The sequence below is a fragment of the Saccopteryx leptura genome, chromosome 8 (assembly GCF_036850995.1).
Source record: "Saccopteryx leptura isolate mSacLep1 chromosome 8, mSacLep1_pri_phased_curated, whole genome shotgun sequence".
NCBI lineage: Eukaryota > Metazoa > Chordata > Mammalia > Chiroptera > Emballonuridae > Saccopteryx > Saccopteryx leptura.
In genome coordinates, this window is record NC_089510.1 from 67,311,506 (window position 1) to 67,451,024 (window position 139,519).

At 42.3% G+C, this 139,519-nt stretch overlaps 2 protein-coding genes across 3 annotated transcripts; one reads left to right on the plus strand and one right to left on the minus strand.

The window, feature by feature from the left end:
• Positions 1 to 848: 848 nt before the first annotated feature.
• ETV5 (ETS variant transcription factor 5) lies at positions 849 to 66,150 on the plus strand. Of its 2 annotated transcripts, none has more exons than XM_066347234.1 (13): positions 849 to 995; positions 4,035 to 4,180; positions 4,318 to 4,405; positions 4,517 to 4,564; positions 4,658 to 4,708; positions 33,659 to 33,788; positions 34,670 to 34,957; positions 48,444 to 48,703; positions 50,798 to 50,857; positions 55,236 to 55,304; positions 55,465 to 55,634; positions 60,147 to 60,248; positions 63,661 to 66,150. In XM_066347234.1, the coding sequence occupies exons 2-13, from the start codon at positions 4,136 to 4,138 to the stop codon at positions 63,877 to 63,879; spliced, it is 1,530 nt and encodes a 509-aa protein (XP_066203331.1). In that variant the 5' UTR covers positions 849 to 995; positions 4,035 to 4,135; the 3' UTR covers positions 63,880 to 66,150. The 2 variants fall into 2 exon arrangements, with proteins under 2 accessions (XP_066203331.1, XP_066203330.1); XM_066347233.1 differs by having other exon boundaries at positions 4,062 to 4,180.
• Positions 66,151 to 118,188: 52,038 nt separating this feature from the next.
• LOC136379873 (nmrA-like family domain-containing protein 1) lies at positions 118,189 to 137,433 on the minus strand. The gene is made up of 5 exons (XM_066347531.1): positions 137,303 to 137,433; positions 129,778 to 130,016; positions 126,851 to 127,100; positions 122,809 to 122,999; positions 118,189 to 119,256 (listed from the first exon to the last, which is right to left on the minus strand). The coding sequence occupies exons 1-5, from the start codon at positions 137,340 to 137,342 to the stop codon at positions 119,077 to 119,079; spliced, it is 900 nt and encodes a 299-aa protein (XP_066203628.1). The 5' UTR covers positions 137,343 to 137,433; the 3' UTR covers positions 118,189 to 119,076.
• Positions 137,434 to 139,519: the final 2,086 nt, after the last annotated feature.

Here is a 139,519-nt window from a genome sequence, read left to right on the forward strand (position 1 = left end):
TGCAATTAAACATGGGGAGAAAACAGCGTTTGGTTCGGCGTTAGGCCTTGCCAGAATAAAATAGTAACTAAAATCTGTTTGAGAGCTCAGATTTTAAAGGGAGATACTGCCTGCGTATTCTTTCCCACTGGAAACCTGCTTAAAGGAAATTAAGGCCTCTCCTAAAGGTAACTAAGATTAGAAGTCTTAGTTTCCGTTTTCTGTGTTTCTGTGGGCCGAACGCCCGGGTCGGTCAGCGAGTTTCTCTCCGGTTGGAATGACGAATTCCTCTCGCTTGAATTCTAAAATGATAACTTTGCTTGGAGCTGCAGCTGTGAACGTCTGTCGCCCAGTGGCCAGCCCAATCCTGGCGGTGGCATTGCTAGTGGGAGAAACGGGTGAATGGAGAAGAGGGAAGAACCATGCCTCAGTGAAAAGTTAGGAGAGCTGCGAGGAAACAAGTAACCGCAGCTGCTCCCGGCCTCAGCCCCTTTAAGTGCTTCACTGACTCAGCTAAGCTTCCCCCCATCAGGTCGCGTTTTTTATGAATGAAAAACGTCCTTACATTCATTATATAAACAAGCCTGTGCTGATTGGCCAATGGCCCCCGGTGCATAGATTATGTAAAACAGACCTTTGAGGGGTGGAGGGGAACGCGTCATTGACCAATGAGAGCTAGAGTTGATGAGGCGGCTTGGCTGGATTTGCCTGCAGAAAGGGTAAACAAGAGGTGATGGACAGCTGCGGGAGCAGCCTTGGGCCAATTGCAACGCGGCTGAGCTAAAGCTGTGGGCCAATGGCGGCGGGCGGGGCACTGAGCCGCGGGGGGCCGGGCCAGCGCTCCAGCCTGGTTGGCAGCTGCGGCGCAGAGTCCAGCGGCTTGTGCGCGGAGCGGTTCAGCGTCTCCAGAGCGGTTCGGCCCAGCCATTTGCTTAAGCGCCCAGGCCCGGTGCACGCGTGCGTGAGCGCGCCTGCGCCCCGGGGCAGCTGCAAGGGGAGGAGAGCCACCGCCTCAGGTGAGGGGGCGTCAAGGGGGCAGTGGGGCGTCGGAAGGGGTGTCCAGGAACAGGTTCTAAGGGTCCTAGAGTTTACGGAGTAATTCAGAATCTTCAAATCGGGGTGCACTTTTTATTTGGGCTAAGTTCCCCCGGAGCTGACCGCCCCCTCCTCTCGCGGCCCGGTCCGGTTCAGCTCCTTGGAGGCGTCGGGCGGAGGTGGCTAACGGTTCCGGAGCGCGTGGAGAGCGGGTTTCCGCACGTCGCGGGGGAGGCGCTCTGGAGCGCGAAGTGCGGGGGCTCCGGGGCGGAGCTGGGGGGCGCGGGGCCGGAGGATGCGGAGTTGCGGGGCTTTACAGTCTTTGGAGATCTGAGAGCCCCGAGGGGACTTGGAGGCTCGCGAGAAGAGACGCTCGGCGGAGCTTTGCAGTGCGGAGGAGGGGGCCGAAAGGCACTTACGGGGAATATCTGAGAGGTGATGCCCCCAGAGCATCTGGAGGGGTTAGGTGACATTAGGCATGTACAGCCTGCGAGGTCGGCCCGGAACTTCTGCAGGCCTTGCAAGTTTCAGGTTGTGGAAAGTGGACACCAAGCCCCCGGCGAACTGAGAGCGTCAGGCTGCATAGCGATCCTTGAGAAATCGGGGAGCATCAGAATAGCGGCCTGGGGATGATGTGTGTGGAGGGGAAAGGGTGCGGAAGGGGGGAGATGGAAAGATGCTGGAGCCCCGCACTGGATTAGGGATCTAACCGCATTCTCAAAGGAGAGGGGACCTCTGGGAGAACTGAACTCCAGCTTAAGAAGGGGTGCGAAAGAGAGATGTTTGGAAGGTCTGTTTTGGGGAGGGGGTTTGAACTGGGGTGGCGGAGGAATTAGGGATGGTTAGTAGCGCCCCGCGCCGCAGCTCGTTTTTATGAATGTGGGTGACTTTATGAATGAAGCAGGATTCTTTCGTTGGCTCGCAGCTCCCTGCGGCTTTTTTTTTTTTTTCCCTTTCCCTTTTTGTGAATGAAGCATTGAGCTTGCTTCCTAAAACGCTTGGGTGAGGGGCCTGCGTCGGAGGCTGGGCGTGCGTTGGGAGTGGGGGCGGGGGTGCTTCTGAAGGAGTTTTCATGAATGGGGAAGGCTGGGAATTGGGTGGAAGTGTGTCTTGTTTTGTGAATGGGGCCCAGCGCGAGGGATCCAGTTACAGCCTTTACCTGATGTGGCGGCTTGCTCTCCATTCATAAAACCAGGCCCGCTGTGCGCCTCGGGGGAGGGGCCTGGATCGCACTGCTGCGCTGCGTTCAAGTTTTCCTGGGGGCACCGGGGAGGGCGGGGGGGGGGGCGCAAAGGAAGTAGTTTAAACTCCTGGGTGAACTCGAGCATACCCTTCAGACTTAAAAAAAAAACCCACATATATATTTATATATACTTTGAACACGATTTTTCTAGCCCTTGAACTCTGAGGGCTGCTTTAAAGATGCTCAATGCCTCTTTCGGATTCGCTTATGGCGGCTGATTTATTTAACTTTTTAAAAAATATATTTTTGCTCTTCATGGTGAAGTGTTTTCACCATGAGACTCTGAAAATACCTCCCCCCCCCCCCGTTGTCCCTTTCCCCCAATTGACATGTACAGAATTTCCAAGGCCACGATTTAATCGGGCAGATTTTTTAAGGGTACGGAAGACTCGTTTTCATGTCCCTCAACTCAGTGCTGGTGATTTTCAGATTTTGTATACGGGTTAGTGACATTTGAGAAAGAAGCTTTATTTTCTCAACATTTTAGCGCTATTTGGAAGGCTAGCCGGCGTGTTTTTCTAGTAAGTTATGAACAGTGTGCAGTTTTGCTCCTCTCCCTTTCTCTTTGACTTTGAAAATATCTGATTACTTGGGCTAAAGTGCTGAGAGTAGGCTGGCCATGAAGGGTTTCCTTGCGTCCTGCTCACCAAAATTTGATATGCACCATATAGTGTGAAAAACAAATTGGATGAAGTTGTCTACTGGGGAAAAATTGCATATTTAAAATTTATGTGCTGGTTAAACAAAAAATTATCCTCAAGCATTTTACATTGCTTAAAGCTGGAGTGAATGAAATTTGTTTTCCCCATTTTATTGACTTAACTGCATTTTTTTACTTGGAGTATAAAACGTATTCAGAAAAATGGTACCCTCCTAAAATTGTTATTTTATTCCTCCCCGATTAGAAAAAGTTCCCTCCTCTTCATTATGACCCCCAACCTCTCTTCCCAGCCCCAAGACTTGACAATACCGAAACAAGTTTAATTTTATTTTTTGGCATTTTTGGGGAAAATTGACCTCACTATAAGGAAAAAACTGAATTTTCTTTTCATGAATATTTTGCTTTTAATGCTTTTTAAAAAGATGTGTAGTAGAGATACATTTAAAATTTGTGGAGTGAAACTTAAGTTTTCTTTATCCATTATTTTTCATAGCTATTTTATTTTTTTAGAAGTTGGAGATGTCATAAATATCTCTGTAATTTGCCATGGAGGTTATTTGTGACATTACAGATTTATGTCAAGATAGTATACCTCTAGTCAATATATCCATGGAACTTTATATAGTATTTTACCACTGACCTACAAAATACTTTTAGAAACACTATGTATGTCAGATTCTTAATTGCCAATAATTTGGTATGTTTAAACCCAGTTTTCTACTTCCTGTCACTGTACTGTCAAAATTAAATTATGTTAAAAAAAAAAAACACCACAGAAACAAAAAACCTAAATACTACAAATGCCCTGGAAAATATTCTATTGGAGGGAACTTGAAATCACCCTTTTATAATGAAAATAAGGCCCCTCCTTTTTTTGAATAGGTAACAGCTAATAGCAAACCTATACTGTAATTAGAGAGAGAGAGAAGGATGCATAGGTAAATGGTTTGTCCCTAAGTATACTATCAACCTTTGATGCCTTTAAACCCACTGTTAAGTCTGTAAAGTTAACACCTTAAGTGGACTTTAAGTACCTGAAAGAAAGGTAGTGATTTGAACAGGCCCTAAAGAAAGAGCAGTATAAAACTATTTCCTTTTTCTTTTTCCCCCTTTCAGTTAGACTCTCCCAAATTCATATTACAGGAGGACCCCATTCCCCCCAGAAATTACTCAATGCTGAAACCTTTCAAAGTGATATTAGAGACGTTGGAAGCACCATGGATGGATTTTACGACCAGCAAGTCCCTTTTATGGTCCCAGGGGTAAGTTGATGTGGCTTTTGGTTTGTTTTGTCCTCCCTTTTCAAATTTGAGTCTTCTCCTTATTGATGTAGTGGTCCACCCCCTTCCGAGACCCCTTTATTACACTTGAGTCTTCACTGTCTGCTTGCCTTTTTCAGAAATCTAGATCAGAGGAATGTAGAGGGCGGCCAGTGATTGACAGAAAGAGGAAGTTTTTGGACACAGATCTGGCTCACGATTCTGAAGGTAGAGGGAAGCTTCCCCCCCTGTGTTGTGTTGTAGCTTCCTCATCCCCTTAGGCGCCCTTCTCCCCAGCAGAGGAAGTCTCATTCTGGTGTCTTCTGTTCTCAATTCTAGAACTGTTTCAGGATCTCAGTCAACTTCAAGAGGCTTGGTTAGCTGAAGGCAAGTTCTTGGCTTCCTATTTTTTCATGTAAAACATTTTACTGTGCTTTTTAAATAAAACTTAAAGGTCTAAAATAAAAATTTCTTTTCCAGCACAAGTTCCTGATGATGAACAGTTTGTCCCAGATTTCCAGTCTGATAACTGTAAGTACCTTTCTGGTGGCTCATTTGTTCTGAAATTGTTTGGTCTTAGATTATCCATGTCTAGATTGCTCTTTTCATCTGTAGTCAGCGTATTTGGACAGTGGAATGCATTTTGTTTCTTTTAATAATTCAAAGTAAACCCTCAAAACACTTGTTTCATTTTTTACTGAAATTATTTCTAAAGTGTTTTATTCTATTGCAGATAAGGTTACCAAACACAATTTAACCCTATATTTATTTTTCCCTAAGAATATTGCAAGGCTTCAAGCCCAAAGTTAAAAATTAATTGACATTGGGCCCTAGCTGATTGGTTCAGTGCTAGAGTGTCGGCCCAGCATGTGGAAGTCCCGGTTTGATTCCTGGTCAGGACACACAGAAGCGCCCACCTGCTTCTCCACCCTTCCCCCTCTCGCTTCTCATGCTCTCTTGCCTCTCTCTCCCCCTCTCCCCCTCTCTCCCTCTCTCCCCCCCCCTCCCCCCGCCCCTGCAGCCATGGCTCGATTGGAGCAAGTTGGTGGCAGGCGCTGAGGATGGTTCCATAGCCTCCGCCTCGGGTGTTAGAAAGAGCTTAGTTGCTCAACACCCTAGATGGGCAGAGCATTGCCTCCTAGTAGGCTTGCCAGGTGCATCCTGGTCGGTGTGTGTGCAGGAGTTTGTCTCTGCTTCCCCTCCTCTCATTGAATTAAAAAAAAAAAATTGACGTATATAAGATGTTGGGTTAAGCAGACATTATTTTACAGTGTTTTTTGTTTGTTTTATAAATTAAGTCCTTGATGCAAATCATGAGCCTGACCTTTTTATTTTTTAAAGGTGTAGAATATAGTTAATGAAAGATTCAGTTAATTGTGGCTTCACCTAACATGTCAATTTTGTTTCTACTTATAAGTTGGAAAAAGGGTAGTCACAGGGTTACCTGATTTACTCCCATTTTCCATGTAGTTGTCAGGATTTTATCATTCAGAGAGGAGTAAAAACTTAAAAAAAAAAATGGTCGTTAAGTTCTTCTGTCATTGAGATAACAAAGGCAGTGGCAAGCTCAAAAGACAACTCATCAAGCTGGCAGGGTGTGGTTAGCTTTGCACTGATCTTTCAGAGCTGTCCTCCACAGGTTTGGGGAGCTTTTATGGTCCAGGCAGAGCTATCAAGGACAAAGCTGGCTGATGAAATTTGAGCGGCACAGGGCAGATCTAGAGAGCATTAGTCACTGGCGAATGAGCAGGTTTAAGAGAGGCCTGGAGAAAATGCGGCCTCTCTTGAGAGTTGCATCATAGAGAAATTCATGTCTCTTAGTCATAGTCTATATTAGCAAGCACCTGAGCCAGGCAAAGATTCAATTTCTCATTTTATACCAACAGATTCTTCCCAGCTTTGTTTTATCTTGTGTGTGTGAGAGAGGCAGTAAGAGAGAGAGAGAGAGAGAAAGTGCCCTGGGAAAGAGGGTGTCTCTGGGTCTCAATAAAGCTGGGTGTTGTAAAGCAAAGTGAAAGAAAGATCAGAGGTACCAGCTAACATTCTTTAATAATAATAGATCTCATATTCACGGTGCAATGCCATGAAACTTGAAAAGGGAATAAACCATAACCCACAGATGCATGGTTACCTTAACTTTGTCACAGCTTGTTGTAAATGTTTTCTTAGGAAAGTAAATGATGTGAATTTTTGCCCTTTGATTGCTCTTAAGCGATTGGGAAGCTTGCCACTGAAAAACCAAATAAAGATAGCCCAGAGTGTTCTTGTGCATGTGTGTGTATATGCGTATAAGATAAAAGGCAGGATTTGTAATCCCATTCTGTTCTGTGTTGACAATTTGGCCCAGCCTTTCCAGTTCTTGCTCAGTGCAGCATAAATTGCAGTCTGGGAGGTGGCTTTCTTGGCAGAGGTTCATTGAAATGCTTTTATGACACTTTTGTTTGTTTCTCTGTAACCCAAAAGAGTTAAAAGGGAGGTGAGATGACTGCATTCAAATTGATTTTGTGTGCTGAAGCAGAGATGTGTTCTTTAGAGAAAGATGTCAGCAAACGGGATTTATATTTGGAGAGATATTTATCTGCAGGAATAAGCTAAAGGGAAGGAATCAATAAATATTTTGGCTCCTTAGAAGTAATTCCTGCTCAGTGAATAGCATGTGCTAAATTCTTTAATTAAATTGCCATACCTGAAATGGAGGTGCTTTGGGAGATATTTCTGCTTACCAAGTGTGTTATGTTTTTTACTTTGTTTGCTTTTTGGTTTAACTTCTTAAGGTTGAGCTTTTCTGTATTTTAAGGATATAAAACAGATGGTTGAGTAGCCTTGAAAAGTATTTTAATATTTCTTTCCCCCTCTCTACTGTTATTTCTGGAGATGGAGCTTCGAGGAAAACAGACTTAAATATACTGCTCACAAAAATTAGGGGATATTTCAAAATGAATATGAAGCAATAAAAAAAGTATTTGGGTTTTTTTTTTAATTAAACAAGAATATCAGAAAAGCAAACAACAAGTCAAAGAAAGTTGTTTGACTATGCAAATGAGATGCAAAACCAACTTTTATTTCATTGGTGAAAATGCACTATACCAAAGACTAAAAGTACTGGAGTATCTGCAATTCCTTGATCTCCTAATATATGTGAGCAAATAAGAGAAATCCACTTGTCTTAGAGGTTATGGAAGAACACAGATGTGGGATACTGTATCGTTTATCCATCATTCTTGCTGTGATGTGTGACTGTTTAGACTGCTGTTGAAACTGACAATGTAGACAGCATGAATGCTGGCAGAGCCCAGAGCTGGGCCCACTCTTCTCTGTGAGTGCATCTCACAGCCTTGGGTTGAGGATCAGCTTCTACTCCTGTCATGTTCTGGAAGAGCCTATAATTATTTCAGGGAAGGGGGAGAAACTCATTCAGATTTAATGAAACCTTGTAAGTTGGTTTGAATCAACCAATGCACAAACTATAAAACACTCACACTTGCAACCTTTTTCTCTACAGCAGCAGAAGCATTTGAAATAAGTACTTTTCTGTGGCCTGCCACTTGTAATAGTCTACTTTGCCTGTCAACACCGATTTGGTTAATTTTTTATTGTACATGTGTGAGAGTATATGAGAGAGAATAAAGAAATATTAAGTAATTATTTTTATTTTAAAATGTCAGTTTTTTGTTTTTTCATTTTTTCGAAGCTGGAAACCGGGAGGCAGTCAAACAGACTCCTGCATGCGCCGGACCGGGATCCACCCTGCATGCCCACCAGGGGGCGATGCTCTGCCCCTCTGGGGCATTGCTCTGTTGCATCCAGAGCCATTCTAGCGCCTGAGGCAGAGGCCACAGAGCCATCCTCAGTGCCTGGGCCATCTTTGCTCCAATGGAGCCTCAGCTGCAGGAGGGGAAGAGAGAGACAGAGAGGAAGGAGAGAGGGAGGAGTGGAGAGGCAGATGGGCGCTTCTTCTGTGTGCCCCGGCCAGGAATCGAACCCAGGACTCCTGCACGCCAGGCCGATGCTCTACCACTGAGCCAACCAGCCAGGGCCTAAAATGTCAGTTTTGAAGATTATGGCATACTTATTTTAGGAAACACTTAAAAAGTAAACTTCTAAAGAGGTTATATATTTTATTATTATTATTGAGAGGCGGGGAGGCAGAGAGACAGGCTCCCGCATGTGCCCTGACCGCAATTTACCCAGCAAGCCCACTACCAGACGATGCTCTGTCCATCTGGGGCCGTTGTTCCATTGCTCAGAGACCAAGCTATTTTAGCCCCTAAGGCAAAGCCATGGAGCCCCCATCTTCAACACATGGGGCCAACTTGCTCAAACCATTGGAGCCATGGCTGCAGGAGGGGAAGAGACAGAGAGGGGGGTGGAGAAGCAGATGGTTACTTCTCCTGTGTGTCCTGACTGGGACTCAAACCCAGAACTTCTAAACGCTGAACCAATGCTCTACTGCTGAGCCAACTGGCCAGGACTAAAGAGGTTATATTTTGTAAGTGTTCCAACTTTAGGTTCCTACCTATAGGTACCCATCTATAACTATAATATGAATAAATGAAACCCTTTTTCTTATAAGTCTTTATAACTGCGCAGCTTACTTCTAGCTGTATAGATGTTATTTTACCTCACAAATACAAGCATTAGTAAAGTATCCCCCATCTGGGAACTCTTGAAGGTCAAATTCAAGGGAATAAAAAGTGCAACCTATAGTCCATAGGGGTTCTGCCAGTGTCCCCCAATCAGCCTGGGTCCTGAGAAGTAACCCTGAAGATCCCAGATTGTTTGAACTGGAGGTCCCTTGTAGAGATAAGTCCTGTCTAATCTCTTCATTTTATACAAGGGGTAATACAAGGTCCAGACAGCTGGAGAGGCTGGCCTGTAGTAGGGGCAAATAGGAGGGCTTGGGTGAAATGAGAAATGATAAGATAATATCCGTAGAGAAGCTCTCACAGAGGTCCAGAGTCAGGGTACTGGCACGTTCAGTTGTGCTTGCTCTCGTTATTTCAGATACTTCAGCACGGCTCTCACGAGTTTCTTAGGGAGACTGCTGGCTGCCCAGTTCAAAACCTCAGTTCTCTCCGTTCCATGATCACAAGAAACTTATTAAATATCTTGGTGTTTTTAATGTTTTCCATCTAGGATTTGGAAGAGAGAGAGAAATTATAAATAAATTATAGACTTGACATGTTTCCTAGAAGAAATATTAGGGTGTGTGCTATATATTCTGTATATTAAAATTGTGTGTGTATGTGTCTGTGGGCATATATAAATGTGTGTGTAGCTAAATATGTGTACTAACAGGGAATCTGGGTCAGTAGATGGATGTGTACACATTTTTACTACACATATTCACAGAATTAACTACAAATCAAAACTATGGATAAGATTGGAACTCAAAATCTTCTATTTGGGGTGGGGTGGGGGTTACATTCATTTTTCTGACCCGAGTACTCGGGCACTAAGTGTGTTACTGGATTTTGGCATATATGAACAATTGTTTAATGCAGATTTCAATTATTTTTTTACTCATTTATTTTAATTGTGATAGTGTGAATGTTTATCAACATGTCAAATAAAATATTTTATGCTGGGAAGAAGGCATGATAAAATATATAACATAGAGAATTGTTTTAAAATTTTTTATTTTCCTTTTGAAGTGTTCTTTTTAGATATGTGCTTCAAAAAGAATAGCTGGACTGGAGGAAATAGGAATAATTTTCTAAGGACTGTAATTAACTGATGAAATTGACTTTTCATAAATACATTGCAGTAGATGGCCAGGGAAATAGGGTTAATTTATGACAGCCCTGAGCATAAAACACGTTGATCTTAATCCTGTTTCAGTATAAGATTTATTTATTTATTTATTTTTACTGGATTTGAGGCTGATACAGTAGAGGCAGTGCATTGCTTTTGAAGAGGACACATTTTGGACCCAGAGGTGGTATAGTAAAACTCAGAGCGGATTTGCTGTGTGGTCTTGGGCCATTTCAATTTGAAAGGGTCATCCTGAAGGCCCTGGCCGGTTGGCTCAGCGGTAGAGCCTCGGCCTGGTGTGCGGGGACCCGGGTTCGATTCCCGGCCAGGGCACATAGGAGAAGCGCCCATTTGCTTCTCCACCCCCGCCCCCCCTCCTTCCTCTCTGTCTCTCTCTTCCCCTCCCGCAGCCAAGGCTCCATTGGAGCAAGGATGGCCCGGGCGCTGGGGATGGCTCCTTGGCCTCTGCCCCAGGCGCTGGAGTCACTCTGGTCGTGGCAGGGCCACGCCCTGGATGGGCAGAGCATCGCCCCCTGGTGGGCGTGCCGGGTGGATCCCGGTCGGGCGCATGCGGGAGTCTGTCTGTCTGTCCCCGTTTCCAGCTTCAGAAATAAATAAATAAGTAAATAAATAAATAAATAAAAAGAAAGGGTCATCCTGAAGTCTTTTTTGTTATGGAAGGTAAGAAAGAAAACAGTAGGCACTTTAAAATGAGAGTATTGAGAGAGTCAGGGCTATCAATTTGTCTTTTCAAGAGCCAGTAGTTGAAAAGGTAGGAAGAAAGAAGAGTGCTGCGCAGGAGGAAGCAGAGAGCAGGAGGAAGCGTGGCTGGGAAGAGATGGTCTCACTGCAGGTTCACAGTGCTACTCCGAAAGCCACAGCCTGACCACTGAGAGGGGCTGGATTATTGGAAATCCTTCCTGTTTTTTTTTTTTTTTTTTTGCATTTTTCTGAAGCTGGAAACAGGGAGAGACAGTCAGACAGACTCCCGCATGCGCCCGACCGGGATCCACCCGGCACACCCACCAGGGGCGACGCTCTGCCCATCCTGGGCGTCGCCATGTTGTGACCAGAGCCACTCGAGCGCCTGAGGCAGAGGCCGCAGAGCCATCCCCAGCGCCCGGGCCATCTTTGCTCCAATGGAGCCTTGGCTGCGGGAGGGGAAGAGAGAGACAGAGAGGAAGGCGTGGCGGAGGGGTGGAGAAGCAAATGGGCGCTTCTCCTATGTGCCCTGGCCGGAATCGAACCCGGGTCCTCTGCACGCTAGGCCGACGCTCTACCGCTGAGCCAACCGGCCAGGGCCACCTTCCTGTTTTGATAGCCTTCAAGATCCTTAGACCCAAGACTCTTAAGACACCAAGACGTAGAGTTCCCATTTATCTCAAGGAGCCATGTGTTTATACAAAATCTGTTTTCCTCTAACTTTAATTCCGTTAAGCTTATTAAAAACAATGGATTTTTCTCTTTCTCTTACAAGTCTTTCTGCTTTATCCTCTAATATAACCTAGTCACATTTCCAGTCCTTTGTGTTTGGTGAGAAAAGCATGGGATGGGGAATTACATCTTGGGTCTGCCTCGTAGATCACTTAGCTTGATTCCCGAGGTAACACCATCCTGGCATCAATCAAGAAATTACTGTCTCTGCCGTTCTTCATCTTTCTTTACTTTTACAAGATGAAGACAGGTAGTGCGATGAAGCTGAGAATTTGTACTATCTGCCATTTCTACCATCTAGTAGTCTCTTTGGGGGTGGGGCTAGATGGGGGGTGTGATTCTCTTTCAAGAGACGGTGCCCTCCACATGTTTCTCAGGTTTTAGTGAGAGTCCAGTACACCCAGGATCAGAGGCTGACGCCCCTGGTGGGCGCATGGCTGCCCTGGAGCCAGCTCGGCCCCATCTGCGCCCTGGCACACGGTGCTTCTCCGCTTGCAATCCAAGGAGCTCCCAGTCTTGTCATGTTGCAGCTCCCCACTCCTGGACAAGTGCCAGGCATGCTGATGCCAATACTGGATTAGGTTGCTTTTTTAAAAATTCATTTTGTGAACTCATCAAGCTCATCTAACAGGCTTTGGTAGTTAGTCAGTTTCTATCATTGTCCCATCCCTCTTAAAAGAGGGCAAAACAGTAGGCCCTACTGAATATGTGGGTGGGTGTGTGTAACCATAATGTAAGTACATCTCTGGGCTTGGTGGGTATATAATGGACTAGCAACTCTTCTCAGGGGGAAGAGCCCCCACATGAAAGGACGCTGTGTAGCAAATAAAGGAGGCTCCCCTGCATAGCAGGAGGAAGCATCTCGGGGAAAGGTAAGGCAGAGCGTGCAAGACGCCAGGGAGCAGGATAAGATCTGGCCTTTTAAAGGCCAGGAGTTTGGGGCTGATCTGCAGAACAGCCAAGGCGTAGAACCTGATTCTGTGGTAGAAAGACTTCAGAAAAATGCTTCCCAAGTCCCCGGGAGTTCACTGGGGACGGGAGTGGGGGCCGCAGTGAGAAGAGGTACACGGAAGCTGAAAACAACCAAGTATTTTATAAAAAGAGGAAACAGCTAAAATTTATTTCCTGGATTTAATTTTCACAAAGTAGTATGCTTTTCCTTGAAATAAAGTCTGGCTCCATCAGATCTCTCTGTCCTGTCAGGGTGATTACTGAAGGTTTGAAAAAAAGTCTCTAAGAAACAACCAGTTCTCAGCCTTGTACATTGTCCTTGGGGTAGATTTTACCCTCTTCCCTTTTGATGTCTCATGAGTCTTCAGGGGGAATTATAAACCTTACGGGCTGGGTGCAGAGCCAGGAAAAGGAACTGTGAATGTGTTCATTATAGGTAGCCTGCCCACTCCCCCTCTGCAGCCAGAGAAGCCAGTAGTGTCTCCAGAGACCCTCTCCCTTGGCGAAGAAGCCAGGTGGCTCTCGATGTAGCAACTGGTAATGAATGCAAAGCAAGGAGTCTGGAAAGGCCAGCATCCAGAGAAAGCTGTCCTCTGTGCACACGAGCTCACCACTGGGGCAGGAGAAATGCCACTGAAGTCTGTTTCGGCTGGTAACTACAGTCAGATTCTGAACCAGGCAGTACAAGATAGTATTCTTTGACCTTTCCCCTTTTGCTAGAGGGCACTTACCGACCTTACTTCAGCAGACTTGCACACCCTTGCAGATTTCAGCCTGAGCCTTGGCCATCTGAATCTTAGGGAGGGTGTGGAGCAGGCAGGCGCCTGCAGTGTCTGAAATTCTTACGTAAACACAGCTCGCTGGGCGAGCAAGCATCCCTGCGGCGACAGCTGGGCTTTGCTCGGACTGCCCCAGTGAGCTGAGCTGCAGAGTACCCCCCTCTTGCTGAATGGAGCGTTCCAAATTGGTTGTGAATGGAGGGCGGGGCTCCCTTGCAGACTTTTCAATGAATAACCAGACCCCATTGTGTATCCTGTGGAAAAACAACCAACTCAAACAACACTGGGACTGTTAGAAATATGCTTGTGATTGGCAGCTTGGAGAACCTCCAAAATTAGTTTCCTTTGGCTTCCCTGCTGCTCCCTGTTCTCCAAGCCTGTGCTTAATGGGGTTTGAGTTTTCTTTTAAGTGCTGACTTGAACTGTCCAACTGCCAAGCCAAAGGCCCGGGTTTATGGGGAAGGGCTGCTACTGACCAATCAGCCCATCTTTCTTGGTCTCCCATTTGAGACCTTAGCTGTCTAAAGGTGCGATAATAGGAGAGGGTGGTTTAACTTCCCTGGAGAGAGGTGTTGAGACTTGATCTGAGGATATTAACCTTTTATCTCCCGCTTCCCATTGAAGATTCCTGCCTGCTCTATGCAAGCTCTGATCTTCACTCCAAGGCTCAAGGACGGGTGTGTGCTTGCCACAATGCAGATATTTCTTGTTGAAGCTTAAACTTGAACATGGGAGCAACAAAGCTGTAATTTCAGTACTCCTTGGCCTTCCCTCTTTTTATTTAATTTTCCACTGTGGTTGGATACATGTCATTTTAAAATGACATTTCCCAGACTGCTGCTCAGCTATGCGGAGCCTCACAAGGGCTGCCGCCCTTCCGACAGGTAGTTCTCAAATGCCTTGCTTCTTCAAATAAACACCCCGGCAAGCACCACGAAGAACCCAGCCTCTGAGCAACCCCAAACAGGCCACTGGCCTCACCCCAGAATAAGGTCAGCTTCCAGGGGTACACTTGCCTCTGTAGCACCCACCCTAAATATCCTCGAGTACCTTGGCTGACACCTCCCAGACAACTCCAGTGGTTGTGTGGGCTAGACCAGGGCTGTTGGATAGCACAAAAAGGACAGTCAGTTAAAAAGCAAAACAAAACCATAGTCATCCAGGGTAATTTCCTCAGGATTTTTTAAAGAGCTCTTCTTGGTCCCTACTTCTTATCCTCACAACCAAAATGAGGCTGTTTGCATTTGTGTTTTGCTGTAAGGAGTTTTCTCTGAAATATTTTCCTCACTATAAATTGGTCCTTCCCCATTAAAAAAAGAACAGGCCTGGACAGATTGTTCTTTTGTGAGAGAGTTTGAAACCTCTCAGGAGGTAACCCTAGATACCAGCTGTGTAAGAGGATGCTGATATGTGTGCTTCTCCAGAGGGCCAAGGAAGACTTCAGCTTATGTCAACACTTTTTATCCCAGTGCCTGGAAATGCTTTGTAATTGCCTGAAAGGGCACTTAATGAGGGTCTTTTCTATTTTTTCCATAGAAAAGGTAGACTAGAAGAGGGGGCATGTCTCTTCTATGTGTAAAGACCAGACCCACAGTAAAGACCAGACTCTGGAATGCCTACCTTAAGTTTCCTAATCTGAATTTTGATAGTAATTTAGTGGTGATAACTTCACTGTGCTGAGGGATACCTCAAGCCAACATTTCTGCCCCTCCTCAACTCCCTTTTATTCCTTCCCTTCCGCACTAGTTGTGGAATCTTATTTCATGAGGAATAAGGAGAAATAAGCATAGGGTTTTAATGTGTAGTATATAGTATCTTGTATTTTGACAAATATGAAACTTAGTCCCTGCTTCCCAATTTCCATTCTGTTGAAACAGGAAACCATTTTTCTTTGGCTCTAAGTGACTCCAAAAGCGGAGAACCCCTGCCTCATGTTTCTTTATGTCTGTCTCAGCCATGGCACCCTGCTCCGCACACAGCCAGCACTTGGGGAATGCATTTTGCACCCTACCACATTCTCCATTGTGTTCCCTTCCCACCTCATATTTCAAAAGCCCCCAGCACCAGCCTCTAGCTGGTAGGGAAGTAATTTTGTAGAGGGTCGCAAGACTTGAGCTCTGAGAGTCCTTGAGATGACCTTAGAGATAAATAGAAAAGAACTAGTTAGAGCTATTCCTCATTTTCTGATTCTTCTTTTAAACACACACACTAACCAAATCTTCCATTTAGACTTTGTGCAGCTAATGCTATGTTTCCCAGTAAGAGCATGTGCTAGAGAACAAGCCACAGTTTTGGTGCCCTGGATGCACTTGCTGAGTTTCTGCTTCTAGGAGGAGGGCTATAGATACAAGAATGGTTCTTGGGACATGCTGATTCTCTAGAGTTTGGATTTTCTCCTGTCAGATTTTAAAGATGAGTTTTCAATTTGAAGATAAATTTTTCCACAGTGCTTAAATCCTATTTCAAGTATTGTTAACACTTCCCTTTAGTGCCAGTTTAAATGAGAATTATGTAAATTGGGAATAAGTTATAAAAGGGAAATTAGGCCCTGGCTGGTTAGCTCAGCGATAGAATGTTGGCCCAGAGTGTGGAAGTCCTGGGTTCAATTCCTGGTCAGGGCACACAGGAGAAACAACCATCTGCTTTTCCACCCCTCCCCTTCTTGATTTTCTCTCTCTCTCTCTCTCTCTCTTTCTCTCTCTCTCTCCCTCCCCTTCTCTCTCTCTCTCCCTCCCCCTCCTTCTCTCCTCCTCCCACAGCCATGGCTCATTTGAGCAAGTTGGCCCCAGGCAGGTTCTGAGGATGGCACCATGGCCTTGTCTCAGGCACTAAAATACAAAATAGCTCGATTGCCAAGTGACAGAGCAATGGCTCCAGATGGGCAGAACATCGCCCCATAGGGGGCTTGCCTGGTGGATCCTGGACAGGGTGCATGCAGGATTCTGCCTCTCTGCCTCCCCACCTCTCACTTAATAATAATAATAACAATAAAGAAAAGAAGGGATGTTAGAGAAAGTTTAGTTTTGCATTTTTTCCCCATTCAGGAAAAATATCCTGTTTCCCTTTTTCCTGATGATGCATTACACAAGGACCAGCCCTCTGTGGAAAAATCTATAGTAGTTGACGTAAGGCCCATAGTGGGGAAAGCCATTCTGTCATCTCTAATAAATCTCATGTTGGGAGGACAGAGCTCTCTTTAGATCTTTCTTATCTGTGGAAATTAAATAGTTGTCTATTGTATTGGTAAAGATTAAATATTAAAATTCTTTGAACTACTACCCCAGGAAAGTAGTTGGTATAAATAATACTTGGGTCTTCCTTTTGGCAGAACCAGTCTAGTCAGTCACCTTTTTATCCATCCAGCCTCTTAAGCTTGAAGGTAACCAAACGCTCCAGGGGGAAGCAAGATCTCCAAGCTGTAGGTCTAAAAACATCCACCTAGTGGTAGTCAAAGGGGGTGGTGCATTCAAAACCAGAGGAACCACTTATTTTTTTATTATTATTATTCATTTTAGAGAGGTGGGGGAGGGAGAGAAGGGGGAGGAGCAGGAAGCATCAACTCCCATATGTGCCTTGACCAGGGAAGCCCAAGGTTTGAACCGGTAACCTCAGTGTTCCAGGTCAATGTTTTATCCAGTGCGCCACCACAGGTCAGGCGAGGAACCACTTTTATCTTGACTCTCCTTGTAGTCAGGTCTGTACACTTGGAAAAGCCTTTTACTTGACTGTCAAATGCTTTGATTTCTCCATAGCCCACAAGTTTTTGGGATATGACACACAATTAGAAATATTGATCCTGTACAAAATATTTTTATGAAGGAGCCCCATATCAATGAATAAACAAGCCCTACCTCTATCAAAGTTGGACAAGTCCTTTTCTAAGCTCTTTTTCCTCCCTTTAATTTCTAGCTCTTATATTCAAGGCCTCTGGGTTTCGATTTTAAGAATTCTAAAGTAGCAATCCTCAATTGTTAGCATAAATGAGTCCTTTGAGGAGAACAAACTACAAATCCAAGCTGTTTCGGAAATAATTCGGAAGTGTGGAGAGAGAGTGCACTTAAAGAAAATAAATCTGAAATTAGTTTATCTGGGTCAAAAATAACCCCTATTACCGCTGGTATTAAATTATCTTAATAACAGATTTTCTGTTTGGAAATGACAGTTTGAAAGATTTGCCATTTTGTACCAAGAATAAGATGCAGCTAGCTATTCATGATAGACACTCCTTTTTACCCAGTTCCCCATCTGTGAGTCAGGACACTCCTGATTTAATCCTAAGTGGGCTCCTCTTACTAATGTGACCACTTCTTTTGGGAGGAGAGAAGGAGCATTAACGTGAAGGGTCTCTTCTATTTTAGCCAGACTAAAACCTTTAAACCTTTAAAAACCACCTGTGTCATTATTATTGGTACTGATAGAGGGGAAGAGAGAACAAGGCCAGTATCCCAAATTCCATTTAGCAACTGGTCCTCCTAGTTGATGGCCAAGGCCATGACCAGCCAAATTCTTGACCCTGATGGACTAGACCTTGGACTACAGATCAGTCTTGAGGTCTCTTCTGCTCCTAAGGCCTACAGCAGGCAGCCTGCCTCCCTGTGCATAGACCCGTTGTTACCCTGAGCTCTTCCCAAGGCCCTTTTGGCCTTTGGAGGGTAGGAGCAGTGTCCAGTTCCTTGCAACTGAAGAGATAAATAGCATTGAGGACCACTTTTGCTCTTAGCCAAAGCTATCCCCTCTCTGTTGTTCAAGACCTGGGGGTCATCCTTGAATTGGATCACATGTTCTCTCTGGAGAAGGAATTAACATGCAGAGAAAGCCTTGAGCTCCCATGAAGGATAGGGCATCCCCCCCATTTCAAGTGGTCAGCCTGAATTGTATTACTCCTCCTTTTTGCATAGCAGCTGCACGTTGATACAGTGACCTAAACTGACTTTCATGGGGAAAATTTAGCTTTCCATCTTCTGACCAATAGTATTTGAGTCAGTGATCTGATTTTGAGGTACTATGTGCTGGTTCTGTCAACCAGCTGCTGTCATTGCTGAAAGAGGAAGGAGGGAGGGAATGAGGGAGGAAATTTTTTGTGGGATGTGGTAATCATTGAGCTGGAACTAGCAGAAGCAAACCTCCAAATCACCCCTCTCCTCCCCATTATATGAAGCCATTAGATCACATAAACATTATAGTTAAAATAGTATGATCCCAGCAGTGTAAAGAATGCCCCCAATAAAGCCCTGTAAAGTATAACCCCCTTGCCAAGTTAGTCCCCCCTTCCCACAGAGAAATTATAATAAGTGCAAAACCATTATTTTATCTTTTACTCCAGCCAGAAGGGCTTTGTTTTGGGGTCTAGTGGAAGCTGTGACCTGCGGGGCCCGTCAGCTGGAACCACTAATGTGCTTTGGCATCTTTGCAGCAGGATTTCTCCACTTTTGAACCTATCATGTAGCATATATTCCACATTCTAGAGAGCAGTAAGGGCATAATTATAACACCAACTCTATTTAAACAAAATTTTAAAATACCTCTCTCCAGAGCCAATGTGAGCACTGCAGCGTCTTGTCATCAAAGCACCAATCCTGTGTACTGCCAGCACTTCCCCAGAGAAAGCAAAGTTCTGGAAGCCTAGTACATTATCTGTGGCACCACCTAGACCCATGGCACTTGTCAGCTTAAATCCACAGCGGAGATTTAGGGTTATCTGAGATAAATAGAAAATGGAAGAGAGGCTTACAGAGCACAGCCTTATGGTTTTAACTTCTCCATGGTGTCAGTTCTTTTTGTCTAATTCAGGGGTCCCCAAACTGCGGCCCCCTGAGGCCATTTATCCGGCCCCCGCCGCACTTCCCGAAGGGGCACCTCTTTCATTGGTGGTCAGTGAGAGTACTATATGTGGCGGCCCCGCAAAGCCTGGCATTGCTCACGTACAGTACTACTTCCGGTGACGCAGGATGCACGTGTCACGGCTCCGGAAGCGCGTCCTGTCACTTGTTACGGCTAGCAGTGACAAATATGGAACCGGACATTGACCATCTCATTAGCCAAAAGCAGGCCCATAGTTCCCATTGAAATACTGGTCAGTTTGTTGGTTTAAATTTACTTGTTCTTTATTTTAAATATTGTATTTGTTCCTGTTTTGTTTTTTTACTTTAAAATAAGATATGTGCAGTGTGCATAGGAATTTGTTCTTAGTTCTTTTTATAGTCCGGCCGTCCAACGGTCTGAGGGACAGTGAACTGGTCCCCCATGTAAAAAGTTTGGGGACCCCTGGTCTAATTTAAAACCTGGGTGGGAGAAACTCTAATTCCTGTACCCTGGGAGAAGTTCCACTGACTTTGCAGGTGGCCCCTTAGAGATGTTTCAGATCGTACTCTCAAATAACGCTATTTATATGGGGATTGGCAAAAGTAGGTTTATAGTTGTGAGTATGCAAAACAGTTGTATTATTATTATTATTATGTGACAGAGACAGAGAGAGATACAGAGAGAGGGACAGACAGGAAGGGAGAGAGATGAGAAGCATCAATTCTTTGTTGTGGCACCTTAGTTGTTCATTGATTACTTTCTCATATGTGCCTTGACAGGGGGGTGGGGGCTACAGCAGATAGAGTGACCCCTTGCTCAAGCCAGTGACCTTGGTCTCAAGCTGGTGAGCTGTGCTCAAACCAGGTGAACTCACGCTCAAGCCAGCAACCTCAGGGTCTTGAACCTGGGTCTTCTGCCTCCCAGTCCGATGCTCTAATCCACTGTGCCGCCACCTGGTCAGGCCTTGTATTATTATTTATCAATTACTGTATTTGTCTTTTTGTTACTGTTACTATTTTGCATTCTTATCATTTGTCTTTTAGGTAATTATGGTAATAATTTAACCTACTTTTGCCCACCCCTGTGTATTTTAAAAGTAGGGCCAGTTATTTTCTAAGCTCCCTTTTCTCTCTTTGATTTCTAATGCTTATATTCAAGGCTGCTGGGTTTTCATTTTCAGAATTATGAAGTAATCTTCTGATGACCCTACTAAAGCCTATTTTCCTACCATCCTCTCTGTGAATTGAGTGAGGGCTCTCTGGAGACACAGTCTCCACACTGTCCTTTAAGTCAGTGCCTGTCATTTTTAACAGGAGCTCACCAACACTGTTCCTGGACTTACATTCTGAAATAGATTCCAGCTCTTGAATTTCCAAACACTTGGTATCAATTCCTCTACTTTTATGGGCAAGAAAGGTGTCTTCTTCCCTCACCTCTTTTCCCACTGCACCAAGACCTGACTGTTGTCTCACTGGTTATTATTTCACTCTGGTACTCCTTAGCCATTTTTTTTTTTTTTTCATTTTTCTGAAGCTGGAAACAGGGAGAGACAGTCAGACAGACTCCCGCATGCGCCCGACCGGGATCCACCCGGCACGCCCACCATGGGGCGGCGCTCTGCCCACCAGGGGGCGATGCTCTGCCCATCCTGGGCGTCGCCATATTGCGACCAGAGCCACTCTAGCGCCTGGGGCAGAGGCCGAGGAGCCATCCCCAGCGCCCGGGCCATCTTTGCTCCAATGGAGCCTTGGCTGCGGGAGGGGAAGAGAGAGACAGAGAGGAAAGCGCGGCGGAGGGGTGGAGAAGCAAATGGGCGCTTCTCCTGTGTGCCCTGGCCGGGAATCGAACCCGGGTCCTCCGCACGCTAGGCCGACGCTCTACCGCTGAGCCAACCGGCCAGGGCCTCCTTAGCCATTTTTATACCAGGTCATCAAGAGTTAAATCTCGCTCTTGGGTGGTCCTGTTTCCATACAGTATAACCCTAACCCTATTTGTTTATGTCATAAGTTCAAAGCCTTTTTTTTAGCTGATTATATCACCCCAAATTTCTAGCTCTAAATCATGAAAAATAGTGGCTTTTGTCCACACACCAACTCCTGCAGCTTCTCTTCTGCTCACTGTATGTTTTTCCCACTTCATAGGAGAAATCTGATTCCGGAGCCAGATGTTCCAGGAACTAGCTTTATCAGTTGCTAATTTGACTCTTTTGTTATTTATTGTATAGGATAATATTGATCATGTAAAAAGACTTCTACAATTGTTCATTAATGAGTTGTGCTATCTCGTGGTTGATCCTAAACCCTGGGGCCCTGAAATATACCAGCAGTCTTTTGGTCCTTGCTAAGAAACCTGACAAGTAGGAAACTGCCCCCTCCATAACTGCCCCCCCACTGAGGCTGCCCTGAAATCCCAGCCCCTGCCTGTGGTATGCTCACCTAGGTGTTGGCTGCACCAGATGTTTGTCGTATTTCCCATGAGTTGCATGGAGAGCCTTGGTTCTACACCGCCACCCTTGATTCCCAGAGCACGAAGGCACAGGGGAATCTCCCGGCCAGCATACTTTCTTTAACACAGTTTAGGTCTTCAGCTCCACATGCTTTTCTGACCTAGCCTGGTAAGCAAGCTAGGTTGGACATAGGCCTCCCAGAAACCTGGCTCAGAACACCAAAAGCCTCCCGTTTCGAGCTTCTGGCCCTGCTCAGCCTTTATGGGCAAAAGGAGCCAACCCAGCTGCTTTGGGGGGAAGAGCACGAAGGAGAGAACCTCAGGGAAGAGAACTGTAATTCTCTCTGACTTTGCCAACCACACAGGTTGGGGATGGCTACATTATACCCTCTCAGGGACTCCTGGGATGAAGTCACAGAGTTGTTCAGTTGTGATAGTTGTCTGAACCTGTTGTGCATATATACGGGGTAGGCATTCTCCATTTTTTCCCAAGAATGTTTTGTGATCTTGAGTTGGATGCATGTTTTAGTTCCTATTATATGTATTTTAATATCTGTATGGAATTCCTGATAGATTTTTAGTTTTGTTAATATTTTGTACTTGTATAGTTGCTGTTGTTTTACCCAGGCAGTGATAGAAGTGGCGGTGGGCAATAATAGTCATGGTGATAGAAGCAGAGGTTTTCATTTTGTCCCCTCGTGGGTGTTCCCACCTCCTTTCTAACTGGGCCAGAGCCGAAAAAATATTCTGAGAACCTGAGAACCACTGGCTTAGATGTCATAGTATGACCAACATTTGTCCTTGTGTAACTTTAGATTCCCTGGGCCATCTTATCCAAACATGGTGAAGGTACGGGATAGTAAATATCCTTTCAATTTGGTAATAGGCCAGGAGTGACTTTCTTCGTCAGGGAATGCATAATTTTTGAAGTTCTTTGCTCATCTACTTTTGCTTCGTAACCATAGAGAAAGGGATTTTTTTTCCTCCCAATATCTTGGAGATGGGATATTATGTCTGTTTTACTGATTTATTTTTATTTTACTTTATTTTAGCACATGCATGAGAGACAAGGACAGACAGGAAGGGAGAGAGAGAGAAGCATCAACTTGTTATTGTGGCACTTAAGTTGTTCATTGATCGCTTTCTCATATGTACCTTGACTGGGCTGCTCCAGCTGAGCCAGCGACCCTTTGCTCAAGCCAATGACCATGTGGTCATGTCTATGACCCCACTGGAGTCAAGCCAGCAACTTCAAGGGGTTTTTTTTTGGGGGGGGTTGCTTTTATTTTTCCGAAGTGAGAAGCGGGGAGGGTAAGCAGACTCCCGCATACGCCCAACCGGGATCCACCTGGCATGCCCACCAGGGGGCGATGCTCAGCCCCTCCAGGGGGTTGCTCTGCTGCAATCGGAGCCATTCTAGCACCTGAGGCGGAGGCCATAGAGCCATCCTCACCACCCAGGCCAACTTTGCTGGGATGGAATCTTGGCTGCGGGAGGGGGAAAGAGTGGGGAAGAGAGAGATAAGAGAGATAGAGAAAGGAGAGGGGGAAGGGTGGAGAAGGGCGCTTCTCCTGTGTGCCCTGGCCAAGAATCGAACCTGGGACTTCCACGCAACGGGCTCACACTCTACCGCTGAGCCAACCAGCCAGGACCAGCCACCGCACAACTTTGAACCTGGGTCTTCAATGTCCCAGGTAGATGCTCTATGCATTGCACCACCATCTATTTTAAAACATATTGCTACATTTGTTTCATTTCTCTGTGTAGGTTTTTTTTTCTTTCCAGACCATTTTAAAACAAGTTGCAAACATTTTGACATCTCACCTCCAAATACTTGAATGTGCATTTCCAAAGATTAAGAACATTCTTCTACATAGCCTAAGAAAATAAACTTTTATTCACTGATGTTCAGATTTCCCCAGTTCTCCCCAAATGTCTTTTATAGCTGAGGTTGATAATGTTTTTGATCTACAATTCAGTTAAGAACCACACATTGTTTGATGCATTCATTGTTCGGCCTCTTTCATCTTCAATCCATAACAATCTGCCTACTTTTTTCCTCTTTTTTTTTTTTATAACACTGACTTTTTTTTGAAAAGGGCTGGTCCTCTTTGTAGTTGACATTTTTCAGGGTACATTTATAGAGAATATGTAGAAATACAACATACAGGAATGCTAATCTTAGGTCTGGAAACCTCCTGTTGTCGATTCTCTCACATCTGATCTCCGTGTTATTGTGTTGACCTTAAACCACTGGGGAAAGCACAGAATGAGTCAGATGAGATACTTGGGGCAGAGATATTTTGTGCATGTGTGAGGAGAGGGTTTTTGAGGGACTCATTAAAAAACATTTTTAGCACAACTTACTAAATAGTTGATTTTATTTATGGGTGATTTTTCACACTTAAATTTTTGAATCTATGCGTACAAATCTTGACTTTTCAGATATTAAAGAAAATGGCACATTTACCTATAGTTCCTCCAGTTCTTTTAGAACTTGTGTCCCCTAGCTATTTTTATTTTTGGAAACTGTTTCTGAGCAGAATCAGTGTTAACTGTTCAGATGGGCTTGAGCGTGTCTCTTGTTTGGTATGGAAATCCAAAAGGCATCTCCTTTTCCAGATGTTCTTTTTTAACTTCCAGAACCACTTATTTTATCTCCCTTGAACCTCCTTGTTTCCCAGAAAAGGGTATCTTATTTTTTCATCCACTAGTGCTGCTATAGCAATTTCAAAGAATATTGAACTATTAGGAATATATTTTCTGCTTGAAATGAATTTCTAATCTTCTCGGCCCTAGAATAAAAACATTTCTGACCCTTATGGTAATATGGTACAACTTAAAAAATAAGCCTCATACTTTCTACCTCTTTTTTTTTGTTTTTACTAACTAGCTATTTAAACTTTATCTCAAAATGTGTCTGAAAAGGGCCAGAGCTAAGGAAAGGCAGCGGTGTGCTGGGAAGTAGGTTTTCTGGCTTTGTTGTGCTCTTTCAACTGAGGAAGCCGAGGGTCACTGAATCCGGTGACGTCAGCCCTCTGATCTGGCAGTGGGGTACTCTGACAAGTTCAGGGTAAATCAGGAGAGAACAATCCACACCTACCGTTCAGGTGGCTTCAGTTTTTGGTTTTGCAGGTGTCATGTTTATATTTACGTGTCCCTCTGCTTGACAGTCTTTCCCTCGGCCTGCATTCCTCTTGTTCCACTCCCTGCCATAACCAGAGAGCAGTATGGGCAGGTGTCCCAAGCTCCCCTCTCCCACATTCTCATGAACAGTACACATTTCTTAGTGTGGAGGGAAGTGAGGCTGGACGGTAATGGTCTAAGAGAGGAACTAAAGCTGGTGGCAAAGAAGGTGATAAGTTTAGGAATAGACCTTCACTTTGGGATTATGGCTCTGGAATTCTGGGAGTCTGCCCACGACTATATACACTCTACATCGGGTTTGTTCAGAAGCGCTGAGCGAGGCTCTGGAGATAGAGTCTGGCCACCTGAGACAGCCTCATGGACATGCCATTCTGGTCAACTTCCGCGTGGGACACCGCTTTCCATGTAAAGTAAGAAGATCATGGCTGTCGAGTGTGACCAAATAAGGTCCTCCCTGAGGTCAGGCCTGCACAGCTGATACGGGAAAGATTAGGCTGCCCCAGATGAAGGTAATGAACTGAAGAAGGGAGGATGAAACTCCAAAACAAAGTCTGAACAACCACCGGTGGAAGGCAGGCAGAGCTTGTGTATGAAGCGGGAAAAGTAGGGATGAGCTTAGTCCTTCTCCTGCTCAGACCGCAGGATAACTGATTGACAATTTCTTCAACATTCAGCAACTATATACATAAACGTCGTTTGTATTCACAACAAAACCTGTGGCAGATTGCAACTTTGAGGATTATGAAACACCAAAGTAAAGGTTTGTTAGACAAGGTGGTTTTTGTCTCTATTAAAAAAAAAAAAAAGACAAATTTCTTTTGAATTAAACTGTCGTTCATCATAGTATTCAATAAAGTGTTTTCCTTTGTCTTGATCTTCGGAACAGCAATAGTGAAGTTCACTGCCAGACTGGCGTGGGGTAGTTTCCCTGGACAGATTCCACAGGCTTTATTTGTGGGCAGGAAACAGATTTGTCAGCAACAAGAATTATTATTTCTCTTGAATGGCTAGTTTGTCTATTTTTTCTATTTTAAAACAATTGTGTTATTTCTTTAGAAGGCTGTTCCTTCCTATACCATCACAGAACAAAGATTTGCTAAAATTTTAGAAATCTTAGTGACTATTAATTCAATGATACTATATGACCAGAAAAGAGCTTCTTTCAAAAAAAAATAGAAACTTAATTGAAATAACATATAGCAATCATTGGAGTACAGCCTGATAAAATTCCACAAACTGTATAAGCGTTTAGATCATGGCCCTGAACTCAGCAGAATACAAGAAGACCCCTTGTGCCTCCTGAACAAGCATTGTCCAGACTCCAGAATCACCTCTATCCTGACTTCAGAACACCATAGATTAGTTTTCTCTTCTTTGAACGTTATGTACATGGACTCATAGGTGTGTACCCTTTTGCTTTTTTTTTTGCTCAACGTATTTATGAAATTCTATGTTAAGTGTAATTTAAATTTCATTCTCATTTCTCTGAGATTTTGTTTAGGGTTATCTTGAGCCTATAGATAAATTTGGGGAGAATTGATATCTTCATAATATCAAGGGTTCAGACCCATGAACAGGCTCTATCCTTCCACTTATTTAGAGTTATTTTTTCTTAGTGTTTTGTAGTTTTCAGTTTAGGTATCTTACATGTTTTGTTTTTTTTTCTTTTGTTTTTGTTTTTGTTTTTTTTTGTATTTTTCTGAAGCTGGAAACGGGGAGAGACAGTCAGACAGACTCCCGCACGCGCCCGACCGGGATCCACCCGGCACGCCCACCAGGGGCGAAGCTCTGCCCACCAGGGGGCGATGCTCTGCCCCTCCGGGGCACCGCCCTGCCGCAACCAGTGCCACTCCAGCACCTGGGGCAGAGGCCAAGGAGCCATCCCCAGCACCCGGGCCATCCTTGCTCCAATGGAGCCTTGGCTGCGGGAGGGGAAGAGAGAGACAGAGAGGAAGGAGGGGGTGGGGGTGGAGAAGCAAATGGGCGCTTCTCCTATGTGCCCTGGCCGGGAATCGAACCCGGGTCCCCCGCACGCCAGGCCGACGCTCTACCGCTGAGCCAACCGGCCAGGGCCTCTTACATGTTTTTTTTATCAGGTATTTGATGTTATTTGTTGCTATTGTGGATGCATTTTTAAAATTTCACCTTGTGTTCTAATGTATAGAAATAGTTCTTTTTATATATTGGCCTAATGATCTTAGCTTACTGATTCTTATACTTTGTGGATACTTTTATATTTTCTATGTACCCAACCAGGCCATCTGTGAATAATGACTGTGTATTTGTTCTTTTATAATCCTCCTGGCTTCTATTTATTTTGCTTGACTTATTGCATTGGCTAAGATCAGGCCTGATTTTTTATCAGTTTGTCAAAACGAAAAGTCAGACAAATTGTAAGAAAATAGTATGAAGTTAAGTTGGTTGATTTATAAACATATCTAAATTTAAAATGGTGTTATGCTCAGGGTTATAGAGAGCAGGACAGCAAATCCTGAAGGGAAGGGAGGAGGGCACTGGGGGGAGGGTTCAAAGGGGGTATCAAGGGGTACACAGGGTGGGGGAGGGAGATATATTTGGTGGGACACTTGAATCTATGTAAGCACAAGAAATTAAAATCAGTAAAAAAAAATTAAGGAATGGTGTTCTGGTGGTCAGCAAAGCAATATACTGTACCTTGTAGTACCTACAAATACAGATTTAAAATCTTGTCAGCTGGCCTTGGCTGGTTGACTCAGCGGTAGAGCATTGGCCTGGCGTGTGGATGTCCCTGGTTCGATTCCTGGTCAGGGCACATAAGAGAAGCTCCCATCTGCTTCTCCACCCCTCTGCCTCTTGCTTCTCTCTCTCTTCTCCTCACCTCCTGCAGCCATGGCTTAATTGGAGCAAGTTGGCCCCAGGTGCTGAGGATGACTCCATGGCCTCTGCCTCAGGTGCTAAACAATGGCTCCGGTTACAAAGGAGTAAGGGCCCCAGATGGGCAGAGTATCACCCCCTAGTGGGCTTACTGGGTGGATCCTGGTTGGGGTGCATGTGGTAGTCTGTCTCTGCCTCCCCTCCACTCCTTAAATAAAATAAATAAATAAATATCTTGTCAAGGTGCCACCCTTGTCTTTCCTACCCCTGACAGGCAGAGAGTATCATTTACATTTGTGCATAGATCCTTAACAGAGCTCTTGTAGTCAAATAGGGGTCCAGACAACTCACTGAAAATGTTCTTTCCTCAGAGGTGGCCTTAATAGGGTATTGTCAAGAAGCAATTTCAGGAGGGGCAGGGCATTTGGGGAAATGATATCCATGACAGCAGTGTATGGTCTGGCTAGTCAGTAACTGGCTATGGAAGATACCAGACCTTCCAAAGTGTCTACAGTTGTCTAAATGAGCAGAAGATTTTGATCAGCTAGAATACAGAAACAACAATGAGATCTTTTAGATGGAACACTAGAACTGGAGGCAAAGGTTGTAGGAAGTAAAAGCTACTGGAGTGGAGATGTTAGCTGCCAGTGGGAGGAAGGGGGGAGATGCTGGGCACTGAGGTGGCCCAGGGAGAGGGAGAGGGTAACTCCTGCCTGGACTCAGCTGCATCAGCACGTCCAGCCAGAGTGCAGATTTATTTAGTAAGGATACACAGATCCTGAGAGTTGGCAAAAGCATTCTTTCACTCTCTTCTTTGGTGTTGTCTTCCTTTTCCATCTTTCCTGTTTCTTTTAATACCTTTTTGATGTAGTCTTTCTCTACAGCTATACTGTCAGGCAAGATTACTGACCTTTTTAGGCCTTGGTTTGCTCATCTATAAAATGGAAACAATGAAAGTTACTTTCTTATTGGGTTGGGAAGATCAGATAAAATAACATATGTAAGAGCAATTGACACAAAGTAAATGTGATGGGGTCTGTTTTGCTCCCTCTACTTGGCATTAGTTCTTATCTAGTCTTCCCTTGTTCTGGAACATTTTGTTTTAACTAGGTGTCATGTGGTATTTTTGTTACTTTAGTTGAAAAAAAGCTTTATATCCTCTATTTTTAATGTACAAAGTGGGTGAGTGAAATATGTCCATTTTGGTCACTGTGGTAGATTACCAAATGACAGAGAGGAGTGAGGAGCTCTTGCCTCCTCTTCCATCTAATAGCAGCAGCTCCAAGGCCTGGAGCAGTTGCTTTCACTCCTTTGGGCCTCAGGGTCCTTATCTATAAATGTGAGGGCCTAGATTAAGTGGACTGGGAAGCCCTAACTTTGATTGTATCAATGAGAAGATGCTACAAGTCAGATTCCTCTCTAAATTATACATGCCAGGAGGAAGCGTGTCTGTTTCACTTATCAGTTCCTCCCCAGCACCTCCAGGGTGCCTGGCCCATAGAAGATGCTCAGCAAATGAGTGACGGAAATCTTGACAACAAAGAAGGGGGAGCATATTCACCAGCAGCTGTTGGCAGAGCACCACTGGCTTTATGGGCTCATCTTCTATCACTCGGAGCTTAAACTCAAAAATCTAATTGTAGAAAATGTTTATCAACTGAAATAGTCAACTTTTTAAGCATTTCTTTTCACATTTATGAATTCAAACGCCATAATTTCATAGGAGTTCATGATCCTCTCGCAATTTCAATTTGTTGTCATACTTCATAGTCCTAGGTCTCTGTCAGCATTCAGTAAGTTGCCTGTGTGAAGGTTAAATACTCTATTTTTGAAAGCCCAGTGTATAATTATACAATATCACAGCACCATCTGCCAGGTGCTGTGCCATTTATTTCTCAAGGTAGCATCATATTTCTCATTTTCCAAAGGAGGGAACAGCCTAACAGCAAGGAGCATTCCTTGGGCTTCTACATTCTCGCTTTAAATGTACATCCCTCTCTCTGACCACTATGTGTGGTGATCAGGCTCCTCCCACATCCCCAGGCCCGGAGGTCCCTTTGGAGAGCTAAGCCTCCTTTCTTACCACTTGCAGGGCCCCTAATGGCGTTCCTGTCAGTGATCTGTGAAACTTTCTATTCTCATTCCTACTGTGTTCCACTCTCTTCTTTCTTATTCAAATGGTTGCTTCCTGGGGAAGAAATATTTATGACTAACATTGTGCCTAGCTTTGTAGGCTAGATGTGGTTAAGAATTAATTGGAAATATAATCCATTCAGTCACTCATTGTCTTAGTCCATTCAGGCCGCTATAACAAAAATACTGTGGATTGGGTAGCTTATAAAAAACAAATTTCCTTGGTGGTTCGGCTGTTAAAAAACAAATTTCTTTCTCACGGTTTTGAGATTGGAAGTCTGAGATCAGAGTGCCAGTGTGGTTGGGTGAGGGCTGCCTTCTGGGGTCTCAGACTTCTAGTTGGCATCCTCCCAAGACTCTGCCCTTGTTACCTAATTATCTCCCAAAGGCCCCTCACCATTTAGTATCATCACATTGCTCATTAGGATTTCAACGCATGAAGTTGAGAGGGATATAAACAGTCAGACCGTAGCTCTCATCAGATATTTCTTTTTCTTTTTTTAACTGAATTTTTTCAGTTAACCAAGGTGACATTGGTTAATAGAACTATATAGGTTTGCCCTGGCCGGTTGGCTCAGTGGTAGAGCATTGGCCTGGCGTGCAGGAGTCCCGGGTACAATTCCCGGCCAGGGCACACAGGAGAAGCGCCCATCTGCTTCTCCACCCCTCCCCCTCTCCTTCCTCTCTGTCTCTTCCCCTATCGCAGCTGAGTCTCCATTGGAGCAAAGTTGGCCGGGGCGCTGAGGATGGCTCCATGGCCTCTGCCCCAGGTGCTAGAACAGCTGTGGTCGCAACAGAGCATCGCCCCAGATGGGCAGAGCATCGCCTCCTGGTGGGCGTGCCAGGTGGATCCCGGTCGGGCACATGCGGGAGTCTGTCTCACTGCCTCCCCATTTCCAACTTCAGAAAAATACAAAAAAAACCCCAAAAAACTATATAGGTTTCAGGTGTACAATTCTATAAAACATAATCTGTCTATTGTATTGTGTGTTTACCACCCCTCATCTGATACTTCTTGTATTACTCCATTGTGCAAAGTACATAAAATTCCAGGTGTAAGACAATTTGGGGGTTGTATACCTACTGCCCACTTTTGTATCTCTGTTAGTAAAATTTTCTAACCACCCACTGGTTCCACAGTAATGGTGATTTATAAAGTAGGGAAGTAATTTACTTTATAAAATTTATAAAGCAGAGTTACAGCAAGTTAAAGCATATAATAATAATTACTTTCCAAGTACTTTATGTCAGATTTTCGCTAAGTGTGGCAGAATAAATCTTTTTTTTTTTTTTACAGGGACAGAGAGAGAGTCAGAAAGAGAGATAGATAGGGACAGACAGACAGGAATAGAGAGAGATGAGAAGCGTCAATCATCAGTTTTTCGTTGCGACACCTTAGTTGTTCATTGATTGCTTTCTCCTATGTGCCTTGACCACAGGTCTTCAGCAGACCGAGTAACTGCTTGCTCGAGCCAGCGACCTTTGGTCCAAGCTGGTGAACTTTTTTTGCTCAAGCGAGATGAGCCTGCGCTCAAGCTGGCGACCTCAGGGTCTCGAACCTGGGTCCTCTGCATCCCAGTCCGATGCTCTATCCACTCTGGCACCGCCTGTTTAAATCTTTATAAAACAACTTACTATAGTTAAATCTATCTTTTTATTTATACTTTGGTTGCTCCACTACCACCCACCATGAAAGCTGGAATGCCCACTAGGGGACGGTAGGGACCAGGTTGACTACCACTGATTTAGAGCTAAATTAGTGTCCTACGCATGAAGAGTACTGTGTAGATTTAAAGAAATCAAGGCATCAGAATTATCTAGCAGTTTAGATTCTCTTGTAAAATAGGCATGCACTGTTCCTGAAGCCATTATAAAGTTTTGCTTTTGCTTTTGTTTATTCTATGCTGTTTGTCTTAACGGAACTGGTAATTTTTATTTTAATATTATGAAAATATCAGGACATTTCTAAAACCTGAAAGGAGAAATTTGAATAGTACCATAATGTTTACTTTTATTTATAATGTGATTATAAATTATTTTAATAAGCTAAAGTAAGAAAAGTAGACTTTTCAAGGGCATAGAACCTTTGTTTACATTGGGACATCATCCCCTTTCCTCATTATTTTGCCAAAACTTTGCTGGTGAAGACGGAGCAGTCTGAGGACCAGCAGACTATTGGCTGCACTGGAGAGGTGGTTTTCTGTGTCAAGTTGTCTGGCGCTCTCTTCTCATTTACTAACAACATTCTAACAACAACAAGCTGAACCGTTTTCTGTGTCTGGCTGACTGAAAACATTTGATAACAATTGAGAGTTGGCTGCCATGATGTCACCATCAAAAAATCATGAGAGAGACTCTTATGACTTCTAAATATGATCTGCCAGTTCTGAACTTCTTTCATGTAGTCAAGAATAGCAGTTGGCATTATGTAGGAAAGAAATTATGAAAACCTGCCCTTTCCAGTCAATCACTGGCAGGACTTTGCCTTATAAACTTGTCATCTGTGATAGACTCATCTGTCTCATTTGTTCACTGCTGTGGCCAGAAGTCAGGGTTGGAGAAGGCTCCAAAAAACCAGTTGGCCTTATCAAGCAGAAAAGGGATGATTATTTATCTATAAGTCTACATAGTTTAGTCACTAAGAATTAACCAAGCTCTTGAAATTATTTTAGGAGTAAACATTAAGTCAAACAAAATTTTAGTGGGTTACCAGGGCTCTGACTGGGGCTAGCTATTTAATGAGAGCTTTGATACACTGGAAAGTGGCTGGCAGAAAAGCTTAACTCATTCTCTTCCCCCACCCTCCAAGATAGTTGGACAAAGCAGCAATTCGAACCTGTAACTAGAAGAAAACAGCTCTCATAGCACAGCATCTTTAGAGCTTGTCTTACTTTGGGTAAAATGCCTTCTCTAAAATGAGTTTGCTCCTAGGTAAGTCCTTCCTTATCAGGAAGGGCAAACCTGGTTTGGTTCAGTTCCATTTGGTTTGGTTTAGCAATTGTATATAAGCCACCTTGATTTGAAAAACTCTTGTTACTTTGCCCACTCAGAATCCATATGGAATATGCAGCTGACTTCCAAACATAAAGCAACAGCTGTGTGTACTGTTTCATCAATTTAGAAAAAGTAATTGGTACCATCTATGAAAGGATTAGTTATAAAAACCTGCCCTTCCTGGTTGGTCACTAGAAAGGCAGACATAAGTACAAAGGTTTCCAGGCCATTTCCTGTATACAGTTAGCTTTTCCTAGGTTGTGGTTTGCTCCTTTGTTGTATTGCTTTGCTTTTAAATTTTTTGAAAAGTCTCTAAAGTTGAATATCTCTTGGGAAAGGACTTTTAAAAAGCCATGTATTTAGCCCTGGCTGGTTGGCTCAGTGGTAGAGCATCGGCCTTTCGTTTGGATGCCCCAGGTTCGATTTCCAGTCAAAGCACTCAGAAGTGACCTGCTTCTCCATCCCTCCCCCACTCTCTTTCTCTCTTTCCTCCCCTCCTGCAGCCATGACTCAACTGGAGCGAGATGGCCCCACGCGGGCGCTGAGGATGGCTCCATGGCCTCCACCTCAGGGGCAAATGGCTCTGATAGGCAGAGCATCGCCCCCTGCTGGGCTTCCCGGGTTGATCCCAGTCAGGGTGCATGCGGGAGTCTGTCTCTGCCTGTCTCTGCCTCCCCTCCTCTCACTTAAGTCAAAAAAACAAAAAAGTTGTGTACTTAATTTGTATTTAATGCCTCTATATATGAAATGTTTGCCAGAGGAATTTCAAGCCTCTGATAAGCTAATGTGTAATGTATTTTTGGCTGTTTTGTCGTTTTTGAATACAAAATTCTTCATGCCTACACTTCTTGGTTTTCTATCACATATGCATGTTTGGGGAGAGGGGACCATTACCTGCAGGATTTTTAGGGTTTCAGAGCCTCTGGGAAGCAGATCCACTACCAAAGAAATGTGGGAAAAAAGACTTGGCTAATAAAGGTGTCAGATGATGGATGATTTCTGAGTTTAAAGAACTTTTCATTGGTTTTTGGATGGAAGCTCTATGTTTAAGTGTTTGGCTTTCTCTGGCATGTGACTTGACAGGAGTTCCAAGAACAATCAGCTCATTACAGAGTCTGCAGAAGAAAGCATTATGCTCCCTGTTAATCAGCTGTCCTCTGTTCCTCCCTCATCCCTCTTCTCATTTCAGTGGTGCTTCATGCCCCGCCTCCAACCAAGATCAAACGGGAGCTGCACAGCCCCTCCTCCGAGCTGTCGTCCTGTAGCCATGAGCAGGCCCTCGGTGCTAACTATGGAGAAAAGTGCCTCTACAACTATTGGTAAGTGGAGCAGAGAAGGCTTACCAGAACGGAGCCTTCAAGCTGACTGTTGCAAAAACTAGGCAGCGCTCAGGATAGCACACCCCATCTTTCCCAGTAGTGTAGTCCTCTAGGTGAAGGCCAGTTCAAATGGGGCCTTTGTGCTGAACATAAAATGCAAAACAGTTAAACTGGCTCTGTGGAGACTGAGTTCTGGGGGGACTGAGCCCCTTAAGGGAAAAAAACCTTGAATACTGGGATATTTGGTCTGTGGCTTCAAGGAAGGGAATATATACTTTTCATGTCTATCATATGTTAATGTGAACTTTAAGCACCAAAGAAGTAATCTTCAAATCAGTATGTATGAAAAATCCCTGATTCTTGTGCCCTTTACTTAAGACTATTGAGGCCCCAGGAATGGGGCTTTAATTTTAAATCATTCTTTGCTCTAGAAGACAAACATAGATCCGCCTGTAAAGGGGAAAGAGAGGAGTTGTTAATTCAAGTGATGTTACAGCAGAAATTTATCTTCAACAAAGATTCTGACTAATTTCTGGGAATACCTGGGAGAGGGGCTAACAGCTCCTCCCAGCACGCGCGTTCTCCCTCATCCCCCAGCACACATGTGCGCGGAGAGCTCTGTGGGAAGGGGGAGAGAGGAAGTGGAAGCAGAAGCTAAAATTATCTTTGAGAAGAATCACTAGTTGTGTTAAATAAGTCCCTGTGACGCAGTGTGTTTGTCACTTTTCAGAGGTACAAATATTCCCTCAGGGCTGCCAGCATTTAACTATGTTAATGCGGTCATTTCCTGGCAACGAGGGCTGCAGCACTCTGCTGGACCTGGTGACCAAGCTAATGGCTTCATTGCAGCTTAATGGTTCCTTCTCTTTTTCTGTTTGCAGTGCCTATGATAGGAAGCCTCCCTCTGGGTTCAAGCCATTAACCCCTCCTACCACCCCTCTGTCACCCACCCATCAGAATTCCCTGTTTCCCCCACCTCAGGCAACTCTGCCCACCTCCGTGCATCCTGCTGCAGCTGGCCCCGTACAAGGTGTGGGCCCTGCCCCCACCCCTCATTCGCTTCCAGAGCCTGGACCACAGCAGCAAACCTTTGTGGTCCCTCGGCCACCACATCAGCCCCTGCAGATGCCAAAGATGATGCCTGAAAACCAGTATCCATCAGAACAGAGGTGGGTTCCTTGACTGCCTCCATCCCCTCCCCTCACTGGGAGAGGGGAAGCAGTTAGTCATATTTACCAGGTGTCTGTAAAGTCCTCATTCCACTGAGGCATCCTGTGAGGTAAGACTAATAATATGAATATGACCTGTTTGTATGTCACCCTGTTCCTGAGGTCCTCTAAATGATCAACCGTTACGACATCCTTATGAAGCAGGAGCAGGCAGATAATTAGTACCCTGCTCCCGTTACAGGGCTAGGGAGGAGTGACCTTCCCAGGACACACGGTATGTTGACCCTCACTCAGGGCATGTTTCCTGTCTCTTCGCTGGATACTAGAATTCAACCTTGGTTTATGCTACCCATAAGTACTTAATTAGCACTTTACTTACTTATTAGGGAAGATTGCTGAATTACAGGAACTATTATTACTCATCTGATTTTAACAGATTTTAGCAATAGGGGATTGGCTAAGGACCTTATTTATAAAATTACCTACTTTTGAGATAGAACTCTCCAGGTTTCCACTCCAGGCAGTTGTAAGTTTCTAATAAGGAAATGAAAGCACCAGGAATAACTGACCCAGAGTCATTTATTCATCAAACAAACTAGTATGTGAAGGAAATCTATTCTGCAAACACTAAACTTTGTTCCCAGCCTTCTAAGCCTGTTATCTGCCATGTTCTAGAACTTTGGATGCTGTGGCTTTCCTTTATGTAGGGTGTTTTGGGGGCCTGTCTTTTATTTCAGATCTCTCTGGGAGAAGGAGGTCATGTAGGCAGGTATTGTCAGTGATGTTACAAGGGCTGCACGATGGTGACCATTGAATTTTCTTTCTGTCGTTCTTGCTCTGCATTGGGTGTGGGGGCAAGAGGCAAGAGAGGGAACATGTATAAGTAAGTATACCTTCCCCAGGCCTGGTCCACCCAGATGCCTCCTGTATTTACTGAAAGGTCACTTTCTTTATTTTAGATGAAATGCAGAAAAACATAAACACTCTTATCTGGTTCTAATCCCCATACCCCCTTGCTCTGAGAGTCACCATAAAGAACCACATAATTTGGCTGAGTTAATGTTTATTTCCTTGGTGAGGCCAAATGCCCCAAACACCAATGACACAAAGGGCCCAAGGGGAGAGTGCCGATGGGAGGCCGGCTCAGTAGCAGGCCTGCCCTGTTTCCACAGAGCTCATCTAAGGAAGCAGCCGCCCCTAAGATTTTACCAATTATTACCTTGTTAGCAGCCTGGCACTTTTTCAGGAGAATTTGGAAATTTGGGTTCTTATCTAAACATTCCAGGTTGCTTCTTTTTAAGGTGAGTAACTAATTGAAATGAAAAACAACAGCAACACTTGCAGACTAAACAAAAGCCTGTCTGTGGGCAACATTATCCTGCAGCCTGCCAATTTGTGAGCTCATGCCTGGGTACCATCTTTATTCCAGTAGTTTTTTTGGTTTTGTGTTTTTAAATTGTATCCTCTTGATTTTCTGCAGGGATTATTAATTGAGGGGGAGAGATGGGATGGGGCATACAGTCAGTATTACTTAGTAAACTTTGCATTTGTTATCCCATGTGTAAAGGAAAATTACTCCATGATAAATATTTTATTTATACAATCGTGCACTGCTTAACCACAGATACGTTCTGCGACGTTCGTCATTAGGTGATTTTGTCATTGTGCAAACATCAGAGGGTGTATTTAAATAAACCTAGATGGTATAGCCTACTGCACACCCAGGCGGTGTGGTGAACCCTATTGCTCCTAGGCTACAAACCTATACTGCGTGGTACTGGACTGAATTCTGTAGGCAATTGTAACACAAAGCATTTGTGTATATAAACATCTAAACATAGCAAAGTTATGGTAAAAATGAGATATATAAGATAAAGAAGTGATGTGCCTGAATGGGCACTTACCATGAGTAGACCTTACAGGACTGGGAGCTGCTCTGGGTGAGTGAGGAAGTGGTAGTGAGTGTGCAGGCCTAGGACATTATGGGACACTGCTGTAGACTTGGTGAACACTTGCACTTAGGCTACACTAAATTTATAAAACAACATGAGGTTAAGTCAAGCACAAGACATATAATGTAATCGAGAGACACAATAAACATGAGATGCATGAAGCTACTATTGGTGTGACACAGCATACTGTTTTACAACGAGCTATTTATTTAATCAGAAAGAGTGCATTGTAAGGATAAAAAGCATAGTTGATACATAGACCAATAACACGGTTGTTATCATTATCAAGTATTATGTACTGTATGTAATTGTGCTATACTTTTATACGACCGGCAGTGCAGTAGGTTTGTTCACACCAGCATCATCACAAACACATGACTAATGTGTTGCACTGTGACATTACAAAGACTATGACATCACTAGGTGGTAGGAATTTTTCAGCTTCATTATAATATTCCAGTATCACCATCTTTTGTGTGGTCAAATACATTGTTGACTGAAATCATTATGTGGCTCATGACTTTATTTCTCTCTCAATCCCTATTTCTTATTAGATTGTGTCAATCAGTGGTTCACTAAACTGGGGGAGAAATACCCTTATTCTGCTGGAGGGGATTTGTCCTCAGGCAGTCCTGGCAGACAGGGAGCCTTAGTCTTAGACAACATCAAGCAAGTTTGTATCCAGGCTGCCCGGCCTCCTCCCAACAGGAGGAGTTTTGGCTCCTGAGCTGCATGAGTGTCTGTCTCAGATGTCCACAAGGGAGAGAGGCAGAAACCAGAAAATAGGTATTTTTGGGGGGGAAGGGTGATTTCTCCCGGAAATTTGTCCACTTGGACTTACTTCCCCTCACCCTCTGCTAGTAAGAATGATGGCTCTAAAATAAAAAAGACCTCATATGTGCCACTGGGATGGCACAGAGATCCTTGCGAGAATGGGATGAAGGTGAAGTCCTGAATTGACGAAAACAGCACTGGGGTACTTAGGCTTACACACTAAGCACTGTATTCTCAAAGTTGAGTGCAAAGGAGTTCCCACAGGGGCTTATTAAAAATGCAGATTCCTTACCCCTGGCTGGATAGCTCAGTTGTTAGAGCATCATCCCAAAGTGCAGAGGTTGCTGGTTTGATCCCGGGTCAGGGCACATACAGGAACAACTTGATGTTCCTGCCTTTCTCTCTCTCTCTCTCTCTCTCTCTCTCTCTCTCTTCCCCTTCTCCCTCTCTCTCCCTCTCTTCCTCTCTCACTAAAATCAATCAATAAAATTTTTTTTAAACCGCAGATTCCTTACTGCACCCCAGAGGCTGACTTGATGGACCTGGAGCAAGGCCCGAGCACCTCACTGTCACACTGAGGAATCAGGACCCACCCTCTCTTTCATCCCCACCCCTATTCCAACCGACCTATTTTTTTTTTAAGCATAAAGCACTCAGTACTCTGAATTTTATTCTTATTGCCCTTGTCTTGTTACTAATGAGAATGTGATATCTGTGTGATGCAAAATATATTTTAAAATCAAATAAGTTTGCTTATAGATACTGGGTAGCACACTGAAAATAAGACAAACTGTAATCTCTGGTTTGATTTTGTAGAATAGTAATTGCAGTCATGTATGATAATAGGCTGAATAATCACACATTTAATAACTTTTATGCCTGCCCAAAATTGAGGCAGATTACTCTTGTTAGTAACTGTAATTTGTTCTTTGCTTTTTATTTAATTAGAGGGAATATTCATTCAAAAACAAACCCCCTTAACAAAAATATGAGGTATTTTGTGGGATAGAAGGAGTCCAGTCTTATTTGAGCCTTTTAACTCTGTAAACAAGACAGAGTAAAAAAGCTATTGTACAGGTAAGAAAACCAGGCCTCAGAGCAGCTAAAGGACTCCCTAAACGTCATGCAGCCTAATGCAGAATCCTACATTTAGAAACCGAAATATTAGTGTACAAATAGGCGATATCTTTTATTATAATTTGGGGGGAGGGGTGCTAACATTCACTAATGTGTACTAAAAACTGAGTTAAAAGACCTTGAGAAATTGTTAGCCAGAACATTAGCCATCTCTTAAACTATAAATCCTACTACATTCCTTCACCACATACTAAACTCGTGTTGTAATACATACATCTCTTTTGTGTTGCTCAGTGTCCCTTATCGCTTCAATTGAATAGAGTTAAACCCTTTGAGGTTTAAAAGCCATGACTTAGACTTTTTTTTTAGACCACATTTAGCCCAATATCTTACTTGTCTTCAATGTTTATTGACAAAGTGGTAGTCGTTTGCTAAGATTATACTTTAAACAACTAAAATATAGCCTGACCAGGCCGTGGCGCAGTGGATAGAGCGCAGGACTGGGATGCGGAGGATCCAGGTTTGAGACCCTGAGGTCGCCAGCTTAAGCGCGGACTCATCTGGTTTGGGCAAAGCTCACCAGCTTGGACCCAAGGTCGCTGGCTCGAGCAAAGGGTTACTCGGTCTGCTGAAGGCCCGCGGTCAAGGCACATATGAGAAAGCAATCAATGAACAACTAAGGTGTCACAATGAAAAATGATGATTGATGCTTCTCATCTCTCTCCATTCCAGTCTGTCTGTCCCTATCTATCCCTCTCTCTGACTCTCTCTGTATCTCTAAAAAAATAAAATAAACAAAACAACTAAAATGTAATCTAGTAAAAAGTACGTTCTTAATGTTTTATACATTCTTAGCAGATAATTCTTCACAACTCAACATTTATTTTTAAAGGATAAATACTTATTTGGAAGTGGTTTATATTCATGATTTCCTCCCCTCAAGGAGGAAATAAAAACACATTTAATTTGGAGTTTTCGGACATGTTCCATTTATCCTTAAAGACCAAAGCTCCTTGAAGAGAAGGAATGCTTTTTGTTCAGCCATCCCATTCTCACAAGGTGGTAGAGCTAGAAAATATTCTTCCGTTCTGCCCATGGTACTGGCTAGACGTTTTTGCCTTTCGCTGTACCTTTTCTCATTACATCTTGAGCTGAGTCTCCACAATTTGACTGAAGAAGCTCAAAATTTATCATCTTAGAATTCTGGAATACATTGCTCTCTTCTCACTTGGCATCAAGAAGCAAAAACTCAAGAAAAGTCAAAAATTTTTAAAACACTGCTTCTGGTGGAAGAATCCTCTGCTTCTTGATGCTCTGTGGGGGCAGCAGTGCTGTAATAGGCTGTCCTTCTGAAATTGATAGTAACTATAGTTTGTTCTTTGCTTTTTATTTAAAGTAGACGAAATATTACTTCAAAACCTAACCGCCTTGGCCCTGACTGGTTGGCTCAGCGGTAGAGCGTCGGCCTGGCGTGCGAGGGACCCGGGTTCGATTCCCGACCAAGGCACATAGGAGAAGCGCTCATTTACTTCTCCACCCCCCCCCTTCCTCTCTGTCTCTCTCTTCCCCTCCCGCAGCAGAGGCTCCATTGGAGCGAGGATGGCCCGGGCGCTGGGGATGGCTCCTTGGCCTCTGCCCCAGGCGCTAGAGTGGCTCTGGTCATGGCAGAGCAACACCCCGGAGGGGCAGAGCATCGCCCTCTGGTGTGCAGAGAGTCACCCCTGGTGGGCGTGCCGGGTGGATTCCGGTCGGGCACATATGGGAGTCTGGCTGACTGTCTCTCCCCATTTCCAGCTTCAGAATTAAAAAAAAAAAAAAAAAAAAAAAAACCTAACCCCCTTAACAAAAATACATGGTGTTTTACAGGACAGAAGGAAGTACAATTTTATTTGAGCCTTTTAACAGCTCTGTAAACAAGACAGAGTAGAAAAAAGAAAACAAAAACATTTTACAGATAAGAAAATCAGGCCTCAGAGCAGCTGAAGGACTTCCTAAATGTCACATAGCCAAATGCAGTACCCCAGAGTCATCTAGAAAGGACAGTCATGTGTGGCATCTTCTGAAGGACGGATGGCCTAACCTGCTTTCGTTCTCTCCTTCAGTAGATGTGATCAAAGCTTCGAAGCTTAAAAGGGTGAGCTTAAGTTTTCTAAAATTGTGATTTACTAGATATTGCTCATTCTCTAAAGATACAGGATAGATTAAGAGAGTTAATATATTCAAGTTTTTCTCTTGTTTCTACTTCCTCTCTTAAAGTCCATCCCTGATAAATTGCTGTTCATTTTTGTCCTTCAGATTTTGTAGCTTTTAGAGAATGAAGAACTTCACTGTCAGTCACATTTGTAGCCCGGTCTGGAATGAAATTAGTGTGACTGATTGATGCACCTTGACTCTGTGCACTCCTGTTACTAGCATGTTATCTGTGGCAGCATAAACACACTGTGGGATCTGTAACTGAGTTTCAAAGATGCTTACTAGAACCTTCTTTATAAGACTCAATAATGCACTTTAATACGAGTGTTTTTAGTTCTGAATCTTAAGAGAGCTTGTTTTCAGCATTATACCATGTTTATGGTAGGTTTTTTGTTATGTTTTAATCAGGCTAAAGGACATTTCCTTCTATCTCTAGTTTATTGAGAGATTTTGACAGAATGGGTGTTGAATTTTATCCAACATCTTTTCTCCCTCTGTTGAGATAATCAGAGGAATTTCCTCTGATTTCTTACTGTGGAGATTTACATTGATTTATATGAAACCAACCTTGTATTCTTGTCATAAACCTAACTTATGCATTATATATTATCTTTTTGCATGTTTCTGGACTTGGTTTTCCCATATATATTTGGTACTTCTGTATTACTAAGATTGAGAATAATGTATACTTTTTCTTACATAGCCCTTGTTGGGTTTTAGCATTGAAGTTATACTCATCAAATGAGTTGAGTGTATCCTCTTTTTTATGTATTGAGAATAGTTCATGTAAAACTGGCATGCCTTATTCCTGGAATTTTTTGAAGAATTTGTCAGTAAAACTATTTGGGCCTGCTATTGTTTTTTTGGGAAAACATTTAATTACTGATTCAGCATCTTTACCTTGACTGTCTTGCTCTGGGATTTCTACTTAGTTGAATGAATGTAATAAATTATTTTTTCTAGGAATTTTTCCATTTTGTGTGAGTTTCTAAATTAACTGACATAAAGTTGTTTGTAATTATAAAAAATAAAACCTCTAGCATCTGTAGTTATCCCTTTTTTATGTTTTATATTTATCTAGACCTTTTTTCTTTCTTAGTTTGGCAGACAATATCATTCATCTTTACAACAAATCAATTTGGGCTTTACTCATACTCTGCTGGATGTTTTCAATTTCATTGACTTCTACCTTTACTAAAATACCTTATTTTTCTTTTCTTTCAATTTATTCTGTTTATTTTATAACTAATTTGGTTGGACAATTAGCTCATTAATTTATAGTGGGGGTTTTTCTTTATAGTATAAACATATAACCAAATAAAACTGCTAAGGCGAGGTGACCATACATTCAGTATTTCCCGGATCACTTAGGGTTCATGTCTTGTAATGTAATTGCTAATAGCCTACCCTTTTATTCCCCCAAAATATCCTGGTTGGGGCAATCAATTCCTCAAAATACCCAAATCCTGCTTACACTGTACCCCACAAATTCTGATTTGTGGTATTTCAAAAATTCAGTTCCAACTGTTTTCTGTTATTTCTTTTCAATCTTGAAGTTCTTTAAAATATATTTCTTTAATTTTCAAACATACGGGAGTTTTCTAGTTGTCTGGACTATATGATTTTTATTTACATGTCATCAAGAAAGTACATTAAAACAATTATAGAAACAATTGTAGGAACAGTATAGGCTAGTGCCTCTGGAGTTGGACAAACAAACCTGGGATTGGATCCCAGCTCTGTTACTTCTGATCTGTGTTACCTCAGGCAGGCAGTTACCTTCTCTGAGTGTTGGTCTCTTCTTCTGAAAATGGAGAATAGTAGATACCACATAGTATCACTGGGTGGATTAAATGAAATTATACTGTCACAGAGAAGGTATTCATTAAATGTTAACTTGTATGATAATTTTACTTTATAAAAATCACTTTTAGCCTGACCAGGCGGTGGTGCAGTGGATAGAGTGTCAGACTGGGATGCGGAGAACCCAGGTTCAAAACCCTGAGATCGCCAGCTTGAGTACGGGCTCATCTGGCTTGAGCAAAAAAAAAGAAAAAGAAAAAGCTCACCAGCTTGGACCCAAGGTCGCAGGCTCATGCAAGGGGTTACTCAGTCTGCTGTAGCCCCACGGTCAAGGCACATATGAGAAAGCAATCAATGAACAACTAAGGTGTTGCAACGAAAAACTGATAATTGATGCTTCTCATCTCTCTCTGTTCCCGTCTGTCTGTCCCTGTCTATCCCTCTCTCTGACTCTCTCTCTGTCTCTATAAAAATAAATAAATAAATAAATAAATAAAATTTTTTAAAAAATCACTTTTACATTCCATAAAAGAAAATATACTTGAGGAATCTTCTTTCTAAAATTATATAGATACCACAACTTTAGAAATTGCAAGTATTGAGATGTAAAAATACTCTTTATTCCTAATATTTTCTCTTTATCATCAGACTTACTGATGTTATACATACAAAAGTAATAGTACGTTCACTGTTTTATATTGGAAACATCTCATATTTACATCACCTTTTTTCTCCCATATGTGATCTTGAGAAATCAGACAAGCATCTAGGCCTTTAAAGTTTTATCACTCAATGTTTTATCACTGTTTAGATGGGCTTCTTTGAGTCTAACCAGAGCTGACAGGCCTCACAGAGCCCTGAGAGCTGTTACAGAGTTCTTTGGTGTGCTTTTAGGAACAGTGTTTGGGTTTTGTTTTGAAACAGTGTCTGGCTCTTGGTATATATGGCAGGAAAAATAAACATTAATGCAAGGTTGAATAGCATATTGCCATCCCGAAAATAAATTAGCACTCTCTTTCTGAAAAAGGAAACTGGATATTGGGTAGGTAACTAGTAGACTCTTATATTTTGTGTGTGTGATACAGTATTCTCTCTCAATTCCGTGAGATCTTTCCTTACATTTGCATAATTTCTGAATTTGGCTTGTTGTGGGCTGGGTGGGGGGTGGTACAGTTGATGGTGATGTTTGCAGGTATATCAAGAACCTAGCAGAGTGCTGGGCCCTGTTGCTTGCATTATCTTACATAATCTTTACAATAGATTTTTGGGATAGGTATCCTGGTTTTCCTTATTTTACTGATGAGGAAACTGAGGCTAGGAGCTGTTATGTAACTCATCCAAGGTCACATAGCCAGTAAGTGGTAAAGATTGGACTTCAGCTGTGTTCTGACTTCACAGCCACAGCCTCTTACCAAGCTATGCTGCTTTTCTACTGTCGATCTTCTTGTTGCCTTAATGGAAATATTAACTATTTGGTGCTGGTGTCTGGGCTGATCTTACATGTCATCTCTCAGCTGGCCTCTGAACTGTCACTGCTTCACCTGGCACCCACAGCCACTGTATAGCCTTCATCGAATCCACACTTTTCTTCTTTTTTCCTCTAAGCATGTGTTTACTCTGTGTGTTGGCAGCAGAAACCGAAAAGGAAATGCAGAAAAAGCATCTAACGGTTTTCATAACGTAAACCAAATGTTGGTAGCGTGGGTGAGCTCTTGGGAAGAAAGGCGCTATATAAATCTGACAAATAAATAAATAACTGGTTCTTTAAATAAACTGGCACTGAAAAGCCTTAATCTGTAACCTATTGAATTTAGGCTCCCTCAGTAGTCAGAAGTCTCCTTTTACTCACCAACTATGAGTTCACCAGAGCCAGAGCCCTGTTGGGATGAGTTTGGGGGCAAGGGAGAGGTTTGTCAGGAATAAGGCGGCTCTTCCATTGAAAATGACTGCCTGCCCCAGTAAACAAGAGGCATCTTTGTCATAGCTGTCTTATGTACACAGCACATTCTCAGATACTTCAAAAGGATTGCAGAGGGGGGGAGTTCAAATGAAGGTCAGTGAGTAAAGTTCATAGAATATATTTTAAGAAGAACTGAATTACTTTACTAATCTCTGCAAATAAAAACCATTATCAGCAGCAGGCTCTGAGAGAATCTTCCTTCCAAATATGTTGGTTTTGTGACCTACGCTTTAAGATCCCCTTTGCCACTTCCACTCCCTCGAAACTAACCAAGACTGAACAATCCAAATGATAGAATCTGTCTGCAGATCCCAGGCTCCTAAGTGTCATGAATCCTTGAAGTTATGCTGGGAGGGAGGGGACAGGGGCTTCTGGCTGATGCCCGTCTGGACGTACCTTGTCCTGAAGGGGCTGTACCAGGACAGGTCTAGGATTTCAGTCTGCAAGGTGAGAAGATGAGCCCCAAGCGGAAGTGGAGTGCTTGGGCCTGTCAGCTGCAGGGGCTCTGGTTACAGAATGGAGTGGTTCATGCCATCCCGGAGCCACCAGAGGAAGTGATTTGTGGAGGTCACCTTTGAAGGTGCTAAGATTTGGGCCGAGGGGAAATACAGAGCACAGTGCCCTTATTACTGTTCCTTCCTCCTAGTGTCAAGTTTGAGGACTTAATCAAGGTAAGGCCTTGAAAGTATCTTCATCTTTCTTTTCGATCCACTTCTTCAAAATTTTCTTCAAAAATTCAGGTTTGCAGCGTGCTGCTGGTGCATGTGTTCTAAATGTCAAATCTAAAACCTCGAGTTTCAAATTTACACTTCTTCAAAGACTATGCAAGCGTTTCCTTAAATAACAGCAACCTAGAAAATCTCGTTCCTGATGAAGTTCCTCTGTAATGCGTTCAGTGGCTCAGTGAAAGGCTGTCAACCCACTGAGCATTATAAAACTTGTTTATTACACAGGACAGGCAGGTTCTGATGCTTTTAGCGTCTGGGGTGAAAGGATAAGTATATGTAAAATTGTTTGGTTATCTTTATGTTATTAAATAATGATCTTTGGATGCAGCTTTTGATAGAGTAGTAAAGACCCTGATCTGAACAGTACTTTATCTGCGCCCAGTCTCTTCAGTTTAAGATTTTAAATCTTGATGTCCTACAAATCTGTTGGCCAGTTGTTGCCACAAAATGATTCAAATAAAATTCAAATTATCTAATTAAAGCTATTGTTAGTATTCAAGGTAAAAGTAGAGACCAAGACCTTAATACTGTTGATTTTAAAAACTTACTGAAGTTAGTTCTAAAATCCTTTACTCTTTCCCTGAAACTTGCCTTGTATTTTCTACCTGAGGACATATTCACAAATGCTTTTCTTTATATACATAGATTAGTGTCTTATGCATATTTCCTGGGTGGAGGCCTCACATTGAAGGTTACCATCTCTAACTTCTGCACCTGCCTTCATGATGTCTACCCGTCTGTCAGTGATTACAGCTGTGCCAGAAACCAGGCTTTTGTAGACATGATTTTACTTTATCATTCCAGAAGCATTTTGTGTGTGTGTGTGTGTGTGACAGAGACTGAGAGGGAGAGATAGGGACAGACAGACATGAAGGGAGAGATATGAGAAGCATCAATTCTTCCTTGCGGCTCCTTAATCTTAGTTGTTCATTGATTGCTTTCTCATATATGCCTTGACCTGGGGGCTGCAGCAGAGTGAATGACCCCTTGCTCAAGCCAGCGACCTTGGGCTCAAGCCAACGACCTTGGGCTTCATGCCAGCGACCATGGGGTCATGTCTGTGATCTCACATTCAAGCCGGTCACCTCAGGGTTTTGAACCCGGGTCCTTCACATTCCAGTCTGATGCTCTATCCACTGCACCACTGCCTGGTCAGGTCATTCCAGTAGCATTTGGGTGGGTAAATACATCCCATGTTACAGATGAGGAAACTGAAACCAAGAAAATTGGCCCTCCATCACTTCCCCAGTATAGTGGTTTCTCTCCAGGACCTCAGGCTTTCCCTCCTACTACACTGTCTTCCCCACAGGACCAGGGCAGTTGGCATTCATCCTGATTTCTCTGAAGCTAAACAATGTTAATGAATGATACTCATTAATAAAAATAACAAAATACTTTTATTGTTCTGTCTTATTAAAATAATGCATATTTATTAAACTGAAGATGAGCAAAAAAGGAAAATCACCTGAAATCATAGCCACCCAAAGATAAACAATGTCAACATTTAGGTGCAAAAAAATTGTATAATACCACAATTTTTTTTTCTTTTGCAGAGATTTTATGCTCTTTGTACTCTTCTACAGCCTGCCTTAATATATCAAAAATTGCTTTGCTGGTTCCTATATATTTGTATATTGCATCATATATGATGATTCCTTTCAAGTAAATGGCTATATTACCATGTTCTTAACCAGTTCCCTTGTTAGACATTTGTACTGGTGACTATTTTTGTAGACATATCTAATCATATCTATGATTTCAGTGATGTATCAGATGCAGGTTTATTAACTGCCTGCTCGTCCTCTAAGTAACAAGGAAAAAATATTTCTCCCTCATGATTACTAATGAAGTTAAACTTTTTGTTTGTTTATGACTGTTAGTATTCCTTCTTTAGTGATTTTTCTGATTTATGTCCCTTTACCCATTTATCCTGTTGGGATGTTCATCTTGTATTGATTTTTAAAAGCCCTTTATGTCAACAATACTATTAACATTGCTGTATTTGTTAGAGAATTTTTTCCCAGTTGGTTTAATTTTGGGGTTTGTTCCTGGTATTTTCTGACTACTACAGATTTTTTCCCCTAGTTTGTTGTTTCTTTATTCATTGTGTTTCTGGTGTTTTTTTAACACACAGGTAATTATTAAATGAGGTATATCCATATTTATCTTGATTTCTGCTATTGTTACAATATATAAAAAGATTCTTTTCCCACAAGATTATATGTTTTTATATATTCTTTACTATTATGGTTTCACATTAAATCTTTATTCAATATAAAATTCACTTAAGCACATGGCATAAAACAGAAGTTCAGCCTTTCCCTCACTAATTTGAAATGCCTACCTTAACAAGTTGTAAATTTTGGACTGTATCTGACCAGTTTTGACTTTACATTCAATTCTTTTGACATCCCTATCTTTCATTTCTTACATTCCTGTCTTAATTATTGTTACTTTATAATATTTCTCAATATTGAATAGATCATTGTTTCTTTTAAATAAAGTTTAGGATCATTTTGCAAGTTGGTTGGGAAGACATTGCTTTTATAGAATAATTTTCAGTGAATCAGTAGCTTCAAAGTTCTAAATATTTTTTAATTAGATCTCTCTATGTACAGGTGAGAGAATGAGTGAAATAGTGAACAAATATATATGTATATGTTAGGGCTGTTTGCAGGTAATTGGTTTTATATATTCAGATATATAATCTGACCCAACATTATAGATAGACTGTACATGAATGAAATAAACATGCTTGGAAAATAAGAGGCTACCATGTCATTGCTCTGATTGGTTTTTTTCAATTCCTGACTCAGGAAGTTTGAAATGTGTGATACAATTTTGGAAAGAGTGTAAAATATGCAGAAATAAGTATTAATAAGTACTTTGCAAGAAATTTTATTAATCTGAATGTCTAATCTTCAATGATAAGTTATAGTAAGTATTAGTGATATATTGTTTAATGTAATTAAACAATATAACTACTTTTCTTCTTGCAGATTTCAGAGACAGCTGTCTGAACCCTGCCACCCCTTCCCTCCTCAATCAGGAGTTCCTGCAGATAATCGCCCCAGTTACCATCGGCAAATGTCAGAACCTATTGTCCCTGCAGCTCCCCCACCCCCTCAGGGATTCAAACAAGAATACCATGACCCACTCTATGAACATGGGGTCCCAGGCATGCCAGGCCCCCCAGGACATGGGTTTCAGTCACCAATGGGAATCAAGCAGGAGCCCCGGGATTATTGCGTTGATTCAGGTTAGTAGGAAATCATGCTATTTCTTACTTCATTTTCTCATTCATCTTTTTAGGCATTATTGAATGTCTTCTATATGGAAGGCTTTGGGGAGTAGCTTTATAAAATTTGTTCTCAACATACTTAGGAGCTAGTAAAGCGGACATGTCTGTGCGTAACTGAATATAAAACAAAAAAATAAATGCCATGAAAATGGTAGGAAGTGCAGGAGGCATTCAGAAGTGGTGCAGGTACACCAGTGAGGCCTCGTCTGAAGGTGGTGGGGGCCCAGTCTCCATGATGTTCTTGTTAAGACCTAACATCTTAAGGTTGCTGGACACAAGGAATATTATTTCTTCATTTTAGTTCTGCCCCTAATTCTGTGGCTTTCTTTGTGAATACAACAGACTCATAAACTTTCAATATAAGTATGGAGGAGAGCCCACACATAGGATGGGATTCTTTCTATTCTTGAAATGAAGGGTATCCTGAGAAAGCACCTGATGTGCCATAGCTCTGTGCGGTGCTGGGCATACCATGGAAAGGGTGTCCTGTTGGTTGCTTCATGGGATTAGCTGTTCTACTGCAAGGCTTTCATCTGGGAAAGTTCCTGTGTCCTTCAGCAGCTGCTGCTGTACATGGGGAGAGGTATAACTCATTAGGGCACCTATTGTTTGTTTATTGGTTATTCTTATCTAGAACCTTAAGCATAGAAAGTTTAAGCTGTATTTGGAGCCCTCCTGTTCACCTCTCTCTCTCTTTCTCTCTCCCTCTCTCTCTCACACACACTCACTCACTCACTCATTCACTGACTATGTATGTATCTTAATTAGAGGCCAGATTTATTAAATGAGGTCGTTAGGGAAAGAGAGGGTTGAATTGCAGCTTGTACATTGAGAAACTGTTTCCTCCTCTTTATTTCTTCTTCTTTCAAAAATGACTTAAACTTTCTCACTCTTATTTATTTATTTGCATTGGTGCTTAAAGAATTTGAGGGTGATGGGTAGTTTCTAGCCTTCCCCAGGGTTTTTCTTGAAGACCCTAAGGAGGGGTGGGGCAGGATGTACTTAAATGGCTTTTGCAGGTGGAATAGGACAAAGAATTTACTCTGAGCGTCTTGTGAGATAATACATAGGTTGCTAAACTTAGGCAAAAATTGGTTATGGGAAAGGCTGGGGAGGTAAGCAGAAGGAAGACATCTGTTGCTTTATGATAGAAAAATTACCAAGTGTAGATATTGATAGCTTGTAAAATTTCCACTGGCATTCTTCCCGATGGTGTTGATGTGTTATTCTCAGGAGTAGGCATGACCAGCAACATCTTTCCTTCGGGATTGACATTTTAATGTCCTGATGAGTTTTTCACCCACCCTGCTAGCAAGACACTCAGCAGATGTTACCATATCTGTAATTTTTTTATCTGAGCGGTCTTCCTGGCATGTAGGCGCATCTATGGGCACAGCTCAACTCCTTGTCTTTTCTCCCAGTGGACATCTTGATAACAGGATGGCAGCAGAAGAGATCGCTTACGCGTGGGTGTCATTCTGACAATTCCACACCATGAAAATGTACTTGCCAACCCCACTCATGCCAGTTCTTGTCCTAGCTTCATAGCTTCAGATCCCTTGATCTCTTTGGCCTAAAAATACCTTCACCTCCTGCAGCAGAATTGGATGTGACCATCAGCTGTGAAGAGCAAATTGAGAAGATAGGAAGGGACCCACCCTCCCCCTCTCCATATCCCAAAACCTCAGAGTCATTATAGGCAGAAGGTCAGGACTGGCCTTTTAAAAGCCAGTTTCTTGTACCATTAACTCTCTCACCAGGTTTGGTGTTAAACTAATTTCTAAAATGGGCAAGTTGTGGGAATGAGGCATCATTTTTTTCTCTCAGTTCTCTTGATGAGGAGTCAAGAGTCCTCCTTTCTGATAGTGGGTTATATAGAGTTTTGCATGTTGCTTATTAGGGTGGTACCTTTTTCCTAGGACAAGACCAAAAAGACATGACCTTGGAGGAGGAGGTTTAGCGCCTTTACTTCAGAGCTGCAGTTCAACTGATGTGCTGATTCATTAGCGGAAGTGATTGACGAGAGTGTGTATGTCTATGTTTCTCTTTCAGAAGTGCCTAACTGCCAGTCGTCCTACATGAGAGGGGGATATTTCTCCAGCAGCCATGAAGGTAAGTAGCTTTAGAGAACAAACAAACAAAACAAAAAACAAAAACCAGGCCTGGTTGGTTGGCTCCATGGTAGAGCATCAGTCCAGAGTGTGGAAGTCCTGGGTTCAATTCCCGACCAGGGCACACAGGAGAAGTGCCCATTGCTTCCCCACCCTTCCCTCTCTCCTTTCTCTCTCTCTCTCTTCCCCTCTTGCAGCCAAAGCTCCATTGGAGCAAAGTTGGCCCAGGTGCTGAGGATGGCTCCATGGCTTCCGCCTCAGGTGCTAGAATGGCTCCAGTTGCAATGGAGCAGCAGCCCAAATGGGCAGAGCATTACCCCCGGTGGGTGTGCCGGGTGGATCCCAGTCGGGCACATGTCGGAGTCTGTCTCTCTGCCTCCCCTCTTCTCACTTCAGAAAAAAAAACCAAACAAACAAAAAAACACAACAGTATTCAGGGGAGCTTAAAATTACTCAGTTTCCAGGCTAAGATTTGAGAGCATAAGTTAAACCTTCCTCAGCTCATGAACCTGAGAGTTGTGATCATATTCTTCACTTATTTTGCACACAGGGTTTGAGACATGCTCCTGCGCATTGTGAGGACTGCCATCATTTTCAGTAGCAATGACCATAACTTTTAAGAGTTCAGAGGATAATATGAAGAAAAAAATGAACCAACCTGGTTTCCACATTTCCATACAAGGAGCTTATATTGCTGTCTATAACACTGTTGGCCTAAACTGGAACTTTAGAGTTTTATCCTGACTTAAGATCGTAGGTTTAGGACTTCTCTTCTGAACATTGAAACAGGAGAGGGGTTTTTTCCTTAGAATAGCTTCCCCAGAAGTGTGTCTTGTTTTCCATCATATTCATCTCTCCATAAATATCTACAGCAGTGATTCTCTAAACCCATTGCATCAGCTTCATCTGGAGCTTGTTAGAAATGCATATTCTCAGGATCCACCCCAGACCAACTGAGTAAGAAACTCTCAGCACTCTGCTCTAACAACCAGGTGATCTGATGCACCCTCAGGTCTGAGAGTCTGGGAACTGCCATAGGGTAAGAGTCTCAGCTCTGGATACACATTAGAACCGTCTGGAGAGCTTTGAAAACATTTGGTGTCCAATCTTCAACCAGAGCAATTAAGTCAGAAATTCTGGGTTGAGACCCAGGAGTTAGTAGTTTCTAAAGCTCCCCAGGCGATTCTGTTGTGCATCCAAAATTGACAACCACTCTTCTCTAGAGTTTTTAGAGGAAGGTTGAAAGGACTGATAAAACAGCACATTGAAGCCACAGCGTTGGCTTCAATGAGTAATTGCTTCCCTCTGACTTGGTTAGAGGGGAGACCAAATGTTGTTGCCCTGGACACTGGGGATATTCTGAGTGAGTGTCCAGCCCTGGAAAGGAAGGACTGTCTCCTGGACCTCTGACTGATCGGCACAGCTGTGCAGGGCCCTCTTCCAGGTTCCCGCATGTTTCTACAGAAGCAGTTGATGTCTGCAGCAGGCAAACTAAGAGGGAGTGGGGGGAAGAGAGGGAGGAAAACATTTTACATAATTACAACATTGAAAAAGGAGCATGCTTTTAAAGGAAATATTTTTAGTAAGGCACTGGGCTGCTTACTACACACAGAATGTCTGGGGACTTTGTGTGTTTTCCCCCACTCCTTCCCATTCCTCCCCCTGCCTCCACACACAGTGAAGAAGTTCATTTCAAAGGGACCTGCATTCTTAATTGCTCTAAATTACTCTGACATGGTCTTCCTCTCGTGTACAGGCTTGACCACAGATGCCGGTGAAAACAGTTAGTGAAACAAGTGTTTCTGATTGGCACCTCCGCTTACCAAGACAGCCACCTGCCTTAGCGTTCACCTGGGATCTTTGCATACTGTTTTGAATCTCTCGTTTCTACTTTGCCCCTCAAACCGGTCCTTCCTTCCTGCCACCTTTATTTGAGTGATTAGATAGTTGTCACCACAACTGATGTAACCACTGGCACAAATTCAACTGACTTAAATTTCACTTAAACCAACAGCATCTTCCAGATGTTTTAGAGGAACCACATGTGGTGATAACTAGAAACCACAAATACATCAAAATAATACTCATGGGCAGGCCTTCGTCTGATTTGTTTGAACATTATCTAGATTTTCATTTCTTTTCTCTATATACTATGACTGTATTATCTTTACCTTAAAGGGAGAAAAGCTTTAAAAATAACATGGCAAGTCTAACAGGTGTGTGAACTTTGAAGTAGTATACTCATAATGATTATAATAAAGCCATTCAAACATCACTGGAGTGATCAACATCCATATGGAAGTCAGGAAATGTATAGCTTCCTGGCAGCCAAGGCAAAAAGCATGAAGCATGATGGACTATGTAATTCTGGTTGATAATATAAAGCATACCACTTTGTCACAGAAATCAGTTTTCTAGTATCAAATTAGAAAATAAACGTAAATAAATGTATCATGAGTCACTGAATCCCTGACGTATAAGCTAGCATTGTAGTCTTAAATCTTTTTATTAATGGAGTCTATAGATTCTCTCATTTATTGAAAAATTATTGAGCATTTATGTACTAGGTGCTATCAAGACACTTACCATAATGTGCAATTAATGATCTTAACTTTTTCTAACTATCATTCATTGCACACTTACCTACCAGGAGCTATTCTTGGTGCTCTGGTGTAACGATAAATAGACTCAAGGAACAGAAGATAGAATTAACACATTAAATTCTCACAACCCTATAAAGTAGGGATTATCCTCCCTGGTCTTCAGATGAGGAAACTGGAACACAGAAATTAACCTGTTCAAGGTCACACAGCTAGTCTAGGTCCGTCGGTCTGGCTCCAGGGCCCACCTGTTTGATGTTCCCTACTATACTATGTCTCATTTCCTTTTCTTTTTCCTTCTTGATTGTCTGTCTCAACCAGTGGGGATGCAAGCTCCATGAGAACAAGCACCGAGTCTGGTCCTTCTCGTTGTCTTCCTCGTTCTAACACAGTTCCTGGCAAAAACATTTATTGAATTAAATAATAAATAAGTGACAATAAAACATACATCCTTTGAGGTAGTTAAGCAAACAGAGAAATAGTGCTTGGAGCTGAGGAAACAAAAATGAATAATCCAAATCTCAGAACACTCTCAGTTTCCTTTAAGTTGGACAGTGATTTCCCAGCCTTGGGCCTCCTGAAAATGCTGCTGGTCCTGCCAAGAACTTGATCTGAGCTGATTATGAAGAAAGAACCGCAGTTTGTTTCTTGGCGCCTTACTTGTGGATTTTTCAAGTTAGAGCGAATCCCTCTCAAACTCTGACAATAGCCCTTCAGGGTAGAGTGTCCTTGCCTGCCCGTCCCCGCTGCATACCCGACTGCAGACACCTGTACTGCACAGCAGTGAGTGGACCCGAGGACTGAGCCCAGGGAGCATCTTGTCCGGGACAGGAGCTCCTGGAGCTTCCTCCAGAGAGGTGTGCTGGTCGGAGAGAGTGCGCTGGGGCGCTCACACCCTGCAGCGGGCTAGACCACAGGGAAGGATGTGGTTCCCTGCGAGCCTGGCTGTTAACTGGCTTTGATTTGAACCTCTTATCTTGTCAGGGTGCCTGGTGACATATGGTGGTCAGCACAGAACGCACATTAGGGGTTTGTGGAGTAAGATGCCGCTTCATCCTTCCTTCATGACCCCTTTCACTTTTGCCCTAGTTTCATTTTCACTCACATAAGTTGTTGGACCAGTCAGTTCCCCCTTCCTGATCTCTGTTTTTTTTATCTACATAATGCATAAATTTTATCACTAGAAAGTCTCTTTAGATTCCTTCCACTGGGTCTATAATAGTAACTCCAGCCTGCTTCTGAAGTTATTGCAGTCCTCCACAGGCCCAAGTCTTCACTCATTTTGGCGACCTTCTCTCCCCTTCAAGCTCTTTCATAACTGGATGAGGGATGTGAGCAGCCTTGACAAGTTATGGGAAAGGGGTAAAATGGCGAGACTACATACAGATTAACCAAATTCATGCAGCTAGGCCAACTGAAATAGATGAGGTGTCTTTTCAGATATAAAGGCTTAGTCACAGCAACACTGATCCATACAGACATCCTAAGCAAGATGTGAAGGAACTTACTGGTGACTCAGTGCTTCCCCAAAGTCTTAGCTCTAAGAGTAGGAATCAATGCCACTCTGAGACTTGGGTGATTACATCAGAACACAAATGTCTTAAGTCCTTTGAAGTCCCCCCCCCCCAAATTCAGTCTGGCATATAGATATTGCAGTTAATACGGCTTAGGCACCAAATGGTAGAATCCCATTTTAGTTCTTAAATCCAGAGTTTTAGTAGAACACAGAAAGAATTTGTTAAGCACCATGGTCTTTTTTTTTTTTTAATTCTCCTTCAGGTTTTTCATATGAAAAAGATCCCCGATTGTACTTTGATGACACTTGTGTTGTTCCTGAGAGACTGGAAGGTGAGTACCCCACCCCGTTTGTTGCTAAGCTGGAGGGTTGGAGATGTCAGAGGACCTCCATCAGTCTTATTAACATCAAGTTGGCATTAATTCTTTTTTTGCCCAATCACCTGAGAAACTTAAGACTGAAGTATTGCATATGCATCTTTGTCCCAAATAGGCAAAGTCAAGCAAGAGCCCACCATGTATCGTGAGGGGCCCCCTTACCAGAGACGAGGTTCCCTTCAGCTGTGGCAGTTTCTGGTTACCCTTCTTGATGACCCGGCTAATGCCCACTTCATTGCCTGGACAGGCCGGGGCATGGAGTTCAAGCTGATAGAACCTGAGGAGGTGAGCACTGATGCGGGACTTGAAGGATTTTTTATTTTTTGATGCTGATGATGTTTGTTCTTGTTGAGCTCCCCATTGAAGCTTTTTACTGTGTTAAATATGCTCCTCTCATTCTGATTCTGACCTGGCCAGTGGGTTTGGTAGTGCCCTTCTTATTAATAGCACAGTTTACAATTCATGGACCAGCATAGTAGAATACATGAAAATGTGTTAGTAATACTTCTGTCAAGTCTGGGGAAGCCATAAAGACATCCCAATGAGGTCTGTTTTCCCTCTTGAAAACTGATTTCCAAGTGTTGTTTCAGTGATAAACTTGTTTTGGTGTTGGCCCTCATATGTCATAGCCTGAATATGAGGCTATGGAACATTTCTGTTGACACTTTGGTAACATATTCCAGGATGCAGCTACCCCACTATATATTTCAAGTGGCTCTAACCTAAAGAAATAAAGTAATCAGAGATGGGTTAATCTTGTGAGTTTAGAATTATTTTAAGTGTGTATTTGACAAAATAGTTCAAATTTTGTCAAACCTTCATTATTTTGTTAATAGAAGAAGAAACACTGTTAACATTGTCTGTCCAGAACTGTTGACAAATAGGTCTATGGACAGAATCAATACCATTTCTTCAGTGGAGAGGACACATCATAGAACCCCTTTTCGGAATATCACACAACAAAGTAAATTAAATTAGGCTCTCAGTTTGGCATAGGGGTTGATTTTTTTATTTCTATTTAATTTAGAATCTAGAGAGATTATAAATGAAAAAGAAATAGCCCTGAAAATCTGACATATGCTTCTTGTAGTAGCATGTATGTAGGCATTATATATTGAACCAACAGAGCAAAAGATTTCTTTGGGTTATGTGTAATTGAAATAGGAACAATGTTGTTGTTTTTTAAGTGAGAGGTAGGGAAGCAGAGAGACAGACTCCTACATGCGCCCTTACCGGGATCCACCTGGTAAGCTCTGCCCATCTGGGGCTGCTGCTCCGTTGCTAGACAACTGAGCTAATGAGGCTATGGAGCCATTCTCAGCACCCAGTCCCAACTTGCTCAAACCACTTGAGCTATGGCTGTGGGAGGGGGAGGGGTGGAGAAGCAGATGGTCGCTTCTCCTGAGGGCCCTGACTGGGAATCGAACATAGGACTTCCAAACACCAGGCCAACACTCTACCACTGAGCCAACCAGCCAAGGTGGTAACAATGTTCTTAAAACACTTGAGCAAGAACTGTAGTTTTAAATGTTCCATCAATTTCAGGGCTTATGTTAGCACACTAAGGGGATACATTGGTAGGAGGGTCAACAACAGGAGGTAACAGCTAAGCCCTTGGTTTGGAAGATGAAAATGGTCTGAAAGTTAAGAGAAAGAGAATAATGTGAATTGGAGGCAATTACAAAAGGATACACATGTATGGGGTTCCTTATCTTCTGTCAGTCATGAAAATGGAAATGTGTCAACACCCTACGTTGTGAATAGTTTCTGTTGAGACTTAATATACCTTCAAAGCCAGAGTTTGGTGCTGCTGTGTTTTCTAAGCGTTTTATTTATGAGGAAGTCATGTAGAAACGGAGCCCTGTTTTAGGCATGCAGCCATGCTGGAGAGTCATCGGCCTCACAGCCTGGAGTATGTGAGGCTTGAGAAGAGCATGTCACCTAGACTCACTGAGGCATTTTGAAAGTAAATCTGTCATGTGGGCAAGCCCTTATTGATTTATCCAGGTCCACAAACAGGAGCTTTTATTACTTTATTGCCGTTGCCTCGGGCCTAAGCACAGGCTGTCCAGCTGCAGGTAAACCTGGTTATGACCCTTTGTAAAGCTGTTATTGAATCTTCTGTTCTCCTACCAGTGGTAAAGAAAATGATGAACAGATGGCAAAGGGACGCTGCTTTCTTTCTTAATAAAGAAACTAATATTAATCCAGACTGCTCATAAATGCCAAACATTCAAGTCACGTGAGAGGCCCGTGGTGGCCTTGAGCCTCCCTCAGCTGATTGGACAGCTTCAGGGAGTACTTCTTTCCACCCCACCTTGAAATCCCCATGCATTCCCTGAACCCTAAGTGTTCCATTCTCCTAACCCAGCACCGTTCTGTCCCCCCTGTGCACTCTAGCCTTGGAACATGCAGCAGTCCTCACGTTTGGTTTGGTTTTCCACGCTACTCCTTGTCGGTCCTTCTCATGTTAATGTCAGGAAGATACCAACTCCTCGAAAAAGCTGTAAGAAGTTATTGGGGGAGGGAGAAGCTTGAAGGGTGAAGTGGAGGAAGAAGCCGTTTGGGATGTAATTGTAGGCAGCTGTGTGGCTGAGTAGTGCACTCTGGGTAATTATCCATAATATCCATTACACTGTGCATGGAAATTGTGGTTTTAGAACTACGTTTTGGCAGGCCCCCTAATCAAATGTCTTTTGATAGTCATCCAGCTTAGCACCCTCTCAATTATGACTGACTCGGCTTTAATCTGGAGCCATTTTAACTGTGAATCTGCATTAATGATATTTTGGGGGCAGGGTTGTTTGTTGAACATGTGGCAGATAGCTGGTGCCATGAGGAGGTGTAAAAGATGGGCTGTGGAAAGAGCTGCTCCCCTGCTCTGGGTGCTCTGTCTTGAAAGGGGAGGGAAAGATCTGTGGGTTGTTTTAACTCCTTCAGCCTGCATCCTCAAGATGCCTGTTATCAAAGTAAAGACTAGGAAAGATGAAAGGCAGAAAGAGCTGGGAACAAACCATTCCTGGCTCCCCTCACCCCAGAAATGAAACAGCCTTAATTTCCAGCTGTTCTGCAGTTGTGCTGCATTATGCATTACTGCAGAAGGAGCAGCCCTGGTGAGGGCTACTGAATCATAGAGCCCGGGCCCAAGAGGATGAGTCAGTAACTATGGCTACCACAGATGCTTTGAAGTCTGTGCATACACAAAACCTCTCTCCAGTAAGCTATTACATAAGTAAGTGACTGCACAGAGGCACAGAGAGGTTGTGGCTGAAGTGGAAGAATAGTCAAGAATAGTGTTCCCCCACTAAGTACAGAAAAATGATGAGACTGGGCTTCTTTTAACGGTCCCTACATCACTGTGGCTGACAGTAGTTTAAGTACGTTTCATAATATCATTTCTGTTGAACAGGATAGAAGGACATATATTAGTTTAGCAGCTTTCCCTCTATACCACTATTTCCAGATGTGATTTTTGGTTAATTTTACCCTTTTGGCTCTTTCAAAGATAGAGTTGATGGGTGTATTGTGTAGAAAGCAGTAGACCCAGGGACATTGTGTGTGCATAGGGGCATGAAGTAAACAAATGGAAATTTTAACTTTAACAGTTTCTTACAAGGCAGAGTGCAATCATGGCTATTAAATTATTCTGATGTAATTAGGACAGATGCATTCCTCCTTACTTATCAGATCACTTCTGATATTAAAGGTCATTTTAGAATACTGAGTTCAGATGTTGTTTCCATTTTGCCCAAGGACTTGAAGCAAAATGCTGTTTTAGGATCTACTTTTCCACTTGTAATCTCCCTACCTGCCATTCCATGTTTAACAGTTGTTTTCTTTTTTAATGTCAAAGGAATGTGGTTAATTTTTTTTTAAGTTTTAAAAACTGACTTAAAATGTTCAAAACATGACCCCTGGTTTGTATACATTTAAAGACCTCTGAGAAGACTCACATTTCCAGGGTTGTTCTTTTTCTACCTTGACAATTGTCATTATAAGTAGGGTTTGAGCTGTTGGGATACTTGAGAAAAAATTGCTTGGCCGTTCTGATAATTGGGTAAACTCTACTAGGAACTTTTCTGGCTATGAGGCTTCTTTGCCCACAGCTCCAATTACTTCTCCCCATCACTACACCTCAGGTGGACTGGGTGGCCACAGTGCACTTCAAACTGTTTGGGAAACCTTGTTAATTTTTCATTAAGTGGATAATGGTGCTACATGTTTTAGTGTCCATTCTGCAAGTCTGCTGGGAGCAGGGGATTGGATGGCAGCAAGCTGAAACAATCTGATTCCCCCTTATTCCATGAGCTGCAATAAGTAAACATCTCCCAGCCCCTCTCCAATCTTATTAGAATTGAACTTTTGCTCTTCTGGCCCATTAGCAACTCACTAGTGTGTTTCTAATGTTTCAGGAATGACCATTCTAATTATTCCTTATTGACTGCTACAGAAACCATAGCACTTAATGGCAACATGTTAATGGTGTATGGGTATTAGTCAATAATTCATATGTGGAGAAACAGTAGAGAGCCTGCTTCCTCTGGGACATTAGCCAAACCCTCTGTAATCTGACAGTACTAGGATTCTTCCACCTCCAGGTCTCACCTCTCAGCAGTTGTGACTGAATCATCACCTTTGTTGAATGTTTTGTCTTGAGGGAATTAAATGCTTTTTCTTCCAGGTCAGGGAAATGTAGCATTGACCAGAGCAGTCAGATTACAGAACTGGCTCTCCTGGGATGGGGAGAAAACCACTTTGCCTAGGGAACGAGTTTTCATTGCTTTCCTGTCTGTCCAGGTTGCTCGGCGTTGGGGCATCCAGAAGAACCGGCCAGCCATGAACTATGACAAGCTCAGCCGTTCTCTACGCTATTACTATGAAAAGGGCATCATGCAGAAGGTGAGCAGTTGTGAGACACTTAGCCCACTCTGACCACTTTCAAAGAAAGTGTCAAGGGCTTCTGTAATCAGACTGTTTATGATGGCTGACTGGAGAAAACATTAGCCTCAGAAGTGATTCTGTGGCGGGAGAAAGTCTTGGAAAAGCAAACTTAAAACAAGAGTCAAGTAAGATATAAAGAGTACCTGTAATGCTCTTGGGCATACTGAAAACCAGAGGTTCTGGGTGGAACATACCATAGCAAAATTAGGCTCCTCTGCTTTACTTAAACTGCCTCTAATTATGAAAATGTTGAGACACTTAGGTCAACTATTGTAATCATAACAGAGCATGTGCAGGAATCGACCTGAAGGTTTCCACTCCCACAAACGTTTCGTTGTTAGAACAGCTTAGACCTCCAAATGTGTTGGTTTAATACTCTCAAAAGTGTTAGAGGAGTAAGAAAATCTTATTTCTCTTTTAGAACCTATGGAAACTAGAACTCGAGTTAAAAACCTAAGGTTTGTAAAGTGACAAGAGAATCACCTGGTAGCAGGTTGTAGAATAAAGGAGAAAGTGTATTTTTGAGAAAGACAGCACACAATCTTTATTGGGATAGGTGGAGGAGGGCCACGATCTTAAAGTCTTACGGATAGGCAAAAAGTGGGATTAGCAAAATCTTGGGTCTTTCTTAGCCTGATTTTCTCCTGTACCCAGATGCTAGCATTGCCACATGGAGACAGTCTTCATGGTGGTGGCTGCCAAGATGCACTTGGCAGAAGCTGACGGTTATTGCTGCTGGGAACTTGTCTATACTAAAGCCAGGTTGATCGTTCTCATAGGCAGGTGGTCATGGGTTTCCATGTTCCTGTTACCACCTTGAGAAATAAACAGTTTTTCATGGATGGGCTTTGGGATAAAATCCAGACATTCAAGCGCTTTATTCAGGTTCTAAGGCTATTTCTAGTCTGGATACCACTTAACTCCCATTTCCTCACTCATACTTGACAACTTTCACTAGCATAGCTATCTTTCTCTTTATTTAACAAAGAATACATCTCAATCCATATGTTAGCAAGCATGCTAAAAAATGAAAAAACCACCTTTTACACTACCATCCTATAAAAGAACTAGACCATTTCTACTATATTCATTACCTTGCCAACTTCTGTTTGTTTTCCGTCTGGGTAATCACCTGTTCACTCTATGAATCTGAAGTTCTCGGGCTGAGCTACATGGTCGCCCTTTCTGCTCCTGTTAGTACCAGCTCTTACCTCTGTCACTACCCTTCGCTCTGTGTTGTAAGTTCCTCCATTACTTGTTGGGTATCTTCCACAGGAGTATAAGTGCCTTTGGGCAGAATTGGGGGTTGAACTTCAGTGCTTGGCAAGGAGTTAATAGATACTGTAGGATAGGAAATCACCCTCTACCCTGCCTCCCTTTTTTAAGGGCACAATTTAGTGCTTCTTAATATATTCAGAGAGCTTTGCAGCCATCACCAGAATCAATTTTGTAACATTTTATCACCCTGAAAAGAAATCCCAAATCCATTAGCAGTCACTTCCCATTTTCTCTCAACTCCCCCGCCCCTTTTAGTGTTAGTATCATCAGGTAGAATCCTACATTCAGAAGGGAACCATTATGCCCTTACTTTTCTCAGCTCCAGCTCCAATCTGAGGGAATATAACCAAGCCACAATCACCTGAACTAATAGTAATGAGTTGCTGCTATGGCTAGTTTTTAGGTTCCTTAGGAAGTAGAAGAGAACTTGACTTCTGAGACGGAAACAAGAGGGGTACAGAAAGGGTCTGCAACAGGGCTCGGGTGGTTCAAATCCTAACACTCCCATTGAGTAGCTGTATGTGTGCTTTGAGGCAAGTCACTCTACCTCCCAAGGCCTCTATTTCCAATACAAATGTGGATAATAATTCCTGCCTGCTCTAATCTTATAGGTAACATATTTGAAAATGTTCCAGAAGGAAATAATGTGCTATCCAATGTAAGGGATTATTGTTGCATTTATTATATGACCTGTGAGTAAATGAGAACTAAATAAAAGCTTGGTAGCATGCCAGCCTCTGAAGACTTAGAAAAGCTGTAGACCCACACCCTCAGTTTTTGAAAGAGAAAATAGAGGTTCACAGAGGCTAACTAAGGACTTGCTAAGGACTGAACTGGGACTGGAAGCCATCCGCTGTGGCTTTTGATCTAGTATTATCTCCCCTCTGCCCTCCTGCTTCACTCTTCCCCGTGTGTGAACTGACTCGTCAGTGGGAGAACCAGACATTTCATGTAAAACTGGCTTAGAAAACCAAAATAGGGACGGTTTGTATGTGTCTGCCACACCTTATAACTTGCTTGGTAAGGATGCTAAGCATTCTAGTTTCATACACACAGCCCTGATTTCTAGTGTTTGAGTTCTAAGGAACACTGTGCAGAGTGACTGGGTATAGAAGTAACACCATAAAATAAGCTGTAGGACCTATTAAATATAATTATACCATTACCTCCACAACCTACCTCTGTAACAACTGACTTCTTAAACCCGAGATTTTGGAAACAAAGCTGTATTTCTGCAAGCAAAAAGATTTTAGAGTAATAACAAAGTGACTAAAGAGCAAGATAAAACTCAACATTTTGAATTTTTGAGTCTAAAATGTTTATCAGTACTTTTAACTGCTTTCCCTTGCCCCTCTGAATTACCTGAGCAAAGCTGATGATCAGGTTTGATTTTCAGTGCTGTGTGTTCTCCTGTACTGATGCTAACCAGCAGAGAATGGGTTCCAGTGACCTAGTTTGCTCATCAGCTACATCATGAGGCCTTTTGGTGCTAATAATATTATAATGTGTAAAATCCCTATAAGCTAATTTATCAGTTCTTCAGTGTAACTGAACTATGGAGTGAGTAATTTAAAACTGCAGGTAAGCCCAGAAGCAATTCTATTTGGCTTTGGAACAAACTTAAAATTTCCACATGGGCTCTTCGATCAAATTCCTCGCCCTTCAAAACAGCGAAGCTTCCTACGGAGCCTGAACTTTGGTGGTGACTAAAATCATGTCCTGGCTTCAGCATTGTGCCCTTCAGTCCTTCTACCTTCTCGTAACACCAAGCACCAGCCTCAGCATACCCTTCTTGCTAAGTTGTGACTGTAAGCCACTGACGATGTTCATCTAAAAGAACCTATCTAGTATGAATTTGACATTCAGATATGTCAACTGCTGAGCAGATAACAACACAACACTTGGCAGATAACAAGTCCCTCAGACATTTCAAAATAAACCTGAGTGATTTGGATATTCATTTACTAGTGAACCTCCTTTGGTCCCTGGCTTCCTGAGAGCTTGGTGACTTACAGATATCTCGTAGTTCTCCCCTTGGTCCCCAGCACGCCCTGTTCCAGCTGGGCCTTCATAGATGTGTTTTCTCTCTCAGGTGGCCGGGGAGCGATACGTCTACAAATTTGTCTGTGACCCGGATGCCCTCTTCTCCATGGCCTTCCCTGACAACCAGCGCCCGTTCCTGAAAGCAGAGTCTGAGTGCCACCTCAACGAGGAGGATACCCTGCCACTGACCCACTTTGAAGACCCTGCTTACCTCCTGGACACAGATCACTGCAGCAGCCTCCCCTATGCTGAAGGCTTTGCTTACTAAGTTTCTGAGTGGCTGAGCGGCCAAACCCTAGAGCTAGCAGTTCCCATTCAGGCAAATGAGGGCAGTGGTTTTGTTTGTGTTTTTGGCTGTTCCTAATGCTTGCCCTTTGAGTATTATCTGGAGAACCTAAGCTGTCTCTGGATTGGCACCCTTAAAGACAGATACCTTGGCCAGGGAGTGGGAACAGGGAGGGGCAGAAAAACCACCAAAAGGCTGGAGCCTCAGCTCTGATCCTAACAAGGTTTCTGGGGCGAGTTTGCAATGGAGCCCCCTTCCCATGGACAATATATGCAAAGCAATACCTTGTTCAGGTTAGTGCCCACAGACTGGGACAGGGTGTGTGACAATCTGCATTTATCATGGACTACTAAATGCCTTTACATGGAAGGGCTCTGTTTGCACACTTTATTGAAAATAAATCACAAACCCATAGGACAGTAGGTAAGCTAAGTTGGTGGCTCACATACCATGTAGGGTTAAAAATGTATCTTAAAATTCAGAGAGCTTGTCTAGCTGAAATGTTTCCCCTTGGTCTAGAAAGAAGGGGGAAAGTCAGAACAGCTGATACCCACTCCATGGTTCTCAAATAATAAACCATTGCTACTCTTGGGGACCTTCTGGCCACGTGGTCACCAAGTAGAACAAGCTCCCTTTCTCTTCCCAGTCACATGGCTGTATGTAGATGGCTTTAATTTTAGGAGAAGGGTGATTAACACTTTTGACAGTATTTTGTTTTGCTTTGATTTGGGGGATTGTTTTGTTTTGGTGGTTGTTTTGAGAAAACAGTTTATAAACTGATTTTTGTAGTTTTGGTATTTAAAGCAAAAAAAAAAACCTTTTGGTAACTGCACTGTGTCCCTTAGGACAGTGCCGACTTATGAAGACGCTGCAGCTTGAAAGGGGCTTTGTGGGGGCTTCCCCTTCGCTGTGTACCAGCCCTCGTTATTGCCTGCTTTGTGCTTTCTGCACGAGACAGCCTGATGGAACATTTGCACCTGAGTTGTACATTTTTGAGGTGTGCAGGGCAGCCTGGACACACTGCTTAGATTCTACGTGTATAGTTCCCCATGATCTCTCATGTGCCCTCTGGAAAGCAAGTGTACATAATACATGTCATATCCATTGGAAGCCTGGTCACCCGGTGGGAACCCTGGGGATTCTCCCCTGGGTATATGACTGACGACATTTTCCGTTTTACCAATTTGTTTTGTTTTCCTTAATTCTTGGACTTTAAACCCTGCATATGATTCAATAGGGTTTAAGACTTACATGTGACACTGACAGGTGAAATAATGCTCGCATTTTAGTTTCCTGCCACCTTAAAGAAAAAAAAGAAAAAAAAAAAGCTTATCTGATTGCTGTATTATATTGAAAAGTTTTAAACAACCCAGCTACAGCTATGTGGAAGATGAGCTCAAAGTAGAGAAAAAGTAACCGAGAAAGTGGCGGCCCTCACTGCCGGCTGCCGACGGCACTGTGTGCTCCCGTGACACCTGGCACGTTTGCTCTTCACGTGGGAAGGCCAGCGCTGGCCCAGCGAGGGAAGGACGTGCTTTGAGTTGTTTTTCCGTTGATGGCATGTTCCATAGTCTCCAGTGATTCCCCTTGTCACCAGCAGCACATTTGTGGAGAGGTTCACTGGGATAAGGGGTGTATTTTATAGCTATGGAAACATAAGGTTTTCCTCTGTTGGAGTTAATTAGCCCACAAAGGTGTTGAACCTATAGCTTGGGCCTTAATTAGCATTGTACTCTAATCAAAGGACTCTTTTCAGATCATATTTATAGCTTCCTAACCTACACATAGTCTATACATAGATGCATATTTTATCCTTGGCTGGCTAGAGATTTATTTGTTGTAAATGCTGTATAGGATTTGTTTTTTCTTTCTTTACTTATCCTGATTTGGGTTTGGGGGTTTGTTTGTTTGGGTTTTTTTTTTTTAATGGATTTATGCTATTTTAGCAAGAATGAAAATAATCCTCGTAGCCTGAGCTCTCCCTCCTGGCTGTAACTAAGTGGCCTGTGCCGTCATGGGACACAGAATGGAGGCATCACTGTTGCATTCCCATCGGACTCATGCACCTCCTAGATGGTTTTATTTCTTGTTTGTTTTGTTTTGCTTCTTTTCCAGAGTGTGGAAAGTACAGTGCAGAAAGGCTTTAACCTGCCAGTTGATTTGAAATACTTCCCCTGCGCAGGGCCGTTTGCATCCTGCCAAGCTGCGTTCTATTCTGTACTGTGTACAATAAATAAGTTCGCTTTCAGTTTCCCAAGCCTGAAACCTGCCTCTTTCTTGCCCTCAGTGGTCTGATTTTAAAGCAGTCAGAAGCTGCCTGGCTTTCCCTGGCTTTCTCTCTCCCCACTCCCTCTCTGTCCATCAACTGTTGAGCCTTACCAAGGACCGGGGAGTGAAGAGTAGTTTAGGGAACTGTTACCTAGAAATAGAGAGCACAGCTATTCTTTGACCTCTTAAACTCTGGCCAAAAATTTGATCCAAAGGAGTAGAGGTAGAAAGTCCTCCTCCCAGGCAGTGGTGAGCTGAGACCACACCACCCCTTGGAGCCCACTTACTCACAACAACTTAGTATGTTTTCATGTTTAGCTCATGTTTGGGCTCTCGATCATGTGAAGAGATTACTAACTCTAGGACTTAGGAGTTCCAAGATGATTCTAGCTCAGCCTCTTATATGGATACTTTAAAAACCGGTAAGAACTTAAGACCATTTATTTCCTAATTTTCCCCCAATAAGTTTCTATCTTAAGTAAAAATTTTGGTAATAGTTGGCCCCTTGGGAACAACAGCAGCAAATACTTAGGAAGGTTTTGCCTGTTTTGTTCTTTCTAACCATGCAGCAATAAAAATCCTCCAAACTTGTCTCTCATTGTTTCACTTGGGAAAAGTCTGGAAGAAAAGAAGTTTGCAGAGTTGTGTGCAGTATTATGCATTGTTAGTGTTCTGATTTCATCCTTTTTCTGCACCTTACCTTGGTCTTTTCAGGACTCCTATTACAGTAGAGAAAAAAGTAGAGCCTTTTTTCAGGCCTAACAGAAGGCTTTCTGTAAGTTTATCGACTATCTCTCTTTGACCGTTTTACAAGCCCTTAAGTGTAAAAACATCTGAGACTGAATCTGTGCACAGCCGCTTGAATGTGAGCTTGTGAGGAATGAATGTCTGCCACATAAACCCATTAGCTTGGACAGATTAAGATGCTTGGGGAGAAGGCAGGGGAGCCCAGGACAAAGCAAGCCCTGCCTCTCAGCTTCACTATGATAAGGCTTTGACAATCAGCGTCCCATTATTCATGGGCTCATTATCCAGCCTGGGCCCAGACCCAGATTGTTAACCTAATGGGGGAGGTCACCCAACACGGGGCCGCCCTGTTAGTGCTGGGCGCTAGGATAAGGAAGCCCACAAAATGTGAAATTTACTCTTCATCGAGGTCCCTTTTCATGAGCCAAGCTAGGGAAACAATGCTTATTCAGTTTTTCAATGACAAAGAGGTAGTGTGAGGGCAAAAGAATGTGCTTTTGAAAGCCAGAGTATGTGCAGAATCTAAATTCTAATGCAGCTGGGACAAATGTAAATGAATGGAAGAACAACACTCATGTTTCCAGTCGGTTGGAAACCTTGGACAGAGTTCATTTGCCCAGTGATACAGGTGGCTGGAGTGCAGTGTGTGGCCTCAACCACAAGGAAAAGGGAGGGAAAAGGCACAAAATCATCAGTTCTAACATAATGTATGCCCTGATTTTATTCAGTATAAATATATTATACTTAAAATTGGGAGTGGGACTGCGAGTACCACACAGATATGCCACTAAGTCCTTTTGATCTCAGCAGATAGCACTGGTGTTCCCATTCAGAAGGGGCCCCTTGAATGACCAGCCTTTCTTTAGCTTCTCCAGTTTAAGAGCTGGCTCTACACTCAGGCCTGGGTTTGTTGACCTTGGCATTGAGCCTCAGATAGCTAACCTTTGGATAGCACTTTACAGTTTACAGAGCACTTTTTCATTCCCATTATCATTTTGGCAGGCTTTCTTAAATTGTAACACTTTATTGAAATTGAATCTGAATATACCGCTGTTAACTTCCAAAATGACTTTCTTGGAGTGTTCACAGTGGCTGCTCTGGAAAGAAGACGAGACGCTGGGAGGCAGGACGTGGGCTCTGGCCTCAGCACTGAGACTGATTGGATCAACCAGATGATCTCAGGGCCATCCTGACCTAAGCTTCTGAGTGGAAAATAGACTGGAAGGGAGGGAGAAAGGAAGCAAAACTCAAGTACTAGGTTATCCTTTTTAAAATTATTTTTATTTATTTTTTCTTTTTACAGAGAGAGAGTCAGAGACAGGGACAGACAGACAGGAATGGAGAGATGAGAAGCATCAATCATTAGTTTTCATTGCACGTTGTGATACCTTAGTTGTTCATTGATTGCTTTCTCATACGTGCCTTGACCCTGGGCCTTCAGCAGACCGAGTAGCCCCTTGCTTGAGCCAGCGACCTTGGGTCCAAGCTGGTGAGCTTTGCACAAACTAGATGAGCCTGTTTGCACAAACTAGACCCCTGGCGACCTCGGGGTCTCGAACCTGGATTCTCCGCATCCCGGTCCGACGCTCTATCCACTGCACCACCGCCTGGTCAGGCCAAGTACTAGGTTATTTATTGCAGTAATGCAGATACAATGTCTTGGCCCAGGGCATAGGGAGGTCATAATCTGGATATATTTTTATGGTAGAGTCAATAATTTTTGCATGTATAGAGACAAGTCAGTGTGGCTCCAAGATTTTTTACCTGAGCCCAAGAAAGTGTTGAAGTTGCCATTTACTAAGAAGAAAAAGATTTGAGGAGGAAAAATTGGGGATGGGAGTGGGGGAAGAACAAGCATTCTGTTTGGGACATTAACTTTGAGATGCCCATTGTAAATCCAAATGAGAATGTCAATGTGGATACGCAAGTCTGGAGTTCAGGGCAGAGGTCCAGGCTGGAAATGGAAATTAAGAGTCATCAATGTGTAAAACAGTATTTAAAGCTGAGACTGGATGAGATCACTAAGGGACTAAGTATAGATGAAAGTAAGTATAGAACTAAGCCCCGAGGCACTTCAAGATTAAGAAGTAGGAGAGATGAAGAACTATCAGATGGGACTGAAAAAAAGTGGCTAATAAAGGAGAAATAACCAGGAGGCTATTTGCAGAAGAGCAGAGAACAAGTATGACATGCTTGTGATGTGTCAGGTAGGGTGAGGACTGGGACTGAATTAGCAACATGGAGGTCATGGATTACTTACACAGCCATTTGCATCGAGGGGGAGACATAATAGAATTGATCAATACTACTGGAATCCAAAGGAGATTGGAGTGTATTCTCAGTGGGTGGCAGGGATCAGTGAAGGCTTCCTGGTTCCAAACTCTGGGTTTGAGTTTGGCCCAGCCTCTCTCATGAGCCCTTCCATTTTCACACTCAGAATTTGGAAGAGGCCTACGAATCCCTGCCAGGTATCGTGCCCGGAAGACAGGGTGAGTCTTCTGAGGATAAATGAGCGATTAAGGTGCTGTTATCACCACCTTCCCCTATGGGTCTCTATTCCTGTTTTATGCTCGAATTACTTTTTTTGAAACGTTAAGTGTTTTTAAATAACTTTTTCTCCATTTTACACAATTAGCATATGATTTTTGTAGAAAAACAGAAAAAAATAGCACAAATTTAAAACTTTTGAAAACTCAACCTAGAGATGACAGTTAACACTTGACTATACATCTTTCCAGATGGCGTTTTCCTATACTGTTATTTAACTTTAAAAATGTCATATTTATATTATACAGAGTTTTGTGACTTTTTAAACAATAAATCTGAACATCTTTCCATATCAAGAAGTATTCTGCTATACTCCCTCACTGAATACCATTCCAAAATACATAATATAATTAATGTAATATATTTAAGCAATCTCCTTTGCTGAGAATAAAGGTATCACAAATTTATATCCAAAACCAAGCCAAGTGATCTCAGCCTCCAAAATCAAACAAAAAATAATTTGAGCCTTTTATAATGTTTCCAACTAGCAATCAACTCCTATTAATTTTACTTTCTAAATATCTCAACTCCATCTCCACCATTACCACCATAACCAACCCACCTTCATCTCTCACCTGGACTGTTGCCATCACCTAGCAGTCTTCCCACATCTACTCCGGTCCCTCTCCATAGTGTAGCAGTTAGAGTGATTGTTTCTTATTTTATTTTTTTTCAGAGTGACTTTTTTTAGGGTTTTTTAAAATTTTATTCATTTTAGAGAGAAAGAAGGGGGCAGAGGAGCTGGAAGCATCAACTCCCATAGGTGCCTTGACCAGGCAAGCCCAGGGTTTCGAACCGGTGACTGCAGCCCTCCAGGTCTACACTTTATCCACTGCATCACCACAGGACAGACCGCAGTGACTATTGTTAAGCCCAAGTTGTTTCCCGCTTAAGACTTTTCAATGACATCCACTGGAATACCTAAAATCAAAAAAGACTAACAGTGCCTGACCAGGTGGTGGCACAGTAGGTAGAGCATCAGCCTGGGACTCTAAGGACCCAGGTTCAAAATTGAGGTCTCCGGCTTGAGCCTCATCTGGCTGGAGCACGGGCTCACCAGCTTGAGCATAGGGATTGCAGGCTTGAGCGTGGGATCATAGACATGACCCCATGGTCACTGGCTTGACCCCAAAGGTCACTGGCTTGAAGTCCAAGGTCACTGTCTGGAGCCCAAGGTTGCTGGCTTAAGCAAGGGATCACTTGCTCTGCTGGACCCCTCCCCAACCCCCGTCTAGACACATATGAGAAAACAATCAATGAACAACTAAGATGTGCAACGAAGAATTGATGCTTCTCATCTCTCTCCTTACCTGTCTTTTTCTCTCACACTAAAAAAAAAAAAAAATTAAAAATACTAACAATACCAAATATTGGCAAAAATACAATGTTGGGGAGTATAAAATGGTACAACCAGTTTGGAAAACTATTTGGCAATTTTTATTAAGGTAAACATACATCTACTCTATAATCCAGCAATTTCAATGAAGTATTTACCTTAGAGAGATATAAAATAGTGTTAAAAAAAAAACTCTTTAAAAACATATATAGATGCTTTATTCACAACTGCCACCAAGAAAACTCCCCCAATATTGTATCTTTGCCAGCATTTGGTATTGTTAATCTTTTTTAATTTTAAGTATTCCAGTGAGTATCATTGAAAAGTCTCAAGCAGGGGAACAACTTGAGCTTAAAAATAGTCACTGGAAAAAATAAAATTGTGCATCAATAGAAGATCAGATAAACAAGTTGTGGTATCCACATAAGAGAATGCTACTCAGCAACAAAAAAGGAACAAACTATGGTGAAAGCGATCAGGAAGCAATAGTAGGAGATGGATGGGCAGGAACTGGTTGGAAAGGGGGAGGGGGGGGTCTGGGTTGATAGAAATGTTCTACATCTTGGTTTGGGTGACTGTTACATGTATGTTTGTCAATATTTGTCAAACTGAACACCTGGAATCTGTGTATTTTATTTCATATTAATGATTCCTTCAAATAATATTTATAGTCATTTCTTAGGATAAAACCAAAATTCTTAGCTTGGCCTTACAAAGTGAGTCCTTGCTTGTCTCTCCAGCTTCATCGTGCTACATTCTATCCTTTATATTAGACGTTCCAGCACCCCTGCTTTCTTCTGGTCTCAACTACAGTATACCCTGCTTCCTCCTGCCCCAGCCGTGACACAGACTGTTCCTTGGACCCGAAATGTTATACTGCCTCTGAGTCTATCCCAAACTTTGGCCAGTTCAACCTCCACGCATTCTTTTCACCTCAGTTCTAAACCCCAGGGAAGACAATCAACTGATCTTGCAAATACAGTAAGAGTAATTTCAGTCTCTTGGCCTTCCTAGATATGATATAGTTTCCCATTGTGTGAGTCCTCCTTTTCAGCACTCACTATCTTTTTTTCATAGCACTTCTCACAAATGTTAATTATTCACTTATTTGGAAAGTCAGTTGCTTGTCTTCCCCAATAGACTGTAAATTCTCTGAAGGCAGGACAATATCTGTTCTGCTAACTGCTTTATCTTCAGTACAAAGTAGGTAATTAAGAAATATCTGTTGGATGAATAAACATAGTAATGAGCATATTTATTTATCTATGATTTTCAGGATAAATTCCCAGAATATAGATTGTTTGGGGAAAAGAGTAGGCACATTTTAAGGCTATTTATATGAGTTGCAAAAGGTCCACCAAAAAGACTATAGTATTAATTTGTACCTACACTAGCAGGAGACTACCTGGTTCTCACAACCTTTGTTTATATTATTTACATTTGCATATCAATTGCCATTTCTTCCTTCTCTATTTTATTTACTCAAATAGTATCTATTGAGCACCTGTTAATACCATGTGCCAAAACAGATGTTGAGAATTCAATCATGAATTGGAATAGTATAGTAGTTTCCACATTTTTGGCTTACACACCCTCTAAAAAGAATTTTGAAAAGCTAGGTACCCTTTAACACTTTTTAAGTTGACATTTAATATTTTCCATTATACTATAAAGAGTTGAAAAGGATATAATTTCCAATTTATGGCAAATTCTGACATTTTAAATTATAATTATCTTAATTTAACAATGGAGTCTTGCCTGACCTGTGGTGGCACAGTGGATAAAGCGTCTACCTGGAAATGATGAGGTCGCCGGTTCAAAACCTGGGCTTGCCTGGTCAAGGCACATATGGGAGCTGATGCTTCCAGCTCCTCCCTTCCTTATCTCTTTCTGTCTCTCCTCTCTCTCTCTCTCTCTCTCTCTCTCTCTCTCTCTCCTCTCTAAAAAAATGAATAAATAAAAAAAATTTAAAAAACAAATAAAAAAAAACAATGGAGTCTATAAGCATAAGCAATTTATTTATCACCATCAGTAAATTATCATTAATTAACAACACCAAATGCACAATCTCTTTTTCTTTACATTTTTAATTTTATTTTTAATAGTTTGAATCTCAGCCCTGAGGGGAGAGGATAGAGACTTTTTTTTAGGTACTCTGGCCCAGCCTTAAGGGCTTTCTCTGTTCTTTATATCTATTAATACTATTCCTTTACTTCTGTACTGCCAATTCCTTATTTACCAATCTCCTGTTACAGTTGGCAATTCTTGATACTAAATTTTCCCTATTCAAATTACTTTGTGGTTTTTCTCTCCTGATTGGTCCCAGGTAGATAGAGTGGTCATGTTACTTAGTTCTCTCTAAGCAGAAGTACTGTGTGCTAGTTCTGGACTAAGGCTAACCAGAAAGCAGGAGTAACACCTCCATGCACTGTTCCAGTTGGATGTAGAAGGCCCTGAGGGATGGTAGAAGCACAAGCCTGGGTCTGTGATTCACTGCATGCTGTAGAGCATCTATCAATTAAGAAATAAACTTTGGACCCTGGCCCAGTAGCTCAGTGGATAAAATGTTGCTCCTGCACGCAGAGGTTGTCGGTTTGAGCCTGGTCAGGGTACATACGGGGAGCAATCAATAAGTTAGGTGCTGAAATTCACATACTGATCTTTCATTAGAAATTATTATTATTATTATTATTCATTTTTCTGAAGCTGGAAACAGGGAGAGACAGTCAGACAGACTCCAGCATGTGCCTGACCGGGATCCACCCGGCTCGCCCACCATGAGGCGACGCTCTGCCCACCAGGGGGCGATGCTCTGCCCATCCTGGGCGTCGCCATGTTGCAACCAGAGCCACTCCAGCACCTGGGGCAGAGGCCACAGAGTCATCCCCAGCGCCCAGGCCATCTTTGCTCTGATGGAGCCTTGGCTGCGGGAGGGGAAGAGAGAGACAGAGAGGAAGGCGCGGCGGAGGGGTGGAGAAGCAAATGGGCGCTTCTCCTGTGTGCCCTGGCCGGGAATCGAACCCGGGTCCTCCGCACGCTAGGCCGATGCTCTACCGCTGAACCAACCGGCCAGGGCTCATTAGAAATTATTTTAAGTGATCTATTATTTGACAACTCTATTAGGTCCCCGTTCAATTTTTATGGAAAAAAAAAAAGATTGGAAATGATTTAACTTACAAAAGTCGAAGTTACCAGTCACTATACTCTAATCATTTTCTCACCTTCTGAGAAATATACCAAAAAGATTTTAACAAGTTTTAGCTATCAAATGACTCTATGTCAGCGGTTCTCAAAGTGTGGATTCCTGGAAAGATGCATCGGTATCATCTAGCAATGTATTAGGAATGACAGTTCTCATCCCCCCCCCCCCCCCGCCCCCAGACAGACCTACTAACTCAGAAACTCTGGGAATGGGACCAGCCATCTGTGTTTTACGAACAAGCCCTCTTGAGGTGATTCTGATGCACGCTCAAGTCTGAGAATCATTGCTGTACACTATGCCTGTAATTCTTTCACTTGAATTTGTATTTAATCTGATAGTTTCCAAAAATGTTAACATAACAGCATACATCCCATCATCTTTGCCATGATTCCCTTAGGCTTAGGTAAAAGTAGCTCTTAGATTCCACCCACACTCAGGGGAAGGGGATGACACAAAAGCAAGCTTACCTGGAAGCAGGGATCATGCGGACCACCTTAGCCATCACTCAGTGGTTTTGTTTAAATGCCTTTGTTTTATCACATGCTTTAACTCTATTTTATCAAAACTTTCAGAGGTTCCAATTAGAGAGTTAGATTATAAACATTCAGAAAAATGTTTACTGGAACATTTTTGGCAAAGCTGGGCCTCAAGTTCAAACCAATCAGCCAAAACAGACTACGACTTACTTTCTGTCAGAAAGCATCTTAGGTTATTTTTCAATTCAAATAAATCTTTTAGTATAAAGAATAATATTAAAAAACTTGAAATAACATATTTCTGGCATATCTATAGGAAATATTACTAAAAGCAGTCAAGGTCAAACTAATGCCGATCTAATATAATTAATCACATTCTAGTTATCAAAACAAGATGATAGTGGAGGCCTTCATTACTTTATAATTATCCAGTGTGATTTGTGGCTGGCGTTATCAATTATTATTAATGTAGTGACTATTACTGAAGGCAAGGTACTCCTTCAGTAAATATGAGTATTAAACTGGTGGACAGCTTTTGGGGATAATGCATTTAAAAGGCCAAAATAGCTTCATTAATTTCATTAGACATTATGATTAAATTTTCCATGTATTTAATGAAAAAGAAAGATATATACTGCTAAAACTAATTAGTCCAGCAGCTAGCATATAATTTTATTTTTTGTTAATAAGACTGGAAAATCTCATAAACTGAAATAAGATGAGTATTGACTATAATTGTAATGCACATTTCTTAATATGATTTGACAGAATAGGTTTGAACTATTTTATTGAACGATGCACAAGAAATTTAAAAACACATGAGATTTTTATATAGTATATATTTTGTGTGTTTCTGTGGAAGATAATAAAGAATAATATAATGAACACTTATAAACATTTCACTTAAATTCATCTATTTTCCTACCTGTTTATATATTTTAATGAAAGTACATAAAATGCAAGCTCCTAAGTGCAAGGACATTTCTCCAAGACTATTGCCTACTAAAATGTTCCACAAACTGAATTTTTCTCATAGTTTCTCATGATCAGATTCGGATTAAATATTTTTGGCAGGAATACGACTTAGGAGTTATCATGTACTTCCTAGCACATCACTTCAAGAGGAACATAGTATCAGTTTGCCCTAATATTACTGATGCTGAGTTTGATCACTTGTTTGAGGTGGTAATGCCAGTTCTCTCTACTGTAAAAGTACATTTCCCGCTTGACCTGCGTGGCACAGTGGATAAAGCGTCAACCTGGAATGCTGAAGTCACTAGTTCAAAATCCAGGGCTTGGGCCCTGGCGGGTTGGCTCAGCGGTAGAGCGTCGGCCTGGCGTGCCGGGGACCCGGGTTCGATTCTCGGCCAGGGCACATAGGAGAAGCGCCCATTTGCTTCACCCCCCCTTCCCCCCCCTCCCCCCTCCCTCCTCTCTGTCTCTCTCTTCCCCTCCCGCAGCCAAGGCTCCATTGGAGCAAAGATGGCCCGGGCGCTGGGGATGGCTCCTTGGCCTCTGCCCCAGGCGCTAGAGTAGCTCTGGTCGCGGCAGAGCGACGCCCCGGAGGGGCAGAGCATCGCCCCCTGGTGGGCAGAGCCTCGCCCCTGGTGGGCGTGCCGGGTGGATCCCGGTCGGGCGCATGCGGGAGTCTGTCTGACTGTCTCTCCCCGTTTCCAGCTTCAGAAAAAAAATACAAAAAAAAAAAAAAAAAAATCCAGGGCTTGCCTGGTCAAGGCACATATGAGAAGCAAATACTACGAATTAATGCTTCCCACTCATTTCCCCCTTTTACCTCTCTCCCTCTCCCTAAAAAATTAATAAATAAAATCCTTTAAAAAACTTTTTTAAATGGTTTAAAAAAACATTCCCCCCCCCATGCAATTAATAAATAATGTGTTCCCCAACTAAATTTCACCTAATGGTTTTATCATCCTCTGATGACCTTGCCTGAATAAATAAATATATACATTAGTGATTGTCTAATGTTGATTTTCTGGTATATCCTGAGAGATGGGTCGATCCAGAAAACTTTGCAGATACAGTTAAAAGAATCTGCATTGCTTCAGTTGCTAGAGAGGCCACTTCTCCTAGTAAGTGACAGCTCCTGGGGATTAGTGACAAGAAGAGATGAGAAGAATTCTTTCTCTCGTAGGTCAGATTTTCCAGAAGCGGAGCCCAAGATTGGGGTTCTATTTAAGTGATTTATTGGGAAATAGTCTCAGGAGAGGGGAAATAAAGGTAAAAAGAAAGGGTGAGGAGGAAAAGCTAAACAAGAACACTCTAGAATAGTGGTCCCCAACCTTTTTTGGGCCACGGACCAGTTTAATGTCAGAAAATATTTTCACGGACCGGCCTTTAGGGTGGGACGGATAAATGTATCACGTGACTGAGACAAGTGTCAAGAGTGAGTCTTAGACAGATGTAACAGAGTGAATCTGGTCATTTTTTAAAAATAAAACATCGTTCAGACTTAAATATAAATAAAACGGAAATAATGTAAGTTATTTATTCTTTCTCTGCTGACCAGTACCAAATGGCCCACAGACCAGTACTGGTCCATGGCCCGGGGGTTGGGGATCACTGCTCTAGAACACAGTCCCGCTTTGAGAAAAGAAGATTCGCCATTTTTATCCCATGCCAGTCAGTCATTGGCCTCTGCTGGGGTGGTCGGGAGAATAGCCTCCCTTGTGGAAAGCTCCTGAATGGGCAACAGCAACTCCCTGAAGGAGGGGGCAGCTGAAACTGTTATCAGCCAACAATCACAGCAACAAATTCAGAATGTTTTTAAACATTGAGCTAACTAAGCAAAAGATATCTGAAAATCAAGTTTCTCTAATTTATGACCTTGGAATAGACAAATAAGTCAATGGAACAAATTAGAGAAATAAATTTATGTGAAACTTTTCCATATAATAAGAATATATCAAATCCATAAATTTTTTAGGGGGTCTTTTGATAGCAACTGAAAGCCCCAACTGCGTGTGTGCGTGCATGTGTGTGCACATATGTATGGCATGGGCAAAAGTGGGTTTACAGTTGTTTGAGATTATGGAAATTATGGGAAAAGATATGCAAGTTATGATTATTAACTCAAAAGAATGTTTCGCAGTGTCACAGTGTTCTTAGGTACAATCTCGTAAGTGTTCAAATTGCTAGCGTTCATTATTTACACATTCTTGTAGTCTATTTGCTATACTCAAGCACACTTTGGCACAGAGTTCTTCATACACCTACCTTTGCCACCCCTGCTGTGTATATATATATATTTATATATATATTTGGCTCACATCACTGAAAAATCCAGGGGTGAGATATAGTTGGATCCAAAGACTCAGATGATTTTACCAATACCTACTGTTTTTTCATCATATAAGGCTATGCTTTTTATTGTGTCTGTTTCATTCTTGAGCAACACATGGTGGTAGTCCCTGGAAGCCCAGGCTTACACTCTTATAATTTCAAGTCCAACAGAAAAAAAGATCTCTTTTGAAACACTACCAATAAAAGTCTTAGAGCTGAGTCTTCCTGACTCTGATTGTCTTAGATTCATTCATGCCCCATCCTTGAATCAATGACTATATGACCAGAGAGATGATACCAGGTTTGTTTATATACCCAATCTTAAAGCAGGAGAGTCAGTTTTAAAAAACCATATGGACAGAGAGGTGGTTATCCAAGGAAACAAAGAGAACGTTATTAAGAGAAGAGGCAAAGGATTCTGGGCAGGAGACAAAAACAACAGATGTCTCCTATAACTGATTATTCAATAAAGATGTTTAGACATCTGATAAGCCAACTGAAAAGACCAAGGTTGGACTGTGGGGAGTGAAGCTAGGCACCTACTCAATATTAAAGTAACACATGGTGGTAGTCTTTATATTAAAGTAAATTCCAGATGATTCAAAATTTTTTATGTATAAAACAAAACCACAAAAGTAATGAAAGGAAGCATGACTGAATAATTTTAAAAGCTGGAAGTAGAGATGGCCTCATTAAGCATGACACAAAATACAGAAACCATAAAGGATAGTATTGATAAAATTTTACTACATAGAATCTTAAAAGCTTTTCTACATCAAAAATACTATACTGAATGAGATAAGAAAGATCTACAATAAAGATATAATAGTTATGAAAATCTATACACAAAGTAATATAACAATGACCGTCATATAGCATAAATTATAAAAGATACAAGACAAAAGAGAGCACAAACACATTAATGGGAGACTTTAATTCACCTCTCTTAGTCTGTGACAGGTCAAGTGGATAAATAATGAGAGTGAAGATTTTATAAAGATAATGATTAGTAAGGAAGTTCTACTAGATAAAATTTCAACTCTGTAACCTGAAAAAAACAATAATACATCCCCCCTTCTTCTGAAGGCACATGAAACATTCAGAAAACTTGACCATGTATTAGGCCATAAGAAAGTATTCTCAGACCAAAATACAATAAAACCAATAATAATAAGAAAATTAGAAAATAAAAAGACTCTTCCACCTTCAGAAGATAAAAAGAATGTTAAAACTGTCTCAAACATTTCATCAATTTAAGGGGAAATGGCTAAAATTGTAGTCAACCTAGAAATAATACTAATGAAAACAACATATCGAAAACAATGGACAGTGTTCAGAAGAAATTCCATATCTTTATTTATAGGGGTAAAAACAATAAAAGAAAAATATTTAGCCTGACCAGGCAGTGGCGCAGTGGATAGAGCATCGGTCTGGGATGCGGAGGACCCAGGTTCGAGACCCCGAGGTAGCCAGCTTGAGCATGGGCTCATCTGGTTTGAGTAAAGCCCACCAGCTAGGACCCAAGGTCACTGGCTTGAGCAAGAGGTTACTCAGTCTGCTGAAGGCCCATGGTCAAGGCACATATGAGAAAGCAATCAATGAACAACTAAGGTGTTGCAACGAAAACTAATGATTGATGCTTCTCATCTCTCCGTTCCTGTCTGTCCCTATCTATCCCTCTCTCTGACTCTCTCTCTGTCGCTGAAAAAAAAATTTTTATGTATCTGATTCCCAAATTAGAAAAATAACAACAAATTAAACTATAGGAGAGTGGGGAAAGATAAAAAGAATAAGTCAATGTGCTGGAAAACAGGAAAATAATAGGAATAAGAATAAATAAGAACAATGAATAAATGAAAGAAAAAATAATAAAATATAAAATGCATGTTTATATGTTTTTATTGCATTAAATAAGAGAGTGAGTACACAAGCATAAATGTGGTAAACTGTAAACGTTTGAGGAATCTGGGTGAAAAGTATGTAGAAATTTTTTATACTATTATTGTCATTTCTTAAACAGCTTTTATTGTGATGAGGAAGGAGAGATAATTTGGGCAAAGGTTTTGGATATTTTTGTATTTTTTAACAACAGAAACTTAAGTATACCTAGATACCTATGGAAATATGCCAGTAGAGGGAGAGGGTGAAGAATTGGGAAAAGAGTAAGAATGAGAGAGGATCAAAAGAATGAGGAGATACTTGTGACTATAAAACAACATATGTCCAATGTAGAAAATTTGGTAAATATAAAAAAGTATATATTAAAGAATACAAATCACACACCATATCAAGACCTAATATGAAAGTTCCTTGCTAGAGACACTTCAGGTGCAGGCAGGCCAGAGGGAGGCCTGGAGGACAGAGGCATAGCAGAGGCCTCAGAGGCCCCTGGGTTTGCTCACTCATTTCATAGATGAGGAAACTAAGGGTTAGAAGCATGAAGTCTTTTCTTTAGATTATAGGGCTAGTTAGGGACAAATACCACTTTCTAATTACTGATCTGATTCTCTTTCCACTTTATAGGATGTAACCCTGAAGTTCCCAGTGGTTGTCACCCAAGGGAGACACCGTGCCTGGAAGCAATGGCAGATGCCTGGGAGTCTTTCTGATCATCATAAAACAAAGAGATGCTATTGTCACGGGAAGCAAAGATGTTAAACTTGCTACGGTGATCCAGGAAGTCCTGCACAATGAAAACTGTGTTGTCTAAAATACCAACCGCACCACTGTTCGGAAAATTTATAGGAGCTGTGCCTAGAAATCAGGCTTGTGGGGTCAAGGTCCATCCCACTATTACTGAGCTATGTGACTGGGCAAGTCACCAACCCTTCTTATTCATTTTGGAAAAACAACATTTTATACCAGATGGGAACTCATATCCTTCAGCCTCTGACTTGCCCAGATTCTGTCATCACATTTGGTTGGCCTCTCAAAGGAGGCTAACAGTGGTCAGGGCCTGGTTCTGCCATCACACACAGGTGCATACGGAGTAAGTCCCCAGACCCTTCACTTTGTCAGCTTCTTGGTCTCAGCTGGTTCACAACTTACTCAGCTAGACATCTAGCATCTTCGATAATAACTGGGCGCTTATTTGTAAAACTCTTTTGAGTTACAAAGCATTTTCGTCTGCATTACTTCATTGTTTTCCCATTAGGCTTGTGAAGTAGTTATTAAAACTCCAGTTTTATAAATGAGAGAAACTAGATTCAGAGACAAATGACTTGCCTCAGATAACTGGGTCAGTAATTGAAAGATGGAGCTGGGATGAAGGCCTGTCTCCTGGGCCAAATCCAAACTCTTTCAGCCTCTTTCCATTGCCCTCGGGGCAAATGCCGCTTCTGTACCGGCTCCCTTTGGTCCAGACCGGGCAATGATTTCCACGTCCACATCCTCCTTCCCTGTCAGCCACAGTTTTCACTGGATTTGAAATTAACTAAAGAGCAAGCAAGAAGTTGCTCTTAGCTTCCTTAGTAAACAGCGTTCTAATCTCAACAATGGATGGTTAATTGGCTTAAAAGGTAGTGAACTCTGTTACTAGAGGTGTTTAAGAAGACAGTGGATGACTATCTGGAAAAGATGTGGTAGAGGAGAATCCTGATTTGCCAACTCAAAAGATCTCTGAGGTCCCTTTTAAATTTGAGAGCAGAGGATTCTGTGCTTAGAGAGACAGCATGGTTTGGAAACAGACTGGGCAGAGGTCCAGCGTGTGGAACTGAGATAAGTCTGAAGTAGGGAAAAAGAAAAAAAAAATGTCTTAAATTGATTGTGAAGACTAAAGAGTTTCTTGTCTTCCAAGAAAGAGCCTGGAGCCCCAACAGGGATGGGGAGACAAACTGGGTTGATGCCTAAAGAGGAAGTTAGGGGAAATGTCAGTATTTCTCAAATAGCCTTGCACAGAAAATGTGTCAGCAAACACCCAGCCAAACTTCCCTGACTACGACTCAGGCATCACAGATGAGAAACAGAGGAGCAGTCACTTGAGAGAAAAGCACTTGAATTGAGTTAAAAATATATTAAATTCACAATCAGTCAAAAATGCTAAAGGTCCAGAGAATATATTTAGACCAGATTTCTTCCATTTCCCCGAAAGTAGGATTCTTTTTAAAGCATCATTTGAATTAACATTTGGGAGTGGAGGGTGGGAAAGACTGGTCCTACAATGGGGAAATTGGCATTTCGTCTTTTAGCTGGGACAGTGTTTTGAATGAAATTCCAGAAGGAATTCTGGGACTACTGCTTCTCTTACAATGGAAACCAGGTCCCGAATGTACCTTTGTAGCCTGGCAATGTAATAAACAGTTGTACGTGAAAAAGGTATCGACATTTACAGTAGCCAATAGAATGCCTTTTTCCCAAAATTCTTTAGCAATCTCGTTCAACCCGTCTTTCAACCATGTATTCACTTCAATACATTTAGAAAATAAAGGTTTTAAAAATAACTCCTTTTCTTATATGTATAAAACATAGAGGAAATATACATGCACCGAAAACAAGAAATAAATATTACACATTTCTCCACCACCCCAAAGTAAGCATGTACTAGATTTTTTTAATTTAAAGTTTCAGTTTTTGAATGGTTCAAAATCAAAGTGGTATTAAAAAGATATTCTTTGAGAAGCGTTGTCTCCATTTGACCACCCAGCCCTAGGTGAACTCTTTTGGGTTGGTTATGTATCCTTCTAGTGTTCCTAATGCAAGTATGAGTACAAACATAGATTCTAATTTTACACCTTTCTTACTACAAAAAATTGCATACCACATAGACTGCATCTAGCTGTTTGCACTTGAAAATATACCCTAGTCCACTTTTTCTCATGTGTTTATGCAAACATTTTATTTTTTACCGATAATGGGGTCACACTTTTTGTCACTTGCTTTTTTGCTTAAATTTTTTTATGGACATGTTTGCATGTTATCAAATATTTTACTAGAGTGTGATTTTTAAAGACTATGATGTCAGAAAAAAAAAAACCCGGGATATTATTACTATGACTATTTTGTTGCTTCCCCCAGAATAACCTCTTGAATAAGAAAGAAGAATGCTCTGGCCCCTGGAGTCGAGGCCCATGAATGAGTTCCAGCTATGTACATGTAATGACTGAGGCATGACAGAGGCTGTAAGCCTCAGTTCCCAATATTTACACTTTCTCACCTACAATAATGTCAGCTTGGTCTCTAACCCAAGACTATAGTGAGAATTAAATGAGGCAATAACTAAGAAAAGACCATTCAATGTGAGGCAACAAGATGTTAAAATATTAATATGCCTACACCATTCACACAAGCATTCACCCACACATGCACATAGCCATGCATACACAAGCATTTGCATTTTAATAGGAAACTCTTTTCGGTTATTGTTTTATGGTTTTTATTAAATTTTTTTCAAAATTTTGAGTCTTCTGAAAACCTTTATTAACTTCATATTTTAATATATGGGTTACCAAAGCAAGCACTCTAGTTACATACTTAATGTATATGCATTATAGAAAGAGTAAATAAACAAAAGAAAATTGAAATAATCTATAATTTATTTGAAAAAATCCCCCCAAAATTTCCATATGTATGTGTGTGTACATCTGTATTTATGTGTATATATACACACATATATACTTTATAAAACTGAGCTCATACTGTATGTTTTGTTTTTATAAACTCCTATTTTCTTTTTTTTCTTTTTTCTTTTTTTTTTCATTTTTCTGAAGCTGGAAACAGGGAGAGACAGTCAGACAGACTCCCGCATGCGCCCAACCGGGATCCACCCGGCATGCCCACCAGGGGTGACGCTCTGCCCACCAGGGGGCGATGCTCTGCCCATCCTGGGTGTCGCCATGTTGTGACCAGAGCCACTCTAGCACCAGAGGCAGAGGCCACAGAGCCATCCCCAGCGCCCGGGCCATCTTTGCTCCAATGGAGCCTTGGCTGCGGGAGGGTAAGAGAGAGACAGAGAGGAAAGCGCGGCGGAGGGGTGGAGAAGCAAATGGGCGCTTCTCCTGTGTGCCCTGGCCGGGAATCGAACCCGGGTCCTCCGCACGCTAAACTCCTATTTTCACTCAACATATCATATGTATTGTTCCATCTTCATAAACCTCTTTATTGTCATTAATAGTTACATAGAATTCTATTGTATTAATAAATGTACCATACTTTGTTTAACCAATTCACTTTTATTGGAAATTTAGATCTTTTGAGATTTTTATTATTATATATAATGTTATACTGGATATCTCTATAGCCAGATATTTGCATGCATTGGAGAAGTCAATGTAGAACAAGCGTTGCATGTTTTCTTTCATTCATTCAACAACTGTTCTGGGCCCCTGCTAGTCACCCTGAACTGTCTAGGTGCTAGAGTTATAAAAATGAATCTGGTTTGTGATCTATTAATCTAGAAAAGGATACTGAAAGAATTATGACTACATTTTGGGTCCACTGAACTCCTTAGGGTTCCTGATGTGCCTGGAAATTCCTTTCACAACATTACGTCTTATTCATGAAGTCCCACCTTACTCCTTAACCTAAATTGACCCTTTCTCTGCCTGGCAAATTTCTACTCATCTGTCAAGATCCAATCCAAATATCCCCTGCTCTGTGAAGCCTTTCCTGACCTTTCAAGAAAGAATAAGTCTCTCCTGGAGAAGTTTATGGCCCCAGAACACTTACCACATTTTGTAATTAACCATATATGCTCCTTTCTTATCTCTCTCTCTCTCTGCACTATAGATTCCTTGAAGTTGGAGACTTGATATCTCCAGCTATGCCCAGCAAGATCCCTAACAAATAGATGTTCTCAGTGAATTGTTACTGAATGAATTACTAGTACCATGTGCTTAGTAAAATAACAAATACAACTGAAGTTACATTATTGGCAAAGAAGGGCTGTTAGCAAAGGCCCATGACCAGCAGCTGGTTTAAGGAAAGGCTCGGCTACACTGGCTCAGGGGCAGGCCAGCTTTTCCCTGTGTCTTTATTTTGTCACTCTCTTGACCTTGACTAAGGAAGACTTCATTCTTAAGTGTTTTGGCTCACCTAGGCAGTCAAGGGACACCAGGGGTTACCCAGGGCCTAACATTTTTGTAATTGGGGAAACTTTTTAAAGTAAAATATACAAAATTTAAAATATCAAATTAGGAATAAAATAATTTTTTTCAACCAAGAAAGAAATCAGTAAAATACAAATTTTGGAAGCTGAACAATATCACCAAATCCCAAACTGCCTGATGCACTTCTCTCATTCTATTAAAATTTTTCAGTTATTCTGAGAAAGATATACATTAACCTGAAATTAAGAAATACACAAGGACAATTCAAATACATATTTTAATGGCCACAATCTGGGGCAGGAAATATGCATAACGAGTCTTAGCACATTGCAGCACCAGAAAGTAAGGAAGTGCTAAAACATTGATGGCCACATGTCAGAGGGACACAGGAGCCAATGGAGAGAGCCCTCAATGGCCAAAGTTGGAACAATGTGAGCCACAAAATAAGGAAAGAAGAATTGGATTATAACCCAAAGCATAAGATAAATATCCATATTCCATACTCATAGAAATAAATAATTGAATAATAGAAATAGCAAGAAGAAAGAAAGAAAGAAGGAAATATATATATATAGAGAGAGAGAGAGAGAAAGAGAGAGAGAGAGGGAAAGAAAGAAAGAAAGAAAGAAAGAAAGAAAGAAAGAAAGAAAGAAAGAAAAAAAGAAAGAAAAAGAAAGAAAGAAAATAAGAAAATTTCCCAAGTAGAAGAACTCCAAATAATTTATGTAGATGCCTCCCCCTCAAGGAGGGTTACATAACTCCCCACCCCTTAAGTGTGGGCTGCACACAGTGATTTTTTTTTTACCAAGGGACTACAGTAAAGAAAGGGTGGGAACTGTACAGTGGAGAAACTTGACAAACACCACCTCAGCCAGGCGATCAAGATCAGCATCAACAATGATGTCATGTTATGATGTGATGAAAATGACACTTTACCTCTGCGGCCTTCCTCCCCAAAACCCATAACCCCAATCTAACCATTAGAAAAACAGACAAACCTCAACAGAGGAGTACTCTACAAAACCTGACAAATACTCCTCAAAACTGTAAAGCCTTCAGTAAAATGAAAATTTGAGAAACTGTCATAACCAAGAGAAGTGTAAGAATGCATGACAACTAAATGTAATGCTCTATCTTGAATAGGATCCTGAAACAGAGGAAGGGTGTTAGGTAAAAACTAAGGAAATATGAATAAATGTAAGTTTTAGTTAATGACAGTATACCAATATTGGTTCACTAGTCATAATAAATGTCCTTACTAATGTAAGATATTAGTAGTAGGGGGAAACTGGGTACAGTGTATGCAGGAACTCTGTACTGTCTTCACAACTTTTCTGTAAATCAAAAACTGTTCTAATCTAAAACTACTAGGACAAATGGCTACAATGTTGTATTGAGCTCCAGAAACGTATAATGAAATTATTCCTAAGCTACAACATTTAACTGTTTAATGAGCACGTGTTGGGATTTTTACCATGAGAATGCTTGTTCTCAGGCCATCGGGTTGTATCAGGAGAAATTTCCCCTGTTCTTTTATGTAGCATGACCAGACTTTTTCAGTAAATGAGGGGTTTCCACATCCTATCTGGAAGTATTAATTTAAAAATTAACAGATAGCCCTGGCCAGTTAGCTCAGTCAGTTAAAAACATCATCCCAAAATGACAAGGTTGTGGGTTTGGTCCCCGGCCAGGGCATATACAGGGAGCAACTGATGAATGCACAACTGAGTGGAACAACAAATGAATGCTTCCCTTCCCCTTCCCCTCTCTCTCCCTCCCTCTCTTTGTCTTGCCCTGGCCAAAGAGCTTGGTTGGTTGGAGCCTCATCCCAGAGCACGGAAGTTGCCAGTTCGATTCCTCAGTCAGGGCACATACACAAGTAGCTCAATGTTCCTGTCTCTCTCTCTCTCCCTGCTTTTCAAAAGATAAAAATAAAAAAATAAAAATTAACAGATAAAAGTGAATGTTCCAGTTGAAGTAAGGATGGGGGCCTGGAGCTCAGTAGAGTGGCCCTCCCTTCCTAGCCCTCCAAGACTCTGAGAAGTGTGGTCATTCATTCAACAAAATACTCGTGTTGCTAGAGGATGCAGTGGTAAACAAGGCAGATAAGATATATGTCTTCAGTAAGAAGTGATCTGAAACCCCTGGACTGGTTCTCAAGTCTGACTGGACTTTATAGTCACCTGTGGAGCTTTACTTGAAAATACCAAAGTCTGGGCTTTTCTCCAGAATCTCTGAGAACGGGACCCAGGAATCTGTATGCTTTAAGAGCTCCCAAAGAGATTCTAAAGCATAGCCAAGATTGAGAAACATTGACTAAACGGTCTAAGAATGCTCTAACAAAGGTGTTCTGTTATCTTTGTCATCACGGAAAAGGAGAAGAAAAGGACTGAACTCAAGAGCCTGGGGAGTGTGCCCTCCCCCTCAGGAGTCTGGGAGGAAGGAGCAGGGAGAGCAGAGGTTCCTCCGCCGAAGGCAAGGCTGGCGCTGGTGAACGTGAAGGCGAGGAGCGGGTGCTGAGGAGCAACGTGCAGAGCAGCCCACACACTTGCTCGTTTTAGAACAGATCAGCTATTCTCAGACATATGTACTGAAGAAGCCTACTCCTGGAATTTTCCAGAGAGAGCTGAAGACTATTCCCAGCATAGAAGCACCAAGCCCAGATTCTGCATGCCTTGATCGAAAGAAACTCAAAACTGGAAGGGCCTTAAGGGATCACCATCTTCTCTTCTCTCTCTCCTCTCTCTCCTCTCTCTCTCTCTCTCTCTCTCTCTCTCTCTCTCTCTCACACACACACACACACACACACACAAGAACACACAAGTGCACACACCTCAACACTGTTAGTGCCATGAGCTGTGTTTCAGAGCCAGTTCTGTGCCCCATCTGAACATACCATGTAGCTATTTGATTTGTCTTGGCACTTTTACAACCTCAAACAAGAACTCAGTTTAAGGAGAGCCTGGAAAACATAGCTGAGGGATAAAGAAAGGGAAGAACCTGTTGGCCTTGAGTTGAGCAACTTCCCACCCTCTTATCATTCTACTGGGACGGTAGACTTTCCCCACTTTACAGAAAAGAAACCTGTGCCTTAAAGAGTCAAATCTCTTCCCAAGGTCATTAAGTCATATGCAACAAAGCTAGGATTTACTTATCTTCACAAGGACTCCCTGAGGTAGGTGTTATCATTCTGGTTTTCAGATGAGGAAGCTGAGGCCGAGGACCAGGATGACACTTTTACACTGGTCTCCTAGTCCAAGGTCACAGCTGCCTCCACGGTATCACAGCTCCCTGTTGATCTGGGACACACCGTCTACTCCTCTCCCTCTCCGTCCTCACCAGGAAAGAGTCTGGAGAACTATCTGTGCTAACTTTACAACTTTTCTGTAAATGTAAAATTATTCCAAAAACAATGTTTATTTTAAAATGGCAAGTATTCAATATCTTTGCTCTCAAACTCTTTGTACACTATAAGTTTCAAAGATATAATAATTTCTTAAACATTAGCTTTTCATCTTTACACATTTTTCAATCTCTATTTCTGTGTATATTTTTTAGTGTGCATAATATATCAATACAGGTGCTCATACACAAGTTGTATTGCTTTCTCGGGGCTGCTATAACCAAGGACCACTGCATGGCCTAGAACAACAGAACTCCATGGTCTCTCAGTTCTGAATGCTAGACATCTGCAGGTAAGGTGTCCTCAGGGCCATGCTCCCTTTGAAGGCCCTAGGGGAGACTCTGCCCCATGCCTTTCTCTTTGCTTCTGCTGTTACTGGCAGTCCTTGGTGTTTCTTGGCACCATCTAGACACATCACTTCAATCTTTGCCGTGTTTGTCCATGGTCTTTTCCCTCTATGTCTCTGTGTATCTTCTCTTATAAAGACAACCCTACTCCAATATGACCTTATTTTAACTCCATCTGTTATTTCCAAATAAAGTCAAAATTTGAAGTTCAAGGAAAGATATGAATTTTGCAGAGACACCAGCCAACCCAGTATAGTATGCCTTCTGGTACATCCAAAATTTATGTCTGTCCCATCTATAAAACATATTCACCTGATCCTAATATTTCCAAAAGATTTTTGGTTTTTTTTGTTTTTTGTTTTTGTTTTTGTGACAGAAATAGAGAGAAGGACAGACAGACAGGAAGGGAGAGAGATGAGAAGTATCAATTCTTCGTTGTGGCACCTTAGTTGTTCATTGACTGCTTTCTCATATGTGCCTTGACTGGATGGGGGGGCCTACAGCAGACTGAGTCACCCCTTGCTCAAGCCAGCAACTTTGGGCTCAAGCTGGTGAGCTTTGCTGAAACCAGATGAGCCTGTGCTCAAGCTGGTGACCTCGGGGTTTTGAACCTGGGTCCTCTGCATCCCAGTCAGATGCTCTCTCCACTGCACCACCATCTGGTCAAGCCCCAAAAGTTTTAAGTCATTCCAGCATTGTAAAGCCAGTAGCCCCGGCCACCATCACAGCCACCTGGCCCGTGCAGGTTCACATTTGATTCGCATAGATGGTAATGAAACAATGAAGCCAAGAACTAGTGGGCCATTACCTTTAATTCTAGCTCACATCAGGCAAGCGAGTAAATACACACAGCAGGAAAACACTTCCCTTTCCATTCAGAGCTCCCAAAGCCGCTGACTCATCCAAGTTTTCCCAGAATCAAAGGCCCCACCAGCCTTATTCACCTCTGTTCCCCATTTCCTTCCCTCTTCACAAACTGCACAAACTGGCTTCTCCTTCAGCACTCTGCCATTTTGGCTGTCTCTCCTCTGCAATGCTGATGGCAGGAACTGAGAGAGAGATCCCCTGGTCTGCTTTATTTGATAGTGTACAGCCAATATACAAATAAGGAAGTCTCTGATACAAAGCCACTTATCTGAGGCATAAATGGGATTCCTCATAAGAGTGCACCACCCCCCATCATACAACAGTCAAGGGTGTGGGGAAAAGCTTAGTTTTGAAGAGATCTTAGTATTAAAAGGGTGGGAAAGGCTTAGTCTTAAAACTTATGGACTTTGCCAGCTTACAGCCTGTCTCTCACATCCAATGCAAACTATAAGTAAACAAACATATACATCATATTTACAATCTTATTTGACCAACAAGCATCAACTCTAAGTCCAAATTGTCGCTTAAATGTCATCAACTTAAAAAGGCCTGCATTTTATCATCTAAATCAGGGGTAGTCAACCTTTGTATACCTACCGCCCACTTTTGTATCTCTGTTAGTAGTAAAATTTTCTAACTGCCCACCAGTTCCACAGTAATGGTGACTTATAAAGTAGGGAAGTAACTTTACTTTATAAAATTTATAAAGCAGAATTACAGCAAGTTAAAGCATATAATAATTACTTACCAAGTACTTTATGTCGGATTTTTGCTAAGTTTGGCAGAATAAATCTTTATAAAACAACTTACTATAGTTAAATCTATCTTTTTATTTATACTTTGGTTGCTCTGCTACCACCCACCATGAAACCTGGAACACCCGCTAGTGGGCGGTAGGGACCAGGTTGACTACCAGTGGTCTAAATCATTTGTGGGTGAAACTTAGGGTATGGTACATCCTGGAGCCAAATTCCTCTTTCTCTGGGGACCTGTGAAACCAGAAAACAAGTTATCTGCTTCCAAAACACAATAGTAGGACAGGAATAGGCTAGATACTCCCAGTGCAAAAGAAAGAAAACAAGAATCATGGATCCCAAGCGAGTCTGAAACCCAGTGCACAAGTCTAGGTGACAGTTTAGGTTTATTGATCTAGTCTTGCTTTTTTTTATGTTTGTTTAAAATTTTCCAAAATAAAAAAAAATAAAGAAAAGAAAAAGTAAGTTCTTTTTTCCATAGCATATGAAGTGCAGGCTTATTGCAGGAAAAATACAAACAATAAATAAATATCACTCTAATTCCATGACCCAGAAGTAACCCACAGTTCACATTTGTTATAATTTTACATCTATATCAAATTCATTTTTCATATTTTATTATTTTCCAACATTATACCCGTACTACACATGTGAAGAAAGGAAAATAATATATGTTACAGCTATAGGATTCTAACTACTCTGCCTAAGCAGTTTGTGTCCTGTGCCACGTGTCTCCCAGTCACTGTAACAAACAGCACTGTTGGGAGAGACAGTTGCAATTTCAAGTGACATCCAAGCACCATCTACTGATCACCACTAATGAGATCTATTGGGATGAGATAGATTTATAAGAATAGAATAAAATGTTACTTTTTTCACGTGAAAGTCCTGGGGTTTTTTTAGGCTTTTAGTACACCACTTGTATTCTTTCTTATCTTCTTTAACTATCATCGAGGCTTTAAAGAAATTAAATTATAAAATATATTATCATAGCGGATTATGAAGAAAGATGATCACAGAAATAATTCTTTGAATTAAGGTTTACAGAGCTGTCAGAGTCTGCAGAATTGTTTATTTTTGTTTTTAAGTATTGACTACAACTTTAGAACTGTGCATCAATTCTGAAAGGAGTATTACTCCAAAAAGTAAATGTGAATTAAAAAGAAACATCTCTAGTTATGACTAGGAACTAACTGGATTGGCTTAAACTGGTTGAAAATTATTCAAGATTCCTCATCAAATACCATCTATGTATCATATTTATATCTCCAAATACTTGCTCAGTAAATTTACTTTTTTGAGTTAGAGTTTAGCAATAATGTGTAAATTCAACTATTTAACAAAATATTTTTCTATTTAAAAAATCACAGTGAAATGCCACAATCCCAGCAACGCAGCATCAATCAACTTCCTTTCCATCGGACCATGCATCCTCCGCCCACGACTGTTTTTATTAACAGGGATTCTGTCCGTCTCTGTGTAAGTTTATGAAATGTGTTTTGGCTTGGAGCACAGAAAATCCATTTAGACATTAATAGTCTAGTTATGAGTTATGTTATTCATTCACAAGAGTTACAACAGTATGCTGTGATTTTTTTCCAACATTTTTCCCTTAATTTTATTGGCTAATAAAATCCAAACATTGGAACCTTTTGCCCAGAATGTGGCGCCAAAGGAAAGCAGCTGCTCACCCAGACCCCCAGGGGCTCTCCAAGTAGAACCTGAGTTTTAGGGGAGGCCCCAGAGTAGAGAGGAAGACCTGCTCTCCAACTGCTTGGCCTCCCCACAGGGTCAGCCAGAGAGTTTCCTTATGTCTTCCTAACTAAAGGAAGAGAACTCAGGTTTTTCTCTAATTCTAGAAATTCAACATGGTGGTATCACTGTAGCATGTTCCCTCATTTGATTCTTTCACTCAAACGTTGTTTTTCTAACAAAACTTAACAAGCAATTTTGAGCAAATATTATATACCAGGTTCTATGTAAGGTGTTTGGCTCATAGCTCAAAAGGAAAGAGAGAGACTGTAAACCAATCATTGTAGCCCCGCCTGATGAGGACCATAATGAGGTAGGAACAAAACACATGGAGACCCAGGGGAAATTTGGCACAAACTCAGTTAAACAAACATTTAAAAAGGGAAATTGACCAATATATTTGTAAAAATAATTCCCAAAGAGCTTTTTTCTATATGATATAAAAATGAGTAAAATATATATAAGAATATTACCTCAACCCCCATCAATAAATTGTGAAAGATATTACATATAGTAGGCAGTTAACAAAAGAAAAAAGTAATAAACAAGCAGTTTTAACAGATCCTCTGTTTTATTAGTCTTCAATGGCACAAAAATAAAAACAATTGTAATAGAAACTTATAAAATCCAGTTCCCAGAAGTCTACAGAATAATCGAAACTCTACTTAATCTACTAGCAATGTAAATTTATACAGACCTCTAGGAAAACAATTGAATAATATGACACAAGTCAAAATAATAGTTATCTTTGTTAACCCAATACTGCCAATTCCACAGAATTTATCCTAAGAAAATAATTGTAACAAAGAAAAAATATATATGTATAAAGATATTTGTAACTTATTTATATTATTATTTTATATTATTGCCACTGTTATTTATTATAGTGATAGACTGGATAGTTCACACATACTAATAATACAAAGGGAATGTTTCAGTAGGTTACAAAAAAATTTAAAGGCTTTGTAGCAACATGAGACATGGTTTACTTCTTAATATGAAATTTAATAAAGGAAAAAACCCAAACTGTCCATAATAATAAATATAACTTTATCCCTCAGATTCAACTGGGACTCCAGCATCAGAAAGAAATGCTCTGCTGGAATGGGTTTCAAAGTCATTTAGAGAACTTTAAGGTAGATAATTCCATAGTCAGGGTTAATCAACCTCTCTTTATGCTTCCTTTTCCTCACCACCTCCCATTCAAGTCATCCTCTGTTTTATTTATTCCATTTTAAGATTCTTTTTCAGACCTGGCCAGTTGGCTCAGTGGTAGAGCATCAGCCTGGCATGTGGAAGTCCTGGGTTCAATTCCCGGCCAGGTCACACAGGAGAAGCGCTCATCTGCTTCTCCACCCTTCCCCTTCTCCTTTCTCTCTATCTCTCTCTTCCCCTCCCTCAGCCAAGGCTCCATTGGAGCAAAGTTGGCTTGGACACTGAGGACAGCTCCATGGCCTCCGCCTCAGGTGCTAGAATGGCTCCCATTGCAGTGGAGCAACAGCCCAGATGGTCAGAGCATTGCCCCCTGGTGGCCATGCTGGGTGGATCCTGGTCAGGCGCATGTGGGAGTCTGTCTCTCTGCCTCCCCACTTCTCAATTCAGAAAAATACAAAAAAAAAAAAGAAAAAAAAGATTATTTTTCACGTTCTGTCTATCCCCTTGGAATGTAGAAACTGTATCCTGCTCAGTACAAATATGTATGAGAGGAAATGCAAGAAATGACAATAACTTTAAGCTGGTGGAACTGAGAGTATTTTTAATTTTTTTTCTTTTATATTTTATTTTACAATTTTTTTTAGCTTTTTTTTTAAGGAATTACCAATTTCCTGGAGAAGATTCCATTGTGGTATCTGAAATCAGTCTCTGGGCATTTATATTCCATATGAGCAGTGGTGAGATTCAAATAATTTAACAACCGGTTCTCTGCCTTACTAACCGTTTTAAGTATAAAAAAACAATATAACAAAAGGTAGTTATCTTTTATCAATTTCAACTTGTTCATTTTCCCATTGTCACATCACACGCAATGAGTCGACTCTCCATCCTTCAAATACAGACATTTACAGATTAGTCTTCCAATATCAAAAAGGAGGACATGTAGGAGGACGCTTTTCGAGGGAGGACGGAACTTACAAAAGAAGGACTGTCCTCCCTAAAGGAGGATGATTGGTCACCTTCGCAGAATCCATAACTAATCGTTTGTTAAGTTCGGTGAACCGGTTGTTTAAATGGCATTTGTAATCAGAGTTCTCTCTAAGGTGGGCACCTGGGCAGCTGCCCAATGTGAAAATACAAATTTACATTCCTTACTCTTTTTTTAACATTCATCTGCACATTACTACAGTAGTAATGTTCATTCTGTCCATAGGTGAAAAAAATTTGACGGAACTATGCTTGTAATATTTATTTATTCATTTTTGTGGAATAATAAAGGCTTTATTGAGTACAGAGCGTGCATCCCGCCTGACGAGGTTCCCTGGCCCCAAGGAAATATGGAGGCCAAGGAAGTCGCTATGCTTGTAATATTTATTAATTCATTTCATAAAACACATTATACCTTTGATGAAATACTACATTTTAATTTTCTAGCATTTGTTACTTCAGTAAACAAACATATAACATAAAGAGAGAAAAAAATGCCAAACAACCAGGGGGTGACAAGCTGTCATTTGTTTCAGCTTTGTGTTACACCCAAAATTCCCCCGAGATATAATGAGTACGCTGGTGAAGGATAAATCACCAGCTGATGGTGCTCGGATAAAAGCAAAGAAAATTGCAAGTGAGAATGCCAATAAAGAAGCAATACGGAAATATCGTGAATAACAGTTTGGTTTTTTTTGTCAGGTATTATATAATATTTTTTCACTAATATTCCAAAAGTCTTTCTTATAATATAATGTAGTTTTGTGTACCACTTTTATTGTTCTTATTTAAGTAATAAATGCATGAAATAATAAACTACCTTTTGTTATATATTTTTTTATACTTAAAACGGTTAGTAAGGCAGAGAACCGGTTGTTAAATTATTTGAATCTCACCACTGCTCATATGGAATATAAATGCCCAGAGACTGATTTCAGATACCACAATGGAATCTTCTCCAGGAAATTGGTAATTCCTTAAAAAAAAAAAAAGCTAAAAAAATTGTAAAATAAAATATAAAAGAAAAAAATTTAAAAATACTCTCAGTTCCACCAGCTTAAAATTATTGTCATTTCTTGCATTTCCTCTCATACATATTTGCACTGAGCAGGATACAGTTTCTACATCCAAGGGGATAGACAGAACGTGAAAAATAATCTTTTTTTTCTTTTTTTTTTTTGTATTTTTCTGAATTGAGAAGTGGGGAGGCAGAGAAACAGACTCCCGCATGTGCCTGACCAGGATCCACCCAGCATGGCCACCAGGGGGCGATGCTCTGACCATCTGGGCTGTTGCTCCACTGCAATGGGAGCCATTCTAGCACCTGAGGCGGAGGCCATGGAGCTGTCCTCAGTGTCCAAGCCAACTTTGCTCCAATGGAGCCTTGGCTGAGGGAGGGGAAGAGAGAGATAGAGAGAAAGGAGAAGGGGAAGGGTGGAGAAGCAGATGAGCGCTTCTCCTGTGTGACCTGGCCGGGAATTGAACCTAGGACTTCCACATGCCAGATGGGTGAAAATATTCAGCCATTTCAAAAATAAACATATTCCATATGAAAATTTATTTATTCTTGTTCAATTTACATTGTGCTGCCCTAGAACTAATGCAGCAATTGAAAGAGGTTTTTCAATTGCTAATGATTTTTGGACAAGTGAGAAATCAAGATTGAATGTTGATACTCTAGCTGCAGCACTTGTGGTAAAATTCAATATGAAGAATATTTCTTGTTCAGATATTTTCAATATATTGTTACAAGATGATATATGACAAAAATATTCATTCAATGGAAAAGTACTCATTTAGATAATATTAACTAAATGAGCACCTTTTTACAATTATTATTAAAAATTAATAAGCACATAAGCATAATTACAATATAAAATATTTAAAATGTTTTATTATGCATTTATCATATTATAGTGTATTATTGTTGCAGTGAATAAAATGTTTCTTTTATTTACGATATTGTTTTCTTCCATTTATTTTTGTCCTCCTTTTCATTGTAAAAAACTTGGTCACTTTAGTTCTACTGAACCAGTGCAAACCGGCTGAATCTCACCATTGCATATGAGTAAGCAAGTTGTTTTTTTTTTTCTTTCTTTTCATTTTTCTGAAGCTGGAAACAGGGAGAGACAGTCAGACAGACTCCCGCATGCGCCCGACCGGGATCCACCCGGGATGCCCACCAGGGGCGACGCTCTGCCCACCAGGGGGCGATGATCTGCCCATCCTGGGTGTCGCCATGTTGCGACCAGAGCCACTCTAGCGCCTGAGGCAGAGGCCACAGAGCCATCCCCAGCGCCCGGGCCATCTTTGCTCCAATGGAGCCTTGGCTGCGGGAGGGGAAGAGAGAGACAGAGAGGAAAGCGCGGCGGAGGGGTGGAGAAGCAAATGCGCGCTTCTCCTGTGTGCCCTGGCCGGGAATCAAACCCGGGTCCTCCGCACGCTAGGCCAACGCTCTACCGCTGAGCCAACCGGCCAGGGCGAGTAAGCAAGTTTATCTGAAAAAATAAATTTATAAACTTAAAAGACAAGCTAAAACATTTTTGGGAAAAAGTAAGGTAGGAGGCCTTATTCTATAGCTATTATAATCTCTTTTAAAGCTATGATGCTCACATGAGTGAAGAAGCCAACAATCTAGACACCTAGCTGAGTGTGAATGTGTTGTTTTATTATCACTGGAAGATCTGACTTCAAGAGCTAGTACATCCAAGTATGCAACAGTGCTGGACCGCCACACAATTTTCACTGTGAGCCATGATGAGTCAGAAAGGCCACACTTGGCAGAATAGCATAGGACCTATCCTGGACATGACTCAAGTTCATAGTGAAGCATCATTTATTTCCTTTTTCCTCTTGTCAGAAATTCTCCAAAATGTTCCAGTTTTATGATAGGACTTTTAAAGAAATTGAATAACACAAAATTGTATGATTATGTTACAAATCAATTGCAATTATAAACAGATCCAAGTCTGCTACATCATTATGAGGTAATAATGATTATGATGATAATAATGATAGCTAGTATCCAAACTCTGTTTATTATGTGCCAGATACAGTGTTAAACAATTAGCAAGATGATTAGGCCTACCCGCTTGCTAGTTCATGTGTGCTAGTTATTTAGCATTTTAAAAATTCTAAAAATTTCAGGTGAACCTCAGTCTGGAGACTGATGACTCACATTGAGCTCCCAGAAGACATTTTGGATGCACAGGCCCTAGAGCAGGGCCCACAGCCCCACATGGCAACAAGGGCAGGAGCTGAACTTCTAAGATTCCCTTTGGACAGGGCAAGCACTTCCGCATTCAACACAGTCCCCACTGCTCCTACCTGGGCCTACACCCAGCCTTCTTCATTTACATAGTTTGCTTGCCTCCAATACAGTTGAGTTTTTGACCCTTCCACCTTGATATTATCACTGTAAACAGAGGCAGATTAAAGTCGGTTGAGGCCCCGGGCACAGAAGAAAATATTGGGCCCCTTAAAAAAAGAGAGAGAGAGACAGGGAAAATAAAAATATATGTTAACCATATTTTTACATAAATAAAAAATATTATGTACTATTAATGTTAAAATTACACATATGAAACCACACTTGGTGTCATTAGAAAAAATGTAAAGTTGGGGTTTTGTGGGTCCCTTCAGAAGTCGGGACCCAGGATGTGTGCGTGCCTGATGCTCCCACCGTTAAATCTGTCTCTGATTATAAGCCAAGTATCTGCCACTAATTGTACAATACCAATAAGCAAACAAAAACTAAAAGGGGCACCAGCAATCATATAGCCCAATAGTTTTTCCAACCTTTTTATAGCTGTGAAGTATTTCTTTCTTTCTTTCTTTTTTTTACGAGACAGAAAGAGAGTCAGAGTGAGGGACAGACAGACAGGAACGGAGAGATGAGAAGCATCGATCATTAGTTTTTCGTTGCGCGTTGCGACTTCTTAGTTGTTCATTGATTGCTTTCTCATATGTGCCTTGACCGCGGGCCTTCAGCGGACCGAGTAACCCCTTGCTTGAGCCAGCGACCTTGGGTCCAAGCTGGTGAATTTTTGCTCAAACCAGATGAGCCCACGCTCAAGCTGGCGACCTCGGGGTCTCGAACCTGGGTCTTCCGCATCCCAGTCTGACGCTCTATCCACTGCGCCACCGCCTGGTCAGGCTGAAGTATTTCTTTTAATAAAATCTTACACAAAGGCCTGATCTCTAGAGACGAAAAAGGAGCTGTTCTGGCTGAGGGTGGGGAAACTCCAAGACGCACCCCACCTAGTTGGCTCCTTCTACTCCCCGTCCTTCTTCCTTCCACCCCCTGTGGGACTCCTTGACAATCTAAGGGTGTTGGCCACAGTCCACTCTCTTGGTTACAAAGTGAAGGGCACAAACAAGTAAAGTCATCTGTCCATGGTGACACAGCTAGTTAGTGATGAGAACCCAGGTCTCGCTGATAGTGTTTGACAGTTTCTTCCTTAAAGTTGTTGATTTTGTAGAAAGAAAGGAAAGAGAGGGAGAGAAAGTAAGAGAAGGACTAAGGGAGGAAGGGAAAGAGAAAGGGAGGAAGGGAAGAAGGAAGGAGGGAAGGAAGGAAGGAAGGAAGGAAGGAAGGAAGGAAGGAAGGGAGGGAGGGAGGGAGGGAGGGAGGGAGGGAGGGAGGGAGGGAGGGAGGGAGGAAGGGAGAAAGGTTCTTTTAGCAAGCCCTCTTGTTACTCTATATCACATACTAGCAGGTACCTTTTATCAGAAAAGTTTTAAACTAAATAATCAAGTATAGTATTATGAAAGTACATGGTGTTAGAGCTGAAAGGAATATTGAAAGATTTTTTTTTCAATCCTACCCCTTTGTTTTTCAGATCAGGAAAGTAAAGGCTTGCTTGAAACCATTTTCCCCTCTTAAGGGTTCAAAGTTACCATCCTGTTTAATATGTCAAGTGCTGTTATATCTTGACTTGATGGTCAGAAGCCAGAACTTTCTATTTTAACCAGTTTCTTTATGAAAATCATGAATTTAAGGTATAAATTACAGTTGTGATTTCTTTCTCTTTGTGATTTTCCTTAACCTTGGAAAGATAATCTCCCAGCTGGGCATTTAAACATCTCCTTGCTCCAGAAGGTACATTTTAAAATTTATGGGAAGGTTGTTTGTTTCAGACTAAACTTTTCCAAGAGAATTCACATCAAACTATCTGTGGTCAAATAGCTTTTATTTTAAAATTATCTATTCATCACAGTATAGACCAATAATTTATACAATGCAATGAAATCCATTAATAGACAAATGAAATTTTAAAGACTCACAAAGTGTAAAATTTTTAATATTACATTTTAAACAACAACAAAAATTACTCTATTGCGCCAACAGTTTCCAAATGCCTACTTTCTATTGCTGTATGCACCCCAACATGAATCAGCAACAAACACTTCATGGAACAATCTTGGAGCTAGGTTGAGTAGTTCCAGATGGAGCACTATCAAGGCACTTGGTCTGGATATGGATTATGTCAGTAAGGCTATTTATATGGACTAGGTATGCTTCCCATTTAACCCCAGCCCCAGCCAGCCATTTTGGGAATATGGCTGTGGTCCTCAAAGGTCTGGTGCATGGTCCTTTTCCAGTTCTTGGGAAAGAGAATTACACAGCCTCCTGACGGCACCACTTGAAAACAAGCAGTGCAAGGTTCAGATCAGTGAAGGTTTGCAAAATAGACTATGGAAGATGGTGCCTTCATCCTGAAAGTAATGGGAAGTTGTTAAAATGTTTGAGTCATATTGGGGTATGGAAAAGGTAGAATGCCTGCAATGTGGAGTATGGCCCCTGTAGGAGGCTTCTGGGAATGAGATGATATGGCCTGAACTCAGGTATTAGCAATCAGGTTTCATGAGCAATTTAGGGGAATTGATTATTGATTGAATGTAGGTAACAAAGGGCACAGAGGAGTCAACAATGATGCCTTGAATGACTGGATGGCTAAGGGTGCTATTCAACCAGAAGGAAGAGGGTGCTGAAAACATTGAGTCTATTTTTGACAGACTGTGGTTGACCTTTCCTGACCCTGTGCTCTCACTCTACACTGGAATGCCCTACTTTTATGTGCAACCATAAAAGAGCTTATTAAGATCATTAAAACAACATGGAAAAATATTTATTAAGTTAATGTTAGATAAAGTAATAAAAATGCAAATTAAAACAAGGTAAAGTTATTCCCCTGTTAAATTGGCAAAAAAATAATTTTTTTAAAATTAAATATGCCCCAGACTGCCAAGGATGTGGGAAAACTGGCAATCTCACACATTGCTGTTGGTAATGTAAATTGGTACAAACCTTTGGAAGAAGTTTGGCAAAATGCATTAAGAACCATAAAAGAGTTTGTATCCTGTGACCTTGTAATTCCACTTCTGGAACTCCATTGTAAGGTAATAACTCAAAACATAGGAGAAACCACTTAATACACAAAAATGTTTATTACAGCAGAAACTGGAAACAACCAAAATGTCTAACAATAGAAGATTTGTTAAATAAGTTATAATAAGTTTATTTGCTCACATCTTGTGCATAATGAAACTATCCAGTAATGAATAGGAATGTTTGTGTTATTATGTAAAGTATATATGTATAATATGTGCTGGCTATTGTTCTATATGTAATTAATTTCCATAGATAAAAGACTAGAAGAAAATAATCATATGATTGGGTTAGAGTGGTGAGTCTATAAATAGCTTCTAAAAAGTTTTAAAATGAATTTCCACAAAGTTGTTGTAAATGGTCAAAATGCTTTGAAACCATAGTGTATAAGAAGAAAAACTGTTAAGTGAAAAAAGTAAAATCGAGAATTTTATCTGTTAGTACTAAAAAATATATGTTTTCTCTTCATGGACCAAGAATGGGACAGACCGTAGGTAAAAGCAAACAGTTGATTTATTTGGGTGAAGGATTTTTAAAATCCTTTATTGTAATTACAACATTATGTGTGAATTTATATTTATTTCAAGCAATCTCCCCAATCTTAAAAGCCCATCCTAAGACTTCATCTTTTCTTAAGGCCTTTTTCATCCTCTGATCAAACATTATTGCTTTTATGAATTTGGTTTTAGTTCTTATATAATTGTGGCCCGGTGGTTCTCAAACTTTAGTGTGCATCAGAAAACCTAGTGTTCATCACTGGGCCTCACCCACAGTCTCTGATTCTGGAGATCTGGGGTAGAGCCTAAGAACGTGTACTTCTGACAAGTTCTCTGAGATGCACCTGCTGTGAGTCTGGGGACCACAATCTGAAAACCATGGTAGGAGTAGATACAGTTTGATGCCATAGGATACTCATCCCCAGAAGCAATATCTATTCTACTCTTCCCTCAACCCCTCCCTGCCAAAGGCTGATTAATCCAAGATCGTAAGCAAGTCATCCAAACGGTGCCAGTCAGACTATATCCTGCCCCTGGGCACATAATTGGTCCAAAGTGCAGGCTAGCTGTTCATGCCAAACCAATCAAACCCTTCCTTGTGATTTTTCAAACACACATCAAAGAGCCATTAATATATATGTGCATAGCCCTCCTGCAGTGGAATATAACCAGCACTAGAGAGAAGCCCAGATGAAATGCAGAGTTCTGACAGAGTTTGAGCCTGTACAACTTTGGATGCTTTTTGGTGAAAATTGCAGACATTGAATTCAAACCATAAACAAAACAAAAAGAGAAATTAAAAACAACTGTCTCACATAAGATGAGGTAAGAAGGGACCTATGTCTGGCTGATACAGCCACTGAGCAGTGTCACCGAAGACCTGGGTTTATCCCATCACTCTGCTCTTACTACTTGCATATCATAATTGGCCTAATTATTGGGGTCAAACATCAAAGAATGTCATGTAAAAAAAAGAGTTAGACAAAGGCCATGAGTATAACCAGCACAGATTCAAGCTATGTCATAGAGTCATTCACAAAGATCTCCACTTAATCTAAAAGCTAACCTTCTAGAAAATGTTGGTCAACTCTTTATTTGATCCTGTGACATAAAACCCCAGTATTATCATTATTGTTATCATCATTATCATTACTATTTTTGCTTTATTTGCTTTCAGCTGCTGTTCATGGCTATCTGAGCCCTAACTATTACTTCAGTCTACCTTAAAGTATGTCATTTTTGTCACCAGTTCTCATTGAACCTGTTCCCCTCTGTAACCTTCAGCTTATGGCTTTGACTGGAATCCCACCCTTGTCTCAAAGATGATGCATGTGACTTAGACCTAAATTCATGAGTCATCTCCTCTCCACTATTTACAATGGGTTGAGAAATGGGTGTGGAACCTGTTTACAGCCAATGATGCATTAGGAGGCTTTTGCTAATAATCCTGGAGGAGAAATTTTTCTGTTTCCCATTAGACATGAGCCAGATAAGTAGCCCCAGTAGCTGGTAGGAACCATCTTGCAACCACAAAGGTAAAGCGTGTCTGAGAATAGAGTCAACCCAGAAAGAGAAAAACTGGATCTTGAGACCCTGGCCACTGTTGTGCCTGTTTTCTTCCTTTGCTTAAGTCAGATGGAAGCAGCACTGTCATTGCCTAAAAACAAAAGGGCCCTAACTGATAAATCCTATTCTGCACTCCTCTTGCTGCAATTAGTGTGAAAGCAAAGACTGGATCTTACTTGCACTTGTGTCCCTAATAGCTCTGTTAATGTCTAGCACACAGAAGGTACTAAAGCAGAGCTTCTTGGCTGAGCATGAGGCTGCCTTCACAAGACATTTCTAATAGACTCCCAGGGTTCCAGGTAGCTAGTAGAGCCTTTGTTCCCTTCCCCAGGAAGTTACTAATGCACAGCCAGGACCCCTACCTCTCCTGTGTTATCTGCAAAGATGCCCAAATTTTGGTCAAGAGGGAAGCTACAGCGTGGTTATGACCGAAAGGTCAACCTGGTGGTTCCACTTGGAACCATCTCATTGCCCATTCCCAATTGCAGCAGTTTGCACAAGAGCTGTTTATTTTGCAAGTAAACTGAAGGCCTTTCTTACATATTTTGTATGAGAGCTGACTCTTAAACCTGAGATTAAGAGTCAGCTCTTAATCTGAGGACTGAGGACTGTCAGGGACCTAAAGAAAGTAATTTCTTCCATTTAGCCTCTCCTGTTGTTTCCCAGAACCTATCAGGATCCCCATGTTCCAACAGACCCACCTTCCTCCCAAAGTCTGGGGCTAAGAGCAGAGAGAGAATAATGGGAACAAGATTAAATCTCTCTCAGAGGCTGATGAACAGTATCACAGCCCATTGCTTTGGTCTCTGACCTAAAACTACTCCTTATTTTCAGAATGCTAGGGACCGCTCAATTTCTAATCCTCCTTAACACAGTGGTTCTCAAAGAGTGTGCCAGGGTGCACTGGTGCACTCTAGAAGATTTCCAGGTGCACCCTATGGTATTCCAGAGAAGCATGTGCCTGTTGGGGACCAAAAACCAACAGGGTTTTTGGAGTTTAGATTTTGGGAGGACAGAGGTGTGGGGAATTGGCTGTAAGCTGACAGTCTGCCCAATGCCCCACCTCACTTGCCTGATTAAGTTGCAAAAGGCTATTAAGCTGTGGTGCTGGATTGTTTACACTACCCCCCATGTTCCCCAGAAAGACTGGAGGCAAGTTTCTTCTATCCTTTGTTTGCTGTAAAGTTAAGATGATATGTATGGTGGGGGTTTTGGATTGATGATTAAACATAAGGAATTATCTCTTGAAGCCTTTTGGATTTCTATAAAAGAAAAATATGTGGCAATATCTAAAAGAGCTTTGCACATTTCACTACAATTTTCAACACCCTATTTATGTGAATTTGGATTTTCTACCCTCAACACAATTAAGAGTAAAAAGAGAGGAATTCTTCAATGTATTGATGAGAAAATGAGAGTTTGCCTTTCAAATATATGTCCAAACATTGAAGAAATCGCTAGGACACATCAGGCTCATGTTTCTCATAAACACAAGAATGAAAAAACACAGTTGCACCATGACCTGCCGAATTTACTAAATCTTACTAAGAATGTATCTATATATATAAAAAGATAACTTTTTTGTCGTTTTTATTTTTTAACCTCTCTTTTTTATAAGTTCTAGGAAACATAACTCAAAAAATGTAACATAAAAATGTTTTTTAATATCAGCATAAATGTAATTTTGTCATATTTACTTTGTTTAATTATCATAAAAGCACACTTGGACTTTATATTTTTTTCTTTAATATTTGACTTAATTATTACAACATATTTCTCAGAAATTTGTATATAGTGTGCCTACAATTATTTGTAGGATTTTAAATTCGCCTCGACTTCAAAAAGTTTGAGAACCTCTGCTCTAACCCATTTGAAATGCTCAATGCCTGGAAACCTTGTCTTTCTGAGAATACACGAGGCCAAAAGGACACGCCTGGGATCTTCTTTCGGCGTGGTGGGGGTGGGGGATGTTAGGTAACTGCTTTCCGGAGAGACATGCATGCTTTGTTTTAGCACTGAGGGGCCCTGGGTAGCTTTAATTCCTTGCCCCTGCTGCTAGGAGGAGAATCAGCTTGACAGCTCGAGAGCGGGAACTGAGGAGATAAAAGCAGAACTGATGAACCTCCTGCAGTTTTGCTAGTTGATGTTAGAGCTCACTGAGCACCAGGTCCCCAGTCGTCTCGTCCTGTAAACTCCACTATTAGTAGGAGATCATCAGAATATTCAAGTGTCACCATGTAGAGCCTCCATGGCCTGCACCCTTGCCTCTTTCCAATACTAATACTCCAGTGATAATCTTCTTAGAGTGGATCACTTAAAACAAGCTGCCTCACCCCTCTGTGCTTTGCTCACACTTTTCTCCTGCCCAGATTGTCCTACAGACTCTATGCTATTCTAGTCTCTATCCATCCAAAAGTCATCTTTCAAAGTCCAACTCAGATGCCATCATCTTCTTTATTGATAGCTCTATCTTTCTTCATCTTACCCTTTTCCCGTTCCACCAATAATCTTTTAGTCCTGTATGATCACAATCACTTGAGACTGTGTTGTTTGGACTCACTGCCTTTGCCTATCACTTGTATATCTTTTAATGTTCAGTTCAAGTATCACCTCCTCCAAGAAGCCTACCCTGATGTTCCCAGACTGGACTGAGCTTCATGCCTTGTCTTGAAATTGTGTGTGTGTCTCTCCCTGACTAAGCTGTGAGAACCCCCATGGCAGGGACAGAGCCACAGTATGTCCAACATAGGATCTGCCATTTAATGGGGATAAAATTTGAGAGCTTCATTGGACTAAAGTGCCTGCCAATTGGGACACCTTTTAGGAAACATACACATTCTCAGGGAGCCGTTGCCTGTGGTAAATGAGAAGGCATTTACCCAGCTCCCTGAACTTTTCTGGAGACTGAGGAAGGCAGACCCAATGACCCTGACACAGCCAAAAACTCAATCTACTGTTCTGCTCCTCCCTGTCAGCATGGGAGTTTGTCCCACCAGCTTTCAAAAATTCAAGGTGTAGCCCTGGCCGGTTGGCTCCATGGTAGAGTGTCGGCCCAGCATATGGATGGATGTTCCAGGTTTGATTCCAGGTCAGAGTACACAGGAGAAGTAACCATCTGCTTCTCCACTCCACCTCTATCTTTTTCTCTCTCCTCCCCTCCCACAGCCATGGTTCTAATGCTTTGAGCAAAGTTGGCCCCAGGGCACTGAGGATGGCTCCACAGACCACAGGTCTAAACCTAAAATAGCTTGGTTGTCGAGCAATGGATCAGCGGCTCAAACAAGGAGAGCATCGCCTGGGAGGGGGCTTGCAGTGTAGGGCATATGTGGGAGTCTATCTCTGCCTCCCTGCCTCTTACTTAATAAAAAAAAAAATTTCAAAGCCCTAGGTGGGGGTTTAGTCTGCCCCCAAGGTCACCTAGTGTCACACACAAGTGCAGCACACAGTCCCATGGAATAGAAATGAAGGGACTCAGCTTTGCTTGGAGGAGTCAAGAAAGGCTTTGCAGAAGGAGCCATATTTGAACTGGGTCCTTGAGGATGAGGAAGCCACCAGGCAAAGATGGGAACGAGGGGAGAACAAGCAGACAGAGGGACCAGCGGGCAAAGGCACGTAGGCTGGAATGTGCAGGCATTGCGGCGCGTGAGCATATGTCTAGCAGGATGAGATGAGAACAGAGGGTAGTTTGGGGGCTGCTTGCTAAAGGTGAGACTTTTATTTGATAAGCACTGGAAAACCCTGAATGTTTTTAACCAGAGGCATAAAAACTGGCAGCCGTGTTTAGGGTGAACCAGAGGGACAAGGAGACCTATGGGAAAGCATAGCTGTCATTGGTGCTGAGGATGAGGACCAGGACAGGGGCTGTGCCAGAGAAGGAGAGGAAGGGGTGGCTTGAGACTTGAGAGGTGTTGTGGGGGGTGGAACCACAAGGAGCCAAGCCTGTTAGGCATCCTGGATCCTTCCAGATCCTTTCTCCACACCTCCTGCCGCTGCTCCTGCTCCCCGGCTCCCAGTACATCCTTCTTCCCTCCTTGGCTGTGAAACTCTAAGGCAGGAGATTCCAAATGCTGACTACATCTTCCTTGGCCCATCTCAGCTTTTGGCTAATGAGTTGGTGCCGTTCCCCAGAAAGCTTTTCTTGAACTTCATAAAGTTAGCAAAGAGGAGAAGTGTTAACAGTATGATCTGTTGAGTCTCAAATTCTAATCCCAGCCCTAACACTAACCCAGCTTTTTCACTCCCTGAAGTTCTGCCAAAGTTGAAAGAGAAGGTCTGTGCCAGACACAAGTCATTTCAGCTGAACAAGCAGCAGAGGGTCAAACAGAGCGCTGCTGTGCTCGCACAATGTTCTCCCGCTGCAGGACGGGCTTTGGGCAGCTGCTGCTGGTGTATGTAGGTGACACAGTCCAAAGGAACATGGGAAGGCCCTGGCCGGATAACTTGGTTAGTTAGAGCAGCATTCTAAGGTCAGAGGTTGCTGGTTCGATCCCTGGCCAGGGCACATGCAGGAACAGCTCAATGTCCCTGTCTCTCTCTCCCTTTCTTTCTCTCCCTTACTCTCTCACTGAAATCAATAAATAAAAATGTTTTTAAAAATAAAATTTTTTTGTTCAGAGAAATCAGGGTACATATGTTCAGAGAAAACATTTTCTCTGAACATATGTACCCTGATTTATCAATGTCACTGCATTAAAATTAATAAATTTTAAAAAATTTTAATGTAAAAAAAGGCACATGGAAATATTTCTCTTGGCCCTGGCCGGTTGGCTCAGTGGTAGAGCATCGGCCTGGCGTGCGGGGGACCCGGGTTCGATTTCCGGCCAGGGCACATAGGAGAGGCGCCCATTTGCTTCTCCACCCCCCCCTTCCTCTCTGTCTCTCTCTTCCCCTCCCGCAGCCGAGGCTTCATGGGAGCAGGAATGTCCCAGGCGCTGGGGATGGCTCCTTGGCCTCTACCCCAGGCGCTGGAGTGGCTCTGGTCGAGGCAGAGCGACGCCCCGGAGGGGCAGAGCATCGCCCCCTGGTGGGCAGACCGTCGCCCCTGGTGGGCGTGCTGGGTGGATCCCGGTAGGGCGCATGCGGGAGTCTGTCTGACTGTCTCTCCCCATTTCTAGCTTCAGAAAAATACAAAAATAAAAAATAAATAAAAAAATAAAGAAATAAAAATAATATTTCTCTTTGGTAAATAAATATTCTACTGTTGATGCAGAATTAAATCAGAAGCTCCAAGAAGAAAGGTGCCACTCATGAAGAGAGAGCCTGACTAGGCGGTGGCACAGTGGATAGAATGTCAGCCCAGAATGCTGAGTTCACTGGTTGAAACCCCAAGTTTGTTGGCTTTAGTGTGGGGTTGCTGGCTTGAGCAGGGGATTGTCCACACAATCCCAAAGCCCACCATTTTGAGCCCAAAGGTTGCTGGCATGAGCAAGGGGATGTTGGCTTGGCTTGAGCAGGAGGTCCAATCCCTGGTCAAGGCACATATAATAAGCAATCAATAAACAACTAAAGTGAAAGCAACTACACGTTGATGGTTCTTATCTCTCTCTCCCTCCCTCTCTATCTCTCAGAAAGAAGGCACAATTCTGCCTTCTAGTGAAAAACAAAAGTGATTTGTTCCTGGCACTTTGAGAAAAGTCAAAGTTTAGGAAGCATGCAAAGCATACTCTTGAGTGTCTATTATGTCTCTAATTCTTTAAGAACACTACAGCATTTGATTTCCACAACGGCCCTATGGAACAGATGGTACTGTGCCCATTTCACAGATGAGAGAGCTGAAACTTAGAAAGATGAAATCATGTGCCCAAAGGAATATGTAAGCAAACTTGGTGATAGTGAAGTACATACTATATAAAAATATTCTTACTTTGAGAAACCAAAGTATATGATGTTGATTCCTTTATATTTGTATAGGACTCTAGAGTTTGCAAAGCATGCTCACATACATTATTCTCACATCATACTCAGCAAGGTCCTGTGAGAAGGACAGTAATATTCCCATCATAGAGATAAAGAAACTGAGAGTCAGGGAGAAGAAGGGATTTGACAACTGGGAACTGGGACTTGAACATAAAAATTGAGTCTAGACCCAGTTCCATTTCCATAGAGGGAGGCTCTGGGAAGGACATAGGGTTTGCTAGGAAAGAGAAGGGCATTCCCAGGACAGAGAAAACCAGAGGAAAATGCCCTTGGGGAGAATTTAAGGTGTATGGCAGGGTCTCATACCCACATGGTTGAGTTACATCAAGTCGTGGTCATATGTGTCAGATCTGGCCACACCATGGGGATTTAAATCCAGATTCTTCCATTTAGCCCACCCATGCCTCAGTTTTCTCATCTGTAAGTGCTGATAGTAATGGTGCCCCCTTCATAGAGGATGCTGGGAGAATGAACACAGGAGAAGCGCTTAAAGGAGGGCCTGAGGATAAATGATTTAACTGTAGTTTTGCTGTTATTACTATTGTTATCATAACTACTATTACTTCTGCCATTGGAGAGTCCTGGGGATGAAGCTGGATCGAAGAGGGAAGGTGTGGAATCTCAGGCGGCAACGTTTGCACCTTGTCTTAGACCATTCAAGCTGCTTAACGAAGTACCACAGACTGGGTGCCTTATAAACAACATAAACTTGTTGCTCACATCTCTGGAGGCTGCAAGTATGAGACCAGGGTGCCAGCATGGTCAGATTCCGATGAAGACCCTCTTCTGGGTTACAGACTGCTGCCTTATTATGCCCTTATATGGCAGAAAGGGGCAAGAAAGCTCTCTGGAGCCTCCTTTGTAAGGGCACTAGTCCATTTCTGAACTGTCACCTTCATATCTAATCACTTCCCAAAGGCCCTACCTCCTAATACATCACATTGGGGCTTAGGGTTTCAGCATGTGAATTTGGGGGGGACATATTCAATCCACTGCAATCCTGAAGGATCAAAAGTAATGAGGCCAATTTTAGTTGAAACGGGATAAAAGCACTGTTTTGTAATGATGAGTCTGGCAGGAGTATGCAGGCCACCCCAACTTCTTCTTCCACCTGAGGATTTTCCTGGCAACCTGTGCTTCTTCCACCATCACATTCACCCCAAGACATTGTAATTGCTTGATAACTACCTGCCTCCCTGCTGGACCAGGTCTGTCTTACTCATTGGCACATCTGGTGTCTGGTACACTGTCTGGCACTTAGTAGGAGCTCAGTAAATATACTTCTGATGAATGAACGAATAAATGGATGGAGTGAAATGATAGTTTGGAGAGGAAAGAGTGTATAAGGAGATCATCCAAGAGGCAGATACAAGACTCTGGGCTAGGATGGGGGCAAGAGGAATGAGGAGAAAGCAAGAAATGCAAGAGGTGTTTAAAAGGACAGGTAGGACTTTGTGAAGGACAGACCATGGGAGTTCATGGAAAAGAAGGATCCATGTTGACTCCAACCCTGGACACTGGCAATGACCTTGTTAAGAATGGGAAGAACGGCCTGACCAGGCAGTGGCGCAGTGGATAGAGCATTGGACTGGGATGCTGAGGACCCAGGTTCAAGACGCCAAGGTTGCCAGCTTGAGTGCGGGCTCATCTGGCTTGAGCAAAAAGCTCACCAGCTTAGACCCAAGGTCGCTGGTTCAAGCAAGGGGTTACTCGGTCTGCTGAAGGCCCATGGTCAAGGCTCATATGAGAAAGCAATCAATGAACAACTAAGGTGTCATAATGAAAAACTGATGATTGATGCTTCTCATCTCTCTCCGTTCCTGTCTGTCTGTCCCTGTCTGTCCCTCTCTCTGACTCTCTCTCTGTCCCTGAAAAAAAAATTGGGAAGAATGGAGGAATTGGTTTCCAAAAGATTTTCCCTTGACTTTGCCCTCGTTGAGCTTCATAGAAGCTGCTGGTGAAAAAATGAAGCAATGCAGGCAATACGGGGTGCGAAGTAGTGGCTGGAGAGGGGGGTTCAAGAAGAACTAATTTCGTAACCTCCAGTGAGTGCCTATTCTTCTGGGAAAGGGACAAGGAGCAAAAGAGGTACAAACTGACCAGTCTGAGGATACTTAGAGCAAAGAGGAAGCAGCAATGGCAAGAAGGGAACTTGGCTCTAACAATAAAATGACCATCATTCCCAGCCTGTCAGTTTTGTCTCAGGCAGCCCAGTCCATCTGGTGGAACTGGCTTTAAAACTATCCCTTGCAGGGTCACCCCAATACATTCAATTTAAAAAATTTTTAAATCATAAAACTAAGCCTTGGCCCTGCTCAGACATCCTCTTTCAGTCTGCCTCTTTACCTTACCCTTCCCTGCTCTTCCTTTCCCTTCAGTGGTCACCATCTTTTCCCTGTCTCTCTCTCTCTCTCTCTCTCTCTCTCTCTCTCTCTCTCTCACACACACACACACACACACACACACACACACACACACACACACACACACACCCCATGAAAATAAAATATTATACAAGCAAGAGGAAGGCACATTCACCAATTATCCAAAGAATAAAGGCAGTTCTCAGCTCTTGGGACCACTTACTGCCCTCTCCCTTTCTTCCTCAAGCCACACTTTGCTCCAGTCCTGCCAGTGGAAGAACTGAGCCAGAAAGAAACGCCATTTCTGTGTCAGAAAGCCAATTTAACTTGGCTACTCTGACCCTACAACTTCTTGCTTCTCCATTTCTGTAGGAAAACTACAGCTGCTGAAGTTCTGAGGAGACAGAAAGCATGGAGCCCTCTCTGCACGTTCCTGCCCCCCACTCTCCCAGCAGATGGAAAATCAGGGAAAAGAAACCTACTGCTCACCCTCACGATGGGACTATGGGGGAAAATGACTTTGAAGTGAGATCATCTAGGTGTGCTCGGCAATGGATGGGCTGACATTACTTTTAGAGCATTTTCTTTGCTGATCAAACACAGCTGACAATGACTGTTACCTCCAGAGATGATAGGATGATGACATAACATGGTCAAGTACTCTACACAATGGAGACACAGCTGAAGACGGGCTCCTGGTGGTTCTTACTGTTTTTCAGATGAACCTCACAGCATCTGCTACCCGTGGGCCTCTAGGGGAAGGAACCACAGAGGAGGGATGAGGTCGGGGCCCACCCCCACCCCCACCCCCACCCGAGCTTTCCATCTAATGGTTTTCAACAATATTCGCTTTGTTACACACTTTTCAATATTTCCAACTGATTTCACTAAAATATCAAGAAACCTTACATATTTGGGGTGGCCAGAGCAGCATGCCTTCCTTAGCCGATGATGACACTCTGTGGGCCCAAGTTTACTATCATCTCCTAACAAAATGTCTACTTCTGGCCAAAAGAGGGCCCCAGAAAGACTGAACTGTCTACCTCATCGAGTGGTGCACTTGCTTGGAAGAGATCCGAGCATGTTGGAGTCCTGGCCAGCCAAAAGCACCCTGGCCACTTTGGGAGACAGCAGGCGGAAGTGAGAGCTCTGATTTTCATGTTAAATCCCCATTTGGCCTCGGGAATGTTAAAAATAAACTTTCACCTGCATCTGATTTCCTCTTTGTTATTGTAACCATTGTCTGTTTGAACAAAGAGGTAGCAAGAGCCTCTCTGAACAATTCAGAGTTCAATCCAGAGCCCAGATTGGAGGGACACAGATGTTAATGAACAAGGGGGCCGAAGGAGAGTGCCACTGGGAATCGAAAAGCTTCCCTAGGGTTACTGGGCCCACTCGGCTCTGCTGCAGCCTCACTTGGCTCACAGGAGACATTGCTGAGAGCTGCCTTTGCCTTTCCCCCCCTGCAACTTGATATCAGAGAGAGATCTTGGGGATTTAGTCCCTCACCCCATTACTCTCTCTCTTCCCACTTGCTTGCATTTTGGAGGCACCCATCAGATATGGGGGTGGGTGGGGTTGGTTACAATATGATAAATAATAATCACAAATTAGGCACCACAGAATTTTTTGGTTATCTTGGAAACAGTACGTTGTTACAGAAAGAGCCTAGGCTTGGGAGCTGGATAAATTCATCCATTTTCAGTGTGACCTTGGGCAAATTATTTGGCCTTTCTAATCCTCAATTTCCTTCTCTCTAAAATGGGCATAAGAACACCAAATTGGCTAAAGCAATGCCAATTGCTATAATAAACACACAAAAAGAGCTAATTGGCTCTAACATTATGGAAGTTTATTTCTGATTTGCATAAAGTCTAGAACCCGTGTTCTTAATCTATGGGCTACTCTCCTCCAAGAGGGAAGTTAAGTGCCTGTGTTCTTTCTTTGCCTGGCTTCACCATTTTCTAAATATGGCTCTCTAGGTCATTAGGCTGGTCAACGTCAATCCAAATGGAGGAGGAAGATGTTGGAGAAGTGTGACAAGAGTTTTTGCTAGGCTTAGAAATGGCACACACCACTTCCACTCACACGCTAGTTTCCATATCACAGTTACATGGCTGCAATTAATTGCACAGGTCCAGCTGTGTGCCCAGGAAGACGAGGAAACAGGTTTGGTAAAACATCTAGCTAGTCTGCCATATACACCAACTTTCCAGGGAGATAATAAGGATTAAATGAAATGATGACTATGAAAAAATGCAGCTTTCAGCAAATGTTGGTTTCTTTCTTCTTCCTCTTTTCCCATGGCCCAACTTCTGCCAGAAGAAATGAAAGGATGCTTCATCTGTAGTAACATACAAGTCAGAGCCGTTTCTGCCAACCAGCCCTCCACCCCACAGCCCCGCCCAACATTCTTCCCATTGCCTAAGCAGGGGACCCTGAATCTCATCCTTGCTCTTTTTCCTCAAGATCGAGCCCTCCACCCATAGTCCTCACGGCCTCACCAGGTCCCTACCCTTCCACAAAATTGGAAGTGTCAGCTGTTAAACATTAGGATCAGAAAAGCATCCTTTTAGGAACAGCTGAGGCAATTTATGTTTGGTGTCACTGTGTTTCTGTTACATTTTAACTCAATACCTGTAGGTGGGTCATGCAGTCTCTCACTGCACAGTCCCCACCATCCCCTGTTGTATTACATCTGGCCCAGTTCATTCAGTTACCTGCCTGGCTCTTGAAAATATTTAGGTTGATACCCAATAATCTCCCAGGGGTTCCCAGGTTTCCATGTAGGCTTCTACACTAAACCCAACACCCTTACCCTGGGTGCATTACCAGTCAGCCATTCACACTCCCCGGCGTTTGCCTGTATCCTGAGGCACTCCTTGGCTCTGCTTTCTTTTTGTATATACACACATGGGGCTTCTCCTCCTTGTGACTTGCCCAAGTTCTGCCTTGTCCTCACCCCAACATCTGTCTCATTATTCTCTGTGTGTGCATCTGGGGAAAAGGGATTGCAGGAAGCATCTTATCAAAAGTTGTGGTTTCATAGCATATGAGTAGATGTGGTTTCACCAGTTTTTGGAGGGTTAATTTTTTTTGCAGGCTGGTGTCTCACAAATAGAACTGACATCTGGGGAAAGCAACAAAACACCTTGATGTGCAAACTGGAAACAACCATATGCCTTTGCTGTGGAAGCACTGTTACTTCAGCTGGGTGTGGTATTCCTTTTTATATACACCTCACTTGGTAACTTCCTTAACATAATCTTCAATACCCCTGGACATGATCAACCAACATTCAACACCTGCATGTCTGCTAATGGAGGGACAGTGTTTCTAATCTCTACAGTGTTTCTAAGGGAAACTATGTCTCACATCCAAACAACTAAATTCTGAATGAAGTGGATGACCCAATCTTTTCATGACTTGAGAATTGCACTGATCAAAATTCCAATATGGTGGAAAACTCACAAACTTCCGAGACATACAGACTTGAATTTAAATCCTGGCATTGCCACCTACTAATTAGGTGACTTTGGGCAAACTACTAAACTCTCTGAAGGATATTTCTTTATCTGTAAGATGAGGAGATAAGTATGTTTCTCTATCTGTAAAATAGGGAAGTAATCTTGTTTACATGTTGGTACAAAGATTTAGTTGAAAGTACATAGATATGGCTCCTAGCACGGTGGCTGGTGCACAGCAAACACTCATTACTAACAACTATTACAGTTACCATAACATAAGAAAGAATTAGGACACTCTTCTGGTATCTGTTATACTATAAAAGTAACTTTTTAATATAAAATTCAACATCTAATTAACATATTTTTATTACAGAAAGCTACAGCACAGGGAAAACTTAAAACAAGAAAATAGAAATCATTTCTCTCAACATATGTACCCTGATTTATCAATGTCACTGCATTAAATTTAATAAAAAAAAAAAAAAAGAAAATAGAAATCAACTAAAATCCCATTATTCAATGAAAATGATTATTAACATCTTGGTGCTTTCCTTCTCAATACTTTATTATGTGCAATGTATACTTTACACAATTGGAATTAAGCCAGCTATAGTGTTATTTTACAGCCAACATTTTTTACTTAAAGCACAGGAAGCTATTTTTCACTAAAAATTCTCTACAAATGATAGTTTTCAAGAATTGAAAATTTAAGAGAATTTAAAACTAAATAATTTAATTAGCCATTCCTTTAATGCTGAACATTCAGCTTATTTCCATTTTTTTACTCTCATGAACAACATTTCCATATAAAATCCTGAAATTTTGATTTTTATCCATATTTGTGTTTATTTACTTAAAATAGCTTCTTAGAGTTAGTATTGCCAAGTCAAAGGATGCATACATATTTAATCTTCTTGCAACAGACCGCTATAAAAAACTTATCCTCTGGGGTGATTTAAAATCCATGCTATTGCTTTCCTGTTTATTTTTGTGAGGAGTCCAGAAGTTGACTCCATTGCCCAAGAATGGCTACTTTGGAGAGTGGACATAGGGGCGTGCCCAGTATGCACTTTCTTTTCCTGACAGTGCTTTGAATTCCTTTTGGGGAATTTGTCTCTGCCCCTTGTGCAGTCCTGACGGGACTCCAGAGTTGGAAGGGTACACCAGGTGGAAGAGAGGATGGCGGTGGAGAAGCCAGCTGCAGGAGCACCCACACCCAGGCTCTGCCCCTCACTACCAGCCTGGAGAGCAGTGCCTGGGGCCCTGTTTCCATAGAAGACACCCCTTTGGTCTGAGGGCCACCCTCTGCAGTGGGTTGGGCCAGTGCTGAAGCTTCTAAATAATACCTCGGCTCTTCCTTTTCTTTCCTTAATCTCAAATTAGGCACCAAGAAGTTGCCCAGCACATGTTCACTGAAACCATGGAAGGTGATTGAGAAAGCCTGAGAGAGACTGAAGGGCTGTAATATGCACCATATAACAGTCTCCTTGAGCCTTGTTCCCAGCGAAAGCCCCCGGAGAAATCCATCGGGGAAGAGGTTAGAGCAGGGGTCCCCAAACTTTTTACACAGGGGGCCAGTTCACTGTCCCTCAGACCGTTGGAGGGCCGGACTATAAAGAAAACTATGAGGCCCTGGCCGGTTGGCTCAGCGGTAGAGCGTCGGCCTGGCGTGCGGGGAACCTGGGTTCGATTCCCACCCAGGGCATACAGGAGAAGCGCCCATTTGCTTCTCCATCCCCCGCCCCTTCCTCTCTGTCTCTCTCTTCCCCTCCCGCAGCCAAGGCTCCATTGGAGCAAAAGATGGCCCGGGCGCTGGGGATGGCTCCTTGGCCTCTGCCCCAGGTGCTAGAGTGGCTCTGGTTGCAGCAGAGCGACACCCCGGAGGGGCAGAGCATCGCCCCCTGGTGGGCAGAGCGTCGTGCGGGTGGATCCCGGTCGGGCGCATGCGGGAGTCTGTCTGTCTCTCCCTGTTTCCAGCTTCAGAAAAATACAAAAAAAAAAAAAAAAGAAAACTATGAACAAATCCCTATGCACACTGCACATATCTTATTTTAAAGTAAAAAAAAAAAAAACAGAATGGGAACAAATACAATATTTTAAATAAAGAACAAGTAAATTTAAATCAACAAACTGACCAGTATTTCAATGGGAACTATGCTCCTCTCACTGACCACCAATGAAAGAGGCGCCCCTTCCGGAAGTGCGATGGGGGCCGGATAAATGGCCTCAGGGGGCCGCATGCGCCCGCAGGCCGTAGTTTGGGGACCCCTGGGTTAGAGAGACCCTCTCTCATGCCTAAGCCATCTAGTGGCAGGCACAGAAAGACGGGCCTGAACGAGGCCCCCCAGCAGAGGGCAGTGTGAGCATGAGGAGCCTGCAGTCCTGGAGGCCACCAGCGTGTGAACCGAGGGGGTGGAGGACGACCTGGGGCAGCCAGGGCAGGAATTATTCCCAATAATTACAGCTACTGTTTATTCAGCATTTATTATCTACCAAAGACTGTCCAAAGTGCTGTTCATACTTTCAATCTTTTAGTCCTTCCAGCAGCCCCTTGCGAGGGTGGGGAAACATATCCAGAGAAGTCAAGTGCCTGGCCCAGGTTCACACAGCTAGTCCGTGGCAGGGCAGGAATCACAGCAGGCTGACTTGGTGGCTTGGCTTTCCAGGAAATCTAGAGAGATTGCCTCCTGCATTCCTTCTGCTCCATCACCCCCACCCCACCCAACCCGTCCCCTGGACAACAGAGTGTGGTTCTGTGCACTGTGGTTCAGTCCCGTTTCCACCTCCTTGAGTCCTCAAGTGTCTACTCTGAGCTATTCTGAAAGGAAGCTTTTCTCTCCCTAGGTCTAGAGATTGCCAGCAGGGGAAAGGAGAAGATGGTGGAGAAGCCTGTTCTTTCCCCTTATTGGGCAAGTGAGCTGGGGACCCAAACCAGGCCCCTGGAAAACAATCTCGCTCTGATGGGCCGCTCTAATGTTCACGTCTAAATCCAGAGCTTCGTGTGCTTTGTAGGCACGATGGCTGGGCTGGCCCAGGGCGATCCCAGCCTCATTGCAATGGCTGAAAGAACCAACCAGCTGTCCAGTGAACACTCAAGGAGGCCAGGTGACCGGCTGGCCTCCTCCACTTAGTGGCCCCTAAGGTTTATTTAGGAAACAGCAGCCATCCTCCTGCCTGGTCCATCCAGCTGAGTAATAAACCACTTATTTTTAGTTTAGGGTTTTGTTTTGTTTTTCCCTTTTTTGGAAATTTATCCAGACCTGCTTCCCAGGGTTAAGAACTTGAGCTGCACTGAATGTACTGCTCGGGGGATAAGGTGAGAGCGGTTTGAAAAGGAGCGTGGTCTTCAACTGCACTTGAACTGCAATTTCCCCCCAAGAATCAAAATGTGTCTGCAGTAATGCCAGTGTATTCTATTCAGCACAAATGTACCATTTGATGCCTTAAAAAACCAAAAAGGCTGACACTCGACATCTCCAGGGCTCCTTCTCCGGAGTCAGATCCGTGGCCGCTATGTCCTCCCTCACACAGGCACCACCGGCCCATCTTGGCTCAGCTGCTCCCTGCTCCGTGCACTGCCTGCCTGCCTCTCCCAGGACTGGACACCCTCTTGCCCTTTAAGTACTAGTTGCTGGTTCTTACCACTCACCAGCCTAGACACCTGTTTATTTCCCTTTTCTTGCAATGATAAAATCAATTGACTTTATTCATTCATTTTGACAACATTTATTGAACATTTATTGATCACCCATCATGTGCCAAGCATCAGGATAAAGAGGACTACAAGTTACTCACAGCCAAGAAGACTAGTAAATGAGGCAATAACAATTCAGTATAGAAAATGCTAAGCCAGAGATATAGAAAGATATTATAAGAGCCCTTCCATCATCTCCTCTTCCTACTTCCCTTCCTTTCCCCAGCTCTCGTCTCAAGCTCCTGCCTTCATCCACCGCAGAGCCTCTGGGGTTCACTTGCAGCTAACTGGTTACATGGCCCCCTTGCCAACCACAAAATGAAAAGGAGCAAGGAGCCATGGTAGCCTTTGAAGCACGCATCACTCCAATAAGAAAACATATAGGCGGAGAGAGAAGTTTGCAAATGCATCATCATTACTGGTGCTAAAAATAAAATTTGTGGAATGTCTAAATGAAGGGTGGAAGAATGAATAGATGAATAGTTGAATGATTCCGTAGATGATTTAACGAATGAATCAGAGGATGAATTTTCAACCATGAAGCAAAACTGAATTTTAGAGTCTCTAACACTTGTGCTTGTTCACTGAACACCATGTTCCCTAGAAAGTCCTGTACAAAGACTTTTATTCTAAGGAATTAAAATTACCTAAAAGTCCACTGAGAATGTGACAATGCACTTGAAAAAACCGGAGCTGCTGAAGGGAGTTTCAGAGCCCGGGCTCAAAGTCATTTAGACAGGAGAAAGTTGAGTGGCTGCCCCCCATTTGTCTTAGGGATGAAGCTCCCAGCTCCTCAGGCCAGAGCCCTGTGAGGCGACTTAGCTGTTGGAAAGACAGAGCTACAGAAGGTGCTAGGTTCGGGGCTTCCTACTTAACCAAACGGGTGTAACATCCTTATCACTAGCTGGAAAGTTATATGTGAGTTAAATTTCTGTGTCCAATCACCATTTCCATGTATCCTTCTTAAGAGAGAACTTTCAGGGAAGCCTTTTGGTGTTGCAAACAGTTGCATTCTATCATATCTGTTCTGTTAATGGAGATGTGCTGTAAAGAGAATCAGGGAGGAAGAAAGTGTGTGGTGAGGGGCCTGTTCGAACAGCTTAAAGGCCCACCAGGGCTCCCTGGTTGTCTGAGATAAACTGGCTGAAGCTTCTGACATTGGGGTTTAGTCGGTGGGTGAGCTTGACATCACGGTCTGGCTTCATGTGATAGAAACGAAACATGTTGGCTAATTCTTCTGCTCCAGGAAATCCCAGCTTCTCATAAGCTTCTGGAGTGATCTTTTAAAAACAAGTTAAAAAAATTAAAAATTTTTATATTTATTTTTTCAATTTTAGCTCTCATGGAACATAGTTTTAGAATAACTTATTCACTTTAATAATGATATAGGCCACAGTTCTTTAGCCTAACTCCAAAACCCAAGAAACTTGCAAGTTTTTTTTCATAAGCAATTTGACAGCAAACTGACTTTTCTGAACTAATTCTGATCTGAACTTATATGAAACTATTTATGATCTTTAATGTCCCTTTTAGTGGAAACAGTCATATGCTTTTCTGCAGAGATACTGATGTGTTTGATTACACGCTCCTGCCCTTGCCCTGATGGTGATGTTACACAATACATATAGAACATAACCTATCTAGAAGCTGAAAGATTTGAAAACTGAATTGTTTCTGGCCCCACATCTTTGGATAAGGTACTACGGCTCTGTCCCCCTTCACGGGACCAGCTTTCGTACACACTTCCTGGGATTCCCTCAGCAGCCCTCTGAGATACTTCCCCCTCTCACCCTTCTCACAACGTCAAGACCCCACACTCCTTGGCCCCAGACTCTCCATCCTTTCTTCCCGGTTTACACCCCTTCATCATCATTCCCCTCCTCAATTAGAAATGAGCATCTTGACTTCAGCCACCCCAGACTCTGCCAGGCCCAGACTCAAACGCTGCCCGTCACATACTTACTGAGCTGCCTTCTGTCACCTTCCACTAAACTCATCCCTTGAGTCCCTCTGACACTAACTAGCTCAATAATCGCCCCTCCCCCAAATTAGCAAAACTAATTTCTAACTATTGGATCCAGTGTAATCTGCCTTTAGCCCCCAGAAGTAAACTCTAACCTTGTTATTCCACTTGGCCTTAGAAAAATGTGACACATAAACAACCCTTATAAAACAATGACTGTCACATGCCATTTATAATAATAAAAAATCAAGAATAACATATATACAAAAGCAAAGGAATGGCAGAATAAATTACAGGGCATCTACTTTAAGAATATTATGCTGCCCTGGCCGGAAAGCTCAGTTGGTTAGAGCATCATCCTGAAGAGCAGAATATTATATGATTATTTAAATTAATGTTTTTGAAGAACTTTAACAAAATAGAAAAATGCTTATAATATAATGTTAAATGAAAAAGCTATATATACAAACATATATATACTGGGAAAAGTCTAGAAGAAAATGTGTCAATGTTTCACAGTTGCTATCTCTGATAAATTAAAGTACGTGGTTTTTATTTTCTCTGTTTTAAATAAATTTTCTAGCCCGACCTGTGGTGGTGCAGTGGATAAAGCATCAACCTGGAACACTGAGATCGCTGGTTCAAAACTCCGGGCTTGCCTGGTCAAGGCACATGAAGGAGTTGATGCTTCCTGTTCCCCGCCCCCTTTTCTCTCTCTTCTCTCCAAAATGAATAAATAAAATCTTTTTTTTTTTTTTTCCTTTTTGCATTTTTCTGAAGCTGGAAACAGGGAGAGACAGTCAGACAGACTCGCGCATGCGCCCGACTGGGATCTACCCGGTACGCCCACCAGGGGGCGATGCTCTGCCCATCCTGGGCGTCGCCATGTTGCGACTATCCTGGGTGTCGCCATGTTGCGACCAGAGCCACTGTAGCGCCTGGGGCAGAGGCCACAGAGCCATCCCCAGTGCCCGGGCCATCTTTGCTCCAATGGAGCCTTGGCTGCAGGAGGGGAAGAGAGAGACAGAGAGGAAGGCGCGGCGGAGGGGTGGAGAAGCAAATGGGCGCTTCTCCTATGTGCCCTAGCCGGGAATCGAACCCGGGTCCTTCGCACTAAATAAAATCTTTTAAAAAATAATTTTCTGTATTTCCTGAAAAATAAGTGTTTGTTATTTTTCAAATCAGAAAAATAATTAAAATTTTAGTAAGAAGACTACATTAGGAGCTTGGAAGATGATTTTAGAAATGTCTGTCTCCTTGAGTTGCTCCCTCAGCCTGTAACTTTGATGACTAATATCCCTCAGTAAAATAAAGGATTCTTCTCTGAAGATTTTTTGAAGGAGTTTGCTCTGTTGTGTCTCACTTTCTTAAAGGACCATGTTCCTTTGGGCTTGGACAGACAGTGTCAGCCAGACCCGAGTTCCTGATGGGAGTTTTTCCTCACAGAAGCAGTTAATGCAAACAGGGGAGACGGTCAGACTGCCAAGGCTGGAGTGCCACCTTGTGGCCACATGCATCTTTCCCCAGAGTAGCGTGATGCCTAAGCCTTTTCCCACCCTAGAAACCTGGACAGCATCTTCAAGTCAGACTAATTATGAAGAAGATCGTTAACCATACTGTAGAACTTCCAGCTTTTTTTAATGCCCTAGAACTTTTGATGCCAGAGTAGTTTCCACTGAATTATGAAACAACTTGATGAACCAAAAATAGTCAGAGGCCAGTTATGTGTTTGAAAGATGCTTGAAAGGTCCTGAGACAGCCAAAACAAGGTCTACCCACTCCTCTGAGAATAAACACAAACAGCATATGCCCTCACTTCTTTGCCTTTCTCCCTTTCTTCCTTATAGACTTCAGACCCCATGAAACAAAAAGCAACTTTTCTTCTACCCTTCTCTGGTCACAGATTGTGTGGACAACACAATTAAGTACAGTGTTCTGTCTTGTACTGATCACTGTGACTTCATGTGCCTTAACATTTTCACCCCAGCTCTGCTATAAACTCCTCAAAGGTATATAATGGGCACTTAATATATATGCCAAACACTATGCTAAGCCTTTTAAATATATTCTTTCTAATTTTCACAAGAACACCTCAAGGTAGATGTTATCATCCCACTTCGCAGATGAGGAAGCTGAGGCTCAGAGAAGGCTAAGTGCCTCGCCCTATACCAGCGAGCTCTGATAGACTGGAGTGATTAGCAATGAGTGCTTATGAAGAGAGCTGGGTAGTGTACATGAAAAAGTTGTACCTCGGTCTTCAGATTCTAAGTTCTTGCTGCCCAAAAGTAATTTTATCCTAACAAGCTGATTAAACTACAGCTAAAGAAATAAAGGCCATTTGGCTCAGTGGTAGAGCATCGGTCAGCATGTGGATGTCCTGCATTCAATTCCCAGTCAGGGCACACAGGAGAAGCAACCATCTCTTCCCCTCCTGCAGCCATGGCTTTCTTGGTTCGAGTGAGCTAGCCTCAGGTGCTGAGGATAGCTCAGTGGCGTCCACCTCGGCACTAAAAAAAATGGCTCAGTTAACTGAGCAACGGAGCATTGCCCCCAGTGGGTTTGCCAGGTAGATCCTGGTCAGGGCGCATGAGGGAGTGTGTCTCTCTGCCTCCCCTCCTCTCACTAGACAGTAATAATAATAATAATAATAATAATAGAAATAAAACTATAAGAGTGAGACTCAGATCCACCAACACAAGATAGATTTGTGATACTGAAATCCTCTTTCATTTCTTCTGTGAGCCTAAGCTGAACTCTGCTTAAATTCATCAAAAGTCTACCAGGATTTGTAATTCAGTGGTGTGTGACCCAAGGACTCTTTGGGTGGATCACTCAAGGTGATAACATTTATGTCTTCTAAAGTACTCACCTTTGCATCTCGGACTTCTTTCCCCCAACTCTTGGACAAAACATCAGCATATTGCTGTATTGTTAGTGCTTCTGCGCTGAGACCCACAGCCTTGCCTAAAAACTCTGCTGGAGAATTAAAAATGCTGGAGACGATTGTTCCAACATCAGCGACAGAGATGCCATGCATTGGTATGTCCCCCATAGGCAGTACTAGTAAAAAAAAAAAAAAAGAAGATAAAAACTAATTATATCACATCCTTGGTAGGTCCTACCAACTTAAATTAACCAACCACTTAAACAAAAGGTATAGAAAAGTAATGTAACACCGAGTGGCCACAATCTATGGACAATTGTTACAAGATTTTGTTTGAGAAAAATACAATAATGCCTGGATATTGATTTTTTTTAAGTGACCATTTACTGCCTTGGCCAGATAGTTCAGTTGGTTAGAGCACTGTCCCAAAGCACAGAGGTTGCTGGTTTGATTCCTGATCAGGGCACATACAGTTACAGATCAATGTTCTTGTCTCTTTCTCTCTCTACTCCTTCCTCTTGTGCTAAAATCAATCAGTAAGAAATTTTTTAAAAGTGACCATTCACTAAGTATCTGCTATGTGCAAAGTATGATTAGTTGTATCTCCAATTTAGAAATCTCTGCTGAATTCCAGACTCTATTTGTTTAACTTTCTACTCAGCATACTTACTTGATTGTTCAATAGACATATTAAATTCAGTGTGCCCCAGAATGAATTCCGATGTCCAACAACTTGCTCCCCTGACGGACTTCCCCATTTCAGTTCATGGCAACTCTATCATCTCAGTATCTCAGGTCAAAAGTCTTGGACTGAGCTTAGCACTTTTCTCACACCCCATATCCTTTTCTTTTTAAGTCCTATTTTTAGTATGTCCAGAATCTGTCCATTTCTTACCATTTTCACTGCTACCACCTTGGTCAAAACCACCTTGTGCCATCATCTTTGACTTGAATTATTGGTCTCCTTGTTTCCACTCTTGCCTTTTCATGGTCTTTTTGTGAATCTGAGAAACTAAACTCAGCTCATATCAAGTCTTCCCATATCTTCCAATGGTTATCCATTCCTCAAAACACAAGCCAATGGCTTGCAGGACCAGACCTCTGTTAACTCTGGCCTCACCGCCAACCACTCTCCCTGACCAGCTCTGTTCCAGCCACACCATCTGTTCCTCCTGCCCTGAATGTTCTTCCCCTGCATTATTCTTTCCCACGAAGTCCGGAACCCACCTCCATCAGGTGCTCAGATGTCAATTTCTCAAAGAGGCCCACTGATCAACTTGTTTAAATTTCACATGCCACCTCCTTCCTGCTGGCACTACACATATACCTTACCCTGCCCTATTTTTTAAATATTGTGCTTACCTCCTAACATATGATATACTTCACTTTATCTATTATGTTAATTCTCTGTCTCCTCCACTCAAATCGGAACTTCATGAAGGCAGAGCTGTTTGTTTTGAACTGTTTATTACTGATTCGCCAGCAAATGACTGGTAAATAGTAAGCCCTCAAATATTTATTGAATGAGTGAAATGTAGTGACTGGTTTACTCTTTAAAACAACCTTGAAACATAGGAATACTAGATACTTGCCAGAGGTTATTCAGCCAACCAGCAGCAGCAGTGGGTTCAAACCCTCACGCATCACTCCAAAGCTTGTAACCTTCTGACAAGGTGACACAGCCTTTCCTAGATTCCCAGAATCCTGAGGCTAGAACCCAAAGTAGATAAGATCTAGCCCCAGAACTCTCTTTTTTTTTTTTTCATTTTATTTTTTTGTACTTTTCTGAAGCTGGAAACGGGGAGGCAGTCAGACAGACTCTCGCATGAGCCCGACCGGGATCCACCCGGCATGCCCACCAGGGGGTGATGCTCTGCCCATCTGGGGCGTCCCTCTGCTGCTACCAGAGCCATTCTAGCTCCTGAGGCAGAGGCCACAGAGCCATCCCCAGCGCCCAGGCCATCTTTGCTCTAATGGAGCCTCGGCTGCGGGAGGGGAAGAGAGAGACAGAGAGGAAGGAGAGGGGGAGGGATGGAGAAGCAGATGGGCGCTTCTCCTGTGTGCCCTGGCCGGGAATCGAACCCGGGACTCCTGCATGCCAGGCCGACGCTCTACCACTGAGCCAGCCGGCCAGGGCACTCTCATTTTTTTTAATGAAGAAACTAAGTCTGTTGACTCACCCACTGCCTCAGCTAGAAAGCAACAGGCCAGGACAAGAATCAAGGTCTTTGAATTTCAATCCAAAGTGACTTCAGGATTAGCAGTCAGGGACTGAATATCATAGTTAGTCTTTTGTAGTAAAATTAGCTTCCTGCTTCAATTTCTTGGTAGGCAAATTGCCTGCTCAGATTAAATTATAATTTTATTTGATGTTTGTAAACATCAAATTTTGAGGCACCCAGAGCTAAGCTGGTCCTGACTTTGAAGTTTGCTTTTATTTGAGAGCTGAGCTCTTGGGATGAGATGAAAAGCAGTTATGGGGCAGTGGTAAAGAATATGGCTCTGGAGTCAGACTACCAGGGTCCAGGTCCTGGTTCTGCCTTATTAGTGATCTTTGAAAAGTTACCTAATCTTTCTCACCTCAGTTTCTTCATCTGTAAGATGAAAGTAAATAGTATAGTGCTGGGCTCCTCGTAAGTGGTGAGTAAATGTTAGTTATTCCTAAAGTGGAAATGATACCAGTCTCAGGAACACCTAAGACAGAGTTATATAGACTCTGGGGCCCCAGATGGGACTGGGTGCCAGAAGAAATTTAAGGTATCACCTCTTCACCGGCCAATCTAACCTATAGATTACAATGTCCTAGTTGAGGACCTGGGAAATGTCAATTAGCTGGCTTCTGACACCTGGTAAGGGCATAGGAAGAAAGGGGGTGGGGTTAAAAAGAGCCATATTACATTTATACATTTATCTATCTAGTCATTTGTTGAATTATTACCCAGGTCACCCGTTGTGTGGCAGGTGCTCTTAGTTATGCCTCTGATAAATCTAAATTATGTGCTAAGGAAAAAAGACTGAATTGCTGCCTTTAATACCCCCATAGTCCCTCCACTCCACAGAGTGACCTCGGGCTATGGACAAAGAAAATGTCCCCAAGGGGCAGGGGAATTCTAGCCAGTGGACTGAAAGCTCTGGAATTACTAGGAATCCTTATTAAAACTAGAGTCTTGGCCCTGGACATTTGGCTCAGTGGTAGAGTTTTGGCCCAGCATGTGGATGTCCTGGGTTAAATTCCTGGTCAGGGCACACAGAAGAAGCAACCATCTGCTTCTCTTCCCTTTTCCCCTTCTCTCTCTCTCTCTTACCTTCCCACAGTCATGGGTCGATTGGCATGAGCACATCAGCCCCGGGCGCTGAGTCGGGCTCTGTGGAGCCTCTGCCTCAGGCACTAAAAATAACTCAGTTGTGAGCATGGTCCCAGATGCGCAGAGCATTAGCCCCAGATGGGGGTTACTGGGTAGATCCTGGCTGGGTGCATTTGGGAGTCTGACTCTCTATCTACCCTCCTATCACTTGGAAAAGAAGGGGAATAAGAAAGGAAAGAAAAAGAAAACTAGAGTCAGGCCCCAGTCCCAACTTACAGACCAGACTCTGGAGAGTCAGATCCTCCAGGGGTTCTGACCACGGCACCCAGGCCAGGAGAAGACTGTCTTCCTGTTGTCACAGAAGTTCAGATGGATGAGCTAGAAGGGACCTTAGAAGTTGTCTTGTCCAACTTTTCCATTAGACATGAGGAAACTAAGGCTTGAAGTCACATAGTTAACCACTTACATAAAGAGTATCAGGTTGTTAAGATTGGAAGTGAAATCCTTTGTGTTTCCAGTCTAAGAACTAGTGAAGGCAGTCTGACTTCACTTCCTGTGAAGTCTAGAACAATTTGGTATTTTTCTTGGCACTTCAAGCAGAGGTAAACACATAGTAGGCACTCAAATGAGGTATCCCACTGAACTGAGGGAGGAAGGGAAATAGAGGCGGGAGGGAAGGACAGCAGGTGTCCAGTTAACTTTCACTATAAACTTTCACTTACCCAAGGTGTAGTAATCGCCATCAGAGGCTTTCACTGGCTTCCACATGGTGAGAAAGTTTTCAAAGTAAGCTGCCAAGCGGACGCTGGTCATGGGAACACCAATGGACCAGAAGTACTCCTCCACCTCTCCCTTCCCATCAAAGTGCCCAACTTCCAACTTCCCCCCGGTCAGACGCTTGACGTTCTCCAGGCCGCTGTACACCACGTGCTTCAGACCCAGGCGCTTAGCGATGTCTGCCACCGTTTTTCCCTAAGGGACAAATGTAAAACTTTATATAGATTGCTGTATTTGCATATGGACAAGAGGGCAGCTGTCCTCCTTCGAGAAGGAGCTCTTCCAGCATCAAAATATATTCAAGTTACCACCCGAGAGTCCACCTGTATCAGCGGGCAGAGGCTTCCCCATGTCAAAATGCTGACCCTCATCAGAAACTAAGAGGCAGCCTGGTGGAAACAGACAGGAATATTTGGTCTCTTCCTCTAAAATATCAGTATCTTTGTGATCAACTGCCACATTCATCTATATAAAGGCTCAGTGCTACCTGAGGAAAAAATATAAGTGTTTTCTGGTAATGCATTATATCTGGACACCGTCTGGATATTGAAAGTACAATGAACACACACATACACACATATATTCTCTTTTTTGTGTTTTAGTTCCAAATTTTCCAAAGCATCTTCCTCTCTCTTTCTTTCTTCTTTCTGTCTATTGTTTCCTTTTTCCCCCTTACAAAACCCCATGTTGCAAGCAGAGGACACAGTTAATCTGTTTAGTAGATGCAGAAAGTGAAGCAGAGTATGACTATGTCCCCCTGGGCTTCACAGTGAGTGAATATCAGAATTAGGACCCAGAGTTCCTAAAGTAAGCTGTTCCAAAGCTTATCACTAACAGACATGTTGTAAATGGAATAATTAATTTAACAGACATTCCTGAAATGGTTCAATCCTGCTCTTAATTTTTTTCTTTCTTTTTTTTTTATATTTTTCTGAAGTTCGAAATGGGGAGGCAGTCAGACAGATTCCCGCATGCACCTGACCAGGATCCACCCGCATGCCCACCAGGGGGCGATGCTCTGCCCATCTGGGGCGTTGCTCTGGTGCAACCAGAGCCACTCTAGCGCCTGAGGCAGAGGCCACAGAGCCATCCTCAGCGCCCGGGCCAACTTTGCTCTAATGGAGCCAGGGCCTCTTAATTTTTTTAATTGTGCCATTTCTGCAAAGGGTGATCCTATCCATTACATTCTTAAAATTTAACCTTCATATTTTCCCCAATTTATACATATATATAATTTCAAATAGTACCATCATGGGGGGGGGGGGAATTAAACTTACAGTAACAAAGACATTCCCTGAGCCTCCATGCTGATAACTGCTCTCCAGAAGTAACCACTTTGATCTCTTTTAGCTGTTTCTTTATTTCTTTTTCTTCTATTTTATTTAGAAAGTTAAATTTAATGGGGTGATATTGATAAATAAGAGTACATAGGTTTCAGGTAAACATTTCTATATTATTTGAACTATTGATTATGCTGTGTACCCATCACTCAAAGTGAAATCACTTTCCATCACCATGTATTTGTCCCTCTTAATTCCCCTTCCTTACCCTGTTTCTTTATTTCTAAATAACATGTTTGTACTTCTAATTCTTTTTTTATAAATAAATTTTTATTAATTTTAATGGGGTGATATCAATAAATCAGGGTACATATATTCAAAGAAAACATGTCCAGGTTATCTTGTCATTCAATTATGTTGCATACCCATCACCCAAAATCAGATTGTCCTCTGTCACCTTCTATCTAGTTTTCTTTGTGCCCCTCCCCCTCTCTCCTCCCCTCTCCCTCCTTCCCTCCCCCCCCCCATAACCACCACACTCTTGTCCATGTCTCTTAGTCTCGTTTTTATGTCCCACCAATGTATGGAATCATGCAGTTCTTGGTCTTTTCTGATTTGCTTATTTCACTCCATATAATGTTATCAAGATTCCACCATTTTGTTGTAAATGATCTGATGTCATCATTTCTTATGGCTGAGTAGTATACCATAGTGTATATGTGCCACATCTTCTTTATCCAGTCTTCTATATTTTTTTTACAGTGATTAAAGCCTTTAAGCAAACTCTTGGCCAATACAACAAGAATTCATAAAAGAGTAGTGTCCTTAACATGTTCACCAAGTCCAAGTTTGTACTTCTAATTCTTGAGTTCTTTCAGTTTAAGATATCAGCTACTAAATTCCTACTATGAAAGATAAGCCCTCATCTCTAGTCTTCTCTCTCTCACACACAGACACACACACACACACACATACACACACACACAGTCCACCATCACCATCACACATATATACAATTCCCTTTTTTTCATATTTCCAGCATCATAATTTTAGATTAATAATAAGAGATTACACACAGCTGAAGCTGAACCATGTAACATTCTATGGTGTTACATTTATTTCTTCTACAAACTTTTCTTTTCCCTGATGTTAATCATTGTGGGTTTATTTGCTGATTTCTTTAGTTCTTCTTCTATGTGTACCCATTACTGATTTCTCCCCAAATTCTCTGCCAGAAGTATAAATACACCCATTACATTGCTGTTCTTCCCTTTTCATTTCAGAGTCACTCTAACTCTGTTGTGTGGTGTCCTTCCTATGCCATCTGCAAACAAAACGGGGAGCATCTAATGACTGGCTCTACTGCACCGTCACTCTCAAACCTCCAGGGTCTTGAGATGTGGGTATTTGTTACACAACACTGATGTCACAATCAGAGATGTCGCCAACAGTAGTGGAAGCACTTATATTTCATAATACAAGAGAGATGTGGAGTAAGGCTTGTATTTTTGCCCAACCTGAAGGCATACCCCCTTCAAGAAAGGGCAGAGCAGCCAGGAGGGTAAGAGGAAAGTACATGAAGGTGTTCCCACCTGGCGCACTTCTTTCTCTTTGCTGAAATCATCCCAGAAGTTGGTCACCACGAAGACCCCATAGGCGCCTTTCAAGGCGGCCTCCACTGAGGCTTCGTCATTCAGGTCCGCTCTCACCACCTCGGCGCCGAGGCTCTGCAGCGCCCGTGCCTTCGGTTGAGTCACATCCCTGGTCAGCGCTCTCACAGCAAACTGTTTGCTCTCCAGAATGGCCTTGGCCACTGAGCCACCCTGAGCTCCTGCAAGATTAGAAAAGAAGAAATAGAAGAAGGATCGGGGAGAATGCTCACTAAAAACTAGTTGGTCCAGAAGTCCTGTTATTTGGAGTACAGCTGTTGTAATAATCACTTCAAGAGGCATCCTATGGCTTGCAACAGTGGTTTTCAAACTAGGTTTCTCGCTGCCCAATCAGAGGCACCTTTGCAAAATCCAAGGGTGGGGGAAGAAAGAATGGGAGAGTCCTGAGCCAACGGGGAGGCCAAATGAGCAGGCTTCTGGACCCTCTGCCACAAAGTCAACTGGGAAAATCTAATTTGATCTAGATATAGATTTTATTTTGAGGTTCTTCACACAATTCTATTTTCAAAACAGCTTCTTATTTTATATTTTTTTAAAAATTAAAAACACGTAATTTTCTTTTTATGGCATTCAGAGCCATTGATGATAGAAGCATCACTTGCTTAATTTATCTACTCTACAATTATTTACTGAATGCCCTGTGATATATGCCAGATACTGTGCTTGGTTGCTTACATTTGCAACCCTCCATCATACTGGTTACCTACCTGTCTTGAATATTGTTTGTGTGCCTTCAGATCTACCTTCACCTCCCCCACCCTGTTTAGTGCCCTGGGAACCTGACCTGTATGGACTCCATCAATGGACTGTCTTGTTCTCAGGTTGGGTCTAGCCAATGACAGGCATCAGTAGAAGACCCAAGGGCAGGAAGAGAGGTGACCATCTCCAATGTGCTTTTCTCCCCGGGTTGTGGTCATCTCTCATGCCCTCTGCTCTTTCCTCCTGTTTCTTACTTATTTGTTACTGGTCTCTTTCCTTTCTGCCTTTATTTTTCCTTAGCTTCTCTGAGAAAGTGTGGCACTTGTTTCTTGTGGAAGCCCAACTGATAACCCCATAGGGCCTACCATTCAATGAGCTCTGCTTTTGTTTTGTTTTGTTTGATTTTTTTATTTGGGTTTTTTGTGTGTTTTTTTTTTTCATTTTTCCGAAGCTGGAAATGGGGAGGCAATCAGACAGACTCCCTCATGTGCCCGACCGGGATCCACCGGCATGCCCACCAGGGGCAATGCTCTGCCCCTCTGGGGCATCGCTCTGTTGCATCCAGAGCCACTCCAGCACCTGAGGCAGAGGCCACAGAGCCATCCTCAGCACCCAGGCCATCTTTGCTCTAATGGAGCCTCGGCTGCGGGAGGGGAAGAGAGAGACAGAGAGGAAGGAGAGGGGGAGGGGTGGAGAAGCAGATGGGCGCTTCTCCTGTGTGCCCTGGCCGGGAATCGAGCCCGGGACTCCTGCACGCCAGGCCGACGCTCTACCGCTGAGCCAACCGGCCAGGGCTGAGCTCTGCTTTTGTAAGAGGAGCGTCAGCCAAAGTTTAGTGCTCTAGTAGTAAATATGAACGGACAGCCAAAGGTCACCAGATATTTAAAGAAAGCCTCTAACAAAACCAAAATAAACAAACTATTAAAAGGAAACAGATGCAGTGAACAGAAAAAAATTTAAAAAACATCAATATCTTCAAAGACTGGAGAAAATTTTGCATTCAGAACACTATATCTGCATACTGTACCAATATAAAAGAGGAGGGGGAGAGAAGGAGAGGGAGCATTCAGGAGAGAAGATGAAACACTCAGAAAAAGTTGGAGAAATCTTTCAGAATTAAAAGGGGGAAAAACACAAAGAAATGGAAAATAGGTAAGAGAAAACAGATCAAGCCAAGGGAATTCCAGAATGAGAGAATAGAAATAATGGGCATCTGGGATTATCAAAGAAAATAATTTCCCAGGGTCCAAGGATATCAAATGAGCTACCAGATTAAAGGGCCACTGAGTGTCCAGCACAACTAATAAATAAAGTCCCACATTATTACATAATTGTGAAATTTCAGAACACTGTGGATAAAAAAAAATCTTACAAACATTGGTGAAAGGGAGTCAATTCAAAAGTGGGGGACATATCAAATCTACCACTGTATGAGTGGAAATTGAGACTTTATGTAGTTTTTATAGGCTGTGATGTTTCTTCAAATAAATCTCTCTTATAAACCAAAAAAAAAAAAAGCACCAGATTTCTTTATAATATTGTAAACAATAGAGTAATGGCCTTTTTTTTTTTGAGGGGGAGGGGGAAGAATTAATTTCTATCTAGAACTTTAAACCCAGTCAAACGATCAATTGATTCTGAACATTCTACATAAAGACATTTGCAGACACTCAAGGTATCAAAAATTTAGCTCCTATGTGCTCTTTCTCTGTAAGCTACTGGAGAATGTATTCTAGCAAAATTAAAAAGTAAAGCAAGCAAAAAGAGCCAGGAAAGAGAAACCAAAGCCAGGAGAAGGGCAAAGAGAATTATTAGAATAATAGGGAAGCAAATCCTAAGAAGATTGAAATAGAAAAATGTAGCATTCCTTTAGGGAGCTCTCCATAAAGGAAAAAAACAGAACCAACAAATTAATTAATGTATTTGCTCATTTTGAGAGAAATCATCCAGGATTATTGAAGAGATTAGAGGAAAAAATGAGTGATAAGTGCAAAGTATACTAAACAAATAAAAATAAAGGCCATTATTAATTTCAGGAAAAGAAAAAATTATGTGAGAAAAGAAAGTGCTCACTACATGGCTGAATATGAACAATATTACATAGTCATAATAAAAGTCCACATTAGTTTATCATCCATATGAAAAACAGAAATTGTTATAAATTACATGGGGAGGGTGAGAAAAAGGAAGAATGTGTTTGGGGCTGGGAATATAAGAAAGCTAAAATCAATAATATCTAAAATTTAAAAATCAAGAAATAGCATATTATTTAGAAATATGGAGACAAATACCAGTAGTAACGGAAGAGTTAAATGTGGAAAGGGTATGGTAGGGTCTGTTGGGTTCTTTATAAACCTTGTAAGGCTATCAGACTTCTAAAACTATTAATTGCGTATCTATAAAAACAATTTAACAAAATTTTGGCTATATTAGTTTGCTAAGTCTGCCTTAACAAAATTTCACAGATTGTGGTTTAAACAATTGCAATATATTTTCTCAGAGTCCTGCAGGCTAGAAGCCCAAGATCAAGGCGTTATTAGGTAAGTTTTCTCCTGAGACCTTCCCCCTTGTTTTGCACATAAAGAAGCTTCTCACCGTGTCCTCATATGGTCTTTCCTTTGTGCAATCTAGCCCCTCCTGTCTCTGTCAAAATTTCCTCTTCTTCTTTTTTTTTTTTTTTCATTTTTTTTTTTTTTTTCATTTTTCTGAAGCTGGAAACCGGGAGAGACAGTCAGACAGACTCCTGCATGCGCCCGACCGGGATCCACCCGGCACGCCCACCAGGGGCAACGCTCTGCCCACCAGGGGACGATGCTCTGCCCATCCTGGGCGTCGCCATGTTGCGACCAGAGCCACTCCAGCGCCTGAGGCAGAGGCCACAGAGCCATCCCCAGCGCCCGGGCCATCTTTGCTCCAATGGAGCCTTGGCTGCGGGAGGGGAAGAGAGAGACAGAGAGGAAAGCACGGCGGAGGGGTGGAGAAGCAAATGGGCGCTTCTCCTGTGTGCCCTGGCCGGGAATCGAACCCAGGTCCTCCGCACGCTAGGCCGACGCTCTACCGCTGAGCCAACCGGCCAGGGCAAAATTTCCTCTTCTTAAAAGAACACCAGTTTTATAGGATTAGGGTCCGTTCTCATGGTTTCACTTTTATACAATTGCCTCAGTAAGGTCCTATCTTATTTAGAGGTACTAGAAAGTAAGGCTTCAATATGTGAATGATTCTGGGGAGAGACACAATTCGGCCCCATATCATCAACTATTGTAATTATTTCCTTATAACCCTCCTACTAAACTGGGTTCTACAGATAGAAACTGTTTGCTCTTCATCCCTGTTTCCCAACCATGTACTGAGACTATTCTCTGGCAAATGCAAGTTTTCAACATCCATTAAGTGGAATGGATGAATTAATGAATACATGCATTAAAAGACTGAAACCTCCATGGTCTCAACTCTTAGCTTTAGAGGCAGACAGTCCTGCCTGGACCTGTATGAAACAACAAGAGAAGCTGGACCAAAACCAGGGCTGGCCCTCTTAATCACTCCCACATTTAATGTGCTACTAAGACCGAAACCAGGAGAACTCATCCATCTTGGCCCTGTTCCTTTAAATAAGCAAGATATAACCAATAAACTTATCAGCCTCAAAAAACAGCCCCCAGAGCACCCATTTGGACAGACTCAGTTGTCCCAGACTCTCCTCGCTTATTCTGGATTGTTCCCTCTTGGACCTAGTTCCCTTCCAGGGGCTTCCATGTTGAGGGCAAGATCAACATAAAAAGATGTCCAAACCAGTAGAGAATTTTTATAAGAGTTTACTTGAGCCTTGGCAAGGTGGCTCAGTGGATGGAGCATCATCCCAGCACAACAAGGTCTTGGATTTGATCCTCGGTCAGGGCACAGATGAGAAGACACCAATGAGTGCACAACTAAATGGAACAACAAATTGATACTTCTCTTCTTTATCTCCCCCTTCCTCTCTCTTTTTCCCCCTACTTCCTCAAATCAGTGGGGGCAGAAAAGAGTTTATTTGAGTGTTCACTTTAGCAGCATATACACTAAAATAATTTGAGCCAACTGACAACATATGTCAGGAAGCAAGATCTCAAATGCTCTACAGAATAACGGTTTTGCGGTTTCTTTTATTCTTTTGAAATTAAGGAGGGAAAGTAAGGAAGACTACATGAAGGTGGCACAAAGCAAGACAGGGATTAGATTATAGGATAGGTAACAAGATTATATGCTCTCTTAACAACAAAAATGTACTTCAATAGAGGATTGTATAAAGAAGATGTGGTTCATATATACTATGGAATGCTATTCAGCCATAAGAAATGATGATATAGTATCATTTACGGCAACATGGATGGACCTTAATAACATACTGAGTGAAATAAGTAAATCAGAAAAAAACTAAGAACTGTATGATTCCATACATAGGTGGGACACAAAATTGAGACTCATAGACATAGATAAGAGTGCAGTGGTTACCAGGGGTAGGGGAAGGGAGGAGAGGGAAGAGGTGGAGCGGAGGGAGAGGGGCATAAAGAGAAACAAATATAAGGTGACAGAGAACAATTTGACTTTGGGTGATGGGTATACAGCATAATCAACTGTCCAAATGATGTGGAGATGTTTTCTCTAAATCTGTGTAGTCTAGTTGACCAATGTCACCCCATTAAAATTAATTGTTTAAATTAAATAAATAAATAAATAAATAGATTATATGCTCTCTTGAGGGAGGTTATTTCAGAAGTATGTTAACCTAGATGCACAGAAGCAATGGACAGGGCTAGATTAAGGCAAAGATAAGCCTTTTACTAAAGAAGTTATATACCTGGGGCATGACTACCCACCAGGACCTACCCAGTTAAGAATTTATGATCAAATCACCCTATGAGGTTACTTTCCATAGAACCCATTTTTCATCCACAGTAGTATTTGAATGACAAGCACTATTCAGAGTTTGACGTGCAAACACATACACAGGTAACGGCTAACACATGTCCCTGTAAAATTTAACTAGGCATCTTATATTTTTATCTGCTAAATAGGCAACCCTACTTCAAACTCTCAAACACACCCAGAACACAGCAACAAAACTCGGGACAACGCCTGGGCATTAAGTAATCAGCCCATCCCCTTAGCTAAGGAGGAAGCAACTTTCCTTACCTCTGACACATCTAATCTGGTTCCTCCAACAGCCATGTTCAAGGCTCTTATTCAACTGCCTGCTCTGGATGCCTAGGCAGCAGCTCAAGTTTGGGACTAAAATGGAGCTCCTGAGCTTTTCTGATCTGCTCCCACTAAGGTCTTCCCATTTCAATGAATCACAACTTCATCTTCCAGCTGCTCAAGCCAGAACACCCTTAAGTCATTGTTTACTCCTCTTTCCTCACCTCTTGTCTGGGTCCATCAGTGACCTGTCAACTCTCTTTAACACATATCTGGAATCTGACCACTCCCCACCACTGCATTGCTGCCATCCCTGTCCAACTGCCATCCTCTCACCTGGATTATGGCAGCATCCTCCTAAAAGGTCTTTCTGCTTCAGCCCTTGCCTCCTACACTCTCCTCACAAAACAGGAGCTAAAATGATCCTTTTAATGTAGACATCATATTAAGTCATTTCTCTGTTCAAAATCCTTTAATGGCTTATTACTTTCAGGAAGAAACAATATTCTTACCTTCACCTTATACAATATCTCCATTTACCTTTTTTTTTTCTTTTAAAGTCAATATCATACCTGCCTGTTGGTTTTTGCAAATCTATTTCTCACTTCGCCCTGCTTTAGTCCTTTGCTCATGGAGTTTATATTGTAATGTGGAAGACAGGCAGTAAGAGAAGTTGGGGCGGGGAGGCTGACAGACAGCAGCTGGGTCAAGCAGAGCTGCAATTTTAAATATGGAGGTCTGAAAAATGTTCACAGAGAGGGCGACATCTGAGCTGAGGCTTGGGTGACATGAGGGACAAAGCAGCATGGATAACTGGAGGAAGATTATTCTAGGTTGAGGGGGCGGACCATGAAAAGGAATTAAGGTGGGAGTGTGTTTGAGGAACATATAGAGTAAGTAAAGGGGAGGGTAGGAGATTGGGGTCCTTACTTGGAGTGAGGGGGGCTTTGGAGGATTTTGAACAGAGGCAAGTCATGATCTGATCGTTTCAAATGAATCATTGGGAGGCTGAAATGAGAGCAGATTGAATGGGAGCGGCCTGATTTGATCATTTTGCAAAGATGACTCCAGCTGTAAAGAACAAATTGTAAAGGAGACAAAATTGAAAGCAGAGGCAGCGATTAAGAGGCTCAGGCAGCTGTCCCAGTGAGAAAAGTCACTCAGCACATTCTCCGAACCCCCACCCACTCCACACTTTCAGAATCGCTGGAGGGCATTGGTCAGCATGTCGCTATCCTCTACAAATCCATGGGTCTCTCACTCTTGCTCCTTGCACTTGTCGGAAAGTGAGCAGAGAAAAGTTTCCAGCACATAACTTATATTAAACTGGAATATACAAACAAGTCGGTACATGTTGGAAAAAGAGAGAATGTCAGTTTTCCTTGTCCTGCTGAGATAATTTCTGACAAATAAAATCAAATCACCCAGCCCCTTTACCACATCAGAAGCTCAAACAATAGGACACTTTTCTTAATTTCCTCCAAAAGGTTGTTGTTCAGCCCAAGCTGGCAGCTTTGAAGATAAAAACAAAAGTAAGCAAAGTCAGCATGCACTTTAACAGTAAGGAGTTATTTACCTGTTGCTCCAAACACTGCAATTACTTTCTTGCTGGTCATATTACTGGACAAAGAAAGTTCGTGGAGTAGCCAAACTTTTCTCAGGCAGCGACAGCAGCTGAAATAGTTCCTCTTTCAAGCATGAGTTATAAACCACATCTGATTACCACACCCTTATTTTGTCCCTCCTTTTTCTAGTTTTTGTTGTGGTGACTAACTAACCTACAACTCTGACACTGCAATTTTCCAAATACAGATTCACTTGTTCAATCACTCGTGTGTTCAGCAAATGTGTTTTGAGTGCCTTTACTATACTAGGCATTAAACTAGAGGCCCTGGTGATCCAGGTCTTGTAAGGGAGATAAACTAGTAAATAGAAGTACAGTAGAGAGGAATGGCAGAGGGAACATACGCTATGGAGGACATGAAACCCAGACTGGAGGTGTCAGGGAAGGCTGTTCAGAGGAGATGATGCTGGAGCTGGCCTGAAGACCCTGCCTCCCCACAAATTCATATGTTGAAGTCCTAACCTCCAGTACATCAGAGCAGAGTGTGACCTCATTTGGAGATAGGGTTTCCACAGAGATAATCAAGTTAATGTGAGATTGTTAAAGGGGGCTTAATCCAATTTGATTGGTGTCCTTATAAAAAGGGAAAATTTGAACACAGAGATATATACAGAGGGAAAATGATGTAGATACAAGGAGCTCACCATGTGAACATAGAGATGGCCACCTACAAGCCAAGGAGAGAGGTCTGGCAGGAACCCTTCTCTCGCAACCCTGAGAAGGAATCGAACCTGCCAACATCTTGATTTTGGACTTCTGGCCTCCAGGATGGTGAGACAATAAATTTCTATTGTTTAATCAGCCCACTTTGTGGTACTCTGTTATGACAGCCCTAGTAAACCAATACAGGCAGTAACAGTGAGGGTAAAATGAAAGATGTTCAGGAGGTGTACTGAGAAAGTCTTTGTAACTGAGTGGATGTGGCAAAAGGGGAAGCAAAGAAGAGAAAGAACCAAAAATGGCTCTGCCCACTGGATAGGCAGTGGAGGAGCAGGAGCAGGCTCAGGAGAAAATGAGTTCAGAATTGAAGAATTGAACCTTTTGGGTTTGAGGCTGCAGCTGGTTGGATGATTGAGAGATGAGGAAGTGAGGAGAGCAAGTATAGATGTCTCTTTAATGAGCCTTGTTGTAAAGGACGTGAGAATGAACTATGGTTACATGATGGAATTTATTTCACTAGGAAAGACTTGAACTTTATTGTGAGTTAAAGGTGGTTCTCTTCATTCCTCACACTGCTTTATTTTCCTTCATAACACTTTTTTTTTTTTTTTTTTTTTTAGTGAGAGGAGGGAAGGCAGAGAAACACACTCCCGCATACGCCCCAACTGGGATCTACCCAGCAAGCCCACTAGGAGGTGATGCTTTGCTTGTCTGGGGCCATTGCTCCATTGCTCAGGAATGGAGCCTTTTTAATTTTTTTTAGTGCTTGAGGCAGAGGCCAAGGAGCCAATCTCAGCGCCCAGGGCCAACTCACTCAAAACAATTGAGCCATGCTGAGGGAGAAGAACAGAGAAAGCAAGAGAAGGGGGGGGAGTGGAGAAGCAGATGGTCACTTCTGTATGCCCTGACCGGGAATCGACCTTAGGACATCCACAGGCCAGGCCGATGCTCTACCACTAAGCCAACCAGTCAGGGCCTCATAACACTTATGACTTGACATGTTACAGGTATATTTCCTTGCTCATATGTTTTTCACCCTTTCCCCAACTAGACTATGTGCTCCATGAGAGCAGTGACTTTGTTTTAGTTGCTGGTGTATCTCCAGAGACTCTGACTATATCTGGCTGTTGGTCAAATAAGTTTGTAAATATGATATATATGTTTGCTCGCTTATAGTTTGCATTGGGTGTGGGGGACAGGATGTAAGCAGGCAGGGTCCTTATAGCCTAAGGCTTAGTTTTAAGACTAAGCTTTTCCCCACATTCTTGACTGTTGCATGATAGGGGGTGGTACTGTTATGAGGAATCTCATTTATGCCTCAGATAAGTGACTTTGTATCCGAGACTTTCGTGTTTGTATATTGGATTAAGGGTTTTGATTTCTACACTATAAAATGGGGCAGAGGAGCCCATGCAGGAGGAGGGCAGAGAAAGGCCATGTGAAAGAGAGGAGAAGCAGCCAAGATGATGGAATGCTGAAGGAAAAGCCAGTTTGTGCAGAGTTTGTGCA

What these genes read in the sequence shown, in the direction of transcription:
- ETV5 (XM_066347234.1), top strand. Translation starts at nt 4,136, where the DNA reads ATGGATGGATTTTACGACCAGCAAGTCCCTTTTATGGTCCCAGGG. An exon ending in TTTCTCCAGCAGCCATGAAG is followed by an intron (nt 50,858 to 55,235) that starts GTAAGTAGCTTT and finishes ATTCTCCTTCAG; the next exon opens with GTTTTTCATATGAAAAAGAT. An exon ending in AGCTGATAGAACCTGAGGAG is followed by an intron (nt 55,635 to 60,146) that starts GTGAGCACTGAT and finishes CTGTCTGTCCAG; the next exon opens with GTTGCTCGGCGTTGGGGCAT.
- LOC136379873 (XM_066347531.1), bottom strand. Translation starts at nt 137,342, where the DNA reads ATGACCAGCAAGAAAGTAATTGCAGTGTTTGGAGCAACAG. An exon ending in TGGCGATTACTACACCTTGG is followed by an intron (nt 123,000 to 126,850) that starts GTAAGTGAAAGT and finishes TTTTTTTACTAG; the next exon opens with TACTGCCTATGGGGGACATA. An exon ending in AAGAAGTCCGAGATGCAAAG is followed by an intron (nt 119,257 to 122,808) that starts GTGAGTACTTTA and finishes TGTTTTTAAAAG; the next exon opens with ATCACTCCAGAAGCTTATGA.